Below are 131,618 nucleotides of genomic sequence, written 5' to 3' on the forward strand. Positions count from 1 at the left end.
CATGACCTGAGCCCAGGTCGGACGCTCAACCGACTGAGCCACCCAGGCGCCCCTATAGACCTTAGTTTTTAGAATAGTTTTAAGTTCACAGCAAAACTGAGGGGAAAGTACAGAGACTTCCCATATATCTTCTGCCCCCCACACAGGTACAGCCTTCCCACTTGCGTATGCCCACCGGAGTGGCCCATTTGTCACAATGGGTCATCCAGGGTCCACGTTTTTTTTACACTGGCGTCCGCTCTTGGGTCCAGACGAACGCATAGTGAATGTAACCACCGTTATAGTTTCGCACAGAGTAGTTTCACTGCCCTAAAAATCCTCTGTGCTTGGCCTCCTCGTGCCCCCCTCCCCACTAACTCCCGGCAAACCCCTCCATTTACTGCCTTCATAGTTTTGCCTTTTCCTCATCTCCCCATTTTAAAGATGACAGAACCAAAGCAGCAGTGGTGGGATTTGCCCTCTTGCTCATCCTGCGTCCCTGCCCTGGCTCCGAGGCAGTAGCCCCCATCCCTGCCCCGGTGGGTGGAAACAGAAGGGCAGTGCTTACCACTCGCTTACTGCTCTGGACCACATCCCATCGCTGGTGAGATGCAGAACATTCTTCTCCTTGATCCCTCCAGCCTCCCTGGGCCTCCACTGTCCTCCCCAACCCCCAGCTCTTGGCTTTTGGCAGGAGGAACTTCGTGAAGAGAAGTGTCTGAGACAGGTCCCAAGCTTCTCGTCATCACCACAGCGCTGGGGGAAGGGGCCCCAACTGCAGAGAAGCTTTCCAGATGCTGATCTTGGCAGGCACTGGGGCTGCAGCCGCCTGGTCTCGCCCATAGGCTCGGGGCCCACTCTCAGCTTCGGGGATGGGGTGGGAAGGTTCCCTTTGGAAGCCAACCCCTGATGCATCTGCGGCAGATACAGTCTTGGCCCTTCCAGCCTAGGAAGGGGGGCCCTCTCTTCTGGAAGAGGGAAGCAGGCGGTTAGGGGAGAGGGGAGCGTCAGAAGTCTGTTCCTCAGCAGGCCCACCCCCAGCATAGTAATAAGAGCCGACTTATATATAATGCGCCCGTTATTGTCCTGAGTGCATTGCGAGTATCAACTCATCCAAAGCTCACGGCAGCTCCTTCAACCAGAGAATGGACAGACATAGTATAGCACTTACACGGGAGACCACTCAAGGATATAATCTTTGCAACCGCTGGCTTCCAAAGTGAGGAACTAGGATATTAACAACACGGATGAATCTCCAGTGCGTTATCAGGAGGGAAAGTAGCCAAACCCCACATACTGTATGATTCCATTTCTATGACATTCTAGAAAAGGCCAAACTGTAGGCGTGGTGAACAGACTCTTGGCCGGCAGGAGCTGGGGACGGCCTGAAAGGGCACAGTGGAGGGGTCCCTGGGGTGGCTCAGTCAGTTCTTTTGTTTGTTTTTGTTTAATTTAATTTAATTTTTTAAAATCTTTATTTATTTCTGAGAGAGAGAGAGACAGAGCATGAGCATGAGCAGGGAAGGGGCGGAGACAGACGGAGACACAGAACCCGAAACAGGCTCCAGGCTCTGAGCTGTCAGCACAAAGCCTGATGCGGGGCTTGGACTCACGAGCCATGAGATCATGACCTGAGCTGAAGTCAGAGGCTTAACCGACTGAGCCACCCAAGTGGCTCAAGCGTCCAACTCTTGATTTCAGCTCTGGTCATGATCTCACGGTTTGTGAGATCAAGCCAGCCCCTCGTTGGGCTCTGCACTAAGTGTGGAGCAAGCCTGGGATGCTCTCTCTCCCTCTCTCTTTCTGCCCCTGCCCTTCTCTGTCTCTTGAAATAAATTAACATTTAAAAAAGGTTGGGGGGGGGCACCTGGGTGGCTTAATTGGTTAGTCGGACCTGGGCCCGACTCTTGGTTTTGGCTCAGGTCACTATCTCGTGATTGGTGAGTTCAAGCCCCACATCGGGCTCTGCGCTGACAGTAGGGAGCCTGTTTGGGATTCTCTCTCTTCCTCTCTCTCTCTGCCCCTCCCCCACTCCTCTTTCCGTCTCTCAAAATAAATAAATAAACTTCAAAAAAGGGGGGGGGCACAGTGGAAACAGTTCTGTATGTGGATTATGGTAGTGGTTGTGTGACTATATATGTTTGTGGGAGCTTGAAGAACTGTACACATAAATTGTACCTTAAAACAAAACACGAATGCCTCACGGCTGCCTTACATCAGTCAGGGTCTACACAGGAAACTAGAAATATCTCAGACAGAGGGGATTTAGCACAGGGCTTGGTTACATAGATGAGATACCGAAGTTGGGGAAAGGGTTAGACTATTTAGAAATTAGCAGGTAGGGAGGCCATGTCCAGTGGGAGAAGCCACCAGAGCAGATGGGGAGAATTACCCTGTCCCCCTGCCCCCGTCCTCCCGCCCTCCGATCTCCCCTCAGTGCCTGCCGTTGGCTAAATCTGAGCAGAAGCCACTGGGCTAGGAGATGGCGTATGCGAGGGGCAGCCCTGAGCCATGGGGCCCAGCAGAGCAGGGAACGGATGATCTGAGGGCACACAGGCCTACGGCTCACACAAATCATGTGAGGAAGAGTAATTATAGTCCCATTTTACAGAGGAGGAAACTGAGGCCTGGAGAGTGCAGGTGCCCTGCCCAGGGGTTCAAGCCCCTTTTTTTCTGCTCTACTTCCCATCTGGATCCAACTGAAGGGAACCGAAGGCAATGGAAATGTCTATGCAAATCAGGCCCATCCCCAGGGGCTGGTGGGGCGTGCTGCGAGGGGAGACTCCCTCTGCTCCTCGTGGTGCTTGGCGATTACCCACAAACTGAGCTGCAAACGAACACACAGCAGATGTTCTGGCAGTGATGAGGGAGCAGCTCTCCCCAGGAGGTCAGGCCCCGTCATCAAGCCTGCACCCATGCCCTGCACCTCCTATCTGACAGCTGCCCCCAATATTCCATCCTCGACCTCCGGCCGTTGTGAAAAGTCCTGCACAGTCCTGGGGGACTAGGAACGGCCAGATGTTTGGGGGAGGGGGGTCCTCCAGCTTCCGGTGTAGGCTCCCTAAATTGCTATCATGCCCACGGCCAGCAGAGATCCTCTCTGGGCTGCAAGGCTGACATCTGCCACACGCCACTGGGGACAGAGGTCACCTGCAATTGAGCCTTTGATCCACAGGAGTGGGCTAGAAACATCAACCTTTGACCTCCACCCAGGTTTGGGCCAAAATGGTCAAACTTTGAGCCTTGCAGTATGCAGGTCTCAAGGTCATTACCTCTCTTTCATTAAGGCTCACAATCAATAGGCTGGTGGGGGATTCCTGTGCAAACTTCTTTCTCTACACCACGTTGGTTCCATCCGTTACTATGTACTGAGAATATACCGGGTGCTTGGCACCCTTCTTGGCAATGAGGCCCAGCAGTGAAAGAAATAAAGACCTGGTCCTCCAGGAGCTGACGTTCTAGTGTTGGGGCGGAGTGGGGGAGAGGCAAAAATCAAGACAAAGAAGAACATGATATGATCTGTTAGAATGTGGAAGATATTCTGTGTCTCCTTCTCTCTCTGCCCCTCCCCCGTTCATGCTCTGTCTCTCTCTGTCCCAAAAATAAATAAAAAAACGTTGAAAAAAAAAATTAAAAAAAAAAAAAAAAGAATGTGGAAGATATACAAGAAACAATAATTTTGGGAAGGCATATGAGGAATGTGGGGTAGGAAGGGAACAGTGACTTTAGACCCAATGTCACCTGAGAAGGTGGTATTTGAGTCAAGATGTGAAGGAGGTGAGGGAGATCATGTAGATATTTAAGGAAGAGAGGTCCAAGGAGAGGGAAGCAGCAGTGCAAGGGCCCTGAGGCTGGCATCAGGTTGACAGGTTCTGGTGAGAAGATCATTGCGGCCTAAACCACAGAGTAATAAAGGGTGAAGGTAGAAGGAAGGGAGGACAGGACCTGTAAGGCCTTGTGGGCTGCAGCGAGGAGTTTGGCTTTTGCTCAAAGTGAAATGAGAGGCCTGGAGAGAGGGTTCTGAGCAGAGGAGGGACGTTTGATGCAGGAGTTTCCAGCCTCCTTCTGTGGTGGGAAAAAGACTGTGGGGAGTAGGGAGGGAAGGAAAGAGAACTCTGATCCTTCGCACAGCTCTGTAGAGAAGGGTTTGTGTATACCCCACGTATAAGAATGAGGAGACCAAACTCTGAAAGAGCTAACCAGTTGCCCAGGGACACCCAGCCAACGAGCGACACCCCCTAAATTTGAACCTGTGTCTATGTGACTACAGTGTCATTGGGTAAATGATCTTTTTTTTTTTTTTTCTTGTACCTTATGTGCCTGTGGCATTGGGGGAATGGAGATCTTGAGACCCAGGAGACAAAGGGAGGGCTTTCTCTGTTTCTGGTAAGACCCCTGCAGCAGGATGATTAGGAAAGGAATCCACTCAAGAAACACGTCCTGAACCCCTACTGTGTTACAGAGCAAAATTTCTGTCCTGGGGGTTTATATTCTAATGGAGGACACAGAGAAAAAGCATGAAAACCCAGGAAATTACAGAGGATGTTAGAAGATAAATACCGGTGGGGAAAAAATAAGACAGGATAAGGGCCAGGAGTGGGGGTTACAGTTTTGAATAGGGTGTTCAGGACAGGCTTCTTGGAGGAGGTGACGTGTGAGCAAAGAATTGAAGGAGGTGAGAGATAGAGCCATGTGGAGCCCTGGGAAAAGTATGTTCCAGGATGAAGGAACAGTGTGAAGGCCCCGCAGTGGGTTCAACTTGAAGGAGTTGCCATCAGGAAGGTCCAGCCGGCCGCCTCTGAGCCCTGCCACTCTCTCCCCACTCCTGGCCTTTGGAATCCTGTTTTTTTCAGTCTGGAACACCTTTTCTCCTCTGGATGAACTCCTGATGGACCCTCAAACCTTAGCTCTCAGGTTACAGCTTTAGGGAATTCACCTCTGAGATCCCTGCCCCCAGGGGTGAGGAGTTCTTCCTCTGGGCTTCCACAGACCCTGTAGATTTTCCTTCCCCTGTTTCGATTCTTCAGCCTTCTGCACTGCATTGTATCTTAATGTCTGCTGGATTTACCTACACAGTACACAGTAGGTGCCTAATAAATCATTAAGCAACTAAGTACTGTTCCATCGTTTGCTACGTGAAACCCAAACTTCCTGGCAGAGGAGAGACTTGTAAATCTGCCTTTGAAATCATAAACTGGTTCTGGGAGGAGACACATAGCTGTAGTAGCGGCTTTTGGGAGAGAACAGGGAGGGGCAGAGGTCAGAGATTGGAGGAGACATTTCATTCTAGTTATACTCTTGTAATTGTTCACATTTTCTTTACCCGGTGTGTGAGTCACCTACACAAACATAAAATGAATGAATAAAATTCTACAACATGAAGGATTTAAAGACCTTTTTCAATTACAAGGTGGGTGGAGCTTTAAATTCACATCCACAATTATTCTAGCAGGGATAAAGTACACAATGAAATACATTGTAAATTTTTGTTGCTATTACACAAAAATATCTATGATACATATCAGATGCAAAAAAAAAAAAAAGCGCCCACATCTTTAGCACAGCATTCAAGTCTTCCGGGGTCCCCCTCATCCCTGCCTTGGCTCTTGCCTTGTTTTGATGACAAAACCTACCTTCAATAACAATAATAATACCCCTTTAGGTGTTCACTTTGTGCAAGGCATGGAGGGCTTGGCCTTCAACATTTCATTGAAGTCTCACGACCTCTCCATTTTCCAGATGACGAAACTGAGGTTGGCTCCCAGACCACGTTCTAGGCCACTGAGCTCCCCTCCTGGTCCAGGGCACCCTGGCAGCCGGGTGTTCAGACTTGGCGAGGCAGCGAAGCGAGGGGTTCGTGACGCCCTCTGGAGGTCGCGCGGGGAAAGTGGCCAAGAACCTAAAAATGAACATTTGCGTTTCGGTTGTAAGGATGCTCAACGAGGGAGGGAATCCAGGATCTGCGGACTCCCCAGTTCGCTCTGTTTTCGGAGAGCGGTCTGACAGTGGACCGCACCCTGGCCTAGGAGGCGGAGAAGACAGACCTAATCTTTGGTTTGAGAGGGAACATACCCCTGCTCTGGGGGATCTGAGAGGAGAGGCACGGTCCCACAGGCTCAGTCCTAACAGCTTTCTGTGGGAGATAAGGCCCTGCACTTAAACACACAAAAAAGCACGTTATCGGAAACCCCAAAACCACCTCAGAAATTCTAGGAAGATACATGGGACGCGGAGGGGCATGGAGGGCGTGACCGACACCAAAAGGGTACCGGTTATTGGTCATGTTCTCTTAAAGCCTGCCCCAGAACCGCCCAGCCATAGGCGGGGCCACTTTGCCAGGCTTAACGTTCATTGGCTGAACGAGGAGGGAGCCTTTCGGCGCGGAGGTCTCATTGGCTGGATTCCTGCTCTTAGGGGGCGGGACGCCAAAGAGCTGGGCGTGTGCAGGGGGCGCGGCTATTTGCTGCAAGTCGCGTTTCAAGGGGTCGCAGAGGGTTCTTTAGGCCAGGCGTGAAAGTTGGGGCTTGGGGATTAGTCTTGGGGCGGAGATGGAGATACTCCGGGCCAGGCCCCGCCGTCTTCGCTCTTGCACACTCAGCTTTCCAGCGCCCAGCCGAGCGAGGTGGGCGGTGTCGCGGGCGTGATGTCATCGCCAGGCGTCGCGCACACCCAGAAGGAGCCGTGACCTCTCCGCGTGGGGAGCTGCGGGACAATGCTGCAGCTAGTGCGGGCCGGGGCGCGGGCCTGGCTTCGGCCCACCGGCTGCCGGGTGAGGCCCGAGACTGGGGACGGGATGGGAGGACAAAGGTTGGAGGTTCCGGGCGTCGTCGTTCACTTTCGTGCACGGTTTACAGGGCCTGAACGCGCTGGCGGAAGAGGCAGTGCACCCGGTGGCGAAGCCAGAGGCAGTAGTTAGCGCGGGTGAGGTTGTCAGGGTCGCCCTAGGAGGGGCGGCGACCGGGAGCCCTGACGCTCGGTCCTGACCCTTGACCTCCCAATCGCTTCAGGTCCCCAGACGCCTGTGCTGCGCAGGTGCGAGCTCCCGGTCCCCGCGACCCGGCGTCCGGTGCAGGCCTGGGTGGAGTCCCTGCGGGGCTACCAGCAGGAGCGTGTGGGTCTGGCCGAACTGCACCCCGACGTTTTCTCCACGGCGCCCAGGTGAGTGAGCGAAATGGTGAACTGAGTGCCAGAGGGATGAGACGCGGGGCTTTAGGAATCAGGATGATCTGGGCTCGAGCCTCGGTTTTTCCACCTGCCAAAGGGGGATATGATGATTTTCCCAGCTACAGAGTTGTGTGAGGTTGAGATCTAAGAGGTAACATCCCCGAGGAGTTAAGTGACTGAGTTCAAATCCTGCCTTCCCCTTTTATGCTTCAGTGTCCCCATTTTGTGAAACCTCAAGAGTTTACTGTGATGATGAAGCGAGTTAATTCTGGCACAGCAGAAGTTCTATAGATACATTGATTATCGTTGCTGTTAATTGAGTTTTGTAAAAACGAGCATGACGATGGTTAAGCCCTTTCTATGTGCCTGGAATAGCCTATTTGCAGTTTGGTTAAGCAGACCATCATAGCAACCCTAGGTTCAGTTATTCCTGCTTTGTAGATAAGAAAACTGAGAACACAGACAGGTTAAGAAATTTGCTTGGCGTCACACAGCTTGTAACATTTAGAGCCAGGATCTCAACCGTGTGTGGACCGACTCCTTGGGCTGGGTTACGGCTTGCCAAAGCATAGGATACCTCTGAAGTGCATCATATCTGCCACATAATAAGTGCTGTTTATTTATTACTATTACTGGTATTGGTATGGTTTGCCCCCTACTTTTCCAGAGTCTCAAAGTCTCCATCTAGTAGAGGGTGACAAAATTAAATTTAAAACAACATGGGGCACTTGGGTGGCTCAGTTGGTGAAGCACCCAACTCTTGATCTCCGCTCAGGTCATGATCCTGTGGTTCGTGAGTATGAGCCCTGAGTTGGGCTCTGCGCTGAGAGGGCAGAGCCTGCTTGGGATACTCACTCACTCTCTCCCTCTCCCTCTCCACCCCCCCCCCCCCCCCCCCCGTGCGCTCTCTCAAAATAAATAAATTTAAAGAAATTAAAAACAACATATTTTGCTTATTCTATAAATACTTAGGAAGGATCTGCTATGTGCCAGATTCCATTCTAGGTGTTGGGAATACAGCAGTGAATGAGCGCCAAGGTTGCCAATGTTGTTTACAGTCTAGAGCAGGGGTCAGCAAACTTCTCCCGTGAAGGGCCAGATAGGAAAATATTTTAGGCTTTGTAGGCTATAACGTCCCCATGGCAACCACTCATCTCTGCGGTGGAGCGCAAGAGCAGCCACAGACAGTTTGTAAGCAAAAGCGGAGTTGTGTTCCAGTAAAACATATTGACAGGAACAGGCAGCAGGCCAGATTTGGCCTACTAGCCATAGTTTGCCAACCCCTGGCAGACTACGCTGGCAGTCGTGTCCGATGTAGCCACGTAACGTCAATCACACGTATAACTTAAATTTTGCTAGTAGCCACGTTTAAAAAAAAAAAAAAAAAGGAAGAAACAAGGATTTATTTTCTTTAGCCTGCTGCGTCTACAATATTGTCATTTCAACACGTGGCACTGGCCACACTTCAGGGGTGTGATGACCACGCCTGTGACCAGTGTCTACTGAATGGGGTCACAGGGCTAGAGAGGCAAAGCAGCCCATAAAGAGGGTGGCAATGAGTAAGTTGGAAGCCTAGGAAGAGAGTAAGGTACTGGGAGAGGCAGGAAGAGATGGCCCTCTTTCTAGCAAGGAGGCTCCTCTCAGAGATGTTGTTTGGGGCCGAGAAGGGACCAGCCAGGGGAAGAGCGTTTCAGGCAGAGGGAACAGTGAGCGCAAAGGCATGGAGGCTGGACCCCATCTCACAGAATGGAGACGGAGCGGGCCTGGAGGTGGTGCGAGATGGGGCAGAGGGGGCGGGGGGCGGATCACACAGGGCCCTGGCACTGGAAGGGAGGAGCCCCTGTTTGCATCTCGTGAGGTGGCGAGGACATCAGTTGGAGGGGGGCCTTTCACATCCTGTTCGTTCTCCACAGGATGGATATCTTGCACCAGGTTGCCATCTGGCAGAAGAACTTCAAGAGAATTGTGAGTCCCCGGGTGGGGTGAGGCTGGGGGAGGGAGGCCGAGGGAAGCTCCTGGACTGCTAGGCTCAGGCCTTCTCTTCTCTCCTGAACCATTCACCGATGGGTTACTTGCCAGGTGTTTTCTGAACACCCATTGTGCATTAGATGAGACACTGTGCTGGTGGACAAGACAGGCACGATCTCTATCGCGAAACTCGTAGTCTGGTCGGAGAGGTGAACTTGAGTCGAGTAGTCATGCCTGTAAATACATGATTAGGGAAGACGTCCCAGAGGAAGAGACATTTAACCTCGGGTGCGTAGTAGGTGTTAAGTAGGTAAAGGGGGGCAGTGGCGCTAACGGGAGCGGCACATGCAAAAGTCCTGCGGCAGGGACAGAAGGCAGCCTCGTGTGGTCACAGAGGTCAGCAGGAGCAATGGTGAATAATTTGGAGTTTTTGCCAAGTGCATTGAAGAAGCCTTATCAATGAGGATCTCTTTGTTTCCCTTCTGCTTATCTCAGAAATCTAGTGAGTCCTTCTCCCTGGTCCACCCTGGTCCTAGAAATGAGGTCTTCAGCCTGGCATTGGAAATCCCTCACCCCATACCTCTCCCTGATTTTCTCGAGCCTGTGCACACACCTTTCCCTATGCCACACCTTCCTTTCAGTTGCCACCACATTGAAATCATTCAAAAACTACTGAGCGCCTGCTGTGTGCCAGGCAGCAGAGAGGCTGCTGACATTCTGGAGTGGATGAGGGAACTCTTGATTTCTTTATCCTTCACTCCCTCCCGAAGTGCTGTGTGCTTGTCCCGGCCCCCTAATCTCTGTGCCTCCTGCCGGGCTCCCCAGCGGCAGCCCCAGTCTGCCCGGCTCGCTGCTGTATTCCCAGGCCTGGTGCCTTTAAGCCGCGCCAGTGTCTGCCTCGGGAACCTGACCCTCTCCTCCCTTTGTGCCCACAGAGCTACGCCAAGACCAAGACTAGGGCCGAGGTGAAGGGTGGGGGCCGGAAGCCCTGGCCACAGAAGGGCAGTGGGCGTTCTAGGCATGGCAGCATCCGCTCCCCGATCTGGCGAGGAGGTGAGCGGGGCAGGGAGGGGAGGGGCCCTGGGTGATTCTGCGCACACATCTGGGGTGATATCTCATCAGTCCCATTCCTTCTACCTGGGCAGGGGCAGCAGGACTCAGGCCCACGGACTTCACTGCCCATGTGCGGATCAGAGACCTGAGAGTCCACCTTCCCAGCCCTCCCCAGCTCTGGCCTTAGCGTCTCTCATCAGACTATGGCCACAGCCCCTTTTGGCCCTAACTCCCGTCTCACTTCTCGTGGCCCACACAGCACCCAGGGTGCTCTTCCCAAACCTCCCAGTCCCTGTAGCCTTTGTGGGAAGTCTGAGCTCCCTACCTTGGCATTCCAGGCACGGGTGCCTGCAGACCCCCCCTTGTCCCTCCACATCCTCTCTGACCAGACACAGCTGATTCCGTGTCCTCTCTCACCTCCCGTGGCCAATGCCTCTCATCCTTATGATGTGTTTGGGCTGTGCCTCCCCCAGGAAGCCCTCCCTGACCTCCTTTGGGCCCCCGACCCCCAGCAACTCCTCATGCTGCTCCGAAAAGAGAGCCCCGATTCCCTCTGCCGTTGAGCCTGTGTCTGAATATGAATGACACGAGGGCAGGGCTCCTGTCCATCTTGTTCCCTGCCGCACTCCCAGGGCCCGGAAGAGGATCCTCACTCAGGGTTTGACAGCTGAGGAAATCGAGGCCCAGTGAGGCACAGTCACCTGTCCCAGGTGATCCTCAATCCAACATCCCCTCCCCATCTCTACCCGAGGCCCTGTCCTCTTTGCCGGTTCCGTTTGCCTGCGGGCAGCCTCCCTACACCAGCCACCGTGACCGATTTCTGCCCCCAAGCCCAGTGGGGGTCCTCACCTGTTCGCACACCTCTGTCTCTGCAGGAGGCATTGCCCACGGCCCCCGGGGCCCCACGAGCTACTACTACATGCTGCCCATGAAAGTGCGGGTGCAGGGCCTCAAGGTGGCTCTGACTGTCAAGCTGGCCCAGGTACAGGCCCGATCCCGCCAGGGGCCGCGGGGATCCTAGGGTGTGGGCTGTGGGGGCTGAGGCGTGGGGGGCTCAGACTGTCCTTTCTCCCTAACAGGATTACCTGCACATCGTGGACTCCTTGGAGCTGCCCACCTCAGACCCCCAGTACCTGACAGAGCTGGCCCGCTACCGCCACTGGGGGGACTCCGTGCTCCTGGTGGACGTGTGAGGGTGCGGGGAGAGCGGGGGTGGGGGTGCTGGGTGCTGTCCTCTGCCGCGCTCACCTTCTGGCCTCCGTTTCAGAGCACACGAGGACATGCCTCAGAACGCCGTGGCCGCCACCTCCGGGCTCAAGACCTTCAACCTGATCCCGGCCGTCGGTGAGCAGAGGGCCCTGGTTCTCCCCCCTAGGCCCCCAAGAGTCCACGGGCCAGTTCAAGTTCTATACCTGCCACTCACTCAGCAGCTGAGTGGCCTTGGGCAGTGGCCACCCTCCCCCAGCCAGCCCTCAGCTTGCCCAAACGGAGCATCGGGAAAATGGCATCCTTAAGGAAAGGCTCTGAGGTTGCGTCTGTCCCGGCTCGGGCCTCAGTGCTCGGCACAGAGTAAGCGTGAGGGCTGCCGGCTCTGCTCATCTGGCTCCTTAGTCAGAGAGGCTGAGAGGTGGGATCCATCCCACCCGTCACTACCTTGACTCGGCCCCGAGAGCTCTCTCTTGGTGTCCTGATTGAGGTCTGGCTGCCTCCCCTACAGCTGCTTCCGGGGTCGGGGGTGGGGGTCTCATAGGCACCTTGGCACGAGAACTCCTTCCTTCCTGTGGCTCAGGCCACAGAGCATGCCGTCACCCTCTGCTCCCGTCCCTGCTACCTCCCCCTGTCAGCTCTGAGTTTAAACATATCCAGAATTCGACCACTTCTTTCCACCCAGCACCCCCATCTCCCTCCTGGACCGGCGGGGTCACCTCTGCCCTGGTCCCGGGTTCCTGCTCCGTTCCGCACTCTGTTCTCCCCTGCGGCCACCAGAGGGCGCCCGTGCGACCTGAGTCCAGCTCCTCCCGCCTCTGCCCCCAGCCCTCTCCCGGTCCCACCTCCCTCTGGGTCAAAGCTTAAGTTCTTCCCGAGGCCCACAGGATCCTGCACGACTTGCCCCATCCTCTCCCTGCCCTGGCCATCCCCCCCCCACCCCCTCCACCTCCCGACTAACCGCGGGCGCACAGGCCTCCCGCAGTACATTGTTTACACATCTGCTGTGGTTATGGTCAGTGCCTCCCAGCACGAGGTGGGAATCACAGCCCGAGCGCAGGGCAGGGCCAGGCACGCGGGAGGCTCTCGATGACAAGTTGGGCTGAGGACAGTCCCTTGCCCGGGGTCTAGCCATCAGTGAGCAGCTAGACTGCAAGATTCGTGACCCCACGCCAGACCATGGTGCCTCTGTAGTAGGGGAATACGGGAGGGAAAGGGGCCCCAGTGCGGTAGGGCAGCCCAGCCTCGACTGCACCTCTCCCCCTGCCGCCCAGGCCTGAACGTGCACAGCATGCTCAAACACCAGACGGTGGTCCTGACCCTGCAGACGGTCGCCTTCCTGGAGGAGAAGCTGCTCTGGCATGACTCCCGCTACACGCCCCTCTACCCCTTCCGCCTGCCCTACCGGGACTTCCCCTGAGCCGTGACCCCGTGCACCTCAGGGCCCATCGGCCGCCCTCTCCCTGGACCGCTCCACGCGGGCGCCTGCTCTGAGCCGGGCCGAGCCGCCGGCGGGCCTGGGAGCCTTGTGCCCACCTCGTGAGGGCAGAGCCGCACCGCCCCAACCCCCCCATCCCAGTAGGAAGCTGAAGGCCACACAGAGTGGCTGAGCGGTGTCACTACCAGGAAGAGGCGACTCGGCAGAGAGCCTGACTGAACTTTGGCCCCCATTTTCTCTTTCATTTTTAAGGACAATTTTATTTTTTAATCAAAGGAGAGAAACAGAACAGCGCATTGTCATTTTGTAAATAACTCCACATGGCAAGTCAAGCTCTTTCCGGAGTGCTAGGCGCTGCTGGGTACCTCTCCCGGGGACAACCTCAGGGCTGTCGATAGTAACACAGTCAACTTTCCCAGGGCGACTCAGACTCGAGGAACCAGGGGCACTGCTGTCATTAGGAGCCTGCTCCTGGTGCGTCCCCATTCCCAAGCACTGGCACCAAGAATTCGCGTCCCTGATGGGGTTTGTGGTGCCATTGGTCATGGTCCTTCATGCCAAGCAGTGGGTTTGAGTCTAAAAACTGGATCTAAAAATGGGAAGTGCAGACCTGAGCTGTCGTCATAATGATTTCCCCTAAGCAGAGTCTGAATCCATGTGGTCTATAAATGAGTGAATAAACACGTTTTTTTAAAAACACCAAACCAGTATCCTAATGCTTTTTTCTCTTCTATTTAAAAAAAAATTTTTTTTTAAGTTTTATTTCCTTATTTTGAGAGAGAAACCACGAGCAGGGAAGGGGCAGAGAGAGAGAATCTGAAGCAGGCTCCACACTCCGCGTACAGCCCAGTGCGGGACTCGAACCCACAAACCACGAGATCGTGACCTGAGCAGTAACCAGGAGTCAAACACTTAACCAACTGAGCCATCCAGGCACCCACCCCCCCCTTTTTTTTAATGTTTACTTATTGTCATGAGAGAGTGCGCAAGCAGGTAAGGGGCAGAGAAAGAGAGACACAGAATCCGAAGCAGCCTCCGGGCTCCAAGCTGTCAGCACAGAGCCCAACGCGGGGCTCGAGCCCACGAACGGTAAGATCATGACCTGAGTTGGACAGTTAACAGACTGAGCCACCCAGGCGCCCCGCCCCCCAAACCAGTATCCTAACTCTTGAGTCTGCTGTTTGCTCCCCTAGTTAATCTTTAAAAACCATCCTAACACAGACTGCGATGTGGTCAATCTCTTTAAAGTTCTCCAGAACTGCCACCTGTGGATGTAGGCCCGGCCAGGCCAGGTGGCCGCAGTGACCGCCCACGGGCTGGGCTGCCCCTGGCCAAAAACATCTCTGGAATGCCTCTCTAGGGAGTGCCTTCAGAGCTCATAACACATTCTTTGAAAATCCTCTGCGGATACAAACTTTGATCCCTTAAAGCACCAGATTTGACTAAGTAAAAAAGCCACTTGGAGCCAGTAGTAAGAAGGGGTGCAGAGGGCGGGTGGGAAAACATGGCTTGGGCCAAAGCCAAACTGTTAACCTACCTCTCCCTGCGCGTCTGGCCGGCCACGCGGGGACACGAGGCTTCGAGTAAGACCCAGCTGTTCTGACGGTGCTCAGACTACTCTCGATCTTTCTAGCTACAAGTAAGGCTGTGGAGTTATCTACCTTACAGCGGTCAGGCAACAGCAAGGCCAACCTCTGCCCACATAGACTGTGAAAAGAAGGGTCAGAACCTGTCCCGCCATACCGGAGACCCCAGCCAGACCAAGGATGGAAAAAGGCATTAGGAAAACGACCTGATTGGGGCGCCTGGGCTCTGTGCTGACAGCTCAGAGCCTGGAGCCTGGAGCCTGTTTCGGATTCTGTGTCTCCCTCTCGCTCTCTCTGCCCCTTCCCTGCTCGTGCTCTGTCTCTCTCGCGAAACTAAACATTAAAAAAAGGAAAAAAAAAAAAAAAAAACACAGAAAATCCGATAACTAAAATGCACTTTCCAATAATCAGGAGGCAGTATGAATACGTACACATTAGTTTTCCAGCGCTGTCTTAACCAAGTACCACAGCCTGGGGGAGGTGAAACAACAGAAATGTACTGTCTCGTGGTTCTAGAAGCTAGGAATCTAAGATCAAGGTGTCAGCAGGGTTGATTCCTTCTGAGGCTGTGAGGGAGAGTCTGTCCCAACCTCTTCCTTCCCCTGGCTTCTGGGCATCTGCTGGCAAACCTCGACGTTACATGGCTGGTAGTCATTCCAAGGTCTGCCCTCATCTTCGAATGGCAATGTCTCTGTGTATGTGTCCAGGTTTCTCCCTTTTAGTTTATTTATTTTGTTTATGTATTTATATGGGGGGGGGGGGGACAGAGAGAGAGGGAGAGAGAATCCCAAGCAGGCTTTGCACTGTCAGTGTGGACCCCGACGTGGGGCTCGAATTCATGAACCGTGAGATCACGACTTGAGCCAAAGCCAAGAGTCAGACACTTAACTGAGACACTCAGGTGCCCCTGGGCACCATCCCCCCTCCCCCGTTTTTTTAATGTTTACTTAATGTGCACGAGCAGGGGAGGGTGGATCCAAAGCTCAGTGCTGACATCAGAGAGCCCAGTGTGGGGCTCGAACCCTTGAACTGTGAATTCACGACCTGAGCTGAAGTCGGATGCTCAACCGACTGAGCCACCCAGGCGCCTTAGATTCCCCCCTTTTATAAGGACGCCAGTCATGTTGAGTCCGTTCCGCCACCCCCCACCCCAACCTCATCTTAATCATTCCCAGATACTGAGGATTAGTGCTTTTTTTTTTTCTTCTTCCTTGCAGGAAGGAGAGACAGTTGGACCCATGATTGCCTGTGTTTGAAATTCTCTATAATAAGCCTTTCTGAAAAGAGAGAGACGGGGGCGCCTGGGTGACTCAGTCATTTGAACCTCCAACTCTTGATTTTGGCTCAGGTCACGATCCCAGCGTTGTGGGATCGAGCCCTACATGGGGCTCTGTACTGACAGCACAGAACCTGCTTAGGATTCTTTCTCTCCCTTTCTCTCTCTGCCCCTCCCCTGCTCTCTCTCTCTCAAAAATAAATAAAACTAATAAACATTAAAAGAGAGAGAGAGATGGGGGCGCCTGGGGGGCTCACTTGGTTAAGCGTCCCAACTTCAGCTCAGGTCATGAGCTACACGTTCATGAGTTCAAGCCCTGTGTCGGGCTCTTGCTGTCAGCGTGAAGTCCCACTTTAGATCCTCTGTCTTCCTCCCTCTGCCCCTCCCCAGCTCACACACACATGCATGCTCTCTCTCAAAAATAAACATAAGAGGAAGAAAGAAAGAAAAGAAAAGAAAAGAAAAGAAAAGAAAGGAAGGAAGGAAGGAAGGAAGGAAGGAAGGAAGAAGGAAGGAAGGAAGGAAAGAAAGAAAGAAAGAAAGAAAGAAAGAAAGAAAGAAAGAAAGAAAGAAACTGAAAGCAAAATCGAGCCACTGGGGCTGGGATCAGACTCCTCGGAAACACAGGGGCGAAAGGCAGGCAGCTTTGATGGTGGATTTAGGGTGTCTACTTATTGGGGGTCGGCACGGAGGCCCACTGGGTGGGGATGAGGGAAGGGCCACAACCAGACCAAAGATGTCCCCACTCCAGTGAAAGGGTGTCTAGGAAAGAAAGCCTCAGAGCACCTCCTCCCAAACACATACCCACCAATCCACCAGGAGTGGATTAAAGTTAACGCACTGCTGGGTCATCCAAAGAGGGCGAAGCCTCCAGCTGCCATGTCCCCACCCGAGCAGGAGGGATCCAAAGGCTAGTGAGAAGGGGAGAGGCAGACAGAAGAGTCGACGGCAGAGAGACCAGACCCTTTCCCCCCCCCCACCGAGGCCTCCAGCCTGGAGAGGGCTCCCATCCAACGTTGAGCCAAGTTCAGAGATGTGACTATGCCACCGACCTGAGCCTGAGTCCCGGGCAGAATTCTCAGCCAGGGGGTGGGGCAAGGTTCCACCACAGAATAAAGGGGCGAAAGAGGAAGCGAAGTTGTGTTTTGATTGAGATGTCAACAACATGAATTTCTGCCTTACCAGCTAGGGCTGCGAGGACGAAATGTGATGTATCGACCAGATCGGTGGCAACACAGAGGAAATGTGTATTTCTGCCTGGGAAGTTGGAGGCGAGATTCTCAGAGCTGAGTCCTAATGAAACAGACACAGCGACTGCTACTACCCGTTCTGGCTCTGTGCTCGTCAGGTGCTGCATCCACACTGTGTTAGCGGAACCCCATGGCCGCCCTTTGAGGTTCGGGTTACCATCCCATTCTACAGCTGAGGCCATCAAGGCGCAACCAGGGGAAGGGGCTTGCTCAAGGTCACAGCTTATGACAGGGGCTGTCAGCATCCTGACCACAACCCTTGACACCTGCTGTCCCACGCACTCCCCCCAACCGTCAGTGCCGCAGGACCATGGTGGGCTTGTCTGCTGGGCAGGTCAGAAGGACTGGGGACCCACAATGATATATCACTTCCCCCTACCCCTGTTTTATGTAATCATAAAACAGAAAATAGGGGCAAAATACAGGAATCCCTAAAATGCCAGTTTACTGGATGCCAGTGGAGCTTTAAAAAGCCTTCTGTGCCTGGGTGGCTCAGTCAGTTGAGCGTCCCACTTTGGCTCAGGTCACGATCTCGTGGTTTGTGGGTTCAGGCCCCCCGTCGGACTCTGTGCTGCCAGCTCAGAGCCTGGAGCCTGCTTCAGATTCTGTGTCTCCTTCTCTCTCTGCCTCTCCCCCACTTGTGCTCTCTCTCTCTCTCAAAAATAAATAAAATGTAAAAAAAAAAAAAATTAAAAACAGACAATAGTATCGATGAGGATGTGCAGAAAATAGAATTCTAAAAAAATTTTTTTAACGTTTATTTATTTTTGAGAGACAGAGACAGAGAGACAGAGCATGAGCAGGGATGGGGCAGAGAGAGAGGGAGACACAGAATCCGAAGCAGGCTCCGGGCTGTCAGTACAGAGCCCGAAGCAGGGCTCGAACTCACAAACCGCGAGATCATGACCTGAGCCAAAGTCAGACCCTCAACCGTCCGAGCCACCCAGGCGCTCCCCCCCAGCAATTGCACATCTAAGTATATTCCCGAAAGGACTGAAAAAATTTTCATACCAACACTTGCACATGAACGTGCATTGCAGCATGATTCAGGGTAGCCAAAAGGGAGAAACAACCCAAATGTCCATCAGCTGGTGAATGAATAAAGCAAAGGTCCTATCTCCATTCAATGCAATATTATCCAGCCCTAAAAAGAAATTCAGTATAGGGGCGCCTGGGGGGCTCAGTTGGTTGAGTCCGACTCTTAAGTGGGCGTGGAGTCCACTTAATAAAAAAATTTAAATTTAAATTTAAAAAAAGGAAAACGTATTAATACATGCTACAACATGGACGAAACGTTATGCTAAACATCACGAACATTATGCTAAGGGAAAGAGTCCAAACACAAAAGGCCACATAGTGTGTGATTCCACTTATAGGAAATGTCCAGAATGTGCAAGCCCATAGAGACAGCAGATTAGTGGTTGCCAGGGGCTGAGAGGAGAGATGATTGGGAGGTACCAGGTTTTTTGGGATGGTGATGGAAATATTCCAGAATCATATACTGGTTGTACAAGATTGTGAATACACAGGAAAATTTTTAAAGGGCAAAAAGTAAGTTTTGTATTGTGAATTTGTCTCAAATATATATATATATATATATATATATATATATATATATATATATGTATACACACACACACACAGCATATAAATATAAACTGGTATAGCCACTTTGAAAACTAGTATTGTGGGTTTCCCCCAAAATTAAAAATAGTACTACCGGGGTGTCTGGGTGGCTCAGTTGTTCTCGCGTCCGACTTCGGCTCAGGTCATGATCTCATGGTTTGTGGGTGCGAGCCCCGTGTCGGGCTCTGTGCTGACAGCTCAGAGCCTGGAGTCTGCTTCGGATTCTGTGTCTCCCTCTCTCTGCCAGCTCACACTCGCTTTCTCTCTCTCTCTCTCTCTCGAAAATAAATAAATATTAAATTAAAAAAAAATAGTACAACCGTATGATCCACCCATTTTACTTCTGGATATTTATCTGAAGGAAACAAAATCAGTATCTTGAAAAGATATCTACACCCCCATGTTACTGCAGCATTATTTACCATACCCAAGACATGGAAACAACCTAAATGTCCATCAATGTATGAACGGATAAATATAGATAGATATAGGTATATAGATATAGATATATACTATATACATACGCACACACACATAAATACATATACACATATATAATTGACACGTAGTATGCGTGTATATGCGTATACATATAAGTGTAAACACACACATATACACAACGAATACTATTCGTCCATAAAAAGAAGGAAATCTTGCCATTTGCTACGTCACAGATGGACCTTGAGGTCATTACGCTAAGTGAGATAGGTTAGAGAATGACAAATACTGCATGACCTCACTTATATGTGGAATCTTAAAAACAACAACAAAAACAAACCACTTGAGGAGTACCTGTGTGGCTCAGCTGGTTAAGCGTCCCATTTCAGCTCTGGCCAGGATCTCGTGCTTTGTGTGATCCTGCATCGGGCTCTGTTCTCAGTGTGGAGCCTGCCTGGAATTCTTTCTCTACGCCCCGCCCTCTCTCTCAAAATAAATAACTCAACTTTAAAGCAAAACAAAAGAAACACCTGAATTTACATACAGAACAGATTGGTGGTTGCCAGAGGCAGGGGGTGGGGGAAATGGGTGAAGCGGGTCAAAGGGTACAAACTTCCGGTTACAAGGTAAATAGGTCCTGGGATGCGATGGACAGCACGGTGACCAAAAACTGTTTAAATAAGTGAATAGAAATGTACATATGGAGTAATGAAGTATTAGGGAGCTGACATTCCTGGAGGAGCTTAGACCCAGCGAGGCACAGGATTGGCGTAAAAAGTCCGCCCATCTCCAAGGGGTCCCTCAGTGAGACTGAACCACAGTGGCCCCCAAAGGAGGTCTCCATACTAACCCACAGCTTTCCTGGTTGCCTTCCCCGACTCCCCCCAAACCCCCATCCCAGGTATAAACTGCCAGAACACCAAGTTTGGTTCCAGGGGCTGCTTTTGGGGAGAACGTCCACTAAAACAGCCGCTAAGTTGTCAGAGCCTGGATCCAAACCCCAATCTGCTCCTCCTTCTGTCACAACCTTGTGGATGAAATGCTCTGAGAACCTCCAGTAAAAGCGGTGGGAAGGAAATTCTGGGCTAGAGGAACAAAATGTTCAGAATGCTCGGGGACAAAAGAAATTCACTGAAGCAGCCAGGAAGGGCGGGGTGGCCACGCCACAGCTCAGAGTGAAGGGAGAGCAGGGGCCAGGCCACAAAGCGGGACATGAGCCCGCGGCCTCTAGTCTGTAGTGGGTCCACTCACTGGACTGCCCAAGACTGCCTGGCACCCGGGAGGAAGCCTTGCCCTTCCTGGAAACTTCAGCAAAGGGCTGGGGAGCCTCTACTTTTCTTTTCCTAGAGGAAACACAAAGGAAATGTGAGACCAGGAGGTGGACGCTCCTCTCGCTAACCTGGCCCCCATTACCACCCCATCTTCATCTCAGGAAATGGCTCTCCGTCTTCCCAGGGGACCAGGCCAGAACCAAGAAGTCATTCTTAACTCCGCTCTGTCCTCATGTCCCAGCAAGCGCAGTTGACCTTGTCACCAAAAGGGATGTCAGATCACTTCTCTGAAGGCACTGCCCAGAGCAAGGGCCCATCATTACCCACTTCGACTAAAGTAGTCACCTCCTCTCTGGCCTCCTGTCCTCCCTGGCCCTGGGACATAGCTCCTGCTGTCTCAGGAGGGTGCCTGCAAACACTGGAGCTGGGGCTGTCCCTCCTCCATGGCTCCCACCTCACTGGGAAGAAAAGCCAAAGTCCTCTGCAGACTGACAAGCATGCCGGGCACCATCTCCTCCCTGCCCTCATTTCCTCCTCCCTTCCTTACTGCACTCCAGTCATATGGGCCTCCAGGCTGTCCCTACCTCAGGGCCTTTGCACATTCAGCACTCTCTGTCTGGTACCTTCCCTCTCTGATATTGTCACAGGAGCCTCCTCACTTCCCCGTGTCTTTGCTCAAATGTCCCCTTCTCAGTCTTTCCCAGAGTACTCTACTTAAAAGTTCATTAACCCTCACATTCCCTATCCCTCCTATTCTATTTCCTCTCAGCACTAATCACCAACACTCACCCCATATATTTTATTTTTGTTTCTTATCGCTCCCCCGCCGTTGAAACCATCTCTGCACAATGACGAAATGTTTGTCTTTCCTCATCACTGCCCTGTCGCCAGCTCTTGGAAGGATTCCTATCACAGCAGGCACCCACTGAACACCGCAGGGCCTGTCGGGAGAGATCCGAAAGAACCGCGCTTTTATGGCTGCAAGGAAGACTTGGGCCGCGCGGGGGAGCTCGCCGCCCGCGCACTGTGGACCAAAGTCCATACACCCATTGCGGAAAGCCCGAGAAAAATCCGCCGGAAAATAACCCCCCCCCCTCCCTCCCGCACAGGATTTTCCCAGTCCCTTCGAGGCTTGGGGCGTCCCTGGTCCTACCCTGCACCTTTGCCCAGGCAGTTCGGGGAGGGATTTCAGCACCCACCACACCCCGCGTAGGAAGATCCCCGTGGAAATCCCTTAGGAATCATCGGGGCAGGAGAAGGGATGCTTTTCTAGCTGAAAAGTGACTCGAAGCCCTATCCTCCGAAGGAAGGGCTCGAACGTCCCCTGGGCTCCCTCCCTTCCCCTTCTGCTGCGCGACCTCCCTGGCCCCTCAGAGGTCTCCATGGCGACGCGGCGCGCATCCCACAACAGGAAGTCTTAGGCGGCGTGGCTAAGCGCTGGGAGACCCCAGGGCCCCCAGCCTCGACGTGGTAGATGACAAGCCCTGGGGTCACACGCTTAGGCCGTGGCCTTGGGGTGGGGGGCGCGGCGGCGGTCTATAGCCACAATCCCTCCCCCTACGCCCCTTCCTAATGGAACTAGCCCCAGCAAATATCCGCACAATTTACCTCTGGCGCCCAGAGTTCAAGTTTCAAGAGCCAGGTGCAGCGCTTGGAGTTTGACCGCCTCCTCTCCTCGCCCCACTTCGGGGCGTAGGAGTTGTTTCCCTGTGGAAAGGAAGGGTCCGAGCGCCCCCTCTCCATTCAAGGTGTGCTACCTCAGTTTCCCCGAGGGGCCTGGGGACGGCAGCGGGGACCTCGGCGCGTCAGGACCACGCGGCTTCCTTCCTTTTTCTGGAGGCTGTAAAGACGCCCCCGCGGCGGAGGCAGAAAGGAGAAGCGCGGCCGCGGGGGCGGCAGCGGCCGCGGGCGGGGGGGGGGGGGGGGGGCGATGCAGGGCCCCGGACATGATGACGCCTCGAGTCCCACCCCATGGTTTCGCGGACCCTTGCATGTGCCCAGGCTTGCTCCTGCCGCTTCTTGGGAAATCTGTCAGCTGAGCAAGGGCTTGCCCCTTGGGGGAGGGGCACCCTTGATAGAGAGTGCCCCGAAGACATTCCTGGGTCCCCACCCTAAAGAGGGATCGTCCACTCGGTTAAGGAGGCCTGCGTGCGCTGGAGAGTCAGACGAGTTCGAACCTCCTCGCCGCTCGGAGGCTCGGTTTACCCCTCTGTGGAATGGGCACAATAACAGTCCCTACCGTCCAGGGTAGCTGGCGGTATTCCGTAGAGCGCTTAGAGCAGCGGAACCGCAGCACCGCGGTGAGCCCGGCCCCGGGACCGAACCTGTCGCACCGGGAGCAGCCCCCCCTGAGCTCGCCCGGCCGCCGCGCCCCTCGTTGCCTCAGTTTGGAAATTCCAGCGCTCCAGCGGCCAACGAGGGGGGACAACACGACTTAGGCTCGGCACCCTTTCAATCCGGAAATGCCGGAGCCCTCGTTCCGGAGGGGAAGGCGCGAGGTTTCCGGGAAAGTAGCACCGCCCCTCTGCCCCCCGTGCCCGGCCACAATAAAAGGCCCACGCGCTGCGGCCATGAGCCCAGTCGGCGCCGCACGTCTCTGCGCTGCCGGAGGTCGGTGCCCTGCTCTCCCAGCTTCGGCCCGCTATGGCTCTCGGCACCGCCCGTCCCGCGCTGCCAGCGCTCCTGGCCCTGATCGGAGCTCTGCTCCCAGGTGAGTCGGGGTGGGGCTGCCGTCGAGCCGACTCCCCGGATCCCCGCTGCGCCCCGGACGCACCGGGAGGACCCGCTCCCGGCCGACAGGGGATAAGCCCCTGTCGTACTTAGGTAGCTGTTTATGGGAAGTTGGGGCTAGAGCCGCCGGCTGAAAGTTGACAGCAGTGGGTTCGAATCCAGACCCTGGATCACTTCCACGGGAGGCCTCAAGTTAGAGGTTGACATTCCCGGAGCCTCAGTTTCTCAGCTGTAAGATGGAGAACGTAAGGGCGGCCACTCGAAATGGTTGTGTCCTGGCCGAGTGCCACGCCTGGCTCCAAGACTCGGTCTGATTGTGTGCGGACGTGTCCGGCACCAAGCTGAGTAGGCTGGGGACCCCCCCCTCCCAACACACACACATGTACATTCTGTTCCTCGTCCCCCTGCCCCTGGGGAAGTCCAGGACTGCCTCTGCTCAGGGGAATTCCAGGGCTGACTTGCCCAAAGGCCAGAGGCTGAGAGTGGCATGCCCCAGCACCCCTCGACCAACCCCAGTCTGGGGGTTGTCAAAGCGAGACAGGGGGAGCGCCAAATGGTGGTCTGTGTTGGGAAGCGGGAGAGTGGGAAAGGGACACCTGTGGTTACCGGCCCAACAAAGGGTTCTAGTCCAGATGCCAATGTGGTTTCTACTGCTTTTCAGCTGAGTAACCGCACTTCTCCCAGCCTCACCATTTCACTCTGTGAAATGGGAACTATCCCAGAATCACTCTCGGAGAATTCACGGAGCTGCTGTTTTCCCACACCTCCATCCAGATAGAGGAACCCAAAGCTGAGGACAGCAATCTTTGCAAGAGGCAGATAGATAGGCCCTTTGGAAGGGCCCAGATAGGTATTTTTTTCAGCTTTGGAGGCACCAGGGAGTCCGAGGGAGCTAATCACCACAAGCCCCCTTCTTCCCTGCAGCCAGGCACTGTCTGCCCTGTGCTAGGAGTCTCTTGCATTAAGCGGGGGCTGGGATGACTGTATGTACCCACCTTACAGAAGGGGAAATTGAGGTCTTGAGAGCGGAGACCACTTGGCAGAGGGAGGAGACAACTCAGTTGGAACTTTTCCATTCCTGGAGGGCTAGCCTCCTCCACCTCACGTCCTGGGAGAGAGAAGCACACTGACTTCATGTCCCTCCTCTGCTCAAGTCCTCCGTGGCTCCCCACTGCCCTCCGAATGAAGAACAAGTCCTTGGCATGGCCTGCCCTGCCCACATGATCCATCTTCCTGACCTTTCTCCCAGCTCTTCCTCCTCACTAACTCTCTCCAGCCACCCTGCCTCAGGACCTTTGCACTTGTGCCTGTTGCCTAGAATTAATTTCTCTCTTCTCTGAATGGCCAGCCCCTTCTCATCATTCGGATCTCTGCTCACACATTACCCTGTCACCAAGTCACTGTCTGTTCTCTCACCCTGTTTTGTTTTTGCCAAAGCTCTTATTAACATCAGTTATTAATTATCTTGTTTGCCTATGAATTTTTCTGTCTCCCACACTGAAGGCAACGTTTTGCCTCGTTCAGGGCTCTGTGCCCAGCACTCAACCCAGGCTGGGTACATGGTAATTGCTGATGAACCCAATTTGTCCTGACTTCCATCTTTTGTTCTAGGACTTGGAGGGGCCCAAACATCAGTGCACCCCCTAGAAGCCATCATACCCCGAGGCGGCTCTGTACAGGTGAACTGTAGTACTTCTTGTGACCATCGCGCCTTCTTGGGCCTGGAGACTCAGCTGACTAAGAAGGAGGTCGCTCAGGGGGACAACTGGAAGATCTTTGAACTGAGTGGTGTGCAGGAAGATAGCACTCCAATATGCTTCTCATACTGCCAAGCACAGACGATGGTTTCGATGTCTCTCACCGTATACTGTGAGTGGCTGGGCCCAGGGGCTGGACAAGGCAGGCTGGGTGGGGGAGGTGGACGCGTGCGAGTCCCCTCAGGCTGGGACAGCCTTTGTTGCTTGGTGGTGGGGACAGAGCTGGCTCGCCAGAGCACTGGTGGGCACATCTTCGGAGAGCCTCATTGTCGTTTGAAACCCCATCTTGAATTTTCTTGGGTGCATTTAGCGTATTAAAGAGATTCAGTACATTTGAGTACTATAGGCCTCTGGAAACATGTGACAGATCCTAGATATGACTCTTTATTTTATTTTTTTATTATTAAAAAAATTGTTTTAAATCTTAATTTTTGACAGAGAGACAGAGACAGAGACAGAGTACAAGAGCAGGGGAGGAACAGAGAGAGAGGGAGACATAGAATCCAAAGCAGGCTCCAGGCTCTGAGCTGTCAGTACAGAGCCCAGCATGGGGCTCGAACTCCCCAACCGCGAGCTCATGACCTGAGCCAAAGTTGGACACTTAACCGACCGAGCCACCCAGGCGCCCCTAGATATGACTTTTTATTTTTTTTAAATTTTTTTTTTTTCAACGTTTTTTATTTATTTTTGGGACAGAGAGAGACAGAGCATGAACGGGGGAGGGGCAGAGAGAGAGGGAGACACAGAATTGGAAACAGGCTCCAGGCTCTGAGCCATCAGCCCAGAGCCCGACGCGGGGCTCGAACTCACGGACCGCGAGATCGTGACCTGGCTGAAGTCGGACGCTTAACCAACTGCGCCACCCAGGCGCCCCTAGATATGACTTTTTAAAAGATGTAGTTTAGGGGGCGCCTGGGTGGCTCGGTCGGTTGAACATCTGATTCCTGATTTTGGCTCAGGTCAGGATCTCACTGTTCGTGGGTTCAAGCCCTACTTTGGGCTCTGCACCGACAGTGTGGAGTCTGCTTGGGACTGTCTCTCTCCCTCTCTCTCTGCCTCTCCTCTGCTTATACATGCTCTCTCTCTCTGTCTCTCTCTCAAAATAAATAAACATTAACAAAAAAGGAGATGCGGTTTAGGGGCACCTGGGTGACTCAGCGGGTTAAACGCGTCTGACTTTGGCTCAGGTCATGATCTCACAGTCCGTGAGTTCGAGCCCTGTGTCGGACTCTGCTGACAGCTCAGAGCCTGGAAGCTGCTTCCGATTCTGTGTCTTCCTCTCTCTCTGCCCCTCCCCCGCTTGTGCTCGGTCTCTCTCTCTCTCTCTCTCTTTCTCTCTCTCAAAAATAAATAAACATTTAAAACAAAATGTTAAAGAAGATGCAATTTAAAAGTAGCCCGGACATGGCAATTTTCACATATTGGCAGCAATCAAAAGGGTTGATAACAGCCATGCTGGCAAGACGGCGGGGAAGCGGGCAGTCCTGGGACATCGCTGACAACGTGGGAACAGAGAAGCACAGCCCCGAGTGGGGAAGTGGTGTCAGTTCTCTAAGTGGCCCACGCATGTGTGCTTTGACACAGAAATCCCATTCCTCGGGATTGGGCTTATGTGTGTCCCCAGCCCCGCGGGAGCGGCGCGGGCTGCGGGATGGGGTTATTTTACTGTGGCTTTATTTGCATGGGCAAAAGTTTGCAAGCCACTCGGGCACAGGGCACGGGGGAGATACGCTGTAGTTTGATCACTTGAAGGCGCAGTATGCAACTGCCCAAAGAGAAGGAGGAAGCTCCCGTGTCCTGAAAGAGAAATGACCTCCAAGGTGTCCCGTCACGTTCAAGAGAAGAGAGGCGTGCCCAGAACGAGTGGCATGCCCTCCTTGGTGTTGAGGAGCAGCAGGGTGGGGTGAGGGCCGCCCGTGTTGACACAGAAAGGAGCCAGGAGAGGAAATCCAAGAAATGAGAGAGAGAGGCTGGGGGAGGGGCGCTCCGGGAGAGGGCATGGGGCCAGTGTTTTCTATGTGCCTTCTTCTCTGGGCACTTTCAACTGTGAGAACTACTATTACCATAGGCAATGAATAAATAAAATTCAGATGAAAACAAGATGGAACAAACAAACAAGGAAGAAAGGACAGAAAGAGAGTTAGCCAACTGGTCTCGGGGTTAGACAGCTTTGGGTTCCAGTCCCAGCATGGCCTTTATGGACTGGGTGGCCACGGGGGATATGGCTTGTTGACTGACTTTGCCGTGAGACCTCCTCGCGTGGGTGTAATGATGCATTGAGGCGTGAAGGACACTCCACCATCATGGTGTCTGGGCAAAGCCTTTGGGGAAAACAGCGGCTTTGCTTCTGATTTGGAGCATGTTTGGGCAGATTCTGGCCAGCTGAGGAGAGTCCCCAAACGTTCCCAGTGGCCTGTAAAACCCCAGGCAAACCTCCTCGAGGGACTTCTGCATCTTGGCATGATAGTTGAAAACCCAGTGCTCCAACTTTGGGGCCTGGGTCTGCCACGTCTCTCCCTCTGACTTTGGGTACCAGGCTTTGCCTTAATTTCCAGCTCTGTGAAATGGAGCCGATGTCCTGCACACAGGCAGGGGGTCACCTAGGAGAGGCCCTGTCTAGCTTGGTCCTGCCCCACCCCTGGTGTAAAGATCCCTGGGTGGCTGAACTTTCTCTAGAAAGGATAAGCGTGTTACCTCCTGTAGGAGATGACCCCTAACTGGGCCTTGAAGGGTGAGTAGAAGTTGGTATAGACAGGCATTCAGGGCAGAGGAAACAGCCTAGGTTTGAGTGGGAAAACATGCTGAACGGAGGGGGTCGGTGTTAGGAAGGACTGAATACCAGCAGATCGGTGGGGACTTCCTCAGGGTGTTAGGAAGCCATGGAGGATGTGAGAGCAGGCCAGGGATCTAGATAGCAGAAGGCCGGGCTGCCTGGGTGGCTCAGTTGGTTAAGTATCCAACTCTTGGTTTTGGCTCAGGTCACGATCTCATGGTTCATGGGTTCGAGCCCCGAATTGGCTCTGCACTGACGGTTCTGAGCCTGCTTGGGATTTTCTCTCTCTCTGCCCCTCCCACGTCTCTCTCTTTTGCTCTCTCTCTCTCAAAATAAATAAGCAAATAAACTTAAAAAAAAAAAAAAACAATCATTAGCAGAAGGCTGGCCTTTTGGGAAGCCAGCGAGCAGTTGGCCGTGGACCTCGTCCAGGCCACATGTGTGGGCAGTGGCTGGGTACAGGAAGGGAGGGCAGACAAATACTTGGAAGAGGGAACTAACCAGGACTGAAGGTTGGGGTTCAAGGAGAGGCAGGGGCAAGACAGACCTCCTCCCCCAGTCTGGCCTTCAGGGCAAGGAGCTGTGCTCAGAGATAGGAACTCCTTTTGGGGGCTGAGGTTTGAGGTTTGCACCCAGCTCTGCAAATTCGTGTTTGCAGCAGGTGCAGGTGGGTAAGCACTGGACGTCTAAAGGTTTTCTTGCCCCCCCCCTTTTGTTTTTAAAGCTATACTGAGATATCATTTACAGAATACATACATAAGTCACCCCTTTCAAGTGTACAATTCAACAAATTTGCATGTATTTATAGAGTAGCACAGCCCTCACCACCATCTAATTTTAGAACATTTCCATCACCCTAAAAGGAAACCTCATGTCCATTTACAGTCATTCTATTTCTTAAATGCATTAATGAAAGCCCTACCTCCAATAACCCATTTTACCGCTCAGGAAACTGAGATTCGATTTCTCCAACTGCTAGGGCTGGAGCGATTTCCAGGGCAAAGTCGCTCGCCTACAGCTCATAGCACAGAAGCCCCAAAGCTAGGAATCAAACCCAGGGCCCTCAGTGCTAAGTCGCAGCTCGCTGGGACTCTGCTTTTAATTTTCACTTTCAGTCCTGGCCTGAAATTCTGTTACTTTATGTGTAACAGGGACCCTGGCCTGCAAAACCCAAGCCCACGTGTTGTGTTTTCAGGGGATACTCAGAGTTCCGTTTTGAGTGTCTGTTGGTTATTCTTGCATTTTTAACATTTCAGGGGACCACACAGCACATTTGGGAACTTCTTTCCCTTAAAAGGGGGCTCCTGAAAGGCCTTAAGTCAGTGCGGGTGGCTCAAACTTATTTTTTCTATAAATACAGAGAGCCTACTGTGTGCCACCAACAGATCAGGGAACAAAGTTGACAAAGACCTCCCCCCCACTGCCTCTCCTGGGCTGAAGTTACCTGGCAGGATGGGGAAATAGAGAAACGAGTTAACTGAGAAGATGTGTGTCACCCTTGGGTGTCGGACAGTGAGGGGTGCTGTGGGGGGAAATAAGGCCAAGAAGAAGAGAAGGGGGAGCATAGGGTCTCTTAAAAACAATCTCTACTCAATCTCTACTGGACTGGGCAGTTTAAATTTACTGTATGTATTTGACGGGACTCCCAGTGATAGATTTTGAGGTTTTTGGTTGTTTGTTTGTTTGTTTGTTTTTCTTCCACTCTTCACTCTTAGACGCTACAGTGGATAAATTGTTTTTGCCCCCTTCTCAGCCACCTGGGGACTTCCCACCGGTTTATCCTGAAGCTCTTAACATTCCTGTCTGGCTTAGGTGGTTTGGGGTGTGTCGCGTGAAGAGCGGGAAGTGGGGAGGCCCCTGGACGGGCGCAGCCCGCACCCCAGCGCCCCCTGCGGGCGGGCAGCCTCTCTGGCTCACACAACCCCCCCCCCCCCCCCCCCCCCCGCCCCCAGGGTTCCCGGAGCGCGTGGAGTTGGCCCCCCTGCCCCGCTGGCAGCCCGTGGGCGAAAACCTCACCCTGCGCTGCCAGGTGGCCGGCGGGGCGCCCCGGACCAACCTCACGGTGGTGCTGCTCCGCGGGGAGGAGGAGCTGAGCCGGCAGCCGGCCGTCGGGGAGCCCGCCGAGGCCACGGTCACGGTGCTGGCGGGCAGAGACGACCACCTCGCCAATTTCTCGTGCCGCACGGAACTGGACTTGCGGTCCCGAGGGCTGGGTCTGTTCCAGAACAGCTCGGCCCCCAGGCAGCTCCGAACTTTCGGTGAGGCGCTGGGGAGCTGCCAGAGAGGATAGGCTGGGTGGGGGTGGGGGTGGGGGAAGAGAGGGGCCTTTGGTCATGGGGGTGCTAAGGTGGTGACCTACCTAGATTACAAGGGCTCCTGGGAAAGAGCATGTTCTTGGCCATTGGGATGGGGTGCACTGGGATGGGGCGCCCCAGCTGCAGGATCTTCTGAGGAGGCGGTAACCCCATATGTAACCCCATATGTGTGCCGGGGCAGGGGTGACCCCGGGCCACAGAGGCTCTTGGGAGGAGGATGCCCCAGATGAGGGAATGAAGATGCCCCCAGAAAAGGGCTTTAGGTTGCCTGTCCCCTCTGTGTTCACACCCACCCTCTCTCACCAGTCCTGCCAGAGACGCACCCAAACCTTGCTATCCCCAGCATTGTGGAAGCGGGCACAGAGTGGCCCGTGGACTGCACCATGGACGGGCTGTTCCCAGCTTCGGAGGCCCAAGTCCGCCTGGAGCTGTCTGGCCGGAATCTGCACCCCACAGTCACGCACAAAAACGACTCCCTCTTGGCCACGGCCCATGATAAGGCCAACATGGAAGAGGAGGGCACCCACCAGCTGTCGTGCGTGGTGACCCTGGGACACCAGAGCCGGTCGTGGCGGGAGAATGTGACCATCTACAGTAAGTAGAGACGGGGCGGGGCTTCCAAGGGGTGGGACCGGTGCTGGGAGGCGGTGCTCACCGTGTGCCCCGCCCCCAGGCTTCCCGGCTCCCAACCTGACCCTGAGTGAGCCAGAGGTCTCAGAACAGACTGTGGTGACCGTGGAGTGTGAAGCCCAGGCCGGGGCCCTGGTGATGCTGAGCGGGGGGGTCCCGGCAAGGCTTCCAGGACCCAGGGCCCAGCTCCAACTAAATGCCAGCGCCGAGGACAATGGGCGCATCTTCTTCTGCTCTGCTCTCCTGGAGGTGGCCGGGCAGGTGCTACACAAGAACCAGACCCGGGAGCTCCGTGTCCTGTGTGAGTGGAGCTGCTGGACAATGACTCCTAATCCTCAAGACCCAACCCCTAAGGCCCCTGGAGCTCCTGCCCTCTGGGGGTCCCCTCCAGCCCTCTCCCCAGATTCCAGGGTCCTCCTGTCCCGGGTGGTGAGGGGTGTCCTGGTCCCTGACCTCATCCCTCATCTTGCTGTGTTTCTCCAGATGGTCCCCGACTAGACAAGAGGGATTGTCTGGGAAACTGGACGTGGCAGGAAGGCTCCCAGCAGACCCTGACATGCCAAGCTTGGGGAAATCCAGTTCCTGAGCTGAAGTGTCACCGGAAGGGGGATAATGCTCTGCTGCCCATCGGGGACCTGAGACCTGTCACGCGGGAGGTTGCAGGCACTTACCTGTGTCAGGCCAGGAGCCCCCGTGGTGAAGTCACCCGTGAAGTGGTCGTGAACGTGATCTGTGAGTGTGCCGGCGTTTAGGGCTGGGCAGGGCAGAGGCAGTGAGCCTGGCTCGATCTTCATCACCCACTGTGTCCTCCCCCACAGACCACCGGAATTACATCCTCACCACCATTCTGGTGACAGTTGCTTTCACCATAGGAGCTGCGGGCCTAGCTGCTTACTTCTATAACCGCCAGCGGAAGATCCAGAAATACAAGTTACAGAAGGCCCAGGAGGCGGCTGCCATGAAGCTGAACACACCAGCCACGCCACCCTGAACCTGTCCCAGGACAGGGCCTCCTCCTCAGCCCCCCACACAGTGGCAACGGTGCCACATTGAACAATGGTCCATTCAGCTCCACCCACCTTCCCAGGACGCCCGAGGACAGGACAGAGGCCTCAGGATACAGACAGCATTGGGGATCAAGGCACATGCACACTTAGGATCCCCAAGCCTCACACCTGACCTGTTGTCACAGGACTGAGCCATGAGGAGGGGGCGGGACTTGGGTCATGACTATGAGGGGTGCCAAAGCCTGACCAGACCAGAGGGGGTGTGGTGGGACACTTGACCTGGGACACCCAACTGCGAAACAGTGAAACTCACCCCTGCTGCGTGTGCTGAGGCCCCGCAGTCCTAGGGAGAAGTGGCCTGCACAAACACATACAGCATGGAAACATATCCCCATCCTTCCTCTGACATGCCAGCTCCAGTGCGGCTGTCCATTGACTGTCCCCGACTTTTGATGGATGTATTTATTAATTTGTTCTCTTATGAGCTATTTATTGAGTGCCTTTTATGTGGGTTAGAATAGTAAAGAAGAGGAACGTAGGTTCCTGTTCTCAGGGAGCTCTCAGTCTAGCCTCATTCAGGGCCGCCGGGTACAGTTGTACTGGCTGTGCACTGCAAAGGAGTGCCTGGCAAAAAGATCAAGTGGGCTGGAATTTCCTACTCCGGCTGGCTAAGCTGCTTTCCCCCAGAAGGGGACTGGCAATGGTGATATGGTTTAGTTGGTAACCTGCCCAGGGGCAACCACTGAGCCCTTACTCCTCCCCCCATCTCTGACACTGACCTCTGTTAACCACCTCTCTGCCCATAAGCATCTGCTAGTGCTTACAGTGACACTGTGGCGTGCCTAAACATGAATGCCCATTCACTGGCAGCTGAACCATATAGTCCCATGAAACTATGCCCAACCGCTGTGTGTCCCTGCCTTGTCCTACCTGGTTCCATCTTGGGACCATGCAAGAACAGAGCACTCTGGCAGCTCCAAATTCCAGCGGAGACAAGGGCCCTGCAGGCAGTGTGGAGGAGAGGCCTGGGAGGATCTCCTCCCAGTTCCAGAAGCCTCTTTCTTGTGCTAATAAAGCTTGCTAATAAAGCTTCCTCTCAGTGCGCCTGCCTTGTGTGAGTTGAGGGAAGATGTCACGTCCAATTGGAGCCCTTTCTAGTCCCATCCTCCCACTTCCTCCTCATCCTCCCATTTCCTCCCCTAAGAAAAGGCTGCCGGTTCAAGGCCCACCCCTGAGGCTCTGGTCCAAATCTGGAGCTCTTTAGAACCTCTTAAGATTCTAGCGAAAATTAAAGATTCCTCTCCAGAAAACTCTCTGACCCTTGGTTTCTGGTGGTTTGGAATCCCGTTCTTGAGCCGAGGGAGGGGCTGAGGGTCTTTACGCAGGCTCCAGGGCCCTCTAGGGGCCTCTGTCTCTCCGGGTGGGGCTGAGGAGGCGGGGCTGCGGGCCTCTTTATCTCCACAGCCAGCTTTGGCTCCCTGGCGCGGGGCCCCTCAGTCTGGGCCCTTTCCCATGGGGTCTCTGCTCCCCCTCTCGCTGCTGGTTTTGCTGGCGGCTGCCTACCGGGGAGGCGGGAGCGCGCGTTGGCGCCGGGCTGCGCGGGCTCAAGGCCCCGGAGGCAACTCTCCGGAGCCCTCGGAGACCTCGGCGTCCTTCTGGGTGCGCGTGAGCCCGGCGTTCAAGGCCGTGCCGCCGGGGGGTTCAGTGTGGCTTAACTGCAGCAGCAGCTGCCCCCTGCCGGAGAATTCCAGCCTCAGCACTCGGCTGCGGCGGGGCCGAACGCTTAGTGGGCCCGGCTGGGTATCCTACGAGCTGTTGGATGTGAGGGCCTGGAGCTCCGAGGTGCGCTGCTTCGTCACCTGCGCAGGAGAAACGCGGGGGGCCACGGCCAAGATCACCGCCTACAGTGAGGGACTGGGGCTCAGGTTCTTCTGGGGTGAGGGGAGGGGGACGGTGGGGGGGGGGTATTTGACAGTCGCGTTAGGGGGCGCACGCGCACCTTGCTCAGCGGTCCCCTCTTGCTTTAGAACAGCCGCACAGCGTGATCCTGGATCCCCCAGTCTTAGTGGGCAGTGAGTACACGCTGCGCTGCCACGTGACACACGTATTCCCCGTGGGCTTCCTGGTGGTGACTCTGAGGCGCGGCGGCCGGGTCATCTACTCTGAGAACCTGGAGCGCTTCACTGGCCTGGACCTGGCCAATGTGACGCTGACGTACACGTTACCAGCTAGGCCCCGCGACTTCTTGCAGCCCGTGACCTGCCACGCACGCCTCAATCTTGATGGCTTGGTGGTCCGCAGCAGCTCGGCACCCATGACGCTCACAGTCCTCGGTGAGGCACCTTTGGAATCCTGGAGACTTGAGGAGGGGTGGGGAAGGGTTATGACCCCAGCAGGGTGAGAGAGCCAAGCGGCAGCTCCATGCGGGGCGTCACATCAACATGTGTTCCCTTCCTAATTCTCACCTCCTGTCCCCAGCTTGGAGCCCCGCGCCCAAGGTCTTGGCCTCCACCTCCATCGCGGCCTTTGTGGGGATCCTTCTCGTCGTGGGGGCCACCTACCTGCGAAAATGGCTACTGATGCAGTCCCGGGGCGCAGAGGGGGTGGTCCATGACCGCTGAGCCAGAGGAAAAAGGAATCAGAAGCAATTTGGGGAACCCTGACTGGTTCAATAAAGCCTTCCTCAGTCAGCCTCCGTCCCGTGGCCTAAACGTCCCCCATTAGGGTTCCTTTTTGGCCCTGCCTCAATCACGTTCTCCAAGTTCCTGGTCTCTCTGAGGGCACCTGAGGTTTCCTCATTCTCAACCACCTGGGGACCTGGGCGTCCCAGTCCCTCCGCATTTCCACCCAAGTGTGGCAAAGTACTTCTCCTGCAGGCATTATCAGAGGGGTGCAGATAGGCATGGTTTGAGTACTGGAGGGCTTTGGGCTGTGGTGGTGGTAGGGGGTGGCTCACAGTATGGTTTTTCCCGATTGGCTCTGCTGCTGCCACGCTGCAGCTCTGATTGGATGTTAAGTTTCCTTTCCTATCCCCCACCCCCCTTAAAACCTAGCACTTTCCTGGAGGACAGGGGTGGGGCGAGAACTGGCCCCCACAGTTCACTGTTAGTGCTGGGGGGAGAGCACAAATGGGAGGGGGCCCATGACACTGAGGAACAGAGATATGAAGAAAAGGTACCCATGTGGTGACTGCAGGGAAGGAGCAATCAGATGGCCCACGTGGGGTGCCACAGACTCACGTCCTGGCAACGTCTTGATAGTCACCGGGCACATGCGGGGGTGTCAAAGCTTGGGGCCCGGATGAAGGGTCGAAGTGTTATAGTTGGTCTCTTGGTCTCGCGTGGACAGAATCCGAGCCCGCACTGGGTATCTGGCAGGGCCCGGGCTGTCCAGGGCCCCGCCTACCGCGCGGAAAGCGGATTCTGGGGTGCTCTTCCGAGGCTTGAGCTCATACACGCCGCGTAGACACGTGCCCGCTGCACGCTGGGTAAATACAGACCCAGAGCGGAGCCGACCCTAATTTAGACGCCCGCGAACGCTGCGCGCATGCACACGTGTTCCCGACTCGCTGGCACTTTCGTCCCCACCCCCTCTGTCGCGTGCGGGGGCGGAGCCGGAGGGGGACTAGGGGCGTGGCTGTAATCCTCAGCTCTCCAGGTCAAAAGGAGAAGGATCCGTGAGGGAGGCCTCCCCATACCCTTCCCTAGAACTGTGCCTTCCCCCATCCTGCTCTTTCCAGATCTCTCCTAGCCCTCAAACCCTCAACCCCCTGCTCAAGGGGCGCGGGGCGGAGGTGGAGGGGGGCGCGGGGGGGGGGGGGGACGGATAACTATGGGGGCGGAGCTCTGAGTCCAGCGCATTATCACGGCATCCAAGCTAGGGGTAGCGTGGGGGTTTGAGAAGGGCAACCCAGCATCCCCGGACCTCCGCTTCGCCGCGGAGGATGACGCGGGAGCGCGCGGCCGCCCCCAGAAGGCCCCGGGCGATGGGGCGGGCTTCCACGTAGACCCCGGGGGTCGCTTGCTCCTGCCAGCACGCCTTCGCCAAGGCCGGGAGCCTGGAGCACGCTCGCCCTCCCGCCCCCCCAGCCGCCTCTGCCGCCGCCCCCTCCTTGGAAACCAAGTTACCAACGTTAAACCAATCCCCGAACGCAACTCTGCCTCCTCCACAACCCACCCGCCGCGCCGTCCTCTAGCCCAGCTCCGCGCTCGCGCTCTCCTCGCCTCCTGCGCTTCCCCCGCGGCGGCGATGCCAGGGCCCTCGCCAGGGCTGTGCCGGGCGTTGCTCGGCCTCTGGGCTGCCCTGGGCCTGGGGTTCCTCGGCCTCTCAGGTAAGAGCCGGGTCCTGGCTCAGGGTGGACAGGGTGGGGGCGGAGTTCCCGGACCAGATAAGCGGCCACAAGCCCCTCCCGGCTCCGCCCTCCTCTCGCTCCACTCCCACGCTTCTGCCCCACCTTGAGCCCTGGCCTTTCCCCTCTATCCCTCTTCCCACCAACATACACTGGAGACCCAGCTTCCAGACTCCTCGTTCGCCCAGATCTCTACCCTACTGTCTTCTTCGAGATCCTGGATGCTCTTCCGAATCCAGCCTCCTGCTCTGGATACCCCGTGTCTCCCTTGTCCCCTTCCGGGGTACCTCCCCACGCTCTGTTATGCACCCTGGTCCACGGACTGACATCTTCCTCACTCGTGGTCCGGAAAGACCCGATTTCCCAGAGGAGCTATTCCCGCTCCATCCGGAGCCCTGGCAACCGAGTCCCTCAGCTGTTACCGCGATTCCTTCCAAGAGCCCAGCCTTCTGTGTTCTCCCGGGTTTGGGGGGTCCTCACTTATGCTTGACTCAGTTTCACCTCCCCTTTGCCCTCGCCTCAACCTGTCTCCCCCCTCTCCGGCAAGAATCCTGAGAACCAGTTCGTTTTCCTTCCTCCACACGAGGTCCCCTCCTCCCATCCTTGCGGTGTGCGTCAAAGACCCCATCTCTCATCCCCTCCCCCCTCCCCCCATGCTTTCCCATCGCCCCATGGGCATCTTGGAGACGGGGGTGTCTCCGCTGCCCCGTCCCAGAGACGCCCTCGAGGTTTGAACCCTGGGAGCGCGCCTGCAAACCTGAGGCCGGGACAGGATGCAGGGCTCCTGAGTTCTTTCTTGCCCCCTGCTAATTCCCTAAGAATCCCTGATTCGAATGGGGGCACTAAGATCCCAGGAAAGTGGCTCCCCAGGCTGAGCCCACGTTTCCCTGGGCAGCGGTCGCGCAGGAGCCCTTTTGGGCGGATCTGCAGCCCCGCGTGGCGCTCGTGGAGCGCGGGGGATCTTTGTGGCTGAATTGCAGCACTAACTGCCCACGACCTGAGCGCGGTGGCCTGGAGACCTCGCTGCGCCGGAATGGGACCCAGAGGGGCTTGCGCTGGCTGGCTCGGCAGCTGGTGGACATCCGTGAGCCGGAGACCCAGCCTGTCTGCTTCTTCCGCTGCGCGCGGCGCACACTGCAGGCGCGTGGGCTCATTCGTACTTTCCGTGAGTTCTCAGCGGCCACGCTTACTCTACTACTTTCCCTCCCTTCCAAGCCCCGCCCCCTGGGTCACAGAGTCCTCCCCTTCGGGCTCCACCCTCTGGATCCCCACGCGCTCCCTCTCTGGGCCCCTGGTTCCACGCCACGTCCCTCTAAACCCCCGCGTTTCCAAAAAGCTGTGGTTACCCTTTCCAGAGCGGCCGGATCGTGTAGAGCTGGTGCCGCTGCCTGCCTGGCAGCCTGTGGGCGAGAACTTTACCCTGAGCTGTAGGGTCCCGGGCGCTGGGCCTCGTGGGAGCCTCACATTGACCCTGTTGCGGGGAGCCCAGGAGCTCATCCGTCGCAGCTTCGCGGGGGAGCCACCCCGAGCGCGGGGCGCTGTTCTTACAGCTACAGTACTGGCGCGAAGGGAGGACCATGGGGCCAATTTCTCTTGCCGCGCGGAGCTGGACCTGAGGCCGCACGGCCTGGGGCTCTTTGAAAACAGCTCCGCCCCCAGACAGCTCCGAACCTTCGGTGAGTGAGTGTCGGGAGAAGGGGACCAAAAGGGGTCGGGCAAGTGTTAAGAAATTTGGAGGCAGGGAAATCTGAATTCTAATCCTAATTCCAACATGCCCCAGCTGCACGTTGTTTTCCCCTACGTGCCTTGAGGATAATACGATAAGATGGTGCATGGAACGTGCTTAGCACATACTGAGCGTTTGATACATAAATTCAAGCTGTTCTGTGACTCCCAGCCCTGTCTCCGGACCGCCCGCGCCTCGCTGCCCCCCGACTCTTGGAAGTGGGCTCAGAAAGACCCGTGAGCTGCGCCTTGGACGAGCTATTTCCAGCCTCGGAGGCTTGGGTCTACCTGGCGCTAGGGGATCAGAGGCTGAGTCCCGAAATCACCTTCGAGGGGGACGCGCTTATGGCCACTGCCACAGCCACAGCTAGTGCAGAACAGGAGGGCGCCAGCCAGCTGGTCTGCAACGTGACCCTGGGGGGCGAGAGCCGCGAGACCCGGGAGAACGTGACTATTTACAGTAAGAGGGAGTGACGCGGACCCTGCGCGGCTCTGGGGTGGAGCCAGAGGAACGGGAAGGCGGGGCAAACAGTGGGCGGGGCCTTAGTATAGGAATAGGCGTGGTCCGAAAGTCCATAAGGGGTGACAGAGACTGAATAGCAGGCGGAATATGAGACGCCGGAAAGGGAAGGCCGCAAACCCAGCGAGGATCTCCGAAAGATTTGGCGGAGACAACCTCAAGGGGGCGGGGCGAGATGGGCGGAGCCTGCGCATCCCGAGGGGCGGAGCGCGGTACCCTTAGTTTGGCCGCAGAGCCCAGGGGGTTCGGGTAGATAAGGATCAGCCTCGACCCGCAGGAGGGGCGTGGTCAAGGGATTCACCGCCAATGCCCTGTCCCCAGGCTTCCCGGCGCCGGTCCTGACCCTGAGCGAGCCCACCATCCCCGAAGGGAAGGTGGTGACAGTAAGTTGCTCATCTGGGGCCAGAGTCCTGGTCACACTGGACGGAATTCCAGCCGTGGTCCCAGGGCAGCCCACCCAGCTTCAGCTAAATGCCACCGAGGACGACGACAGGCGCAGCTTCTTCTGTGATGCCACTCTCGAGGTGGACGGGGAGACCCTAAGCAAGAACAAGAGCGCCGAACTCCGCGTCCTATGTGAGTTGGCCTGTAACCTCTCCTCCCCGTGATTTCCAAGGACCTGTCCAGTCCCTGGCCCTGCTGTGGAAGTGGGGCTTTTCCTCAAGGTCCATGTCCGGCTTCTCTGTATCCCACGCCCCTGCCTGCAGACGCCCCTCGGCTGGACGATTCGGACTGTCCCAGGAGCTGGACGTGGCCTGAGGGCCCAGAACAGACGCTGCGCTGTGAAGCCCGAGGAAACCCCACTCCCTCCGTGCACTGCGCACGGCCTGACAGCGGGGCAGTGCTGGCGCTGGGCCTGCTGGGTCCGGTCACTCGTGCTCTCGCCGGCACTTACCGCTGCACTGCGGCCAATGTCCAGGGCCAGGCAGTCAAGGACGTGACGCTGACGGTGGAGTGTGAGTGGGGGTGCACAGGGCGCATCTCTAACAGGGTCTAGGGGCAACTAAGCCTACAAGGAAGAGTGGGAACAGGATCTGAAGTGTGCCTTTGGGCAGGATTTTGGAAGAGGGAAGAGGCTGGCGAGTGGGATTAGGGGAAGATCTTGGGGAAAGAGGGAGAGGAAGAAGTAGACGTGTCCATAAGGGTCTGGGGTGAGACATCTGGACGGAATCTTGGAAAGGGGGACTTTCCAAGCCCTCTAACAATTTTAGGTCAAAGACTCGGGGACGGTCCTGTGGGCGCTTTGTAGAAAAGGGCCCTTTGCAGAAAAAGGGCTCCAAACAGCTCACAGCTCAACCAGCGTGAAACCTCTTTGGTTCAGTGTCTTTGTGCCTGCCCAACACTTTGTGGCCGCCCTTGGACAGAAAAGGGGTCTAGGGACATTAGGCCAGTCCCTAAACCCCAAACCGAACAACATATCTTCCTCCAGACGCCCCAGCGCTGGACAGCGTGGGCTGCCCAGAACACATTACATGGCTGGAAGGAACAGAAGTCTCACTGAGCTGTGTGGCGCATGGAGTCCCGCCGCCGACCGTGAGCTGTGTGCGCTCTGGGGAGGCCAGGGTCCTGGAGGGCCTGCTGCATGTGGTCCGGGAGCACGCAGGAACCTACCGCTGCGAAGCCACCAATGCTCGAGGTTCTGCAGCCAAAACTGTGGCTGTCACGGTGGAATGTGAGTGGGGACAACACGGGGCAGGATGGTATGTGAGGATAACCCTGGCCTGACTTCCAGTCTCTGTGTGACCTTCTGCTCCCCAGATGGCCCCAGTTTTGAGGAGCCCAGCTGCCCCAGCAATTGGACATGGGTGGAAGGATCTGGGCAGCTGTTTTCTTGTGAGGTGGATGGAAAGCCAGAGCCAAGCGTGGAGTGCATCGGCTCAGAGGGCACCAGTGAAGGGATGCTGCTCCCACTGGCACCCCCAGACCCTGGTCCCAGAGTCCCCCGCATCTCTAGTGAACTGGTACCTGGTATCTACGTCTGCAACGCTACCAACAGGCACGGCTCCGTGGTCAAGACAGTCGCCGTGAGCACGGAGTGTGAGCGGGGCCCAGGCTGGTGGGAAGTAGGGGTGCCCCAGGGTCTGCGCCCCCCCTAACGTCCCCCATGGCTGCTTTGCAGCGCCGCCGCAAATGGATGAGTCCACCTGCCCGAGTCACCAGACGTGGCTGGAAGGGACTGAGGCTGCCGCGCTGGCCTGCGCCGCCCGGGGTCGCCCCTCCCCACAAGTGCGCTGCTCCCGGGAGGGCGTGCCCAGGCCTCAGCGGCTGCGCGTGTCCAGAGAAGATGCGGGTACCTACCGCTGCTTGGCCACCAACACGCATGGCACGGACGCACGGACTGTCACCGTGGGCGTGGAATGTGAGTGGGAGCAGCACCAGGTGGAGGGCACCCGGTCCCCAAAACAGTGACTTGCAGCAGTAGGATTGCCCAAGACAGTTCAAGGGCACCTCCCCAGACCCCTTCCTGGGGATAAGAATTCCTCATCTAAACCTGAGGAGAATGAAAACTCTAGGGAACAGGAGCCCGGGCCCCCTCAAGTTCTAGGTCAAAAGGGCACTGGTGCAGGGCCCCACTTCTCATTCCTTGAGGCAGGGCACAGGATTTTAGTGCTGATGACAGCCCGATTATGGGGAGAGGTGGCTCTGGTGGGAGGCAGGGTCCTCGCCTGCCCATCTGAAGAAGGGTGCTCTCAGATTGTGGTTGGGTGGAAGGTCAGTAGGTCAGTGGCTGGACCGGCTCTGAGCGGTCCCTCCAACCTCCTGTCCCCTGCAGACCGCCCGGTGGTGGCCGAGTTGGCAGCCTCGCCTCCCGGAGGCGTGCGGCCAGGTGGGAACTTCACGTTGACCTGCCGTGCGGAGGCCTGGCCCCCAGCCCAGATCAGCTGGCGCGCGCCCCCGGGGGCGCCCAACATCGGCCTCTCGAGTAACAACAGCACGCTGAGCGTGGCGGGCGCCATGGGCAGCCACGGCGGCGAGTACGAGTGCGCAGCCACCAACGCGCATGGGCGCCACGCGCGGCGCATCACAGTGCGCGTGGCTGGTGAGTGGCGGCTGGAGGGGCGGGGCGGGGGATCTTCAGGGGGCGTGGCCTGCGGCTTGGGGCCCCTGAACCCGGTCCTTGTTTCCGCTCCCATTCCGCCGCCGCACCCGAGACTGAAGTGTGCCAGGGCTGAAGTCAGGGGCGCCCTGGCAAGTGGGGTTGCGATGGCGGGTTGGGGGCGGAAGGTGCAGGGAGGACTGGAGCTCACGGGGAGGGACCCTCCAGGGCTGTGATGGCTGTCGGAAGGAGCTTATTAACTTGGGGGTCGGTTATGTGTGATAAGAGACTTGATCTAATAATTCGCCCTTCACTGCGTCGCTGTGGAGAAGGGGGGTTGGAGAGGGACCTAGAGCAGAGGAGGCGGGTGAGGGGGGCCCCCCGCCAAGATCCCTTCCCCCCACTTTGCGTATCTCTGTGGTTTTTCCGGGTGAAGGAATGACCCGGTCTCCCCCACCTTCATCCTTTTGGGGGTGAGTTGGTTGACTTGTGGGTATCTCTGGGGCTAGGGGCTTCTATCCAATGTCGAGATGACACTCCTCGGGGTCGGGGCGCTCGGGGTAGCCTTCCGGGCTTTCTCCTATCCCCCACGCCGCGCTGTGAGTTCCCTGGGGTTCTCTGCCAGGCCCGGGAGGTCTGACCTTGTGCCTGCGGGGAGGGAAAAGAGGAGGCCGGGCTTGGGGGCCTTGAGCCGGTCCACCCTCTTTGAGGATCTCCATCCCGCAGGTCCGTGGCTGTGGGTCGCCGTGGGCGGCGCGGCGGGGGGCGCAGCGCTGCTGGCCGCGGGGGCCGGCCTGGCCTTCTACGTGCAGTCCACCGCTTGCAAGAAGGGCGAGTATAACGTGCAGGAGGCCGAAAGCTCTGGTGAGGCCGTGTGTCTCAACGGCGCGGGCGGCGGCGCTGGAGGGAGCACGGCCGCAGCCGAAGGTGGAACCGAGGCTGCGGGCACCGCGGAGGCGCAGGCCGGGGGCGAGGTCTTTGCCATCCAGCTGACGTCAGCGTGAGCCCGCTCCCCTCTCCCCGCGGGCCGGGGGACGCCCCCCCCAGAGGCACAGGGGGGCTTACTTATTGTTCTATTTATTTATGTATTTATTTATTTATTCACTTATTTATTCAATTCCAGGGGCGTCATCCCCTTTTTCTACCCCGCCCCCCAATAAAGTTTTTATAAAGGACTCTGGGTCCGTCTGCTTCAGTCTGCGATGTGGAAGCAGCCCAAGGTTCCAATGCCAACCCCGCGGGATATTCCTAAATAAACTATTTTTGCTTGTTTGTTTTTGAGGGCCTACTATGTGTCAGGCGCAGTGCAAGCCGCCTTCATGCGGTGTGACCCGGGGCTTGCTCTCTCGGTGTCCAGTTTCCTGCTCTCAGCTGACCCTTGGGCCGGGGTGGGGACCGCACTCCTTCCTCCAGCTCCCTACCCTTTATCTCTTCCGCCCAGAGCGCTGCCCTCTAACCCGGCTAACACTTGGGGGTGGGAGCTAGGTGATTCCCCCAGGCCTGGTTCCGGGAAGAGCTAAAGCTGCCTCCCCCAGGATGGGTGGAGGCCCCTCCCAGGGGTCTGGACACGGGGCTCCCGTCCTGAGGCCTCGCCAGGATGAGTAAATGCAAACAGGGACTGCAGTTATGAGCGTCAGCCCCCAAAATGTCCCTCCCGTTAAAGGGTGCATCCCTGCCCCCACCCTCAATGCCTTCTCCATCCTGTGTCCATCCACGGTGTCTCAGTTTACCCCTAACCTGCCTTTTGACTGCCCATCACGACTCACAAGAGACACGCGGTATCAGCTGCAACCGCACTCCCCTCCTCCCCCCCTCCCCGCACAGCACCACCTCCCTCACCGCCCAGCAGCATAAGGAGAGAACAGCTGGACCTCCCCCCACCCTTGCAGTCTCTGCCTCTCTCCAAAGCAGGAACAGAGCCAGAGAGAAGGAAACAGTCCTGGACAGCTCCCACTGCATCAGCTGCCCCAGGCAAACATTTCCCCAGCAAAGGTAAGAGCAGGAAACGGGGGTTGGGCTGGGGGGCTGCCTAGAGGCCTAGTCAGGGTACAGAAGGAGAAAAGGCACAAGCATGGTGCAGCCCCTACTGTCACGCACACCCTTAACCACCTCTCTCCACTCCCACCAGCCTCTTCTCGATTCCTCGGAGTCTCACAAGGTCCCACCCGCCACAGGGCCTTTGCTTTTGCCATTCACTCTGCCTGGACTGTCTTCATCTTCCAGTCCCACAGCTAGTTCCTTACTCCCAGGTCTCTACACAGATGTCAGAGAGGCCTTGGCTGTCCCCCCTCAGAGAGGACCGACACTAAGGTAGTCCCCCGAACTCCTATCTCCTTACATACTTTATTTTCTCTAAATAAAGCACCAGCCACTACTTGCCATCTACTAGATATTTAATTGAGTATTTGTTTACTGTCACGTTAGAATTTTGGCTTCACTAGAGCGGGGACCTTTGTTCTATTTACCATATAGTGTCCCCACTGGCCTGGCACACAGGAGTTGCTCCATAAATGCTGAATAAATGGGTAAAAACAGCCGTGAGTTCACACACAGTCTGAGACCTCTGTGTGTTCAATGTGTATTCCCAAGGAACTTCATGCTGGGCACTGGGGTGGCCTATCATGGTCAGGGACACAGATGTGGCTTTGCACCTCTGAAATCACGGTCCAGGTGGGGAGATGAATGTGAATGAAATAACCTCAGAGTAGTAGAGACTTGAAAATTCTGGTATGTTCTTTTTTTTTTTTTTTTTTTAATTCTGGTAGGTTCTAAGAGGGAGACCAGTGAGGAGCTGAACTAGAGCCTGACTTGCATGGGATTGGGGTGTCTATTTTAGACTGGGTGGTCAAGGAAGACTTCTCTGAATATGTGGTGCGGGGCTGAGCCCTGCCTCCCAGTCATGAGAAGGCAGCGCCTATGGGGAGACAGGGTGGGGGGGTGTTCTGAGCTGAGGAATAGTGAGACCGAATGAGTCAGGGATCTGAGGGCTGAGGAATCCCGGGCCCAGGCCTTCCCCGTGGGCTCACCCGGGAGAGACAAAGGGGGTTTCACCTTCCTGGAGTACGTGGCCAGGCAGGTCTCGCTCACTGTCACGGGGGTGACATCCCCACCCTGGCTGCAGCCCACCCATCCTCCCAGTGAGCACGGGTGTCCTGTGTGTCCAGGGCCCTCCTCTCCCATGTGGCTTTTGGCTTCAGGCTAGGGACACACTTTGATGGGGTGAAAGAGACCTTGAAAGAGGAGCAGCGGGGCACAGAAGGGACTGTATGCATAGAGACATGGGAAGGTGACATTCTGCAGGCAGGGGGAGAGCTGACAGATAGAGGGCCCAGGGTGTGGATATCACCGTGTGCCAATGTGTGTCATCTAGGTGTATTTCCTGTGTGTTGTCACGTGTGTGTGTCAGCAGGTGTATCAGTGCATGTTTCTGGCTAGCGTGTGGTCTGTCTCATGTGAGTGTCAGCACGTGTGAGCTTGTCCATGTGTCTTGTGTGTGTGTGAAGGCATGTGTCAGCCCCACTCATGTATTTGTCTTGCCTTTTTGTTTTTAATGTTTATTTTTGAGAGAGAAAGAGAGAGAGTGAGCAGGGGGAGGGGCAGAGAGAGAGAGAGGGAGACAGAGAATCCGAAGCAGGTTTCTATGGCGCTGAAGCCGGATGTGGGGGCTCAAACCCACAAACCGTGAGAGCGTGACCTGAACTGAGCCGAAGTCAGACGCTCAACCGACTGAGCCGCCCAAGGCGGTGCCCCTGTCTCTCTCTCTTTTTAAGATCTTATTTTTGTAAGTAATCTCTACCCCCAATGTGGGGCTTGAACCCACAACCCCGAGGTCAAGAGTCGCCCACTCCATGGGCTGAGCCAGCCAGGCGCCCCATGTGTGTGTCTGTCTACTGTTGTCTGTCTCTGCGTGTGGTGGCTGTCGCCCTGTATGGGGAGTTGCGGTGAAGGTGACTAATTCCCTGTGGGGCGGCTGGTGCCCGTATAGACGACTCTGTGTGTGTCCCTCAGAATCCGAATGAGAAAACACCTGCCCCCACGTGCCTGCGTGCGTGAGACGCGATCCCCGAGTCACGGTGCTTTTCTCAGAGTAGTTTTGTTCTTTATTGTTACTGCTGTCAACAATATGAGGGTCACTGCTGAGGACATTTTCTGAGGAGAGGCTCAGCCAAGCCGGATTGGACCAGGGGCCAAGATGGGGCACAGTGGCCCCCTGAGACAGGGGCTCTGGAGCCGGAGGCCTGGGTCTTCCACCTGGGATCCCTGAAGGGGAGGGGGCAGAGAGAGGAGGAAGGCTGGACCCCCAAAGACTCCAGCTGTTTCCCCACTCCTCCCAGGAGGGCTCCTGCCCATCTCCTCCCTGGAGAAACTGAGTCCGGATGGGCTCAGCTAGGTGAGGAAGGGCTTACCCTTCCTGAGCCGGGCCTTGGTGGGGGCCCAGGGACACCCCACATCTGCCACATAACTTCTTGGGCTGGACGCTCTTCCTGGGCACCAGCCAGCAGCTGGAGCAGCGGGTGCCATATTTTTTGTACCTGGGGTGGGGGGTACAAGAAACCAACATCAGGAAGCAGCAGGGGCCCAGAAACTGCCTCACGGGAACCACTTTCCCCGAGGGTGTTTCCCTTCCCGGCACCCCACACTGGCTAAGCATCCAAACTCCTCCTCCGTTCTGAGGACCTGATACCACACGCATTGCAGAGAGGGGTCCCGTCTTCAGCATCTCTCCAGAGTGGGGTCCTCTGGGTCCTACAGGAAGCACAGCACCGGGGCCCTGAAGGGGCAGAGGTCAGGGTAAGGGGCAGAGGCCAAGAGCCTGGGCTCAGGAGGCCCGTACAGGTGGGGCATGTTGTTGGAGTCTCGACGAGGGCCCCAGCCGGCTCCGGGCCAGCCCTGGGTATTACCAGATCTAAGGCAGAGGGAAAGCCAGGAAGGGAGACAGATGGCAAAGCTAAACAGAGGAGGAAACCGGGGGTGGGGGTGACTCAGCTCGAGTGGAGGGAGGTGCACCATGACTCCTTCTGGATGGGTCTAAATGGGGAAGCAGGACGGGAAGAAAGACAGAGACGATGGGAAATTGCCTCCCCCCCACAAATATTTATAGCTGTCAAGTCTCCGGGACTCACCCAGGGCCTCGCCGCCTCCCGAGTTGGCCTCAGGGCCCCCCGCAGGGCCTGTGGAGGGACCCTGGGAGCGGCTAGTGCAGGTCAGGCTGGAGAATAGACAGGAGTTAGCACTGGGGGATCTGTATCTCGTCCAGGGCAGCGCCCCTCGATGATGAAGATGATTCACTGTCCGGGTATCAGGCATCCCCCAAGGAGGCTTCAGATGTCTGAAAGGCCTGACCTTGCCCCTCGTTAGCAATAATAATGGTGATTATCATATGAAGAGGTAGGAAGCCTGGGGCCAGCCTGCCAGTTTGAGATCCTATTTCTCCCAAGTCCCCACCTCGTGACTCTGGACAAGTGATCTCACCCTCTGCACCTCAGTTTCCAGATCTGTAAAATGGGATTCACGAGGCTTCAATGAGCCCATGCACATCAAGTGCTGCCTGTTACCTCTTATTGTTGTTCCTGGCAAATGGCAGTCATTAACATTATTGAAAAAAATAACAGCGGCGGCGGCCCTCAGGATGGTCGGGCCCATCTCATAAAGTCAGTGACCGATGCTCACCGACTTCGGCTCGGGTCACAGTCTCACGGTTCACGAGTTCGTGCCCCATGCTGGGCTCTGTGCTGATGGCTCAGAGCCTGAAGCCTGCTTTGGATTCCGTGTCTCCCTCTCCCTCTCTGCCCCTTCCCCGCTTTTGTGCTCTCTCTCAAAAATGAATACATTGAAGAAAAAAAAAAAAAAAAAAAGAACCTGCGCTCAGACCAGAACGTTGCTGGACCAGAGCAGCAGGGCTGGGACCGGCACCAGCCCGAGGTGTCGCTCAGAGATGGGCCCTTTGTAACTGTAAGGCTGGCGTGGGCGTCCATGAGCAGATGCCTGGAGGTCCCTGCCCCCACCATTATCACTCTAACTTGCAAAAAGGGCGCCCTCCTCTGGGCCAGCCCCTACCTGTAGCTGGCTAGGATCTGTAGGCTGGAATCCGGCTTTATTTGAAACTTCAGGGTCACCCCCTCAAACCGGGGATCCACTCTCTCAGCGCCCCGGTGGGGCTTTGACTGCTTCCGGGGCCTCCTCTGGGGTAGGGCTGAGGGGGCTGGGGGAGCCTCCGGGGGCCTCGAGCTGCAGCATTGCTGGCTGATTGGGGTCAGCATGTTCTCGGCATCCTTTGCCAGAGGCAAAGGTCCCAGAGACTCCAAGGCCTTCAGCTCCCGGCAGGCCCCCAGGGTTTGGGTGTCCTGGGCAGGGCGCTGGACCAGCCCCTCTGCTGTTTCTTGGAGAAAACGCAGGGCAGTGACGGAGTCCTGGCGTGCGGGCCAGAAGGACCTGGGGACAAGGGACAGTGTGGGCAGCACCTGTGCAGTCTTCAGAGACATGGGCTAAGGGGATTGCGTGGCCTCTGACCCCCATATGACCCCAACTCTCCCTGGGGACCAGAATTTCTTCTTTTTTAAGCACCAGTAACTAACACCGTGACCCCTGGATAACCCCAGGAACCAGCGGTCCTGACCCTTTGACCACTGGGCCAGGTTTGGGGAAGGGGCCGCTCCTTCACGCACCTGCCATTGGGTCTGGGGCATCCTGGGGTCCTTGGTGCCTGCTGAAGAGGGGGCGCCCGGGACGCCTTAGGGTCCAGACACGGCGGCGCCAGCAGCTCCTGGAGCTTGGAGAAGTCTGGGACAGGCCGGGCCTCCATCGCGCCCCCGCCCAGCGCCACCTCCCCCGCCCCGATCGCGCCCGGCCCCGCCCACCCCGGGCCCACTCGATGAGCCCCACCTGAGGGGAGCAGGACGCGCCTGGTGGGGGCGCTTCTGCAGAGGGTGCAATGAGCCCCACCTGGGCGGGGCCGGCGGGGTCGGGCGCCTCTAGCAGGCGATGCTCGGCACCGGCTCCCAGCGCCGCGGGCCAGCCTCGGTGCCACTCTGGCCACCCGGCTCAGGTGGACTTCGCACCCCGCCGGGCCGGCCCGGACCCCTCCGAATCCCTCCGCGGCGGTGGGGGCGGGGCCTTGCCACGCCGATCCACGTGTGCTCAGGCCCCGGTGCCCTCTCCTCCCGGGAGGTTCCAGGTCTCCGCCTCGGTGGTCCCCCACCCCCGCGGCCCCATCGCTGCTACGAGAGGGCAGAGTTGGGGGTCCAGGTAAAGAAGATGCAGCCCTAGACCCCAGGCCTGCCCGCCCCCGAGGACACTCAAGATGCTGGAGGTCTGTGAGACAGTTTTATTGTCATTCCAGTCAGATTCCACCCCATCCACACACTGATTCTCCCGAGTTTGGGGGAGGCTCCCGGGCAGGGGCTGATGCCCCTCCCACCCCCCACCCAGAGCCTGGACATGGGATCTGAAGCAGGGGCTTTGGGCTTCTGGCTGCTCCCAACATCTCTCTCGGGCCTGTCCACGCTCTGGGCTGGGCGGGCGGCTTGGCTACTCTTCCAGTCCTGGCCCCGAGGGCCACGACGGCTGCCCGCGTCAGTGGGGCTTGGGGACGTGGCCGTCCACGTAGAAGTTCCTGGTGATCTTCGGCAGGGTGAATTCGGCCCCTTCCAGCTCGGGAGTCAGCACGATCTGGCAGCCCAGCCGGGAGTTCTCCTGAAGAAGGGGGGCCATGTCCAGCATGTCGTCCTCCCTGGAGCAAGGAGAACAGCCGTCAGCGGCGGGCACGGTGTCTGGCTGGCGGGGGCCCCAAAGGGCGGGCAGGAGCAGGCTGCCCAAATCCAGGGGGGGATGGTCAGGGGGCAGCGCCGCCGCCAGCGGCCGCGAGGGGGCGAGAAGCTGGGGCTGCCTTCCACCGCCGCCCGGGTGGGCGTCTGGGCAGCAGGGGCGCGGACTCGGCGGCCGGGCCCTGCCGCGCAGGCCCGGGAGGGGCCGCCTGCTCACCGCTCATCAGGAGGAGGCAGGAGGTCCAGGTGGTCCTCGCTCACGTACACATGGCAGGTGGAGCACGCCAGGGAAGCTTCACAGGCCCCTGGGGGCAACAAGTGGGGGCGAGCCGGTGAGGGACAGGGTCAGGCAGGTGCCCATCGGTCGAAGGCATGAGGGAGGAGAGGCTGTTTGTTTCACCAGACGCCCCTCCTCTCTCCGTCCTCTGCACACGCACCGTGTGGCCCCCCCACCCTGTCATTCGCTCAGCTAGCCGTTCCCGAACTGTGGATGGGCCTGCAAAGGGACGTCCAGGGTGTCCTGTCCCCCAAGGACTCCCCAGTGGCCTACGTGCCTGGCACCATGAAGGAACATGGACTTGACTTCAGTGTAGCTGAGAGGTGAAAACTCAGGCAGGGTCCCCATAGCCTGTAAACCCTGGCTGGGACCCTCTCGCCGCAGCAGGCAAGGGTGTTCCCATCTCTCCTTTGCTCCTAAAGATGGGACCAGCTCACTCCACACCTAGTGTGGCAGGAGAAGAGATCAGAATATCAGGGTTGCAAGACGCAGAAACTGGGGTTTCCTGCTTTTCCCTGGACACATTCCCAACTTTTGGATTGATCACTGAGAACTGTGCTTCAGGATAATGTCCTTCCTGGCCTAAAACCTTCCAAAGGGTTTTCTTTCTTTCTTTTGTTTTCTGTTTTTAAGTTTACTTTGAGTGGGGCGTCTGGGTGGTTCAGTCAGTTAAGCATCCAGCTTCAGCTCAAGCCATGATCTCCCGGTTCATGAGTTTGAGGCCTGCGTCGGGCTCTATGCTGACAGCTCGGAGCTTGGAGCGTGCTTCGGATTCTGTGTTTCCCTCTCTCTCTGCCCTTCCCCTGCTCACGCTGTTTCTCTCTCTCTCTCTCTCTCTCTCTCTCTCTCTCTCTCTCTCTCTCTCTGAAATAAATAAACGTTAAAGTTTATTTTGAGAGAGAGAGAATACCAAGCAGGCCCCGCACTGTCAGCACGGAGCCCGATTTGGGGCTTGAACCCCCCAAACGTGAGACCACGACCTGAACCGAAACCAAGAGTCAGACGCTTAACTGACTGAGCCACCCAGGCACCCCTCCAAAGGGTTTTCATAGCCAGAATAAAACCAGTCCTTAAGATCCTCCCGATCTCTCCCTCATTCCACATCAGCCACACCGGCCCCTCTGCTCAGCTCCAACATGCCAACCTCGTCCCCCACCACGGGACCTCTGCACTTGCTGTACCCTTGCCCTGAAATGCTCTTCTCTCTACTTTTTCCATGGTTAGATCCTTCTTGGCTTCAGGGACTCAACTCCACTGTCTTCCAGTTCCCCCACCTCCGATTTCTTATCCTTCCCCCTGGCCTTGATGACTCTAATTTCTGCACGGCATTTACCACAGTCTAAAGTTACCGCCTTAATCTCTGGGTTTACCCATGCTCCGTCAACCTGGCCTCCTCTCTGTGTACTTGGCACTGAGGCTGGCATGCTGTGGATGCTCAAGAGACATGTGTTCTATGTGAACGGGACAGAATTCTGTCTCTTCCAGACGTGTTGGATGATGACGATGAAGCTGCAAGGCAGCCTCCTGACCCGGAAGAAGCTCCTTGGGGGACCTGGTGGCTTAGCTCACCCTCCCCATCTCCTAGGGAGAAAATGTCCGGGCCTTGAAGCTCTAGGTAGTCCCCAGGGATCTCTTCCTCAGCCCTGTTTCCCACCTCATTAGCATCCTCACCCCATGAGAGAGAGATTATCTAACGTAACAGTCCCAACTAGTCACTGGGCACTAACCACAGGCCAGGGATTAAGCACTACTTACGAGATCTGTGTAATTCTCCATAGCAACCCATAGTAACTAAATTACCCCATATTATAGAGAAGGAAGCAGAGGTCCAGAGATGTTAAGGACCCTGGCTCAGGGTCATACAGCTGGTAACAGGCGAAATTTGACCGTAGGCCACTTGCCTCGAAAACTCATGTTCCAATCTCTGTCCTGGTCTCCTGGTGACTGGATCCCAGAACAGAACTTGAAGTAGGCCTGCCATGCCCAGCCCCCCCCAATATCTCCGCCCCCTGTAATGATTCAATACTTTAGGCTCTGTATTATATTCACCCAACCAGTAACCCTGTATATTTTTGTTTCAGACCGCCCTCTCCAGCTGCTCATGATATAATTACATGTCTACTCGTGAGAACATTGTCCCTGTTAGGTTGAAACTGGTGTGAAACAGGGGCCTCATCTGTTTTGTACACTGTTGCCTGGCACACAGTAGGTATTCAATATGCACAGAAGAGCAGCACAGATTAGCAGCTAAAATAAACTGACTTTGCATCTAGTTTTGCCACTTACTTGACCTTGGACTGTGTCAACTTAACCTGGGGCTCAGTTTTTTCACCTAAAAAATGAGATAATCCCCCCTATTATGTAGCGTTGTTACAAAGATTTTATCAAGTCAATAGCTATTTAACACGCTTAAGGTAATGTCTGCTATTATTATCTTTCATTCAACAGACACTGATTTAATACTTGTTGCATCTAAATACCGTGACGGGCCACCGATAAGTGGCAAAGAGGGTTTCTGGTCTCATTCTGAGGACAGACGACAAAATGGAAGGAAAGCAATGAGAAGCGCTACGGAGGCAATAAAGCACACTGAGAACCTAGTGTGACTGGGGATGGGGACGTTAACTGGGATGAAGGGATGAGATTGTCAGAAAGGTGACATTTACATTGAGACCTGAAGGATGAGATGGAGAGCCAGAAGATCTGGTGGGAAAGTACTTCAGATGTCTGGAGCAGCAAGTGCAAAAGCCCCGAGGCAGGAACGAACTTGGTTTTTTGTTTGAGGAACAGCAAGAAAGCCAGTGTGTCTAGACTAGAGAGGAGGAGGAGGAAGAGAATACAAGCTCCTGGAGGGCAGTGGTGTAAATAACCTCTAACAAATGCTCAGCAAATAACTGCTGAGTGAGTGAAGAGGTTTAGAGCTGGGCAGAGACATTGGTGAGGAATCTGGATTTTAACCATGTTTGATGGGAAGCCACAGGAGGGTTAAGTAATGGAGAACCCTATCTGATTTGCGGGTCTTTTTAAACAATGAATAAGGCCCTCCCCAATTCCCTGTGCGGGGCTCCCACCTTCCAGGTCCACTCCATGGCGCTGGGCCAAGTGGAGAACATTGTCCCCCACTCTGCCGCTCACCGGAATCCGTTGGCCTGACCGGTCTACGAACACCACGTTCACCCTGGGGACAGATGGAGGTGCAGATGCCAAACTTGATGATGGACGCGGTGGCCAGGTGGAACCTACGGTTGGGGCGGGGCTTGACGGTCAGGGGAATAGGACGACGTAGAAGGGGACAGAGATGAGGCTGCAGGGCAAGGTGGGGACCGGAGGAACCTCGTGGGATAAAGAATGGGGGCCTTGTCCCCCTACACTCACACGTCCCCGGGCCGCTCGGGGCCGCCAGCTTCCTCCTCCCCCGCCGGGTGCGAGCCTGAAAAACACGGTTTGGTGAGCGGCCCCGCGGCGCCTTGCGGGGGTCCGACGGATGAACGCTAGCCCCCGAGGCGCCCCAGGTACCTGTCGCTCGGAATCCTCTGGCTGTCGCTGGCGCCGCCGCCTCCCCAGACCCCCAACTGCCTCCGGGCCGGCTCCACCAGGCTCCCCTGGCCGCCCGCAGCAGCTGCCCAGCACTCACGCCTCCCCGAGCCACGGAGGCGGCCATGACAGACATCACGTGACCCGGGACTGGGCATGCCCAGTGGCAGCCGCGCGACCAAAGCGCCCGTAATTGCCCGAATATAAGCCCTGTCGTTTGCGTGGGGCTCGTGAGAGGAAGGGCTTCAGGAAGGAACTGCCAAGGTAGGAGGGCGCCAGGCTAGCTCACCCACACAAAAGTCCTGCGGGGCCATCCCTGACCTCCCACCCAGGCCCACTGTTTGTCCCAAGAACCAGCCAGCTCTTTCTTTAAAACCATTTACTTACAAACTTTAATTCAGCAAAGGAAAGTCTGTGAGAGAGGACTGGGGAGACGACACCCCCCTGGAGTGGATGTGGACCCCCCCAAGAGTCCGGGGAGAGAAGCTGGTGGCCCAGCCGGCCAGGGGGAGGGGCCCAGGCTCTCCTCAGGCCCAAAGGTCCTGCTGCTGGTCAAGGGCAGAGCTTATCCGCCTGAAGTTGCTGGACTCCCACTGGGCCCACAGGAGGCTGGGAGGCCAGCTCCAGGTGATCTAGCCTGGGGATGGAGAGGTGGAGCTCATCTTCAACATGGGGGTGGGGTGGGGAGGGGTGGGGGGAGACAGCAGAGGCTCAGTGAGATGCACAATACCCCACTCCCACAGACTGACAGCAGGACTGGTTTGAGCTGGCAGAGAAAACCCGTCTCTGCACCTAGGCCTGGGCAGGAGGGATGATGAGTTGGTTTGCCAAAACCAAGGCTTTGGCCTTTTACTGTCCCCAGAGTGGGGACTCTGGGTAGAGGGGCCCAATCCCCAGGCCAGAGCCATTTGGTCCTGAGTCAAGCTTCCGGAGCTCGGCATCTAAGAGGCTCTGACCACAGGGCCTGGGACCCGGCTTTAAGGCATCAGAAGGTGAGGGAACTGTGGCAGGAGGCTGGGGACCCCGAGCTGGAATACAGGCCAGAGTGGGCGGGCAGGGGTAGGGCACATCCATGCCTGCAGCAGACAGGACAGGAAAAGGGCTGAGCCATTTCAAACCGAAAGTGTGGAATGAAGGCCCAGACAGGCTGGACCTTGAAGGAATCAGAGCTGGGGGTCGTCCTGGATTGTTTAAAAAATAATACAAATTAGAAAAGGAAACAAAAGTCAATCGTCAAAGTTAAAAAAGGGGGACAGTCTCTGATCCTCACGGGAGGCCAGGGGAACCTCCAAGGCACTCGAAAGGCCAAGATACAGGAGTGACGAGGCAGGAGAGGACTCCCAGAGAGACAGACACAGGCGGATACAGGGGAGGGGAGAGAGAGCTGGCCAGGGCCCCTCTCTCTTAAGGCTGTAGAGTTTCCGTGCCGGGAGCTGGCCCCCAGACTCCCCCACACTCCTTGGGTTCCGGCTGGTTGGTCAACAAAGTCTTTCAGAGATTTTTCTATTACTGAAAGGGGGAGAGGGAAACACAAACAGAACACCAGAAAACCCAAAAGCAATTCGGTGCAGGCCCTTGAGCATCTCTGGCGCCGGCCCCTTAGAAAATCCTCTTGCGTTTCAGGTAGGAGTCTGCGTAGTGGCCGCCGAGGCCCTGGGAGTGCTGGCCGACGTAGCTGCCTTCTGGACTGGGCTCGGGCGAGGGCAGCAGGTGGGCAAAGCTGCGTTTCTGGCCACCCAGCGGAGTCTAGAGACAGAGGGGAGGGGGTGGCACGTCAGGGGCCATCTGGGGGCCACCGCTCCCCAGCCCCGCGTGCTCCCGTTGCCCCTCCCCAGCTCCATACCTTCAACAGGTGGCTGTGGCCGTTGGGCCCAGGGCCGAGGCCCAGGAGCCCTTCTCCAGAGCCCAGTGGAGAGGAGCCGACCGCCTGGGAGACATGGGAGAGAGATGGAGTGGGAGAGGAAGCAGCCCCCAGGGCGAAGGCAAGGGGTTTCGGGCTCAAATCCTGCCTCTGCCACTCATTAGCTAGGAGACGGGGGGGAAGATTACTTCTCTCTGAGCCGGTTTCTTCATCTGTCAACCGGGGCTAACATCACCCACACCGTGGGCTACCGGAGAGGGAGTAAAAGGAGGCCAGGAAGGCTGGGCAATACCAGGTGTGAAACACACAGGTGTGGGGAGCACAGCCTGTTTCAGGCCGGCCCTGAGCAAAGCTGACCCCTGCTCTGTCACCACCCCAGGCTTGGCCCAGGCACCAAGGGTCACAGGGCCTCCCGCATCCTGCCTGTCCCTGGGGACCTGTCCTCAGCTGGGGAGGCTCCTCACCTTGTTAAGGTGGCTCTGCTTGAGGCCAGCCTGCAGGCCACTGGTGAAGTAGGAAGTGGGCGAGCCCGAATAGAAGTGGGAGAGGGGCCCCCCGCCGCCCCCGCCGCTCCGTTCACCAAAACCACTGGGTGGGGGTGACATCTGCAGAGAGGGGGCCGGGCTGAGTGAGACAGATTATTGAAGAATCCAACCCCTTTTGCAGACCCTCCCAAATGACACTGGGCTTTGTCCCGTGACTAGCTTTGGCCAACAGGAGGGTAGCATGACTGTAAAGGCAAAGGGGCCTGCCTCTGGGAACCTCCCTTCCTCTTGGGAACCCCGGGACCACCACCACACACAGGACAGCATCACAGGGTGGCCTGCTGGAGGATGGACTCCACATGCAGCAGATAAATCGCTGCAGCTGAGGCCTCTGCTGCAAGGTATGTGGCTAAAACCACTGCAGACTGCTGAGCCCCAGCTGTGCTGTCATGTGACTGTCACGTCATGTGACTGGAGAGACCCCCCCCCCCCCCCCCACACACACACCAGGAAGAATGGTGAGAAAAAATGTTTGGTGTTCTAAGCCACAAAGTGGTGGGGCCGCTTGTTAGGCAGCACAGGCTAACTGATACACCCAGGAGGGGAGATGGACAGGGCAGCTCTTACTTTGTGTCGGCTGGGTCCGTGGGGCCCTAGAGCTGGCTCCCGTGGGTGGGAGAAGAGCCGCCGAGGTCCCACGTCCTGAATGAAAGTGGGAGAAGCACGCTGGGTTGGAGTCTGCACCAACCTCACCCCTGGCTGAATCCCACAGCACAGCTGTTACTGGGGAAGTGCCCCCGCCAAGAGGGGGCACACTCTACTGTGTGGGGGCAACTTCCCACTGCAGGTGGGGCAGCTGCAGTGAGACAGAAAGTGTGCCCCATTGCCAGGAGTGGTGACACCCTGGCCCCAGAGATGGCTGCTGGGAAGGCATGTGGCTCCCATGGACCTAGGTGTTCGGAGTTCTTCAAGGCCGGCGAGGGATCCGGGTTGTGTGAACTCTTCTACATGTCAGCAGTGATGTTTATTTCAGCTGTTAAATTTTTTAAAACCCAACATGGACCAAACGTAACGTAACACAGGGGTTACACAGGTGGCCAGGCTGCAACGTCTGAGCTAGAGGAGGTTGGAATCATAGAAGGAGCAGCTCTCCAGTGACAGAGACAGGAATCAAGGACGGGAGAGCAGGACAGAGACCGACAAGACACTGATCCTGGTCTCCAAGGGGAAGCGCAGCCTAAAGTCTCCGGGGAGAAAAAGATAGACGGGAACCAGGTCTGATGGGCAGAGACAAACAGACAGGAGACTCAGGGCAGGGACAGTGTCTGGCACATTCTTCTCTGTCTCCCTTGTGCTTGCCAGGCAGTCAGTATTAGCGAAATACTCGTTTGGAGAATGACTTGCTATCTAGGGGACAAGGGGCCACGGCAGCGGCCCTTGGGAGGGTGGACCACATGGGAGCTGGGTACTCACCGAGGGGTAGTCGAAACCATAGCTGTCGGGCAGCCCTGGTTCAGGGGGCAGGCGGGAGCTGGCGAGAGGGCTGAGCAGGCGGGACTTGAGCTGGAAGGCTTTGCTGCTGCCACCACCTCCGCCACCGCCTCCGGGGGCTGGGGGGTGAGGCAGGTGGCCCTCAGCTGGGCGGCGGCTTCTCCCTGTGCCTCCCCAGCCCCGAGCCTCCTTACCCGCCAGGTTGCTGGCTGGGAGTAGGCTGTGTAGGTTCAGGTAGGGATTCAGGGGGATCCGGAAGTCCTTTGGGGGTTCCCCCAGCAGCGAGACCTGTAGCAGGAGGGCTGGGTTCGTGAGGGCCCCTGGCAGGCGGCACCTTGCGGGGGGGTTGGGGGGGGTGGGGAGGCTGGAATGGTACTGGATGTGGGGAGGAGCCTTACCCCAGGGGGCGGTGGCAGAGGCCCACTGTCTTTCTGGAGGCTTCTAAGGCCAGTGCCTCGGAGGCCCACCGGGGCAGGGGGTGGAGTGAGCTGGGCTGCTGGGGGACCCAGGCCTATGGCTTCCCGGTCACCCCCAGAGGGGCCAAGCAGTGGCGGCAGCAGAGGTGGTGGCTTCCCTCGCCGGGGTGGCAGCTCCGGGGGCAGAGCCCCCCCTACAGAGAGAAGGAGGTGTTGGTGTCCAACCACACTAGACCTGTCTTCCCGGGGCCCTGAGCTTGGACAAGGATCAGCAGGTACGTGCTGGGCAATGAACAGACCCCTCTGAGTACATCAACTCCCAGGATGCTCACGGCCACCCTGGGAGGTGGGGGCCCAATGGACGGATGGGACTATTGAGACCCAGAGACAGTAGGTCATTTTCCCAGGCCCAGCGAGGACAGGGGCCTCAGGAAGAGAAAGTGGGAAGGGGCCCAGAAAGATGAGGAGAGGCGGGGGTCTGTGTTACCTGCAGACAGCTCCCCGAGGAGGGGGTTGGCCGGCTGGGCCCCAGGCTGAAGGGTGCCCAGGGGAGAGTCTCCCAGGATCCCAGGCTTCTGGAGACAGAGCACAATCAGCTGGAGATGGGCCAGGGTGGCCCGGGCAGCAGACAGGTGGCACCCAGGGTCTCAACAGTCACAACACCCAGAGTGCAGGCCACGGCCGGTCACGGGCAGACGCGCACAGCGTCCCCCAGTGTCTGCGACATCTCAGCCATCACCCATCCAGCTGTCCCATGGGGACGGAGGGCCTCCTGTCTGCCAGGGCCCATCTGAGACCCCGGGGAGCCCCAGGGGGCGTGCACCATATGCTCAGCGCGTCAGGGCCTGTCCCCCGACACAGGACAGTCCTTCCTAGGCACACTGCCCACACCCAGCCCCCCTGATTATTACGGAAGCACAGTGTCCAACACAGTGTGTGTACCAGCCACGCAAGGGTGAGCCCCTAATTCCCTAATCCCGTCAGTTACTGTCAGACACACCCGTGTCACTGACGTGGCCCTGACACACAGGTCAGCGGCACGTGTGTCCGTGTGCGGCGGGTCTGTTTGCAGGCGTGTGCGCATGCCTCCCGCGTACGGGTCTCTGCGTACGTGCACCGAGAGTGGTGACGTGGCGTATGTATTTCTATGCGCGGTATACCTATCTGTGTGTGCCTTGGTCTGTACGGGTCCCCCTGTATGCACGCTGAGGAGGTGGGAGCGAGAGACCGCACTCCTCCCCCGCGAGGCCTGGACTTTCCTCCCTAGACTGAGTCCCTTCCTGAGTCCCGAGCCCCTGCGACAGACCGGGCCACGTACTGAGCCCCACAGACACGACCAGATGTCCCATCACCCCAGCGACGGCAAGCCCCCCGGCAGATGCGAGAAGGGCGTGAGGTGGAGAAACGAAGGGCTGGGGAGTCCGTGCGGACGAGGAGGTCCCGGGGGCCCCGGGCCGGGCACGCACTTACCTTCTGACCCTGGGTCTTCAGGGCGAGCTGCAGCAGTGCCGTGGACAGGGCCGGCCCGCTGAGGAGCGGCACGGCTGGAGGTGCGCCCAACAGGCCTGGGGGAGACCGGGAAGTGAAGAGCGGACCACGGATGGAAGCCTTTGTCCCGGTTAGGCGCAACCCCGGGCCCGAAGCTCCCAGAAAGCAACTGACGTGCCCAAAAAAGGGGCCCAGGAGAGGGAGTCTGCTGTGGGGCGGGCCGGCCCCTTCCCACCACCCTGCCTCACTCGCCCCGGTGAGGGGCTCAGGGCACCAGCTCACCCTGGTGACTTCCACTCACCCCAGCCCCTGCTCGTGGGTTCAAGTCCCTGATAGCTCAGATGGGAAAACGGTCTGGGGGGGCTGGGGTTCTGAGCGCGATGGGGACCGCGGCCGCCACTCTGCCTGGCCCCACCTTACCCTGCTTGCCCCCCGCATTGCCATGGAGCAGGGGGTTCAGCAGCAGCTGGAGGGAGGCGGAGGGCCCCAGGTTGTTGAGCAGCTGCAGGATGTTGGGCTCGGGCAGGAGCCCTTTGCCCCGGTTGAGGGCCTGCAGAGAGAAACAGAAGAGCGGCTCAGGGCGCCACCCGGCCACGGGGAGGCCGGCTCGCCCCTCCCTCTCACCCCCAGAGCCCAGCTGGCACCCTGACTTTCCCAGAGAGGAGGGCTCGCCCCCCGGTTCCCCCCCCCCCCCCCCAGGGGCACCCGTCCCCAGGCACACACTCACCGTGGCCTGGGCGGCGATAAGCGCAGCCAGCATGCTGCGGCCAGGGGGCCCCGGGGCACAGAAGGAGACTCGCAGGTGGCTGCCCCCCAGTGCCAGGCCGTCCGCCCGCTGCTGCGCCTCTTCAGCCATCTCTGCCGTCTCGTACTCCAGCACAGCGAAGCCCTTCAGCTGCCCATCCTGCCCATATGCCAGCTGGCGGGGGCGTGGGGCAGGGGGAGGCAGACGTGAGCACCCGAGTGACAGTGGCCACCCTCACACGGAGTGACCACAGCGACCAGACCCGGATCATGACAGCAAACTCACCAGAGTGGGTGGGTTCTTGGTCCTACCCTCTTCCGAACCCTGCTCCTGCACTGGCTCATGGAATCTTCTCAATGGCCCTAGGAGGCCGCACCCTACCCACTTTTCAGAGGAGACAACTGAGGTTCAAATAGGTCGACGTGCCCAAGGTCACACAGCTGGTGGGAGGGCAAAGCTGGGACCTGGCCTCGCATGGGTCAAGCCCCCTGGGGCTCTCGTCAGCGCCACTTGGGGGCCCTGATGGGGGCTGCCAAGCACAGGCAGCCTCAGGGAGGCAGGATGGCACGCTCGGGTTATAGAGCTGGGAAGAGGATGCGCTGGCAGGAGACGAGGTGGGTGGCTGCGAAGCGCTGCTCAACCACGAGCCTCAGGCTGAAGACACGGCAGCCGGGACCGGGAAGGACACACAGCCTGGGGGTGAGGCAGGTGGCTCCAAGCTCGGGTTCCAGGCTGGCAGGGCCGGGAGGGAGGGAGGCCCCTCCACCTCCCTTGACGGAGGCCCTTTGGTACTTCAGGCCCACCACCCCCGATCCAGACCCTGGGGCCAGACGTGTTCCAGGATCAACGCTGTTTGGGAGAAAGGAGGATGCGGCCCACGCTGTGTATCACGTGTCCGCTCCCCCAGTGGGGTCGAGGCTCCCATGAATCAGACACAGATAACTCTGCAGCAAGGCACAAAGATAAAGGCCACAGATGGCCCCTTGTCAGGTCAGGTCAGAGTCTGTCACCAACTCAGGGAGCAAACCTCTGGGTTTTCAGGGCATTGTGGGTGCCGGAATCGTGGGCTGGTGGTGTCCCAGAGCAAGCAGATACTGGAAGGACACCCAGTGGGACCTTGCACGCCCATGGGCTGGGTGCTGCAGGAGCTGTTTCACCACATCGCAGAGGCAGGCACCGTCAGCATGCCCACTTAGCAGGTGAGGAAACTGAGGCTCAGAGAAGGGCAGTCCTTTTGCTCAGGCCACAGAGCTGGAGCCGGCATCAGATGAGGCCAGGCTGATGGCCTTAAGGAGACTACCTGCCTCACTGTGGCTATGGCGGTCTCAAGAACCAATGATGCTCGGGGTGCCTGGGGGGCTCAGTCAGTTAAGCGTCCTACTCTTGGTTTCAGCTTAGGTCATGATCTCACGGTTCATGAGTTTGAGCCCCACGTCGGGCTCTGTGCTGACAGCTCGGAGCCTGGAGCTTGCTTCAGATTCTGTGTCTCCCTCTCTCTCTCAACCCCTCTCCCGCTCATGCTCTGTCTCTCTCTCTCTCAAAAATGAATAAACATAAAAAAAATAATTAAAAAAAAAAGACATTTAAGAACCAATGGTGCTGGGGTCCCTGGATGGCTCAGTCGGTTAAGTGTCCGATTTCGGCTCAGGTCATGATCTCCCGGTTTGTGGGTTCGAGCCCCGCGTCGGGCTGTGTGCTGACAGCTCAGAGCCTGGGGCCTGCTCTGGATTCTGTGTCTCCCTCTCTCTCTGCTCCTCTGCTGCTCATGCTCTCTCTCTCAAAAATAAATAAACATTAAAAAAAAGAGCCAACAATGCTCCTCCTGGTCCCCAGTGATGCACAGTGTGGTTTGGAACCAAGACAACGTCCATCCACAGAGGACGGCAGAACCCACGAAATGGAAAATATCGCAGCCTCAACAGGAATGAGAAAGCTCTCATGCCTAAACACGAAAATGTGTCCAAGAAAGCGTGTAAGAACCAAACCAAAGCAGCCATGGCAGTATCTGGGTCAGGGAAAGGGGAACGCAAGGGCATATGAACATCTGCTTGAAATGCGTGATAAAATCACCCTGGAAGGAGACACAACAAACTGGTTTGAGCAGGGGCTGCAGGCAAAGGCGCTGTGGGGCCGGAGGGAGACTTTGCCAGTGACCTTTCTGGACGTGCTGAGTTTCAAAACAAGACTGGACTGCCCATTCACAAAAAAAAATAAAACGGGAAAGGCTTCTTACAACACCCAAGGTCTTACGATACGTGCTCTATTCATGTTTATGGCATCAGCATATCAGATGTGATGTAAATTGGCCTGTGAGCTACGGATTTCCTTTCAACATCTCGGTTATGTTGAAAGTGACGCTCCCCAGCAAGACAGCAAACTCCCAGCTCAGCATCCAGCCTTCCTGGGGGGTGAGGGTGACCACCTTAAGAATGTGGGCTCCCCGCCCCCCCCAGGGTCAGCCCACCTTACTGGCAGGCCTATCACTGCACATGCCCATCCCTGGGCCTTGTTTTCTTCATCTGCAAGGTGGGGCCAGCAAACAAACCCACCTCAAAGGGTGGTTGTGGGGATTCAAGAAGCTGCTCCACAGTGACAGAGAAAGGTCGTGCCCTAGGTGTGCACCTGCTCAGTGCCCGCACAGGGTGGCTCCAGCCATCAGCCCACCTCGACTGAGCACTCCACCTTCACCTCTGACCAAGGCCCAGATGCACACCTTCTCACGACATGCCCTGTCTCACAGATGAATAGAGAGAGGGGTCAGAGGGCAACCAAGGCTTCGTGGCTCCCGCCTAGGGAGATTAAGGCTCCAGCTGCAATGTGCCTGACACCTGGGCCTGTCCTCCATTCAACCAGGACACCTACTGTAAGTGGAAGAAGGAACAAGCAGCCAGTCACAACAACCCAATCACCAAACACTGTCAGCCCCATTTCCGGATGGGGAACCTGAGGCTCAGAGTGAGAACTTGGTGGTGGTCGTGGCCCTGCTGTCCTACCTCCAAGAGAGGATGTCGCTGTCAAGCTAAGTCATCTGTCCAGAGAGCCTAGCACACGGCAGGAGGCCTACCCAGGGACAAGCACACAGTAGATCCCCAACGGAAAGCAGCAGCATGACCGAATGCAAAGGGAGCAAGGAGAGGGGTTCCTAAGATGTCGAAGTCCCCAGGCCCAACACTCCCTTTACACAAGGGAAACAGGCCCCACCCGTGGCCACAGAACCGGGGTCAGAGCCATATACCAGCCTCCACCACGCCGGCCTGGGGCTCTGGAGCCAGGCCACGGCACTCCGATCCCGGCCCTGCCATGCCCTGGCTGTCCAGCTCTCGGCAGGGCGCTTGAATTCTTTGCGCCCCCTGAAAATGGGGATATCACCTGCTTCTCTGGGGTGTATTAGGATGAGGGGACTCCAAGGAATGTGCTCGGTGGGTGCTGAAGGAATGTCCCTGCTGGGGGTCTGCGGGCGAGACTATCTGCCGGCTGAGAACCGGGCCTGGCCCGTTCTCCCCACACTGTGCCCGTCCCGGGGCTCGTGCCGCACACACAGAAGCGCATGACAAATGTGACTCGAATGAACCAGAGACCATTTGGCCAACATGATGTGTGAGTATCGACTCCTTTCTTACGGAGGAGGGAAACCAAGACTCAGAGTGAGTGAGTGACTGCCCAGAGCCACAGAGCACGGCTGGAATCCAACCAAACCCAACTTCCTGACCTCAAGGCTTACACGGACCGTGGGCTTCTCTTGAGCCGCCTCCTTCGTGCCAGGCCTGGGAGCCAGCAGGCACTCGACAAACCTGATCAACACGAGAGCGAGAGGCGAGCGAGCCTCGCGCTGAGCTTTCACCAAGGTGGTCTCACCTGCGTGTTATAGGGGTACCGAGGCCACGAGATTAAGCAAGTCGCTAAAGGGTTCGCAGGGATTTGAACCCCAGCCATCTGGCTCCTAGCTGGGCTGTCATCCCCTATACCACGTGGCTTTTCAAACAAGAACCCCATTCAAAGTGGCACTGCCGCTGTCTTACTAAAAGGGACCCGGGAGATTAGGAAAGGCAGGTGACTTCAAAGGGCCCCTCTGAGGTGCGCTGGCCCCTGCACTGGGCGCAGGGCTCACCTGGCAGAAGGTGGGCGTGTGGACCGCCGACAGCGCCCGACGCAGGGCGTCCACGTCGCTGAAGCCAGGGGGCAGGCGGTCAACACAGAGGCAGCGGGAGTGGAGCAGGACGGGCGTCAGCTGCCCCGCGTCTGTCCAGTGCACGTAGAGGGTGCGCGGGCCCAGCGGCTTGCCCAGCAGGTCCGACTTGGCACGGGCGGCCGAGTCCTTCTTCATGTACTCGGCGAAGCCGTAGCCCTTGGAGTGGCCGGTGCGCTCGCTGTAGACCAGAAAGCAGCGCTCCAGGCTGCCGAAGGGCCGCACCAGCTCCTCGAACTGCTGCTGGGTGAAGCTGGGGGGCAGGTTGGCCACGCACAGCAGGGCGTCCGTGGGCTGCAGCTGCACCGACAGCTCCCGCTCCCGCAGGCGGCTCTGGTGGAAGGCGCTGATGGCAGCCTCGGCCTGCTCCCCGTTCAGCAGGGTCACGAAGGCTGCAGCGGGAGGGGGAGGAGGGCGGGGGTCAGCGGAGGCCGACCCTTCACCCCGGGGCCGCCCGCCACCTCCCTTTAAGCCTCCTCGTGTGACTTTGGGGTATCCAACAACCGGGACATTTCAGGCACCAGCCGGATGGGACGGTTGCCAGCCTTAACGACTGCTACAGGCGTCTCCTGCCTCCGTGAGGCCTGCTTCCTGCCCCTCGTCCGCGCTCCCAACCCACAGCAGTGCTCGCCTACTGCGGGCCTGGCTGGGTCCTAAAAACTTGCTAACTCAGGTGACACACGGGAGTGCTAAAGCATGTGGTCACTGGGGCCGGGGTTTCCGCTCCAGCCCCTGAATGGCTCTGGGGTCTCCGTGTCTTCACGTGAAATAAGAATAACGTACTCCTGCCCGCCACCGTCTCGCCAGCAAGAAAAGAGGCCCAGAGCAGCGCCTCCTGCCCGAGTGAAGGAGTCCGGACTTGAACCCAGGCAGGCAGACCCCAGAACCCTGCTCTGCACCCCTCCCTCACCACCTTTCCAGGCCACCAACACCTCTCAAATCCAGGCCCCTGTCACCCGCCACAGCCTCAGCCCCCACTGCCACTCCTGGTTTGCTCTCTCCACCCAGCAGCCACAGGGAACTTTTCAAAAGGATAATCAGATAATGCCACGCCGGTGCCCAGGGGTACCTCACTGCAGGGGCCAGTGGCTCCTGCGTGGCCTGGCCCACTGGCCTTGCTGGCCCTCTCCCACCTCTTGCTGCTACTTCCTGGCCTGTGCCACGCACACTCTGCCTCGGGCCTTTGCACCGGCTTTTCCCTGAGCGTGGAACACTGACCTCCAGGATTCTTCACCTGGTTAACTCCAACCCACCCTACAGTCGGCCTGCAAACATCACTTCCCCCACAAAGCCTACCCTGACCGTTCCTGTTTCAGATCCCAGCTCTGTGCTCTCACAGGGCTCTGCAGTTTCTGGTCCAATGGTCATTTCACCTCCACGTTTGCAGCGGTTTGAATAACAGCCTTTTTCACAGACTAGACTGTCTCCGTTTGGTTAACAGCTATGTACCCAGTGCCCAGCACAGGACATTCAACACTCATTGTTGGAAGACTTTATGAATGAAAGTGTCATTTAACTTCTGGATCCTCAATGCCTCGCACATCCTCATATTAGATGCCCAGTAAATACTTCTGACTCATTGCCCCTGTCAATATTTTACTAAGCACCTACTAGGTGTCAGGCTTTTTAGGTATTCTAGTGTGTTTGGCCTCATGAATAACTCAAGCAGGTCATGCCCAATCTGCTGGTGAGAAAACTGCGGCTCAGGAGGGTACATCACTGGCCTGTGGCCACAGAGTGAGGATAGACCGGAACTTGAACCCAGGTCCATTAGTCTCCAGGGCCCAAGATCTTAACTACTCTAGGCTGCAAGGTGAGTCTCGAGGGGTTACTTGTCCTCAGCTACTTCTCACCCATCTTAATAGATTGCAAGAAAAGACCCTGGAAGGTTTAAGGCAGAGACATCCACAGAGAGCTTCCCATGCAAGGGGTGGGGGTGGGGGTGGGGGGGTGCCAAGGCTGACAAGACCCATCTTTGTTCTCAGGGAACCAACCACTCGGTGTGGGAGGCAGGTGAGTGAGAAAGTGACAATGGTCCAGGGTGACAGTGCCATGACGGGTGTGGTGTTCAGGGCACTGTGAAGATGGCAGAAGGGACAGCTAAGAACACTGGGAGAGGGTGGGGAACCTGGGTGGCTCAGGTCAGTTGGGCATCTGACGTTGGCTCAGGTCATGATCTCACGACTCGTGGGTTCAAGCCCCTCGTCAGGCTCTGTGTTGACAGCTCAGAGCCTGGAGCCTGCTTCAGATTCTGTCTCCCTCTCTCTCTGTCCCTCCCCCACTCACACTGTCTCTCTCTCTCTCTCAAAAATAAATAAACATTAAAAAAAAAAAAAAAAAAAAAAGAACACTGGGAGAGGGAAAAGCCTGGAACCTTATGGGTGCCTGAGGTGCTGGTGAGGCTGGGGCACATCCCTGCAAGGCAGAGTCAGGAGAAGGCTCTCGGAGAGTTTTGGAGAGAGAAGAATAATCAAGGTTAGGACCAGATTGGATCAGATTTGCAACTAGATCAGAGCTGGCTACTGGGGGAGGACAAGCAGGGGCTTGAAGTCAAGGAGGCAGAGAGGCCAGCAGGAAGCTGCCAGTTTGGAAGAGATGGAGAAGGTACGGATCAGAAGGAAGCTGAGGGATGGAAGGGCACCGACTGTTCTGGAGGGCTTGAAGGAGAAGGCCAGACAGGCCTGGGTGACTGGCTGGCTGGAGGGATGGGCACGGGGAGTGGGGAGCCCAATGTCCAGGTCGGGCAGCCCAGGGGAGGAACACCAAAGCTGCCCCACAGTGGGTACCCAGGATGAAAGACAGACTGGGACAACAGTCTGTCCTGCCCTGACCTAGGGGACAAGGTTGGGCCTGAAGTTCAAGAGAGGAAGCACTGGGCCTGGACCCTCCCAGCTTTAGGGGCTGTCACCTCCTGCCACTAGCCCAACCCACACGCCCCACAAACCTGTCCCTTTGTATTTGTCCACAAAACAGTACTTGAGCTCATAGTCGCTGAGCAGGTCGTGCACTTCCTGCGGAGAAAGAAGCCAAAGGATACGGAGTCACCAGGGGCTGAAGGGAGCCACCCAGTGCCACCTCCACATGGACCAGCTAAGAAGGCAGATCAATTACCAGACCCGTTTTACAAAGGAGGAAACAGGCTCAAATCAGTTACTTGTCCAAGGACGCTGAGGCCACTCTTGGCAGAGTTGGGATGCAGAGCCTAGCTGCAGACTCCAAGCTTTGAACTAACACAACACACCGAAGAGTAAGCTGGGTCTGAGTTCAAGTCCCAGCTCTGCGGTATGCCCCTTAGGGAAATAATTTCAACCCATCTGAACTTCAGTTTGCAAGTCTGACTCTTTCCGACAACTGGACAAATTACGCATTAGCCCATTTTGTAGATGAAAAAAAAAGCTGAGGCTCAGAGAGGCGAAGGAACATGTCCAAAGTCATGCAGTTGGTCAGGGCAGCAGAGGGAATGCCACCCAGGGGTACCTGACTGGGGACCCTGTGTGCTTAATAAGCCCACACTGCATGCCTTCACCTGCCTCCCAATTCCCTCGGGCTGACAGGGCTGGCCTTCTTGCACACCAACATTGAGGGCAAGCTCTGAGCCAGCTAATACCAGACACACTGTGCACCCCGCAGGAGATAAAGTGTTCTCACCGGAGAGACGGTAAGCACTAGGAGGACCAGCTCTAGAAAAAAACTAGACCATGCTTAGTGGCACCTGACCTAGGTCTGTCGCCAAGTCACACCCCTTCCCTTCTGGGACTCCACCAGCCATGTGCCTACCTACGGGCACGGGCACGGAGAGTCAGTGGCAGATGTGCGGGTGGGTCAGAGAGCAGAGATTTTTCAGCAGCAGGGAGAAGGAACCCATCCCACTGCGGTGCAGCAGGGCAGGGCCGACTAGATGCAATCTCCTTGGGTCCAAAGAGCACTGGGAAGCCCTGCCCCATGTAGGCCCCAAAAGAAGGGCACCTCGGGCCAGATTAGTGTGAGGTGGGGGGCAAAGAACAGTGGCCCCCCCCTTTCCTGCAGGTCTTTGAGCTGGGGACAGGAGTCTCTATTTTTCCAAATTAATCCAGGGGCTTTGGGGAAGAAAAGACCCCAGAAACGACTACAACTTCCGGATCTCTCAGAGGAGTCGATAAACGCGTGCTACGGAAAGGCTTACTCTAGCCAACCCTGAAACTTCTGGATACGAGGTCCCGCCACCCCAAGGTAGAGGGGGTGGGGAAAAACACAATCAGAGGAAGGACCAACTGCCATCCCTACTTCCACGGCCCCACTATAGCAGCCCATTCACAATTCCCAACAAGGCCAAAGTTGCCCGCCCCCTTCCATTCCCTGTCCTCTGAGATAACTTGGTTTCGTCCAAGCCCGTGGTCGCCCCTAGCAACGTCCTCCCTCACTCCAAAGTTGGTTTCTCCTTCCATCACCGCCCCCCCCATCCTGCTCTTGGTTTCTCCCGAACCCGCACAGATCCCGCGCTTGGACTCTCCCGCCGACACCCCTCAACGGAGCCCAGTGTTGGTGTCGCCCGGTTACCCCCGCGCACGCGCACGGTGGTATTTCCCGCCACGCTCTCCCCCCCCCCCCCCCATACCTGGTTGGTCACGTCCCCCGGGAGGCCCCGGATCAGTATCTTGCGGCGGTTACGGAACTGGCGCTCGGTATGTTCTAGGCGTTTCCGGATCTCCTCTGGATCTAGCGGCGGCAGTTCTTCTTCGGGTGCCCGGCGCTCCGCGACATCGTCAGCTTCAACCTCGGCCCCTGTCTCCGGGCTCAGCGGGGGCCGGTGAGTAACGGACACGTCGGCCGCCATCTTGGGAAACCCGGCGCCTTCTGGGACCAGCGAGCCTGGGCGGAGCGGCATAGAGCGGCAACGAGGGCGCGCCCGCCGATTGGCCAGGAGAAGCCCCACCTCCTTTTCCACCCCCTCGGCCCATTGGCTAAGGCCCAGCCCGCCTCTCAAGAGTTCAAGCCGCTTCTGGGCGCCACAGGCCCCACCCCTTTCTGCCAATAAGTTGTCACTCAAAGAGGGGCGTCTGGGTGGCTTAGTCGGTTAGGCATCCGACTTCCGCTCAGGCCATGATCTCACAGTCCGTGAGTTCGAGCCCCGCGTTGGGCTCTGTGCTGACAGCACAGAGCCTGGAGCCTGCTTCGGATTCTGTGTCTCCTTCTCTCTCTGCCCCTCCCCTGTTCATGCTCTGTCTCTCTCTGTCTCAAAAATAAATGTAAAAAATTAAAAGAAATTTGGGGTGCCTGCATGGCTTAGTCGGTTGAGCATCCGACTTCGGCCTAGGTCATGATCTTGCAATTTGCAGTTTGTGAGTTCGAGCCCCATGTCAGGCTCTGTGCTGACAGCTCGGAGCCTGGAGCCTGCTTCCGATTCTGTGTCTCCCTCTCTGCTCCTCCCCTATTCACGCTCTGTCTCTCTCTGTCTCTCAAAAATATATAAATGTTAAAAAAAAAAAAAAGATTAAAAAAAAAGTCACTCAAAGGACGCAAAGCACAGTGGGTGAGCTCCTTAGCGCAAGTGGAATCAAGCAACAGACTCCGGATTTTCAGGGCTTTATTGGTGTGGAACCCGGGATACAGCCAAACCCCTATCGTCGTTGGTCCAGCATCCCCCAGGTTCGAAGCTCAGGACGGCCCCTCCCCCACAGCCTCCTCGGGCTTCCTAGACGTCAGGGGCAACCAAGTGCTCCCCTGGTTCACTTGGTAAATGTCACTCCTCTTCTGCAACCCGAAGACGTACACTAAGGCCGCAGTGGTAGTCACCAACCCCAGGGTCACTAACACCACCATGACGATGGTGACAGCATGGGCATTCCGACCTATGCAGAGAAGCAAGGAGTATAAACACACGCACTCTCCCCGCGTGGGTTGCCCATCTGGATCCGAAACCCCGTTTTGGCTCACCCTGAACGTTCATCACCACGGTCACAGTGTATGTGCCTCGAGAGCTGACCGCCCGGCAGGAGTAGGTACCACTATAGTTTAACATGACGGTAAATGGAATCCCGACGGGCACCTCATTCCAGGAGCCTTCCTGAAAACAGTGCAACTCGGGGTCCGGATTGCCCTGGGCCTGGCACCGCAGGACATTGGTGGTTCTGTCTTTCCACGTCAAGCGCTGGGGACATTTGGCTTGGTCAATCTTGGGACCGTCTATGAAACGGTCAAATGATTAGACATACTGGAGTCACAGCGTGGCAAGGAAGAGTAATGTCTTCCCACCAAACAAGGGGAGCAAGGGTTTAAAGGTCAGAGTGACCTACTCACACAGAACACGCAACTGGACGCTCCTGTTCCTGTGTAAGATCTCCCTGTCCACCTCGAGCGTGGCATTGCAGGAGAAGTTGCGCCTGTCATCCCTCTCGGTGGTGATTAGCTGAAGCTGGGCAGGCTGGCCAGGGGCCGCAGCCGGAACTCCCTCCAACGTAACCTGGACTCGGGCTCCGGCCGCGCAAGTCACAGTCACTTCGGTCCCCTCGGAGGCGCTGGACTCACTCAGGTTTAGGATGGGCCCCCAGAAGCCTAAAAGCGGGGCCTTGCCCTGGAGTTTACTGACCACCCACCTCACATCGGATCCCCGCCCTCCATAACACCTGTTTCGTCTCGAGGTATCAGGCCATGCCTTTCTGCCACTCTGCGGGTCCCCAGCGCCTACCCCCCCCCCCCCCCCCGCCCCCATCCAACTTGGGACACTTGGGCTATACCCTTAGTTACTTAGACCCCGCCCACACTACAACCCCTCCCACTCTGGAGACTCAGGCCCCACCTCTCCAGTCTAGTCTTCGTCATCTGTGCGGCGCCACTCGGCTACCGAGGCCGCGCCCCTTGTCCCGCCTGTCGAGCCGTCTTGGCTCCGCCCCCTCTTACTGTAGATGGTCAAGTTCTCCCGGGCCTCCCGGCTGTCGCTCCCCAATGTCAGGTTGCAGACAATCTCCCGAGCGCCCTCCTGCTCCGCGCTCGCTGTGACTGTAGCTGTGGCCGTGATCGTATCCCCATGGCTCTCGACAGCAGGATTCAGCATCTGGTTCCCCAGCGCCAGTTGGACTTGGGCCTCGGAGGCCGGGAACAGCCGGTCCAAGGTGCAGTTCACGGACCACGTCGTTCCCACCTCCAAGAGCCGGGGGACAACGAGGTGTGGGGGGGTCACGGGCAGGGCTGCGGAGAAGGGCAGGCGTGAGCAGGAGGAGGTCTCCCAGAACCGTGAAAGGGTCTCCCCTTACCCCATGACTCGTTCAGTGCCCCCAACCACGGTCCTTTCCCAGAATACCTTGCGGCCTGGCTCACCCCCTACCCAGAATACACCCACAGAGCCTTCTCGTAGGCTACCGCGGCCGCGAGTCTCCCAACGGAAGCTGTGCACGGTCCAGTAGCCAAGGGCATGCCTTCCCAGAACCCGTTGAGGTCCAGTCCACTCCGTTTTCCAAACCCTCCCGGCCAGGGCGCTTCTACTCTGGCTTAGCTCATAACCCACCGTCCGCAGTCCCTTCCCTCACCGAAAGTTCGGAGCTGCCTGGGGGCCGAGCTGTTCTGGAACAGACCCAGCCCTCGGGACCGCAAGTCCAGTTCCGTGCGGCACGAGAAATTGGCGAGGTGGTCGTCTCTGCCCGCCAGCACCGTGACCGTGGCCTCGGCGGGCTCCCCGACGGCCGGCTGCCGGCTCAGCTCCTCCTCCCCGCGGAGCAGCACCACCGTGAGGTTGGTCCGGGGCGCCCCGCCGGCCACCTGGCAGCGCAGGGTGAGGTTTTCGCCCACGGGCTGCCAGCGGGGCAGGGGGGCCAACTCCACGCGCTCCGGGAACCCTGGGGTAGGGTTGGGGGTGGGGGAGAATTGCACTTAGCAGCCAGCCCTGCAACTCCCACCCCAGAGAGCAGAGAGGGGGCTGAGGGTGCCCCAGTGCAGAATTGAAATTTTGAATAAACCTGGAGAGCTTACTTAGTATGTGCCTGCAGAAGTGTTTGCTATTGTCATTTAGCATCATGATTATTATTTCCTGTTTCGTGGGACACCTTGCCAGGCACTGAAATAAAGTCAGATTTTCTGTTGCGGAGAAATTCACAGTTAAGGGAAGGGAAAAAAAAAAGAAGGAAGGAAGGGGACCAACTTATGACCACATACAACATTATTAGTACTCATAAAAGTTCCTGTTTATTTAGAGTTTTCCTTAGACTTTCCAATTTAAAAAAAATTTAAGTTTATTTATTTTGACAGAGAACAGAGCACATGAGCGGGGGAGGGGCAGAGAGAGAGAGGGAGAGAGAGAGAGAACCCTCAAGCAGGCTTTGCGTGCAGTCAGCACAGAGCGTGCTGTGGGGCTTGAACTCCCAGACTGTGAGATCATGACCTGAGCCCAAGTCAAGAGCCAACACTTAACTGACTGAGCCACCCAGCCGCCCCTCCTATTCCAAATGCCATCCACCTTCATTCACAGGCAACCAAGTGAAATCTTCTCTATTATTCTTCTCCTTTACAGATGGAGAAACTGAGGCCCAGAGAGGCGAAGGTGAGATGGCCTATCCAAGGACACATAGCCAGAAAGGGGCCCGGCTGGGTTTAGAAGGTGAGACTCCCAACTCCAGACCCGTGTATTCACCTGCCTCCTTTTTTTTTTTTATAATGTTTATTGATTTTTGAAGTGGGGGGCAGATGGAGAGTCCAAAGCTGACAGCAGACAGCCCAGTGCAGGGTTCGACTCATGAACTGAACCATGAGATCATGACCTGAGCTGAAGTCCAGACGCTTAACCGACTGAGCCAGGTGCCCAGTCACCTGCCTCCTTGATGTCACATCTAGGGACTCCCATGGCTACTCCCAGCTTCTGGCCTGGATTCTGGCCTTGGCCTCTCCCAGAGCCTGGCCCAGCCGCCCCCCCCCCCGCCCCCCAATCCATCTGAGGCTCTCCAGGCTCTTACCAGGGCAGCCTCTCAGGATGCTCTGACACAGTCACGAGGGACTCAACACTCCCAGGCTGGGTCCTCTCCCCGCCGCAACCGCAGTGTCCCTCTGAGGCACAAGTACCGAACCCTGGGCCTCCTTCGGGAAACATCTCATACCCTCAACGATTTGAGCCCGGATCTCAGCTATCACAGAGGCCCGTGCACTGGCTGCCATGAAAAATATTTCACATCTTACTACAGGGAAGTATAGCTTTTCAAAAGTTCCATGACACCATTTCACTTTTATGAAAGACGTGCGTTAGTACGAACGGAAAGAAATCTGGAGTATTTCCGCTTTTAAGAAAAATGGCTGGGAATGCAAGCTGGTGCAGCCACTCTGGAAAACAGTCTGGAGGCTCCTCAAAAAACTAAAAATAGAACTATCCTATGACCCAGCAATTGCACTACTAGGCATTTTTCCACCGGATACAGGTGTGCTGTTTTGAAGGGGCACATGCACCCCCATGTTTATAGCAGCACTATCAACAATAGCCAACGTATGGAAAGAGCCCGAATGGCCATCGATGGATGAATGGATAAAGATGTGAGACACACACACGCGCACACACACACACACACACACACACACACACAATGGAGTATTACTTGGCAATCAAAAAGAATAAAATCTTGCCATTTGCAACTACGTGGATGGAACTGGAGGGTATTATGCTAAGTGAAATTAGTCAGTCAGGGAAAGACAAATATCATATGACTTCACTCCTATGAGGACTTTAAGAGACAAGACAAAACAGATGAACATAAGGGAAAGGAAACAAAAATAATATAAAAACCGGGAGGGGGACAAAACAGAAGAGACTCATAAATATGGAGAACAAACTGAGGGTGACTGGAGGGGTTGTGGGAGGGTGGGTGGGCTAAATGGGTAAGGGGCACTGAGGAATCTACTCCTGAAGTCATTGTTGCACTCTATGCTAACTAACTTGGATGTAAATTTTAAAAAATAAAAAATAAAATTTAAAAAAATGGCAAAAAACGAAAATAGCATGCAGCTATACAGAGAGCAGTTATACAGAGAGCAGGCACCCTGCACGGGGAGGGTGGTGCCACCAGGCTCCCTTCCCGGGATTACACTCAGCATCTCAGCCGCAAGTCCCCAGGGCTCTGATCTGTGTCTATGAGCATCAGTGCTTTATCACCATTTATTTTGTGCATCTGTTAGCAGGATGTGTCCTAAGGTCTCAGGAAAGACTAGGAGGGGCGCCTGGGTGGCTCAGTCAGTTAAGCGTCGGAGTCTTGATTTTGGCTCAGGTCATGATCTCATGGTTTGTTGAGTTCAAGCCCCGCACTTACAGCATGGAGCCTGCTTGAGATCCTCTCTCTCCCTCTCTGTCTCTCTCTGCCCCTCCTCTGGGAGCATGCGCTCTCTCTCAAAATAAAGTAATAAGCTAAAAAAAAAAAAAAGCCTAGGAGAGGTTATTTTTGGGGTCTGGGAATGCTCAACATTCTTTCAATATAAATTAATTGGTTTTTCACTTTCTATCATTTTGACTTATAAAAAGTTTCATAGGAATGCTTTACTTTTGGACAGTAGGAGAAACCTTTATTTACGATTTTAGAATATTTAACAAAGAGGCCCCCACTGGGGCACCACTGGTCAGAGATGATGACAGGCCAGCAAATGCCAGGAATGCTCGGGAACTCGGGGTTGGGGTGCGGTGGGCTAGCCGCAGCATGGAGCATACGCCAATTTCTACAGTGTAAACACTGCCTCGATGGCCGCTTTTAAGCTACCCAATGCGACACAGGGCTGGGAAAAGGTGAGTACAGTCGGCTCCGGTGAGCCAGGGCCTACAGGCTCCCGCAGAGCCCTGGACAGAGGCATCTGAAACACACACAAATGTACGCCCTCTACAGAAATGCGGACACAAAGATATGAATGCGCCGACATGTACTGACACAGACATCCACGGCCACTCACACACGGACACACACTTTGACATAGAAAACACGCTTACACAGATATACACACAGGTGTGGATACTGACGTACACAGACCTGTACATTCACATTCACACTCAGAGACACACACACAGACACGCGTGTGCACTCACACAGACACACAGAGATGATGACACACATACATACGCTCACAGACACGCACGCAGGTACACAAAACGGATACTGGCCCACAGCAGGAGCCTACACATGGTCACACGCACACACTACGCGTATCTAGGAAAGCTTCACAAAACGGTAGGTTCCATGAGTGTCCGTACTCTATTTTCTCGTCTACTGTATTCTTTTAAGTGCAGAGGGATTCTGGCAGGAACCATAAGAAACAGGGGACTCCCGGGTGGCCCAGTCGATTAAGCATCCGACTTCAGCTCAGGTCACGATCTCACGCGATTCATGAGTTTGAGCCCCGTATTGGGCTCTGTGCTGACAGCTCAGAGCCTGGAGCCTGCTTCATGTGTCCTCCCTCTCTCTGCCCCCTCCCCACTGGTTCTCGCTCTCTCTCAAAATAAATAAATAAACATTAAAAAAAAGAGAGAGAAAGAAACTGGTAACAGTGGGGTCTGGGAAGGAAGACTCATCTGTTAGGAACAAGGGCTCGAGGGCCAGACTACCCACTTCTCCAGGCTATGAACCCTGACAAGCAACTTTACCCCGTTGAGGCTTAAATTCCTCATCTGTGAAATGGGGCTCCTAAGTGTACCTCCCCCACCTGGGAGACTTCTTAAAGACTGAATGAACCCCTAGTGTCCACACTTAAAACAGTGACCACTCGCAGCCAGCACAAGGCAATGGAGGTTTAACACACACCTTTTTATACTTTTGGATTTTGGAACCACATGCATGAATGATTAACTGCCGTGAAAATAAAAGTAATACATAAAAGACATGAGGTATCATTTAAGAATCCCTGTTGGGACGCAAGTTGATTTCACAGCTGCTGCCCTGGCATATGGTTGAGATGTAACTCTCTGTCTCTGTCTGTCTGTCTGTCTGTCTCTCTCTCTCACACACACACACACACACACATTCAGGTCCAAGTTCTGGGTCAGAGCCCTCGTTCCTTTCTGGAGACTCAGGGTTCCCTGCTCCCCCGCACCACTGGCCATGTACCCCCACTACTGCCCAAGGCCAGTGCCACCTCCAAGGCACAATCACTCACGGTATACTGTGATGTCAGAGGAGGCCGTCATCTGGAAGCCATCGCAGAAGCCGGAGCAGAGGACCTGGCTGTCACTGGTCACACTGCTGAGCTGGAAGGCTGCCCAGCCCAGGCCATTGCCCACTGGCTTCTTGGGTAGGGATGTCTCCAGGGTGATGAGTTTGGGATTGGGGCAATCCGTGCTGCAGTTTACCAAGAAGGACCCTCCTGCAGGCAGCACGGGGTTCTGGGGCTCCACCCTCAGTGGGAACTTCTGCCCCTGGGCACCTGTGGGAACAGAGGGACACTGCTGTTTGTTCCAGTGCCTCAATCTACCCTTCTGCAGGCCCCACCTTTTCACATTCACCATCATGAAGTACCTTCATGGTACTTCAGTCCGGTGGGGAAGACGGATGATTGATCAGGAACTGGGGAAGCCTCCGAGGCAGGCTAGGGGAGCCCCTGATCCAGACTGTAGGAGGAAGCATGTCAGGGAAAGCTTCCTGGAGGAGGGGACAAATCAGAAGGGAAAGTAAGAACTGGTTATCTGAGTGAAAGGGAAGTGATCCTGGCAGAGGGAAAAGGAGAGACAGAGGTCCAGGGAGGGACTGTGTGTGTGTGTGTGTGTGTGTGTGTGTGTGTGTGTGTGTCTGTCTGTCTGTGTGTGTGTGTGTTGGGTCAGGAGACAAGTCACAGGCAGGAGAGCCCTGAAGCCTGAGTTAAGGAAACCATAACTTTCTATTGAGGCCAGTGATGAGCCCCCTGTCAGGTGGGAGTTTAAGGAAGTGTTGCGGCAGCCAGGGCAACAGGATGTGGAAAGCTTTGCTCTCTCCATTCCCCCACCCTCCCCTGATCCCCCAACTCCAGCCCTCCCCAGGCTGACTTGCCTCACCTGGGGGCAGCAGACAGCAGACCAGGAGCAGGGAGATAAGTGTGGTCCTGCAGGCCCCCCGCAGCAGCCCCGAAGGTGACATCGTGGCCAGCCTGCAGGAGGAAGTTGCCTTAATGAGGTGCAAGGCAGTGGGGAGCAGGCGGGGCACCCCGGGGGACGGAAGCACAGCCACAGTGGTTACAATTACAGAAGTCCAGGGGCTGCTCTTTGCCCCGACCTGGGGAAGGGCAGAGGGGATGTTCTGTGGCCCAGAGGGTCCAGAGTGGGGGACCTAGCGACGACGTGGAGGGTGCTGCTGGGTCGTGGAAGGGGCAGACCTGACTTCACATCGCTGGCCTCTAAATGCACTGACAGGAAATGCTAACGCAGTCGGCTTCCTTTGTTCTCAGCACAAGGAAGACACCTCCTTCCTGATGAACTTGGGTGAAGGGGGGTGTCCTGTTCCCAGAGAGGAAGTTAACACGGGATCTCCTGACAGACATTGTCCTTGAGGTGATAAGGTGGGATTTCAAGCTGACAGCGGGGGGGGGGACTTCTAGGCAGGGTCTAAAAGCGCAGTGGGAGATGTCAACATTCCTTGTGGGGGCGAATAAGAGATTTGGGGGTGACAGTTGAGGGACCCCTGAGATGAGGGAAGATGTGAAAATGAACAGAGCCTACATGTATTGGGCCCTTGTGACTGGCTGTGTGTTGGCTGAGTGGCTACTGGGGGGGCCCTTTACCTCTGAAGATCTTCGAGGACCCCCCCCTTCCCCGTGGGTCATGCTGAGGCCGGGTGTTTGGGGTACAGCCGAGTCTGGAGCCTCCATCTGTTGAGGATGCTACCTGTAACTGGTCCTCACCCCTGTCCTCCGCCCCCCCGCCCACCCCTCCGGGCAGCCGGTTTCTCCACCCAAGAGAAGGGACTGGGGGTCAGGTGGACCCTAAGACTTCCATCTACTCCGTCTCCCCAGCTTCTGACCTTCCTCTCGCGCCTCCGAAGCTCCAGAGAGGGACCTGGCTGGGGTCCTTGATGGCACCCAGCTCCCATGCCCTCTCCCCGTCCTGAGGCCACGCCCCCTCCTCTCTCAGCCGAAGCACCTTCCCCCTCCAGTCGGGTCTCCCCCCAGTCCGTTTCCCACAAAGTCCCGCGAGATCCCCTAAAACCAAAATCAAAAGTATTTGTAAATAATACTGGTATCGCCCACTTTTCTGAAGTTCCGTTACGCCACTTCACGTTTACGAAAGACCTGCGTTAGTACCTGTTTTTGTGGAACCGAAAGAAATCTGAAAACGATTTGCCCTTTTATGAGAAAAGATGAAAAGCGAAAATAGTACTCGGCATTGGTTTTGCAGTGGACGTCGCAGAGGCAGGGAGAGGGACACCGCCAAGCCCCGTCCCGGGGATTACGCGCAGCATCTCAGCCCCCAGCCCCCGGGGCTCTGACCTGTGTCTCTGAGCATCCGTACTTTATCTTGATTTACTTTGTGCATCCGTTAGTAGGATGTGCCCTAAGGTCTCAGAAAAAACGAAGAGAGGTTATTCTTCGGGTCTGGGAACGCTAACAATTTTTTTCCTGTATAAATTAATGAGAAGTATTTCCTCTCTTTAAGCCATTTTGGCTCACAAAAGGTTTCATGGGAACGCTTTACTTTTGTATGGCGTGAGAAACCTGTGTATCCGAAAAGGGATGATACCCAGATTACAGAAATTCCTGGAAGTTATAGAGGAAATTAACAGGGGATCTCCAGACACTCTCCTTGAGGTGACAAGGTGGGATTTCAATGCAACATTTAAAGAGGACAATGCAGACACTACTAGGCAGGGTCTAAAGACCTTCACCTGAGAGGTCAGTATTCTTGGGGGGGGGGGGAATAAAAGAGAATAACTCAACAACAACAAAAAAGCAATTAAAAATGGGCAGAGCACTTGAATAGACATTTATTTTATTTTATTTTTATTTTTTATTTATTTATTTTTTTTTTTTTAATTTTAGAGATACGGTGCTTGGATGGCTTGGTTGAGCATCTGACTCTTGGTTTCGGCTCAGGTCATGATCTCACAGTTCATGGGTTCGAGCCCCATATCAGGCTCCACTCTGACGGTGCCCCTGAGCCTGCTTGAGATTCTCTCTCTCTCTCTCTCTCTCTCTCAAAATAAATAAATAAACCTTAAAAAAACAAATTGGAGAGAGAGAGAGCGAGCACAAGTGGGGGAGAGAGGCAGAGGGAGAGAGAGGACCTTAAGTAGGCTGCAAGCCCAGCATGGAGCCTGGTGCAGGGCTGGATCCCATGACCCTGGGATCATGACCTGAGTCAGAATCAAGAGTCTGGCTCAACTGCCTGAGCCGCCCAGGCGCCCCTAGGCATTTCTTCAAAGAGGCGATATAAATGGTCCCTAAACATATAAAAAGATGCCCAAGCTCCCTAGCCATTAGGGAAATGCAAATCAAAACCAGAATGAAAGTGAGGCGCCAGGGTGTCTCGGTTGGTCGGTTGGTCGGTTAAGTGTCTGATTTCGGCTCAGGTCATGATCTCACTATTCATGAGTTCGAGCCCCGCATCGGGCTCTGTGCTAACAGCTCAGAGCCTGGAGCCTGCTTCGGATTCTGTGTCTCCCTCTCTCTCTCTGCCCCTCCCCCACTTGTACTCTGTCTCTGTCTCTCTCAAAAATAAACAAACATTAAAAAAAAAAAAACCAGAATGAGAAAGCACTTCACACCTATTAGGATGGCTACTGTAGGAAAAAAAAATAACCCATAGAAAGTAGTAAGTGTTAACAAGGATGTGAAGGAGCTAGAATCCTCATACATGGCTGGTGGGAATGTAAAATGGGGCAGCCACTGTGGAAAGCAGGCCGCTCCTCAAAAAGTTAAATGTAGCATTATAAGCGGTGCCTGGGTGGCTCAGTGGGTTAAGCGTCTGACTTTGGCTCAGGTCACGATCTCGCGGTCCGTGAGTTCGAGCCCCGTGTCAGGCTCTGGGCTGATGGCTCAGAGCCTGGAGCCTGCTTTGGATTCTGTGTCTCCCTCTCTCTCTGCCCTCCCCTGCTCATGCTCTCTCTCTCTCTCTCTCTGTGTCTCTGTTTCTCTGTCTCTGTTTCTCCCTCTCTCTCAACTAAATAAACATGTGGAAAAAAACGTAGCATTATAAAACAAACAAACAGAATTATACAATGCCGCAATTCCACTCCTAGGTATGTATCCAAAAGGGACTCAAACAGATATGTGGACACCAAGGTTCACAGCAGCATCATTCACAAAAGACAGAAACCACCTAAGTGTCCACGAGCAGACGAAGGGGTGAACGAAACATGATGTATAAATACGGTGAAATATTATTCAGCCCTAAAAGGAAAAGAAGAACCCATCAGACACGTTACAACATGGATGAGCCTTGAAAACATTAGGCCAAGTGAACCAAGCCGGGACCAAAAGGACACATAGTGCACTTAGATATGAGGTCCCTAGAATAGGCAACTAGTGGAGAAAGTAGAGTGTGGTGGCCGCCAGGGGCCGAGGGGGAGCGGGATGTGGCATCAGTGTTTAATGGGGACAGTTTGGGAAGATGAAAAAGTGCTGTACATTGTGCTGGTGATGACACATCTACTTATTTTGATTTGTATCTAAAACATGAGATGGGTTGATGGATGGCAGGAATGGATAGATAGATACAGGGTGGCCAAGTAATATCTAGCAATCTAGGTAATTGTGGATCCTAGGGGTAATCACTGTGTTATTCTTCTGACTTCTAGGTGTGTGCGATTTTTCAGAAAAAAAAGTTGGAAAATAAAGACTGGATCCTTGATGGATCTGAGTGGCTGCTTAAGTCACAAAAGGAGGGACAAGCTGGTTTTGAGTTCCTCCTGTCGAGAGGGCACAATGCCCCCTGTGGAAGTCTTGCCAGGAAATGGAAATTGAGAGGCGCCTGGATGGCCAAAGCATCCGACTTTGGCTCAGGGTATGATCTCACGGTTTGTGAGTTCAAGCCCCACATGGGGCTCTGTGCTGGCAGCTTGGAGCCTGGAGCCTGGTTCAGATTCTGCGTCTCCCTCTCTCTCTGCCCCTCCCTGGCTCGTGCTCTGTCTCTGTCTCTCTCTCTCTCAAAAATAAATACTAAACATAACTTTTTTTGAAAAATAAAAAAAAAAAAAGAAAGAAATGGAAATTGAGCCTGGGCATTGGTTGGTCAAAGGGAGAACAGAGGAACATATTAAACTACACCACAAGGGTGACATCAGACTTCTATTAAGCCTACAGGACGAACAATCCAGTTTTTTTAAGTTTTTAATGTTTTTTTAAATTATTTATTTTTGAGAGAGAGAGAGAGAGAGAGAGAGAGAGCAAGAGTGGGGAGGGGGGTGGAGAGAGATACACACAGAATCTGAAGCAGGTTCCAGGCCCTGAGCTGTCAGCACAGCGCCCAAAGCAGAGCTCGAATCCACAAACCCTGAGATCATGACCTAAGCCGAAGTCAGACATTTAACCAACTGAGCCACACAGGCGCCCCTCAAATATGTTGCAAGGGGCAAAAAAAGGAACCCAGAACTTAAAGGAAGCTGCCCTCAATCCAGTGCGGTATGTGGGCCTTGTTTGCACTTTTATTTGAGCCAGTAAATATTTAAGAAACAATTAGGGGGGCACCTGGGTGGCTCAGTCGGTTGTGTCCAACTTCGGCTCGGGTCATGATCTCACAGTTCATGAGTTCAAGCCCCACGGCGGGCTCTGTGCTGACAGTTCAGAGCCTGGAGCCTGCTTCAGATTCTGTGTCTCCCTCTCTCTCTGCCCCTTCTTGGCTTGCACTCTGTCTCTCTCTCTCTCTCAAAAATGAATACACGTTAAAAAAAATTGTAATCTAAATACTCACAGGCTACACAATGATATTGAAGAATTATCGTTAAAGTTTTTAGGTGTGATAATGATTGCAGTTATTGTTTGTGGTTCGATCTTTTCAAGATACGTATGGAAGTTTTTACAGGGAAAATGATGTCTGGGATTTGCTGCAAAATTCTCCAGTGGCAGGGAAACGGATGGGGGTAGAGCTCAAACATGTTCGGCAGTGGATACTGGAAACTGCTCATGTTGGCGCTTAAGTTCAGGTTTGTTTGTTACCTTATTCTTCCCTATTTTGCATGTGCTTTAAACTGTCCATAATACAACTTAAAAAAAATTTTTTTAAATATTTTTATTTGAGACAGAGAGAGACAGAACATGAGTGGGGGGTGGGGGCAGAGAGAGAGGGAGACACAGAATCCGAAGCAGGTTCCAGGCTCCGAGCCGTCAGCACAGAGCCCGACGCGGGGCTCGAACCCACAAACCGTGCGATCGTGACTTGAGTCGAAGTCGGACACTTAACTGACCGAGCCGCCCAGGCACCCAACTTTTTTTTTTTTTTTTTAAATAAGTAGCCACACAAGAATAAGCAAGATAATTTTGGAAAGCGACTGCCCTATCAAATATCAAAATATATTCTAGTGGCAACGTCTTTTACCAGGTGGCCCACTACCAGGCTCGGTCCTGCAAGCAGCTATTCCCATTGAGAATTTTGCTACAGATACCCTTGAACCTGGGTAAGGCGATGGAGCAGGTGGCTACTACTACTGCAAGGATCAGAAGTGACCAATGACCCCCAGAAGGGAACAAATGCTAACATTTCAATGATGAGCCACAACACAGCCATAAACTAGAACAAGGAAATCCTGTAGGCCTGGGTATGTGGAACCTTCCCGAAGACCTCTAGCAGGTAGGGGAAAAAAAAGAGTTCTGCATAGTAGTAGCATTTTTTTTGGAGGGGTTGCCTGGGTGACTCAGTTGGTAAAGCATCCAACTTTGGCTCAGGTCATGATCTCGCGGTTCGTGGGTTCGAGCCCCGCGTCGGGCTCTGTGCTGACGGCTCAGAGCCTGGAGCCTGCTTCGGATTCTGGGTCTCCCTCTCTCTCTGCCCCTCCCCCACTCATGCGCGCGCTCTCTCTTTCAAAAATAAATAAACATTTAAAAAAAAAAGAAGAACAAGAAGAAGTGAATCGATAGGGGCACCTGGGTGGCTCAGTCAGTTAAGCATCTGATTTCAGCCCAGGTCATGATCTCACGGTTCGTGAGTTTGAGTCTGCATTGGGTTCTGTGCTGACAGCTCAGAGCCTGGAGCCTGCTTTGGATTCTGTGTCTCCCTCTCTCTCAAAAATAAACAAACATAAAAAAAAAATTTTTTTAAAAAGAAAGAAACATTAAAAAAAAATGTTTTTTAAGTAGGCTCCACACCTATCGTGGGGCTTGAACTCACAACCCTGAGATTGAGAGTCACATATTCTATCTATCGAGCCAGCCAGGCACTCGACGTTACGATTTTTCCAAAAGATGCCAAAGCATAGTATGTGTACAGATTTCCTTGTATCTGGACGAAGGGTCTCCGGAACCAGAAAGAGGAAACCAGATGACATTAGTTGCCTTCAGAGAGACGACAGCAGTGGCTAACAGAGACATTTCACTGCTGATTTCAATATTACCTGCTCCCCCCCCCCCCCCGCCAGCCTTACAACTATAATGCAAATTTAGTATGCAAGCTGTTATCAAAAGCAGATCTCAACACACGAGTATGGAGTATGGAATTATCTGGAAAAGGGGAGATGCCACGCACAAGTCTTGAGAAATCAAATGAGAAAGAAAAATATTACACAACCTTTCACAATGTGGTTACACATCTCCCGTCTCAAGGACGTGTTGAGTAGAAACGCTTTGGCCAACACCAGATTAACAACAATATCAAATGTTTATTAAGTACTTGTTTGCAGGTATCTTTGCTAAGAGTCTGACATGAAGGACCTCATTAGCTATTTACATTAGTCCCCTGCAGTGGTGAGCATGACCACCCCCAGGTCATAGTTGAGGAATAAGGCCCAGAGAGGGAAAGCCATTCACCTGAAGTCACACAGGGGAGGAAAGGGTAGGTCTGGCACTCATCTACGTGGCATGTCCTCCCTGTCCCCCGCCCCCCCCCCCCCCTGCAATTCACCTATTTAGCAAGTAGTTATTGAGGGCCCTCTGTGTTCCAGGTACTGGCCTGCTGCTTGCTGGTGATTCCGAGGTGAACAAAGCTTAAAGAGTTCAGCCAGGTTTTTTTCTGCAGAAACTTTGCTCCGGCTGCAATCCCCAGGGGTGCAAACACCTGCTGCCCAAGGTGTTTGCAGAAGGGCCCAAGGACCACAGCCTCCAGCAGAGAAAATAGGAGTTTATTACCAGCTAGCGGAAATGGTGGGTCCTAAGGGTAGGAGCTGGAGGGGGAGGCAGGGAGGTAAAAAAATCGGATTCGAAGGCCTGAGTAGGTCCTTGCTGGTCCTGGGTCCCTCAGGGGTCTGCCCCAGGCTCATAACCACGGAAAGTGCTATAGTCTGAAGGTGTGCATCCCCTCAAAAAAATTTTTTTTAAAGTAGGCTTCACGCCTGGTGCAGAGCCCAACGCAGGGCTTGAATTCACAACCCCGAGATCAAGACCTGAGCTGAGATCAAGAGTCGGATGCTTAAGCAGCTGAGCCGCCCAAGCGCCCATCAGAATCCTTACGTTGAAATCCTAATGCTCAGTGTGATGGTATTAGGAGGTGGGCCTTTGGCAGCTGCTAGATCATGAGGGTGGAACCTTCAGAAGCGTCTTTGCAAAAGAGACTCCAGAGAGCTCCCTAGCCCTCTCTCACCCTGTGAGGACACAGCCAGCAGGTGTGGGCTACGAACCAAGAGGGCCTTCACCAGAATGTGACCATGCTGGTGTCTTGATCTTGGATGTCTCAGCCTCCAGAGCTGTCAGAAATACATTTGCTGGTGAGCGCCCCCACCAGAGGTGTTGGTAAAGCAACCCGAGTGGACTAAGACATAAGGAAAGTCCGTTCACAGAGGTGGGGTCTCCAGACAGAATAAGGCACAGGGAATGGTGAGGCCGACCTCTCCCCCTTGGGATCCTCTCGGGGCGGGGAGCCCCTCTCCTGGGTGTCTGCTCCAATGCCCTGAGAGCTGGTGGTAGAGGCTTCAGCACACATTGAACACTGAGGCGGCCTGGCCTTGGTATTTCTCCTGGACCGTCTTGAGAATGGGGATGAGGTTCTGGAAAGTGGGGCGGAATGAGGCCTCTGCCTCCCAGCAGTTCTTCATGAGGAGGTAGATCTGGGGAGGAAAGTACTGGAAATGTGGCGGCTGCTCTTTCTGCAGCCGGCTGACGGGGAGGTGAATGGGGGGAGAGAGGGCTCACCTCGCAAGGGCATTTCTCTGGCCGCGGCAGCCTCTCCCCTCGTTCCAGCAGCTCAGTGAGCCTCAGCACCGTCATCTGCCCTTGGGTGAGGCCTATGAGCTCGATGAATTTCTACCCCCAAACAAGACAAGGTCTATTCAGGAGGTGTGTCTGCCTAGACAGAGGCTTCTAGCCCCACCTCTGCTGCTTCTTGGGGCAGAACTTTACACTTATGACTTCATCTCCCTGGGCCTTGGTTTACCCACCTGTAAAAGGGGGCAGTAACATCTACCGCTGGGGTTACTGTAGAAGTTAGGTAACTAACATTCGTAGAGGAAGTCTGAAACAGGTGTTTGCTATTAAGTCTCTCTACAAACTGTTTTTATCTATCCAGAATCTTTTTTTTTTTTTTAAAGACTTTTAAGTAATCTCTAAATCCAACGTGTGGCTTGAACCCCATGGGATTAGGGATTAAACCCTTGCTAAAGTGGAGGGGCTGGGAATCCAATGCATGTCTTTCTAACTCCTCTGGAATGGGGTGGGGCTGAGGGCCTGTCTCTCACCGAAGGGGGGCTCTGGCTGGAGTCACAGTAGGTCAGCAGCTCATACATGGTGACCCCGAAGGACCAGACGTCAGATGCATAGTAGAACTTACACTCCTTCAGGCACTCTGGAGCATACCTGGGGGGATGGGGCACTCAGGCCTTGGGCCAAACCAGGTTAGAGTCTTACCTGGGGCTTGGGAGCTCTCTGGTCCCAGTTAGGGCCCCACCGGGGTGGGGGGGCAATTTCACTGGGATCAGACCCTGTCATCTGAGACCCCAGCATCTATCTCCTTCCCCCTGTCGGCCCCAGGTGACCCTGACACCCCACTTCATCTGGTCCTGTCTGGTCACCAGAATACGGGGCTGTCCCCATCTTCGCGCACGCGGTAGTACTCATGGCCTTCAGGCACAGCCTTGGCTAGGCCAAAGTCCCCGATTTTGACCAGCCTGTCGTTGTCCAGCAGCACGTTGCGGGCAGCCAGGTCTCGGTGGACGTAGTGCTGTGCATGAAGGTAGGCCATGCCCTGGGGGGAGGGGGAGCCGGGATCAGTGGGGCGGGGTAGAGCCTGAGGAGTCTTGACCAGGATCAGGAGGGGAGGGGGCGATCAGGTCAGGATGGCGGGGAGCAGGCGCAGGAGCAGGCAGGATGGCAAGCGGAGCCCAGCAAAAGGGAGGAGAGGTGATGGCAGGGGTGGGACAATCGGGAGGGACTGGGCTGCCGGGTGTGCCCAAGTGGGCACAGAGATTCCAGGCGAATGGAAACTGGGGACGTGGGGAGCCGGCCCAGGCCTGGGGACTGGTGAGCCGACTGTATGGGACCCTCAGGCCAGGCCAAAGAGGAGGGGCCACTGGCCCACCTCACAGATCTGCTGGGCGAAGAGTAGCAGTTGGGCCAGTCCGACGTTGTGCCGGGGAAGGTAGTCCCGGAGGCTGCCCAGAGGCACGTACTCCATAACCAGCTGCACCGACTTCTCTCCTGATGCAGAAGGCGGGGCGGTGCGGGGATGGAGCCCGGGGCCGGGGGCCGCCCATCCCGAGCCCGCAGCGCCCCCGCCCCACCCCAGGCGAGGCCCTGACTCGGCCACTCCAGGCCCGGTCCTTAGGTGGGACAACTCAGCCTAAACCTCATCCCCACGTCCCCAGGGGGCCGGAAGCGAAGGTCCCTCCCAGCCGTCCTGGCCGCAGCTGCGGGCCAAGGTGGGAAGCAGGCAGCCCCGGCGCAACCACCCCACCCGAGGGCGTCCTCCAGTCAGAAGCTGTAATTGGCCAGGCCCTGCTGGCCCCGCCCACCGAGCCCCGCCCACCTTGGTCCTCACAGCATCCCTTGTATTTGACGATGTGCTTGTGGTAGAGCGTGCGCAGGATGTCGATCTCCCGCCGCCAGCCAGTGCGGAGCTGGGGGCCCCCGCCCGCCTTGAGGGCCTTCACAGCCACCATCTCGCCGGTGCCGTCGTTAGTCGGGTCGTAGCAATACAGACTGACCTTGCCGAAATGACCCTGGCCCCAGAGCACGCAGGAGGGTCGGCCCCACCCCGGCTTCCCAGGACCCACTCCAATCGGGTCTGTTTGGAAAATCCTGGGCCCCACCTACTCCGTGTTAGGGGGTCTCCTTGGGGCCTAGGCCTCCTTTTCAAATCCTCAGGGCCTCCTTTGAGGCTGCGGGTCTCATAGGCCAGGCCCTACCCATATTAACTTCTGACCCAAACCCTTTTTACTCCACCAGGAGGGCTTTTGACAGTCCGGGCCCTGCCCCAGCCCCCTCACCTCGCCCAGATCCCGGATCTTTTTCAAATAGCGCTTGTGGAAAACGGTGGGGTCTGACGCAGGCGAGTCGGGGTTCACAGCCAAGATGTCAGCAAGATCTGGAAGAGTCACAGTGGGTGTCACTGGACCCCTAACTCTTCCAACTACTTGGAGGCACAGAAAGCAGGTGTCTGCTCCCCCAGCATCTGATCTCAAATATAAGGAAACTTTTTTGCAACAGCTGCAAAATTCCACTTCTTGTCCAAAATACAGAACTGACTGCATCAAAACTGACGCCTGGAAGTTCTTAGATTGGGTAAAGGGTATTACATCAAGAGAGAAAGCAAAAGCAAGAGAGTTGCTGCAAGGGCCTAATTTGTCCAAAGAGGTTGTGGCTCTCCCTACATAAGACTTTAAGGGGAGCACAGGCATCCGTACAGCCTTAAGTGCATTCGAAACGGGCACGCATGCTGAGTCCCTGTGCAGAAACCTCAGGTGCACCATGCAGGCATAAGCAGGGGTCCCAGCAAGGGGGTGGGGCTCACTCTGGGGCTGCAGCTGAGTGAGGTCACGCAGGATGGTGCGGAAGGAGGGCCGCTGAGCTGGTTCATAGGTCAGGCACTGGCTGGTGAGTGTGGCCAGCTCCGGGCATGAGGGCTGAGGAAGCTGGTGCTGCTTCTGGTAGAAGCACTCTTTCTGCCAGGAAGGGGACCCACAGGAGTCAGTGCCCACCCCTCACCCCCACTCCTGGTCCCCTTCTCCAAAAGAACAGTCAAGCTCTCAGAGCAAGCTAGGTCCTTGTTCTTGTCACTCCCATTTTACAGATGCGGCAGCTGAGGCTTGGCAAATGGAAGCAGACTTGATCACCACTGCAGGGCCAGGACTTGATCCCGAGTCCAGCTGAGCGTGCTGTGCTCGAACACCTCACACTTGGCCCTTCCTGCCCTGGCTTCCACCCACCTCTGCGCCTAGCCCCTCCTCCGTCTGCCTCCAGGAAGCTCCTGCAGCAATCTGAACGCACCAGACCCTCGGGGCCTTCGTACATGCTGGGACCTCGGCCTAGGCTGTGCTTCCGAGCCTGGTCACTGCAGTATTTCTGCACTTAGATTAAACCTCCTCCGGGAAGCCTTGCCTGACCCCCCAACTGGTTCCGGGGAGTCCGCTGGTACTCCCTCACCCCCACAGCCTGTGCTGCTCTCATCACGGCCCCGGGTGCTCTGCTTAAAACCGAAACACGTCACTTATTTGCTGTACGTCACGACTTTATGACGTAGGGACTGGTTAACCCCAAGTGACGGATAACCTGATGGAGCCCCAGAGATACGAGGCCACACAGCCAGAGGGGAGGCAGCTCTGGACCCCGAACATGCCCTCTGGACATCTTGGAAGTGCCAATCCCCTTTATAGGACGGACCCAGACAAGCCCTGGACATACCTCGGAAGGGCCGCGGCCCTGCAGAGGGGCCTCCCCGTCGAAGCAGATCTCCAGGAGGGTGACACCAAAGCCCCATTTGTCAGCTGCAGTGGTTAGGGTGCTGGCCCCACCTGACAGGCACTCGGGGGCTGTCCAGGGGATCCTCTCTACCCGCTCTGGAGCCAGGGTCAGAAGTCACCAAGGGTGAAAAGAGCGGGGGGAAGCCTGTCCCCGAACCCAGCCCTGCCCGGGTCCTCACCCTCCCTGGAAAGGGCACCCAGGCCCACACCGGGATCGCTCAGCTTGATAAAGGGGCTGGTGCCCTCCGCCAGTCCCAGCCGTGCCAGCAGGATGTTCCGGCCACACACATTACCATGAACCAGGCTCTTGTCTTCCTGTGGTAGGGTGGAAAGGGGGCATGGCCAAGGGGGGGGCGCTGTAGATGCTGCCCCCAGTCCCATCCATGTGGTCTCCACAGGGACGGCCCACGTGAAAGAAATAACCGAGGTCAAATACACCACAAAACCCATAAAACGATCATGGTCATCGTGGGGATCCAAATACGTGGTCATTGGGACCAGGTTGCACTAGGCACCTAGTAGGTCCTTCCAGTTTTCCCAGAGCTGGGGCCAAACTTCCGGTCAGGTCCAACTGCTCTCCTCTAACCAAGCCCGGGGAGCTCTTTCCCCAGGGCCTCTAGGCTGGCTATTCCTTCTTCCCAGAATGCACTTACCCAGATACCCTCGGGACTCCCTTCCTCACCGCCAGGTCACCTTAGTGAGGCCTTCCCCCACCCATCTATTTAAACCTTTGCTTCTTCCTCAGACCCTGCTTTCCCCCCCGTAGTTCTTACGACTTCCTAAAACACTATGCAATGTAGTTAATTATTATTTGTTTGTTCCTCCCAACTAAGTGCCCAGCTCCCTAACGACAGAGACTTTTGTTTTGCTCTCCATTGTGTCCTCAGGGACGAGGACAGAGCCTGGCACACAGAGGTGCTCTGGAAACTGGGGTGACTAGGCCAGGAGGAGCTGGGATGAATGGCAAGAGTGACAGAGGCCACTGAGGCCAAGCCCCACGGGATCTCAGACACTATAGAGAGGTGAGGTGTTCTCTTGGGGGAGATGGGAGCCACAGGGGTGTGTGAGCAGGACACGTTCATGGAAAGATCCCCCAGGGCCAGTGTGTGGATTAAATAACGTGTTGAGGCCTCCACACCCAATGCTGAGGCCACCCTGGCGCTCCCATCGACCCAGGCCCCACCCACGAGCACGCACCAGGTAGCTGAGAGCGCTGGCCAGCTGCTGGGCCACTGCCACCTTCCAGGCCACAGGCACGTGGCCCCTCTCCCGCCGCAGCCACACATCCAGGGGTCCGTGCTCCACGTACTCTGTCACCATGATGTCTGCAAAGGCCCAGCAGGGGCTGCCCACCTGCCTCCACCCTCCAGGGCACAGGTGGTAGGACACGGGGGCTGGGACTGTGGGTGGGGAAGGTGTCGGGACAGAGGCCCGGAGGGCAACTTGGGAGTGACGCTGGGGTGAGGGGAAATGCGGGATGGAGGGTAGGCAATGTGGGTGCAGGGTGAGGCAGAGGTGAACGCTGGCATCTGAGTCCAGGGTGGGGCCGGGGAAAGCTGACACGTAAAGTGACAACGTGAGGATGTCACTGGGGAACTGGGGGTGGGTACAGGCGAGTGGGGTGTGGAGGTTAAGACAGGGGCATCATAAGGGCTGACAGGATCCCACCAGATTGGGGCACTCACGGGGTGCAGACCCGCGTTGGAGGGAAAGCCAGAGAAATGGACAGGTGGGGGTGAGAATGTGGGGGCTACTGGCTGGGGTCACCCTGGACGTGGAGTTTTGAGGTACACACAGGGTAGGGGTAGAGGTAGGGGCGGAGGCAAGAGATCTGGGAGGACTGGGGAGCCCAACGGTGCCGGTGTCTGCGTGGGGTCACAGTGCCAGTGGGGTCAGAGAGTCGAGAGATGCCGGGGACTAGGGGTGTCAGGTGGTGGGTGGGCTAGGGATCCAGCCAGGAGTCAGGGTGTAGGTCAAGGGTTAGGGTACAGCCAGGTACTGGAGTAGAGGGAAAAGTCAAGGTATAGTCAGGGATGAGGATGCAAAGTGAGTGTTGGGATACAGTCAGGGGGTGGGGTACAGGTTGAAGGTCGAGTAGCCACAGTTTGAGGTGTGTAGTTGGAGATCATGGTATAAGTCAAGGTGGAGCGTGGAGTCAGGGGTGAAGACACAGGTCAAGGGTCAGGGTACAACCCAGGGAGTGGGTATAAGTGGGGACCGCAAAGCGGGGGGCGGTGGGGGACCCACTCACTCTCAGAGCCGTGCACGCAGACGCCGTGCACAAAGGCCAGGTGCACGTGGGAGACCTGACTCATGAGGCTGGCTGTCTCGTAGAAGGCCTATGGACGTGGGGCAGGTCAGGTGGCCACAGACCCTGACCGTCCCCCCCATCCTGCCACCTGGCCCCTGGCGGTGCTCACTCACCAGGGCGATGTCGTGGTGACTGGGATCCAGCACCTTGAGTACCACTCGTAGCTCCTGGCCACGGTCCCCACTGGGCGTGGGGGGGTCCCCACCATCTGCCGTGCCCTCCTTGGGGCCTCTTTCCCCCACCCGTAAGATGCCCTCATACACATTGGTCCTCGTGCCTTGGCCCAAGTGAGACAGCTGGAGGGACAAAGCACAGAACGTCTCCATGACAACAGCTCGAGGCCGCCCTCCCCAGTGCCCCGGAGCCCCGACTGCACGGACCTGAGTAATGTCATCCTGGCAGACGCGGTGGAAGCTGAGCTGGCTGAGGTTGAGTGGCCCAGGGCTGGCCCGAGACCCACGCATGATGATGAGGTTGGAGAGCTCTGGGGGTTGAAGTGACATCACCGTGGGCTGGCACGGGGGGAGACGCCCCCCCCCACGGCTCCCCGTACCATACCTCCGGGCCGTGGCAGGCAGCAGCGGCGCAGGGAGAAACAGTCGTCCCCGACCCGCAGCGAGCAGCCCTGCAGGGCGGTGCGCAGCTCCCGCACGCTCGGGAAGGAGCGGTCCCAGCCCTCCAGCTCGAAGCTCCCGGCCCGCAGCTCAATGGGGAATTTACGGAGGTGCAGCTGCTGCCCGCCAGGTGCCTGGGGTGGGTGGCAGGGGTGGGGGCGGTGAGCAGGGGTCCAGGCAGGGAGCGCGCCCAGCCCCGGCCTGGGACCCCCGCCCCAGGCCCACCTGGTCACGCTGGGCCACCGTGAGGATGAGACGGTTGAGGTGGCTGGTGCTCCAGTGGATGAGGTAGAGGCCATCTTCGGGCCGCAGCTTGGCCAGCACGAATGGCTCCCTGTAGAAGACAAGGGGGCGTGTCGGGGAACCCCGGGGTACGGCTGGACCCGCGCCTGGCCACAAGGACACACGAAACCTCCCTGGCAAACGAGCCTGACAAATGTCAGACTCGGGCACTTACGTGCAGACGCTGAGTCTGAACACAGACGCGTACCAATTAAACACGGTCTTGCACACGAACACTCCCGGGGCGACAGAGGTACCACAAGAGGCATATGCTCGTGTGTGACAACGGCTGGACAGTGTCACCAACATGGTAACACACACACAGACAGTCAACTGCATTCAGACACTGGATGGGCACACACCCTGCCAGCCACCTTGACACGCAGCACATAGTCTGTCGCACGTTCATAGGACAACAGTCACAGACGCAGCCGCTTACCCGTTATGACGTGGTGGCACGGGGCATCGATATCCCAGACCCAGAGGTGACAACGTCGTGAGCACAGATAGGCAGTACGTGGGCTGCAGCCACAGAGGCCCAGACACCTATGCGTGCGGGGGCTCACGTGCTACTACAGACTGAATGTCCGTGTGTCCCTGGAATTCCTGTGCTGAAACCTAACCCCCAAGGTGACGCTGTGAGGAAGTGGGGCCTCTGGGAGGTGATCAGGTCACGAGGGTGGCAAGCCCACGAATAAGATCAGTGCCCTTATAGAAGGACCTCAGAGAGCTCGCCTGCCCCTTCCACGTGAGGACCCAGCCAGAGGGCTGTCTATGACCCAGGAGGCGGGGCTCTCAACTGAACACCGGACCTGCCTGCACCTTGAACTTGGACTTCCGGCTTCCGGAACTATGAGAACCAAACATCCGTTGCCTCTACGTCACTCAGCCAATGCTACTGTCCTAGCCGCCCAAACAGACCAGGACACACGCCGATGCGGCCCCCGGACCCCAGGACGGGTGGCCGTGCACATCGGCTGGGACATGGCACAGCCACGGCCCTCAGGAGGTGGGATGGCCGCTTCACCCTCCTCTGGGGTAGAGACCAGGCTCCGAGCCGTCGGACCTCTTAGACACCTCGATGGCCCGTCCCGGGGCCGCAGATGGCGCAGGACCGCCCAGGCACAGGTATGAGGCACAGACGAACCGCGAGTCACAAACCCTGACCCAGGAGCATGCAGGATGGCCACACGCGTGTCTGAGGACCACTTAAGTACTGACACTTGACGTCCTTGGCCCCGTATGTCCGAACAGAATTGCACAGACAGTGACCTACAATTACCAGGACACACACACACACCTGTGGGGATGTAAACACGCATGTATGTGAAGGGCCACTAGCGTTTGTCCAACCTACAGCTCCACAAAGATCACCCGTCCCGTCACGTAAAAACAGGCAATGACGATTTTATATGCAATCATAAAACACAGCAGCACACCCAAAGAGCCGTTAAACGTGTGGTGACAGTCCCAGACCCAGGTACTGTCATGACACGTGCCCACGCCGTGGCAGGCACCCTCTCTCCCCCTGTAACCCGAGGCGTGCACACGTGCATCCACTCCCACACATGCACCCACACAGGCGAACACGTGTGCACCCACGGGCACGCACACACGTGTACACACATGGACGCCATAGGCACAGATGCGTGTGCACGTGTGTGCTTACACACGGCCACACTCACAGCTGCGCTCACACGCGTAGGTATGTACTAAGACAGGAAGGCTTGCTCGCACGTGTATACTCTCACACGGAGGTGAGCGCACACACACACACTAATGTGAACGCACGCGAAGACCTCGATACAAACACCTCGTTCAAGCCTCACCGTCCCTGGAGCTTGCGGCCCGGCTGGCAGCCCCACGTCGCCCCATGTCACCCAGCCGCCCTCCCAGCACTCACAGCAAGGGCCCGTGGATGCCATCCCGGATGCTCATCACCAGCCGCGGAGGGGCCACCTCCCGGCACAGGTAGTGGCTCGAGTCGGCCGTCAGGCGGAAATAGCCGTCCACCAGCGACACCAAGGACAGGGCCACAGCCCGGGAAGGCAGGGTGAGCTCCTGCTGGCCGGGGTGGGGGTGGGGGAGACGTCAGGCAGCCATCGCAGACCAGACGCGCCCCCCGCGCCCCGCTTCAGGCCCGCAGCCCCAGGGCCCCACCAGGCACTTGTCCTGACAGTGGATGCTGACGTGGCGCTCTTTCAGCACCACGTGGGTGATGTCCTGGAAGTCACAGAAGTAGGCCCACGGCGCTTCCTGAGGCCTGTCCACTGGCTGGTTGCCCACCTCCTGGGCCTTGCTTTTCTTCCCTGATGGGCCAGCACGGGGGTTCCTGCTGCAACCATCGCCACTGGGACCCTGGAAACCCAGCAGGGCCGTGCCAGCTTAGTCCCCCGCACAGTTTTCCCGGGGACAGGCTCCTCAGGCATCCCCCTAAGTCCCCGTGTCACAGATGGGACGGAGACCTTCCCCCAAGAGACACACACGCCAGAAGACAGAACCTCAGGGAGGAAGAGAGGGGAGCCGAGCCCTCTCGCCCCCAGGTACCAGACGAGGGTCCCTCAGAGATGCAGACCTCAGAAAGTAGGTCCCTAGGGGGGAGACAGAGGCTGCTCCCCAAAAATCCACCCCAGGGGACACACACCCCAGCGCCATGTGGGGAAAGGGCTCACGGCAGCCACCCTTGGAGGCCAAGGCTGAGCAGGAAGCCCAGCCCCAGCCACCTGGGCCCCCGGATGGAAGAGGCACTCTGCTCACCTCTGCCTGGACTGGCCGCCACCGGATGCCACCCGTGCCTGTCACCAGCACCTCATGAGTAGGGGGTCCGGGGGCCAATTCAGGCCCAGGCTCCGGGGGGGACTGGCCCCCGTCCTGGACGTAGCAGGGGTCCCCCACGGCCCGGGCCTGCTCCTCCAGCCGGCACACGAGCACGCGCTCCGTGCCGAAGCGGGGTGCCAGCTGCTCCAGCGTGGCCAGGTACTTGACCATGATGACCGGCTGGGAGACGTGGCCCGGCTGGAAGGCCCGCACAAACCTGCGGAAGAGTCTCCGTAGGCGCAGCCGTGTTAACGCGTTGTGCCGCCGGAGCTGCAGCCGGAAGGAGCGCGGGATGCAGTCCTTGAAGCTGGGGGGGCAACCAGGAAGGGCCGGTCAGGAGCCCGCTTGCAGGCCGAGCCGCGTCACGCTGGGTGAGCGGCCTAACCTCTCCGAACCTCAGCTGCCTCGTCTAGAAAACAGGCCGGCCGTCGTGCAGGGGGAAAGAGAGCAACGCGATACAGGGCCAGCACAGGGAGGCCAGCCGGTGTCAGAATTCTGGAGCAGACGATGGGGCTAAAATCCCAGCTCTTGGACAACCTCCTAAAGCGCTCGGTCTTCTCATATATAGGGTGGGATCACACAGGGCCCACTTCCAGGCCTGAGGCCTGAGGGCTGCTGACTGGCACATGGTAAGACCTATGTGAACGTCAGGTGTTACTACTGGAGAAGTCACGATTAGTTTTTATCACCGATATGATGATTATCGACAAAAGGCACAGCTCTGGGAGGCCCCTCTGCTCCTCACAAACCCTTATCCTCTCCCCTCTTCTCCCACCGCCTGTCCGGCATCTGACCTCCAGTACAGCTCACTTAGCTAACAGATTTCTGAGCCTCAGTCTCCATGTCCCAAGCCCTCTCTCCCACCCCTAGATCAGAGCGATCCAAAAGCTTGAGGTTTTAGCTGCCTCTCGCCCCCACTTCCAAGCTTCCCAGGGCTCCTTGGAGCCCTTGGGAGAAAGGTCCCCTGACTACAGCCTGGTGGACTCAGGCCCCCATATTCCAAGTTCAGATCTCCAAGAAGAAGGCTGCTGCCGCCTACTGCCTCTGGGCCTTGGCGTACGCTTTTCCCTCTGCTTAGAATGCTTGGCCAACACAGTCCACATCTGGACAAAGCTGACTCAAACTTCAGGTCTTAGCAGAAATGTCACTTCTCCCAGGGAGCATTCTCTGATGTCGAGGCTAGAGGGGGTACTCCCTCCGGGCTCCCAAGCACCTTGGACTTTGTTGTCCCAGCCTGGGTCTTCCAGAGTGATAACATGACAGAAATGGAAAGACATGTGCTTTAAGAACTGTTGGTCTTGTGGGATCCATTTCGCTCGCTGCCCCCTCCAGGCAGTGTACCCGGATTACCCAGGCCCTCACAACAATGGAGGTGCGGACAGCTCACTCCCAGCTCCCCATGCTCCTCTGTCCTTCCTCCCCTTGAACTCTAAGGAACTCTCCGAGTTTACTCTGCTCCACCTACACATCCTCCAACATATCTGCCAGGCCTCGGGGTCTCCCCACTGGCTGTTCTCTCTGTTCAGGACGCCCTCCTCCCGGATACGCACCACGCTCCCTCCTTCACTTCCTTCAAACCTTGGAATCTGAATGCTACCTTCTCCTTCTTCCTCCCTTCCTGCTTAATTTTTTCCCCTCTGCGTGTAGCATCACCTGAAACCCTGGACCTTTCGCTTTTGCCGTTCTGTGTGCTGCCTGGCTTCTTGACCAGACGTGAGCTCCGAGAGGACAGTGATGTTTGTCTGACTCGTTCACTGTTGTGGCCTCGGCACTCGGCACCCGGCACCAGCATACGGCAGGCACTGAACAAGCGTTTGCCGAATGAAGACGTTGCAGGATGCAAGGTCTACCGTGACTCCCAGATACCTGTCCCCGCCCCATTCCCGGACACCTGATCTTCTTGGCCACCTTCTCCAGGGGGATACCATGGCAAAGGGCGAGGTGGCAGAGGTGCAGAAAGGCCATGCCCAGGCTCTCGTTCTTAAAATGGTGGATCTCCTCCTCGCTCGACAGCTCCCACAGTGGTGCCACATCATTCACAAACTCGTGCTTGCCCTGGGTGGGTGGGGGGAGCGGGCAGAAAGGGAGGCATGAAAACCTGTTCCCTCTCTGGCTTCTGTCCACTTTCGGGATGGGAGGGAACCCCCATTTTCTGGAAAGGCCAAATACGCAGCAGACATGCCTCCTCTGCCCCACCCTCGGCCTGTGGCAGACATCACTAATTGATCACAGCACTCTCTCCCACGCAATCCTGTCTCAGAACCCTTTGGTTCAGACAGCCAAAGGATCCCAGACGGCAAGGGCTGAAACCTATTCGCTTTAGTGAACTGGGGAGGGAAGTGGGGCTCCTCAGCTACCCCTGAGTCCCTCACAAACAGCCCCACGTCCCCAGCAGCCCTGCACACACCTGCTCAAAGAGGTACTCAAAGGAGGCTGGGTCCAGGAGTTGCACGCCCTGCTCTGCCTGTTCCGAGGAAGACTTGGCCCTGGTGGGCCCACAGCGGTACACGGCCGGCTCCTGAGGATTCATGCTGTGCCAGTTCCGGAAATAAAACCTGCAAGAGGGGAGGGAGGGGGAACAGCTGGGGCCTTAGCGTGGACTCAGATCAGCTCCAGGAAGGTGGGGAGCGGGGGAACGAGGGGGGGCAGAACAAAAGGGGGCGAGACTTCTGAGGGGCCTTCACCCACCTCATGCGGAAGTACAATGTCAGGTTCATGTCTCTGGAGACCTCCAAGATGTGGTTTGGGGGCAGCCACACCTGGGCCTGGGCATCAAAGAGGGCGAAGAGATTGAGGCAGGATGGAGTGATGCCTGGAACAGGGAAGAAACAAGATGAGGAGTCCGCAGCTGCTGCCATCTGCCTTGTGGACCCCCTCATAGGCCCGGCCCTCCCCTCCCCTCCCTCCCCTCCCTCCCCTCTGCTCCTCCTGCACATCGAGCGCAATGCAACATGTTGACCATGCTGCGGCTTCACAGACAAGATTTCCTATCCTGGTTTCTGGACAACGGGATGTTGGCGGAAGGGAGACGCAGATTCCCAGGCCAGGAAATAAACTGTCTCGCATCTTCCCTGTCACAGGGGTGGTGGAGACCCCTTGTGCCGAAGCTACAAGATAGAAGTGAATCATTCAACCTGCATTAGATTTTAGGTAAACCTTTGCTGCCCTTGACCCAGGAAAATTTGGGAGGCTGCCATTCCTAGAGCGAGAACCTATCCTAGACTGACCCACCCAACTCTACAAACTGCTGGCACTCTGCCTGGTCTCGCTCTGAACTCCAGCCCCGGGGGAAGAGCCACCTGCCTCCTGGCTGTCTCCCCCTGGATGCCAGAGCCCTCTTAGATGTGCCTTGTTTCGAAGAGATCTTGTCTCAGGTCCCCAGACCCGCCTCTTGTCTGCCCAGTTCTTTAAACTAGGACTTGGTCCTTGTCCTCAACTCCCCCCCAGCACCCCAAATCAGACGGGTCACAAGGCCTGTTCTGTCCGCATCCTCCAATCTCCCCGGGTTCCTTCCGATCCAAAGCCCAGCCCTAGTCCAGCCTCCAGACTTGCTGTTGTTTCCCACACCGGCCACCCAAGGCATCCTTTTACACACGTCACTTAATATTTTCATCTAAGATAGTCCATCCGGAATCATTTATGATCACCAGAGTACAGAGACAAGATAAAGACCTAAAACTTGACTGCTACAATGGAAGCCTCTGCCTACATTCTCTTCCTTTCTCCTCCTGTAAAGAGGTACCCATACTCCTGAAACAGAGTTTATCATTTCCATATCCTCTATGACCTAGTCTCAAGTGTTATAAGCTCTAAATCTAATATTACACTATAGGTGTCCTTCTAGAATTTGTTTTTTTTTCAATTTTTAATGTTTATTTATTTTTTGAGAGAGAGCGAGCGAGCGAGTGAGCAGCCAGGGAAGGGCTGAGAGAGGGAGAGAGAATCCTAAGAAGGCTCCGCGCTGTCAGTGCAGGGCTTGAACCCACAAACTGTGAGATCCTGACCTGAGACGAAACCAAGAGTTGGAGGCTTAACCATCTAAACCAACCAGGCGCCCCTACAATTTTCTTTTCCTTTTTAAAATTTTTATTTATTTAAAAAATTGTTTTAGGGGCGCCTGGGTGGCTCAGTCGGTTAAGCGGCCGACTTCGGCTCAGGTCATGATCTCGCGGTCCGTGAGTTCGAGCCCCGCGTCGGGCTCTGGGCTGATGGCTCAGAGCCTGGAGCCTGTTTCAGATTCTGTGTCTCCCTCTCTCTCTGACCCTCCCCCGTTCACGCTCTGTCTCTCTCTGTCTCAAAAATAAATAAACGTTAAAAAAAGTTTAAAAAAAATTGTTTTAACCTTTATCCATTTTTTGAGAGAGAGAGAGAGAGAGAGAGAGAGACAGAGAGAGAGACAGAGCACGAGCAGAGGATGGGTAGAGAGAGACAGAGACACAGAATCAGGGACACAGAATTCGAAGCAGGCTCTAGGCTCTGAGCTGACAGCTTACGTGGGGGTTAAACCCACAAACCGTGAGATCATGACCTGAGCCAAAGTCGGACGCTTAGCCAACTGAGCTACCCAGGCATCCTGCCCTTTTAACGTTTATTTATTTTTGAAGGAGGGAGAGACAGAGCATGAGCGGGGAGGGGCAGAGAGAGAGGGAGACACAGAATCCGAAGCAGGCTCCAGGCTCTGAGCTGTCAGCCCAGAGCTCGACACGGGGCTCCAACTCACGAACCACGAGATCATGACCTGAGCCAAATTTGGACACGTAACCAACTGAGCCACCCAGGCTCCCCTCTTATTTTTTTGTTTAATGTTTATTTATTTCTGAGAGAGAGGGGAGAGAGAGGATCCAAAGTGGGATCTGCGCTGACAGCCGCAAACCCAATGCGGGGCTTGAACTCGGAAGGGCGAGATCACGACCTGAGCCAAAGTCAGATGCTTAATCGACTAAACCCCCAGGTGCCCCTGCTTTTTCAAGTTACAATAGGTTTTAAAACCTCACACATGAAGGGTGCCTGGCTGGCTCAGTTGGTAGAGCGTGTGACTCTTGATCTCGGGGTCATGAGTTTGTAGCCCGGTGTTAGGTGTAGAGATTAAAAAATAAATAAAAATTAAAATAAAAAATGGGGCATCTGGGTGGCTCAGTCGGTTGAGCATCTGACTTCAGCTCAGGTCATGATCTCGCAGTCCATGAGTTCGAGCCCCGCATCGGGCTCTGGGCCGACCGCTCAGAGCCTAGAGCCTGCTTCAGATTCTGTGTCTCCTTCTCTTTCTGTCCCTCCCCCATTCACATTTTTTCTCCCTCTCCCTCTCTCTCAAACATAAATAAACATCAAAAATCTCTTAAATAAATTAAAAAAAAAAACTTCCCACATGACATGTGTAACTTTGGTGAAATTCCTTTTTCCTGACTATAGAACATTTCAGCATTCAACCTGACTGCAATTTATGCATTCTCCCACAGAGGGACTCTGAGACAGCCTCCCATCCTTCACTAAAATAAATGAAGCAGCTCCAAACATTCTGGAACGCGTCTCCTAAAACATATGAGCGGAGCGACCGTAAAGTACCCATCTAGGAGTGGAACTGTGTGGGATGATGCAAATCGCTCTTCAAGGTCGCTGTGTCCAAGTGTACTGCCTCCCGCAGAAGGAGAATGCCTCCCCGAGAGACAGCTTCCTAAAGAACCAATCTGTTTTGCTCTCTGGCTTGAACTTTCCACGGCTCCCCATTGCCCCATGAGAAAGCCCAACCCCCTCAGCACAGAATAACCATGACCTGGATCCTGACAAATAAGGTTCCGCTTTCAATTCCTACTTCCCTTACCAAATTCTTAGAACTCACAATGTAGTCCCTCTTAAGGTCTTTTGCTTCCTCCAAAGATCAGGCTGTCTGGGCCCTTTACAAATCCTGTTCCTTCTGCCAGGTATGCGTCACATCACCCGGCACTCCTGTCTGAGCTCTTGAAGAATCGGCCACCAATGGGAAAGTGCAACGTGTGATAGATATCCACCATTAGGCCCCCATCAGACTGTGGGTAAGGAGGTTTGAGAGAATTTCCTGGAAGACGGGGCCAATAAGCAAAGTCCCACTGGACAGACCTTCTCCTTCTCTGGAAGAAGAAATTACACTTTTGGGGGCACCTGGGTGACTCAGTTGGTTAAGCGTCTCTCTCTTTTTTTAATTTTTTTAAAAAATGTTTTTATTTTATTTTTGAGGGAGAGACAGAGCGCGAGTGGGGGAGGCGCAGAGAGAGAGAGGGAGACACAGAATCCAAAGCAGGCTCCAGGCTCCAAGCTGTCGGCACAGAGCCTGATGCGGGGCTCGAACCCACGGACTGTGAGATCATGGCCTGAGCTGAAGTGGAACGCTTAACCGACGGAGCCACCCAGGCGCCCTCAAGCGACTGACTCTTGACTAGGTTCGGGTCATGTTCCCGGGGTTGTGGGATCAAGCCCCACATTGGGCTCCATGCTGAGCATGGAGCCTGCTTGGGATTCTCTCTCTTTCTCTCTCTCCCCCTCTGCCCCTCTTCACTGCTCATGCACGTTCTCTCTCTCTCTCTCTCTCAAAATAAATAAATAAATCAAACTTTCCCAAAAAATTACATTTGGTACTTCTACTGTAGGCTCTCAGCCATTCCATAGTTCCTTACGGCTCTCGGGAGAAAAGCGTAAACTATGAACTCCTCCCTCTGGCATTTAAGGCACCGTAAGATCTAGCCCTGGCTGACCTCTCCCCCATATCCCCCAGCTGGAGGTCACCGCCACCCTGGTCTCCCCGCACCCACCCTCCTCCACCAGTCTATTCCCCACAGAGCAGCCAGAGAGCACCTAGGATACCTGAGTCCAGTCACGTCCCTCCTTTGTTCACGGTCCTCCATAGCAACCACCTCACTTGGGGTAAAGTCCCAAGTCCTCCCTGAGGCCCACCAAGCCCTGCCTGACCTGCCCCCATCACCTCCCTGCCCTCGCTTAGTCCTGCCTCCCCTCCACTCACTCTGCTACAGGCATGTCGGCCTCCTTGCTGTCTCTGGCAAATTCCCACCTCAGGGCTTTTGCACATGCGGTTCCCTCTGTCGTGTACCATCTCCCCCTAGACATCCCTGTGGCTCCCTCCCTCTCTAATTTTTTTTTAAATTTTTTTTAAACGTTTTATTTATTTTTGAGACAGGGAGAGACAGGGCATGAACAGGGGAGGGTCAGAGAGAGGGAGACACAGAATCCGAAACAGGCTCCAGGCTCTGAGCTGTCAGCACAGAGCCCGACGCGGGGCTCGAACTCACGGACCGCAAGATCATGACCTGAGCCGAAGTTGGCCGCTTAACCGACTGAGCCACCCAGGCGCCCCTGATTTTTTTTCTTAAGTAATCTCTACACCCAACCTGGGGCTTGAACTCACAACCCTGAGGTCAAGAGTCACATGCTCTACCAACTGAGCCAGCCAAGTGGCCTTTCCTGAATTTTTAATTTTTCTCCATCAGCCATCTCTGCTGTTTCCTATTCATTGTGTTCCTTGCTGGTTTTCCTATTGGAATATCAGCTCTCCAAAGGCGGTGATTTGGGGCTGGCACACTACAGTTCCTCACTCGATGTCTGCTGAATATTCGAATGGGCAGAAGGATGGATGGATGGATGGGCCCAGCTGCTGCTCTCAGCACCCTCACCCCCCACCCCCACCACATGGCCGATGCCCCAGACTCACCGACTTTGTGTGCGATGTGGATGCAGACCTCCTCTGCGGTCAGTGTGGCCTCGCTGAAGGTGACCCAGGGGTCCCCGCCATCAGGGCCAGCCCAGTGCAGAAGGACCTTTAGGCCTCCCCTGGAGACCATGGGCTGAGCCTCATCCCCATCAGGCCTGCTGTCCCTGGTGGTGGCACCCCAACGGCACAGAGGCATGCTCTTGACAGCTGGCTTGGCTGGGAAGAGACAGGCCATCAGCCCCCAGACCTTGACCTGACGTCCCCTCAACCTTCCACTCATCCAGGCTGAGGCCTGAGGGGAAGATTCTGGAACCCCCTCTCTGTATGACCTCAGACACCCAATTCCCCTCCCTGAGCCTGTTTCTACATCTGTTTGATGGAGTTAGAGAACATGCCCGCACCCATTAGATCTGTCATGAACAATAATGAACCCCTTTATTGGACAGGTTTGCACCAATATAAAAACCTGTTTCGAACCCACCTTCCCAAAATCAACAGGCAGGCAGGTGTGGTGAAACAGACCAGGGGGGCAAATCTTGGATCTCTCCGTGTCAAATCAGACAAGGCACTTAGCCACACTGGGCCTCAGTTTCCCCATTGGAAAATGGAGATGTTGGGAGGATTGCCATGAAAAGATGGTTGTAACATCACAGCTCAGCCTTTAACGCAGGCATGAAAAAATAACAAATATGACAAAAACAAGAATAAAACCATTATTATTGCTTCCATCGTCCTTCTCTTACAGGCCAAGATTCCTGCCTCCCACATCTACCCCGGTGAGTAACCCCAGGTACTGCCGACTCCCCTGAGCCTAGGACAGGTTGTGTTTCATTTTCTCCCTTCAGTCCAGCTGTGGGGTTTTTTCTGGAGCCAGGCCCGGGCCTCAGGCCTCCGAGTCCTCCAGTTTTAAGATAAACAGTGATCCGGAGAAGAGAATGTCGTCATAGCACAATGTCAGATTCCTCAGCAATCAGCCCCTCTCTGAGCCTGTTTCCTCATCTGGAAAATGGGCATATAACAGCCTCTCCTCCCTCAAAGCGTTGTTGGGAGGATTCAATGAGATGAGGCAGGGAGGGCGCTCAGCACAGGGCCTGGCAGGCTGTAAGTACTTAATAAATATTCGCTATTATTATGTGTTAACATTTGAGAAAATATGGTGGGGACGTCCATTTCCTCCTTCCTCATTCCCACCGGGTCCAGAGCCAGCTTTGCAAATGGGGTTGGAGGTCTCCACCCAGGAAGTCCGCACCGCCCCCCCCACCCCCACCCAAACAAACACCCAAACCTCGAAACTTCGCTGGCAGGGGTAGGAACCACGAGGTGCACCCACCATTGACCAGTCACAAGGCAGCGGGTGTTGCTATCCTCACCGTCCCCCGCCCCGCCCGCCCACCGGCCAAGCGCAGCCACTCCCCCCTCCCCTCCCCGCAACCCCCTCTCCCCCTCCGCCCGCTCCCCGCCTCCAGCCGCGCCTCCCGCCGGCCGCTTCCCTCTAGAAGACCTCCCGGCGGCACCTGGCTCACCCTTTCCCGGACTCTGGCTAGGACCCGGGACCCCGCCCCACAGCCAAGGGCAGCCGCCGCCAAATTGCCCCCGAGACACCGCCTCCTATTGGCCACCTGAAATGGGCATAGTCATTGGCCGCCGCTGTGACCCGTCGCAGGTAACCATTGGTCCTCTCGTTGCAATGGCGGAGTTCCTATTGGTCCTCAGCTTCACTTTCCCCCACCCCCAACCGCGATTGGCTGGGGCGGCTCCTGGATGCGCTTCAGCGTCAGCGACTGGCTGTTGGGGAAAGTGGGCGGAGATGCGGAAGGGGTGGCTCGCTGGGGTGGCTGCAGAGTGTGGCAGGCCAGTGACGCCTAAGCAATTGCCCACGCGGACGGTGGGCCAAAGTTAGGCTTTGGGACTTGGTGTAAACCCCATGTCCTTATCTTGGCGATCAAGGCTGCAGCCCAGCCAACCGCCATTCAGTCTTTCTTCGTCCTGTTATGTGACTCCATTCCATTCTGCCTGTCTTCCCTTGTCCCTGCCTGGCCAGCTCCACCTAGCTGGATGAAGACCTCCTCCACCCCACCCCACCCCACCCTCACCCCCACCCCCACCCCCACCCCCACCCCACCCCCACCGCAAGGAGGCATTTTTGACCTACCTGCTCAAATCCTTTTCCTGATCACCTACACCTCTGAATCTGTCAAAGTAGCGGCTTGGATGTCCCACCAAGTTTTTTGGTTTTTGTTTTTTTGAGTGAGAGAGAGAGGGAGCACGTGCGCGAGAGGGGGAGGGAAAGAGAGAGAGAGAGAATCTTTTTTTTTTTTTTTTTTTTTTTTTTGAGAGAGAGAGAGCCGGGGCGGGGCAGAAGTGGAGGTCGGGAGACAATCCCAAGCAGGCTCTTAACTGCCCGCGTGCGGAGCTGGACTGGGGCTAGAACCTATGATCTGTGAGATCATGACCTGAGCCAAAGTCAAGAGTCCTACGCTTAACCTACTGAGACCCCTGGCACACCAAGGGAGAGAGAGAGACTCTTAAGCAGGCTCCACACTCAGCGCGGGGCTCCATCCCACGACCCTGGGATTATGACCTGAGCCAAAAGCAAGAGACAGTGGCTCAACCTACTGAGCCACCCAGGTGCCCCCCCACCTTATCTGAGTTCTAATGGACACACAGCAAGTCGCTGTCCTTTACTCAAAAGGCTGTGCACCGAGTGTTTTCATGCATTATCTCATTTGGTCCTGGCAGCAGTCCACTGGGGCTCATCCCCATTTCTCAGAGCAAGAAACTGAGGCACAGACAGGTGACAAAGACCCTCTCCTTGACCAAACTAATCAGAGCACTCTTTTTGACTAGTCCTTGACCTTGGCCTGAGCCTATCTTCAGCCTGTTCCGTCCAGTCTGAGCAAAGAATCCTTTAAGTCATCAGCCACTTTTGATATCTGATCAAGTTCCTCCCAGTTGGTGTCCACAGAAAACTGGAGAATTATTTGGTGTGGAAAACCCACATATTGGGTATCAGAAGTATTGTAAGTAGAGAAAGCTTTCCTTTAGCATGCATTAAAGAAAACTTTCATGGGCTTCGCCTGTGGGTCCAGTTTTAAAGAACAACAGTAATAAGTCAACTACCCAGCCCAAGAAATAAACACTCACTCCTCCCCAGAAGCTCCTTGTTCTAAATCAGCAAACCCATCTTTCTGTCCCTTTGTCTGCTGTACTTTTCTTTGCAGTCTTTTTTTCCCCCAAGTTTTTATTTATTTTTGAGAGAGAGAGAGAGAGAGAGAGAGAGAGAGAGTGCATGCACGCGCATGTGGAAGCAGGGAGGAGCAGAGAGAGAGGAAGAGAGAAAATCCCAAGCTGGCTCCACACTGTCTGCCCAGAGCCCTACTTGGGGCTTGAACCCATGATCCTTCAGATCCTGGCTTGAGCTGAGATCAAGAGTCTGATTCTTAACCGACTGAGCTACCCGGGCGCCCCTTTTTCCAGTCTTTTTTTTTTTTTTTTTTAATGGGGCACTAATTTATTTTTAAATGTTTATTTATTTATTTTGAGAGAGAGTGTGTGAGAGCTGGGAAGGGACAGAGAGAGAGAGAGAGAGAAAGAAGATCCCAAGCAGGCTCCACACTGTCAGTGTTCGAAGCCTGATGTGGAGCTTGAACCCACAAACTGCGAGATCATGACCTGCGCTGGTGATTTGGACGCTTAACTGACTGACTCACCCAGGCGCCCCTCTTTGCAATCTTTATGACAATCTGACATTTCACTGGAAGTTTCTTTGAGCACTGATCTTCACGCCTGTCTTCCACTCTAGAAGGTCAGCTCCACAGGGGAGGGGTCCGTGTGGTTCTCCACTGCACCCACAGCACCTGGAATTATGCCTGACACCCGGTAGGTGCCTAAGAAACTGGTGGGGTGAATGGCCTAGGGAGCCATTGGGCCTGACCTGCTGTCCTGCTTGCTGTGGAAGGGCCAACCGTGGCCTTCTGGCCTCAGCTTCCTCTCTGCCACGGGGAGTGCAGCGACAGGAAGCCAAAGGTGCCAAATGCTTTAACAGCCAGCTGAGTGAGGGGGGGGACAGCCTCTACTGGGCCCAGAGCTGGCCCACAGAGCACAGAGTGAGCCCGGGACTGGGTGTCCAGCATCCCCGGAGGGATGGGAAATGGCAAGTGACTATTATGACTAATGATCATAATGATGGTAATAACTCCGGTAATAAGAATAAATCATAATAATAGCTCACATTGGCCCAGACTGGATGCCAGGCCCAGGGCTGAGTGCTTAGAGTTTAGGGAGCCCTCTCAGTTTCTTTTATTTATATTTATTTATTTATTTATTTCTAATGTTTTTAATGTTTATTTATTTTTGAGAGAGAGTGCAAGTGGGGGAGGGACAGAGAGAGAGAGAGAGAGACACACAATCCGAAGCAGGCTCCAGGCTCTGAGCTGTCAGCCCAGGGCCCGACGTGGGGCTCGAACCCAGGAACCACGAGATCACGACCTGAGCCAAAGTCGGACGCCCAACCCACTGAACCACCCAGGTGCCCCTGTATTTATTTATTTATTTTTAAGATTTTATTTTTAGGGGCGCCTGGGTGGCTCGGTGGGTTCAGTGTCAGACCATTGACTTTGGCTCAGGTCATGATCTCAGGGTTCTTGGGATCAAGCCCCGCATTGGGCTCTGCACTGAGAGCGTGGAGCCTGCTGGAGATTCTCTCTCCCCCACTCTCCCGCAAAATAAACAAGTAAACATTAAAAAAAAAAAAAAGAGGCCACGGAAGCGGCAGGGAAGGCTCAGATACCGCTCCCAGGGCCCAAGGCCTCCTTCTCAAACTCCTCCCTCACAGCATACACCAACCACCGGGGTTTACCCAGGACCAAGGGAGATTCCCAGGCTGGGGACTTCCGCGGTGAAAACTGCGACAGTCCTGAACGACCTGAGACAATTGGTCACCGGTGTCCAGCGGATTTTCAGGAGGAAGTTAGCCCTGGGGGGATTCCCCTGAGTCTGCAGGGAGGGGCCTCCCGGAGCTCCCAGCAGACCAGGGAAGAGCCAAGAATTGATGAACTAAATTAGAAACTTTGTGTTCTTTTCAATTGGAGGATCTGTGGACCCGTCAGCCCCTTCCCCCAAACAGCCATTAGGTTGGTCAGTTTTCTGGGAACGCTTCCAAGGAATTGTCACACCCTGTCAGCCACACATGTGAATACAGGAGTCTAGTCAAGTCCCACCAGCGGCCTGAAACTAGACATTCTCTGCTTGTCTTGGGAGGAGACGGAGGAGTTAACGCACAGGAAGGCCGGAAGCAGAAGGTCTGGGTTCAAATCCCAGCTCGGTCACTGTGTGATCCCGGGCAGACACTTAACGTCTCCATGCCTCAGTTTCCTCCTCTGCCAAACGGGGCTAACTGGAGTCTCAAACTCAGAGAGAGGTCAGGAATGCCAGATGAGTTACTACACGTAAGAGCTTAGAACCAGGTGTGGAGTGAATGCTATTATCTTTTTCATTTAGCGAATGGTATTACTTGGTGATCTTTCCTTTCTACGGCATATAGATCCGTTTTGCAGAAAATTTTTAAAATGTTTACTTATTTTTGAGAGAGAGACACAGAGACAGCGCAAGCAGGGTAGGGGCAGAGAGAGAGAGAGAGAGAGAAAATCCCGAGCATGTTCCGTGCTGTCAGCACGGAGCCCAACTCGGGGCGTGGACTGAAAAGCCCGTGAGACCATGTGACCTGAGCCGCTTAACCGACTGAGCCAACCAGGTGCCCCCCAGAACTGTTTATTAGGAAATATTTCAGGCACTCGAAAGGGGGTAGAAATTAAAAACATCAGCTAGGCAAAAGATGAAAACAACCCAGGTGTCCATCAACAGATGAAGGGATACGCAAAACGTAACGTAACCGTACGATGGAATATTATTGTCATAACAAGGAATGAAGCTTTGACACGTGCTTCGTCCTACAACGTCAACGAGTCTTGAAAACATTATGTGGAGTGCAGGAAGCCAGACGCAAAAGACAAATGATCCCAATTTATACCAGATCCCTAGAGGAGTCAGAGTCATAGAGAAAGAAAGAAGATGGTAGGAGCCAAGGGCAGGTGGAGGGGGAAGGGGAACACGTGTTTGATGGGGACAGCGTTTCAGTTTGGGAAGAAAAAGGAATTCTGGACACGGGCGGTGGTGATGGTTGCACCGCAGCGTGAATGTACTTAATGCCCCTGAACCATGAGCTTAAAAGTGGTTAAAATGGGAAATTTTACATATGTTTATTTTATCATAATTAATAAAGAAACAAAACGCCCACTCCGGAAAAAAGAAACAGCATAAATATAGTGGAGAATCTCGGCTTTTCACTTGGTGGGTAGGCAGGTAAGGGGCATGGGGGCTGGAGTAACTTGTTCTAGGCTCTGTCCCCAGGCCCCAGGATGTTTGTTGCCTTAGAGCAGCTTTTCTAGAGGGCTTCCTTCTGTGGCCACAAGAGAACAAAGTGCTTCATCCAGCTTCCATGTCCCTGGCTTCTGGTGGGTTCTACCAATGGGGGAGCCTGGCCGGAGACCATAAGTAGGAGTCCAAGGAGGGATATCTGTTCCCTTGCTCCCTCCCTGCCTGGTCACAGTTTGGGCAGTGGCTGTGCTGTGTCTCTGTGACCACATATTCTGCAAAGAGCACTTTCTTCATGGCTCCAGATCTCGGTGAGTTCTGCTAATTCTGTTTCCTGCACATACCCTTGAGCCTAGGATGTGGTGCCTCCCTGTGGTGGGCAGAATAAAAGACTTCCAAAGGTGTCCGTGTAGCATATGAACTAATCCTTGGAATCTGTGAACATGTCAGGCTTCGTTAGGGAGAAGCATAACAAGGAGCGTTACTAGTCTGCAGGCGGAAATTGAAGATGCTAATCAGTTGACCTTAAGGTAAGGAGATTATCCTGTTGGGTTCAAGGTCATCACAAGGATCCTTAAAAGTGGAAGGGGGAGGCAGAAAAAGAAATCAGAGGGGCGCCTGGGTGGCTCAACCAGTTAAGCGGCTGACTCTTGGTTTTGGCTCAGGTCATGATCTCACAGTGCATGAGTTCAAGCCCCGCATTGGGCTCCACGCTGACAGTGTGGAGCCTGCTTGGGATTCTCTCTCTGTCTCTCTCTCTCTCTCTGCCCCCGCCCCCCACTTTCAAAATAAATAAGTTTAAAAAAAGAAAAAGAAGTCGGAGTGATGTGATGTGAGAGTCTGACTTATTTTCACCATCTTTGAAGATGGCGTCAGGCCCCAAGCCAAGGACTGTGGGCAGCCTCTAGAAACTGGACAGGGCAAGGAAATGGATCCTACCCCGAGTTTTCAGAAGGATCGTAGCTTTGCCAATGTCTTAGTTTTAACCCGGTGACACTCGTGTCACACTTCTGGGCTGCCGAACTCTAAGATAATAAATTTGTGTTGAAGGCGCTAAGGTTGTGGTTGTTACAGCAGCTGTAGAAAATACATTTGAGGAATGCCTGTGTGGCTCAGTTGGTTGAGCATCTGACTTCAGCTCAGGTCGTGCTCTCACAGTTTGTGAGTTCAAGTCTCATGTTGGGCTCTGTGCTGACAGCTCAGAGCCTGGAACCTGCTTCAGATTCCGTGCCTCCCTCTCGCTGTCTGCCCCTGTCCCGCTGGCACTCTGTCTCTCCTAAGTAAACGTTTTTTTTTTTAATTAGAAAAAAAAGAAAAAAAAAACATTGGATATAATTTGTTGCTTCTCCAATCCCCCTGCCCCGCTCACATCCCTGACATCAACCCCTTGATTGCAGTTGTTGTTAAACCCTTTTGAGTTGAATTCTGTACCCCCCCCCCCCCCCCCCAGCTAAGACCCAGCGATCCTGCTTCCAGGAATTTTTCCTACAGGTAGGATGCCCATACTCATGGGAAGTGGTGCACAAGGGTATTTCTTGCTTGCAAAAATAGAGACTGGGAAAACCCCAGATGTTAATCAAAATGGGTCAGTGAAACCAACGCTGAGATAGGAGTATACTGGAGCTTTCTACACAGGATAGAAGGAATGAGGAAGTGTTGACGATAAAGGGAGGTCGGTCTGCAGGTCTGTTGTTCAGTGAAAAAAAAAAAAGATGCATTTCGGACTATAGGATATGCTATGTTTTGGGTAAAAGAGAGGAGAGGGGGTAAGAAGTTTCTGAAAAGAAACTCTGGAAGTAGTCACAAGAAACCATGGACAGTGGGTTCCTGTGATTGGGGGAAGGGAACCGCCTGGGTAGGTAATGAGCAGATATGGAGCTGTCTCCCTATTTCTTAGTATTGCTTGATGCGTTTTAAATCCCGTGTCCTACGAGAGCCAACACTAGGGTGAGGCAGGTGAGGCTTGAAAGCAAAAGAGGGCACCAAAAAGCTCAGTAACCAAGATAAATACTTTAATGCAATATTTTTAAAAAGCACAATGAATGTGAAAAAAAAAAAAAAAAAACACCCACGCACAAAATATTGAAATCTTAAGCAAAGAATCAGTAACAGTGCTGAGTTGTATTGGAGCCTGAGGCAGAAGGAAAAGCCAGTAATATGGATTCTACCTTGGAAAGTTTTCACAGTAAACAATGAACTTGCCAATCCTGGATGAATCCTGGACAGGCGAGATTTACCAAGGACTCTAGGATGCCGTCCTCCTGCCCAAGCCCTCTGGATCCCTGGCTGCCGTTCCCGCCGTATGAAAAGCTTTAGGTGAGGCCACTGGGGTTTGCAGCTCACTATTGCCCCCCGGTGGCAACCAACGTGCACCAACACCACCTAAAGGCTCTTTGCTTTGGTAGAGGTTTACTGACCCCCCCACTGCGCGCCAGGACCCCTCCAGGGCACTGTGAGCACCTGAGGACCACGTGACACTGTTTGTGCCCTGGTGGTGCTCACAGCGCAAGGGAGAGGACGACGTGAGGTTGACAAAGCTTGGCACATGGCAGGTGAGGCGAGCCGCCTGGCTGGAAGTGAGGGGCAACTCGGGTGGGTCAGGGAGGGCTCCTGGGAAAAAGTGGCACTGAGCTCTGGTCTGAATGACAAGCAGCTGCCGGGAGTGGGGTCTCCTGGAAAGGGGCAGGCAGAGGGATTCACTGGTTGGTTTCATCTTAAACTGATGTCTTTGTTCATCATAGTATACTATTCTTGAGGCCCTTTTCTGTGGCCCAAACGTTCTGTTACTTTATAAAGGAGCCCTGTGAGGGCTGCAGGGAAGGGTGTTTGGGTAAAGGGACAGGCACACACCAAGGCCCGCATTTTGAGCATCTAAGTGCCAGGCACCATGCTTGCCCTGTGGTATGATGTCATTTTAGTACTGCCCCAGGAGAAAGGCACTAACATTACTCATTGTGCACAGGAGGGGTACACTGAGGCTAAGGAAGTTGCCAAGGTCACACTGATAGAGAAATTTAAAGTGCTCAAGAACCTGCAAGGAGAGAGGGAGAACAGAGGGGAGGACACGAGACCAGGGCAGAGAGAGGACCGGGCAGAAGGTGCACGCCTGTCTGCTGCAGAGAGGGCTTTTGGCTTCTGCTGGGAGGGAAGGATGTACCTTGTTCACGGCCACCCTCCGGCCATGGCCTGTTGGCGTCTGGTGTGGAAAGGGGAGATGGGGAGGAGGCTGGGGCAGGCTGCAGGCCAGAGGTGGCGGGGATCCGGACCAGGGAAGAGGTCACGGAGACCAAGGGCAGTGGTCAGAGATTGAGGATGATGTTCCTGAATGGGTGGCAGCAGGGGGCCTGGAGGACAAGCCACAAAGAGTGGGGGGTGTAGCTGAGAACTCTAACGTAAAGGCATCCTGGGGAAGAATGTTCTAGGCAGTGGAATAGCTTGTGTAAGAAGAGCCTGGAACCAGAATAGAGAGAACCAGAATAGAGATAGCTGGAGAATAAGGCCTGGGGCGACACAGGCCAGGCCTCTGACACTCACTGGGTTCCCCTCCCACCCCAAGAGAAGAGCTGTGTCAACAGCCCTCAAGACGCCCCCCTGAGCATCTGAAATCCTTTATTGGTAGATCATTGCTGTTTACCATATAGAAGACTCGAGAGCAGATGAACAGTGAAAACAGAGCCCATAGTGACTGGAGCAGGCCTCTGGGCTGGGGACCCTCCCCACACCCCACGGACCAGCCTAGCGACCTCCACCCCTCCCTGGATCCTCAGGCCTTTGGCATAATGCTGATGGGTGGGGGGTGGGGGGGTGGCCTGCAGGCAGTGAAGCCCCTTGACTCAAAGCAGAGACTTGGATGAGCACTGAGGTGGGGGCAGTGGGATGGGGGCAGCTCTCTCCCTGACCCGGGCCGGGCCGGAGCAGCGAAAGTGGAGGAAGCCAGGAGCTGGGGAGAGGCATCTATTTTTGTTTTCTGAAAAGGGGCACACGGGGGCCTGCGGGCAGGCAGGCGGCAGCCGGGGCGAGTCACGCGCTGACATCCTTCTTGTCGCCTGGCTTGGGGCCGGCTTCCAGCAAGGGGTCCCCAGGGCCTGCCTCCTCCCCCTCCTTGGCCTCGCTGGACTTGGAGTTGGGGACCCAGAGGCCAGAGTCGATGCAGCGCTGCATGTGGTACTTCGCATCCTGTGGGGAGAGAGGTGGTGAGTGAGGCCGGGCTGCGGCCTCCTAGCGGCCCTGCCCGTGCCCTGCATATCCCTGGACGTTCTTACTGCTTGTTCTAGCCCAGAGCTGGCCCAAGGGACTCTGCAACGATGGAAGTGGCCTGTAATCGGCATCATCCAACACGGCAGCCACCAGCCCCATGTGGCTGCCAAAACTTCAGTGGCCGGTGCGGGGGAGGAACAGAACTTTACATTTTACTTAACTTTAATTCAAATTAAACAACGTACATCCAGAATAAAAGCTACGTTCCGGTAAAACGCGTTTACTTATAAAGACAGGCACTGAGCCTGTGAACCAGTTTGCAGACCCCAGGTCTAGAGAGCCATTCTCGTGGAAGCTTCTAGTAATCCTGGGCCAGGTCCTGCGACTAGACCCGTTTCACAGAGGAGGAACTAGTGTGGCCAACGAGCGAGCCAAGTGGCAGGAATGGGATCAAACCAAGGTCTAGGAAGACACAAAGTCCTGCTTACCAGCACTATTACTGTTCCTAGTAACAACACCAGCCAGGGGCGCCTGACTGTCTCAGTCAGTACTAGGGCATGCGACTCGTGATCTCTGGGTCGCGAGTTCAAGCCCACACTGGGCGTAGACCTTACTTAATAGAACAGTTGACGTTTACCAAGTGTTCAACCATTTTCCGTACTAGCATAGAAACCGTGGTTTGATGGGGTAACCAAGGCTGGGGAGCAGAGCCCCTTTCTTGGGCAAAGGTGGAGTCAGCCTGGTGTGCCCACTATGCTCATAAACGGCCCATGGTGACAGTGACACTCAATGGCAGGGGATATGCTGAAAGTTCCGTGTTCGCTGCTGGAGTCACACCGGAGGTGCTCCGCGTACGTAAACGAGCGCGTGGCACGAAAGCCTGGCTGCCTCCCGTGCCGGCCACGAGGGGACGCGACCTCCCTTGTTCCTCTGGGAAGCCCAGAGGGGACACTGCTACCGGCAACGTGGGGAGGCAGGGCTGGGGAGGGACGGGCGGGGGACACCTCGCTCTCCCTGGATGCTCAGCTTGGCTGGCGGGCGGGCCTGGGGCGCGGTTACTCACGGTGGGGTCCATCTTGCTGATGGCGTCTTGAAGCATCTGCACATCTTTCACGTCGAAGCATTTCTGCAGTTCCTGCGGGTGCAGATGGGCCGGGGTCAGGAGCCGGGTCCCCGGGGAGTCCCGCCTGCTGCCCACCCGGGGCAGGGGAGCCGGAGCCGCACCTCAGGGAGAGACTCGTAGACCTCCACGGGGTCCAAGCCGCCGGGGCCGAGCCGCTTCCGGCGCTCCTCCTCCTCGTATTCCTTCATGGCCTTCTCGATGCGCAGCTTGGCGCGGCCCCGCACGCGCTCCTTGAAGGCCTCCAGTTCGTCGTTGAAGCCCTCCATGTACTGGCGGTCGGCTGTCTGCAGGGTCGGGGCCGGGAGGCACTCACTGGGCCGGACCCAGGACCCCCCCGCCCCCCGCAGCAGGCCCTCAGACCCTCGGTCAGTCTCCTCCACGGGACAACCTCCAAGCCAGTCCCACCGTCCACATGCTAACGGCCACCGGCCTGCACGCCTCCTGAGCTACAGACCTGTGATGTGACGCTCACCTCCTGCACGTGCCCGAGGGGCTCTGCGGGCACCTCAAGGTCGGCACAGCCAACCCGATCTCTGCATCACCACCACCGGCTGCCCGGGTAGCTCTGTTCCTCCAGGCGCTTGGGTGAGAGACCCCAGGTGCCCTTGGCTCTGTCCCTCCCCCCCGTAGGGGCTTCCGGCACGTCCTGTCAGCTCCCCTTTTAGATTCCGTCTGGGGGCCAACCAGTCTGTGGCCCCTGCACGTCTCTGCCCTCTCCGATATCGCGGGTTCTGATCCCACGGGCCTGAGTCGGAGGTGGACACGTGGACTGTGGACTGTGGCCCGCGCCCCGAGGAGGCCCGCGCCCCACCCGACCCGGCTCCTGGGCCACGACCTTGATCTTGGTGAAGAACTGCCGGAAGCAGGCGCGGGGATCCACCTTCAGGCTCTTAGCCAGCTCCAGGATGAACTGCATGACGATGGTCTGGTGGGCCACCTGCTCCATGAGTGCACATTTCTGCCGAGGGAGAGCAGCGTGTCACCAAGAGGTGGCCTCAGGGCAGGGCTTTTCCCAGTCGCAGGGCAGGCTCCACTCACCTCCTCCACCTCTAGGTCGATGCACCAGATGACCAGGTAGTTGGCGGTCTCCTCGCACACCAGATGGACGTTGTCCGACAGGTACTTCTGGCTGTCGTCCCAGCGACGGAGCATGCCTACGAGACACCGTCGGTGAGGCGCTGAAGGGCCCAGGAGGCGGGGGGCCAGCCCCGGTCGTCCGCACCCCCCACCAGGGGGCCCCCGCCACCCCGCGCCCAACTCACCAAAGTGCTTGATCTGTTTCTCGTACTTCTCCACGAACGTTTTGTGTTTCTGCTCCCTCACTTCCTCCGACTCCTCCTCCGCCTGCTCCGGCTTGGTGTTGACCATGCTCTGTGATGGGGCGAGAGGGGGAGTGGGCTGGGGCGAGGCCGCACGGCGCCTCCAGCTCGGCCGGCTGGGCCGAGGCCGCAGCGCCCATCCCATCCACGGCGGAGGTGGCGACGGCGCCATGAGCATCGAGGCGGCGGGAGCGTGGGTGTGGCAGGTGTGGCCTCGCACTAGGGCCTTCGGGCAGATCAGAGGGGGGTACCAGTGGGGTGCTCCGTCCGCCCAGCCCCACGCCTTTCCCTCCCCGCCCGGGGCCCACCAGTCCATCCCTCCCTCCACCTGCACGATCCTTGCCCCCCACCTGCCCGCCCGCCACCCAGTGCACCCTGCCCGGCCCCGCCCCCGCACCTTGCTGAAGCCGTCCTTGCTGAGCGTGTCCACGTTCCAGGGCATGCTCTTCTCCTTCTTGCGCATCTCCTCCAGCTTCTGCTCCCAGCTCCGCTCCTCCTTGCGCAGCTGCTGAGCCTCAGCCTGCAGCCGCTCTAGCTCCGCCTTGCTGCCCTCGCCCTCCGCCGCCTCCAGCTCCTTCAGCCTCCGCTGGCACTCGGCCACCTTGCGCCTGCACTCGCGGCAGCCCCTCTCCAGCTCCTCCTTCTCCTTCTGGAACTGCTCCATGCGCTCCACCCGGGCCTGCGGGCAGAGGCAGCCCTTCACTCTGGGGAAGGGCCTGTCCCCTGACCCCAGCCCCGCCCCGGCCCAGCAGCATCGGGGATGGCCCCAGGGCGGTGTCCGCACTACCCTCTGCACCACAGACACGGGCGGGCGGCGGCTTCCCTTCCGCCCCACCTGCACACACCTGTGCGAGTCCACCCACCGCTGAGAACCCTCCCTCCTCGGCATCCGCGTCACTCAGAGCAAAAGCCCCAGTCCTATCCCTGACCCTGACCCACAAGGCCGTGCACCGTCTGCCCTGCCCCCTTCCTCCAGTCACAACGGCTGCCTCCCCTTTCCTTGAGCCCACTTCAAACCTCAGGGCATTTATACCGGCTGCTGGCTCTCTCTCCAGATTTCCCTCCCACCACCGCTTACTCCCTCCCATGCTTACCAGTCTTTTTTTTTTTTTTTTTTTAATGTTTATTTATTTTTGAAAGAGCGAGCAGGGGAGGGGCAGAGAGAGAGGGAGACACAGAATCCGAAACAGGCTCCAGGCTCTGAGCTGTCAGCCCAGAGCCCGACGTGGGGCTTGAGCCCATGAACCGTGAGATCATGACTGGAGTTGAAGTCGGACGCTTAACTGACTGAGCCACCCAGGCGCCCCCTTATCGTGTTTTGGACACCGTACCCCTCTAAGGGTAATAGCTCCGTGGAGGTGGGGCTCTGCTCACTCTCGTGTCTGCACACACAAGTGCACAGTAAAGGCTCAGGAAACACTCGTTGGGTGAATAAAGTAATGAAATACTGAATGGGGGTCTCAGGCCCCCCCTCTTCCTTGGAGCCGCCCTCAGTGACACTCGGGTGCCCTCCCCTGCTCAGCAACCTCCTCCAGCCATCTCTGCCCGTGGCTGAGGCCTGCTCACTGGCCCTGTCTTTCTCTCCTTCTATGCTACCCAGTCCTGATGGCTCTCACTTCCAGACGTCCCTCCAATTTGCTTCACCCCAAGTACGGCTCCTGGACCGCTGCCCAAACCCCTTCAGCTGTCTCCGGGCCAGTACCCCACCCTGAGCGTTAGCTCGGTACCCCCCAGTCTCCCATCCCCCCCACCGCAGCTATTGCTCCCCAGACCTTCTCTTCTGCTGCACCCCAAGCTCAGATAGCACCCCTCCTCATTCCTGCTCTCGCTCAGTTCCCCGCTGGACCCCCTGTAGCATCGCATGGCCCTGTCTGCTCTCCATCCCTGCTCAGCTCCATCATCTCAATGCCTGCTCAATCCAGAGCCACTGACGGGGCCCTGAGAAGTGCCAGTGCCTTCCATCGCTGGTCCCCCAATCTAGACTCAGAGGCTGCCAGAGGAGTCTTTGAAATACGCACATCTGTCTTCAGTCCTCCCGGATACCCCAACCTGAACTGTCTGGGTTCAGATGGGAACCTTGACCCTTGCCCCAAGCTGCCCAGATGGCACCAAGGCCCCACAGGGGCCTGGGTCCCACTCTCCTCTCCCAACTCTGGGTCCCAGGCAGATGCTGGCCCTTAAGGTTCCCCAAACGCAACAGCCCTCTTTTGACTCTTAGCCTCTGCACATGCTGTTCCTTCCATCTGGAACTCTTTTCCCCTCACTCCACCTACACAGAGCCTTCCGCAAGTGCCCCCACTCTGCATCAGTGAGCCCCAAAGGCCCCTTCGCGATCATCAGAACATAGGATAAGATGCTGGAGGACAGCCGCAGGACCCCAAATGTGGGGTCATACCCCATGGCCACCAAGTAAAGGCTGGATGTCCTTGGGTCAATCCCCTAACTTCTAGGGACCTCAGTTTCCTCATCTGTCAAATGCAGACAACAGCACCCTCACGGGGTTGCACCGGGAGAAGCCAAGATTACAAGTTAGGACAGATGGTCCAGAGCCATGCTGGACACTCAGCCATGGTGGCTACAGTCCTTACTATCCGAGGGGACACTCCCTCTCTCTGCCTTTCTCTTTGGGGACTGTTCTGGGGCTCAAACAAGAAAAAATGCACTTCAAGCATTTAGACGGATTTGCCAGAGCAAATGCCCGATAACTGGGAGTGGTTGTTGCCACAGTCACATCACCCAGCTCCACCACTTACGGGCAACATGACCTTGGCTGAGTCACTTCCAGTCTCACAGCCTTCGTACTCCTCGTTGCGAAGTGGGCCCTCAAGAGCTATTCCAAGGAAACAGCTTGCATACTGTTCATACTCAGTAATGAACACACCCCACGGTATCACCACTGTCACGGCCGCCGCCACCAGAAAGGTCTGCTAAGTCACTTCTGTGCCTTATTCGAGGCTGTATCTCCAGGTTCTAGCACAGTGCCAGGCACCTGGTGGGTGAGGGTCAGGAAACGGGGCCCTCCTCTCATGCCCCACAGGACCCATACGATCAATCCCAAGCCTCACTTTCCCCCCATGTGGTCAAAGGTTGAGGAGGCCCTTGCTTCGTGGAGGGGAAAGAGAAAGAAGCCGTGGGCTCTATCACTTCCCCCACCTCCATGATGGGCTCTGCGGGGCCCTGGAGGCTTCCTGCTGCCTTGAGAGCAGCTCTCTGGAGTTGGCATTACAGCTGGCCTCAGGTGGTGGCGGGAAACTATCACCCTGCTGGCTTATGCTGGGCGGCCACCAAGCTCTTCTCGGTGTCCTCTGAGTGGCCGCCAGGGAGGCTGAAGCTAAATAAAGCCATCCCGGAGCTGGCAGGGGCAGGGGCAGCGGGCTGGGCAGGGCAGAAGCCACCGCAGAGAGAAGGGGCCGGCAGGGCTCACCACCCTCCTGCCGTACGGACAGAAAGACGGAGGCTCACAGAATCTCAGTGCCATACAGTTCAATGGAAGGAGCCACGAGGAACCAGTAACAGTAATTTGGACAAGGAAGCCAGGGAACTGGGGCTGGGAGACTCCCTTGTCCCCTTCTGGAACCTCTGGAATTTTTCTTTACCACGAACGCGAATTACCTAAATAACAATGATGACAGAGAGCGGTTCAAGTTTACAGACAGCTCATCACATGTCAGATGTTGTCTCAAGGACATTACACACATTAAGTAAGGAAGGGAACCCCAGGGACGACTGGGTGGCACAGTTAGGCGTCCGACTCCTGATTTCAGCTCAGGTTGTCATCTCGTGGTGCATGGGATGGAGCCCCGTGTCAGCCTGCCTGGGATTCTCTGTCCCTTTCTCTCTGCTCCTCCCCCTACCCCTGTGCGTGCTTGCTCGCTCTTTCTCTAAAAAAAAAAAAAAAAAAAAAAAAAAAAAAAAAAAAAAAAAAAAAAAAAATTAAAAAATACAAACATTAAAAAAATAAGGTAACTCCTCATAATGACCCTATTGGGTGGACACGCTTAGTATTCCCAGCCGGGGAAATTTAGGCACAAAGAGAGAAGACGACTCACTAGAGGTCGTACAATAAGTCAGGGATTGAGAAGCGAGGATTGGAACTTAGGTGTGCCGGCCCACGCTCGGAAGCACACCAGGCTACCTTTACACTAATCCCCCCTCCCCCTCCCATGTGGGGACTCTCTCTCCCAGCCCAGAGCCAAGTACCAGCTGGGCCTAATCTCGTTTCAGTCTTAGGATGGTCTCTAGGGGCAGGGAAAGTAAAGGAGTAAGTGGGAGGGCTGGGATTAGAACCCAAGCTTGCCTGCCACTGAATGGGGCGCTAAAGGTGGTTACCTCCCCTCCCCCGCCCCAACACTCTCCGCTATAGCTACAGGGCCCTCAGCAGGACGGGGGGGGGGGGGGGGGGAAGGTCCTGTGCCCAGAGGGAGGAAGGCATGGCGGGCAGGATTCTGCAGGAGAGGGGGCACCAGGTGGGAGCCTTCCCACCCGGCAGGACCAAACTGTTCTTCACACACAGCTGTATAGATTAACCTCTTTATGTGACAGAAATAGGTGTTCCCAAGAATAGTCTTTAGAGCTCTGCGGAGGTCTTAAGCATTTCATAATAAAATGTTACACACGGCAAGTAAAGGAAAGTGCTAGAACTTTCTTCTTACACCCAGTGGCTTGCCTGGCAGGTTAAGGCCCAAGAGATTGCTGCTTTAAGGTAAGGGCTGGACATGGGCTTGGGGACCAGATGTAGGGACTAAAGACACTGCAGGATGGGGAAGGGCCCTTCTAGGAGGTTCTGGATAAAAGACTGGGAGTTGCTATATGCGAGGGTGGGGTGGGGAATTCCCAAGTGGAAGGTTCTGAGGAATATACGCCCTCAGTGTGAGTGTAACAGGCACAAGTATGTGGGTGTAGGAGCCCCGATTTGGGGGAGCAAGAGGTTAGAATATTAGGTCTTATGAGACCTGTTCTGTTGGTCTGTGAGCACTGCTGGGCAGGGAGAGGCGGGAGGACACCCAGGTAGGACTCCAGGATCTGGACTGGGGGGCAAATAGATAAAAGAAAGGGCAGTAAATTTGGAATCAGATTGGGAGGGTCCCTCATGAGAGCAGGGGCAACTGGGGTGCCTAACAGCAGCAGACCAAGCTGGGGACAGGAGGGAGGCCAGGTGGGTTTGGATGTTGGACTTGAGTTGGTATAAGGCATTCCTAGGCTACCTACAGGAAGCCGTTGGGGGTGGCTGGTGCCTGGGCTTGCAAAAGCAAGGAGGGGCAGGGGCTCTGGCTGTGCCGGAAGCCCTGCGGGGTAGGGCTTCCCGGACTAGTGGGAAATGGGGTCCACAGTAGGTGAGGCTAGAGTGGCTAGAATTGGAGGCTCCATCAGAGTGGAGCTGGTGGTTCAGTCCGGAGGGAAAACGGGTTCCAAAACTCCAGCCTGGATGGGACCGAAGGCCCTGGTGGAGCACCAGTCTACATTCTAGGGAAGGGGTCCTGGGTTGGAATCTCAAGCCAGGAACAGGAATCTCAGGGGAGGACAGAGAGCCTTGTTCTGTTTGGAGAAGGAGCGGGATCTCTGGACCTGAATGGGAATCTCTGCCAAGAACTAGGGAGGAAGATCGCAGAATAAATTCAAACTATTGAGGACTCTAGTGATTGGAGAGGGACCGATGGTCTATCCAAGATCAGAAGTGCGTCCCCAAATATTACCAGGGTCCGGACTCTGAGGCAGAGGTTTGCGAGTCAGTGGGAGGTCCCAGACGGGATTGGGGGACACCCCCAAAGCTTGTCTTATCAGTTTGTACTCGGAGGAAGGTGCCCTAGGGGTCAACAGGGAGTTCCATACAGAAATCGGAGGGGAGGCCTGGGATCTCAGGTAGGGACTCAGCGCCCTGCAGTTCTGGGGTCTAGAGTTGAATCGAGGAACCCCTAAGCGATATTAAAAGTCCAGACTGTGCGTTGGGAACCCCAGGTGGCAATGGCGGGGTCCCTGGCAGTACTAGGGGTCAGAACTCTGGAGCGGAGACCCGGGCCGGGGGAGGGGGGAGGGGGAAAGGAAGGGGATGGGCGCGCGCGCCTTACCTGGTGCCGCCAGCGGAAGAGACTGGCCGTGTCGATGTTGGGGTGCGTCTCGTCCTCATCGTCAGACACCTCGATGTGGTCCCACACGCTATAGTCCACCATCTTGCCTCAGCGGCTCAGCCCGCACGGGCTCCGGCTGACTCTGGCGGCGGCAGCGCTGGGGACTCGGCCTGCGGAGCCCCGCCCCTTCCGCTTCCGCCCGGGCGCGCACGTCCCCGCCCGCGCATGACGTTATATCCCTAGTAACCGCGGTGGCGGCACTGGCGACCCGGCTTACCTTAAAGGGTCCTGCGCACGTGTTCCGGCCCCCGGGAGTCCCCGCAAAGACCCCGCCTCACTGGGCGCGGGCCTCCACTGGGCACCTCCTGGGGGCATACGGACTGGCGTTCCGACCCCGATCCCCCCCTTCCGCTCTCCTGCTGCCCCCCGCTGGGCGTTTGCTGCGGCCGCGAGGGGCGGGGCAGAGAGCGAGTCCCCTTAGCCACGCCGCAGTGACGTCAGCCCGAGCCCTCTGCAGGGGCGGGCTTCGGCGGGAAGACCTCTCCCCCTGCCCCTTGAGACGAGGACCACACACAAGGCCGGGGAGAGGTGTCTTGATCAGAGCACTTTCCCGGACCGAGGGGTACAGGGCCCTGCCCTGGAAAGGTCTAAGCGGAGGAGGAATACGGTCCTGCCTTTGGGGATGTGGGGGCGACGTGGCCCTGCCTTAGGGGTCTGAGTTTCCCTGACTCGGACCACAGCCTCCCGCTGGCGTCCCAGCCCTCTGCCATTCCTGAGCTGGGATTCGCACACACACGCCCCCTCTAAAAATCACCCGGATCACCCTAACAGTCTCCGGAGCCTTGTCTGCGGCGTCTCCCCGTGCGACCGCTGGGTGTCGCTAATGTCAAGCCAACGATCTGTGTGCTCCAGGCCCCGCGCAGACTGGGGACGGGAAGGGGATCGTGGAGGTGCGGAAGGAGGCTTTCCTTGTGGTGGTACTCTAGAATCGTTCGTAGCCCCTCCCCTTTGGTCTGGGGCCCCCTTCCTCGGCCGGCGCTCTAAAGACTCCATTACTGTGAGCTTGGGCGACCCCAGCTGCACCCTAGCGTACATCCCAACCCTCGTTTTGATACCGGGATAAAAGGCCGTGTTGCAGCCTAAAGCCAAGATTATCTCAGATTAAAGGGCGTTCCGTGGGGGCGGGTGAGATGGGAGGAGCTCCAGCCCCTCGGGTAAGGGGCGCTTTTTCCCAGACTACCCCAAGGGTGTTTGGAGGGAAGGGACTAGAGGAAATGGATTGAAGGTCTCCCGAGGGGGGGAATTCCCCTACCCAGGGAAGGGGAGGGGCCATCCAGACAAAAGCGCCCGCCCGCTGCCAACCCCTCCCCCTCGAGCGTCTTTCAAACCCGCGAGTGGGCGGGCGGGGGCGGGGGAGTCCCCCTCTCCTTCCCCTCCCCTCTACCCCCCCCCCCCCCCCCCCCCCCCCCCCGCCAGCCCGGGCAGTCAAGGCCCGGGCACGCGCGCGCACGGACCTACACCCCAGTGGGTCTCACAGTCGCGCACACACATACACACACAACAGCAAACAAAGGGTCTGGACACCCCTGTCCCCTCCCGGCCCTCAGGCCGGAGAGGGCCGGGCATCCCCTCCCCAGCCCCACTGCAAGGTAAGCTTCGGGCTGCGAGCTGCGGTGGGGAAGGGGACCCGGCACCCCGGAGGGAGGGGACCAGGACGCTGTGGGCTTTCCCCGCTCCCCAAGTAAGCCGGGGCCCACCCGTGCGCCCTTTGAGGGCTTCAGGCTGGCCTCCGGGCTGTGGGTGTGTGGGGAGGACCCCAGATGCCAGCGATTCCCGGGTAGCCGTGGAGGTCTCTCCCTGGCTCTGGAGACTGGAGCCGACCGGCCCCAGTGAAACGGGGTCCTGGGAGCCCCAGCTCCCAGAATTGGGGACAGGGCGCCGGAAGCTTCCCCATCAGCGCCAAGACTTTCCTAATCTGCCAGCAAAGCATCTCCAGCTGGGCACCGACACGGAGCCCTCCGAGTTGATGTGCACCGTCCCTGGGTTTCCCACACCACCCCCCCCCCATCAGCGCATCCTCTGCTGTGTCTCTCGTACCTGTGAGGTGGGGGTGGGCGGCTGGTGGTCCTCTGAGCTACCTAGGCTTTCTCTGCTGCATCCCACAGCCCCACACCACTTAGCATCGGCTCTGCCTCCCTGAGCCTCGCTTTCCTCATCTGCAAAGTGGGTAACGACACCAAAGATTTCATGAGGTCATGCATGGGAGCCTGCCTTTGCTCCGTCATTGATTTCTTAGCTCATTTCACAGAATATTTCCCAAGTGCCCACTATGCTCCACAGCACTGTAGCCAGGTGGTGGGGCTACAGCAACCAACAAGAACAGCCTGATGCTTGCCGTGCCCATACTTGAGCCTGGGGAGGGAGCAAGGTCAGTGTGTGAAGAGAGGAATACCCACTGGCGAATCCAGACCCATAAAATCTTATAGGGCAGAGAGAATGACCGGGGTAAGGGTGCTTGGGATTAAATGACACATCTGGTTGGGGGGGGGGGGGAATGAGATTTCTGGTGGGTATCTGCCTCCCTTATTCCCTGGAGCTCCATGAGGGCAGGGCCGGGTCCAGAACAGTGCCTGGCACACAATAGGTGCTCAGTAAGTGTTGACTGAATTAAAGAGGGTATTAGATGAAGACTATTTTCATAGTACTTTAGATCAGGAAGGAGGCTTATCATGAACCGATCCATCCTTCTGTTTTACAGAGGAGGGGAGTGAGTCCCTAAGACCCAGAAAAGGGGGAAGATGTTGTCAAAGGCAATACAGGGAATTGAGGCATTAGCATCATTTTCATAAAGTGAGCATGGCTGAGGGAATAGGAAAGGAAGAAAACAGACACCAGCTTTGAGCACAGGACCCTCCAGGAACCCACGATACCCAGCCAGCTCCCACCTCTCTCTCTATACCAACACAGACACAGCCCTACTGTGATGCATATCTGTTCAACAAGTATTTATTCAGCCCCTACTATATGCCAGGTGCTGGGGTGAACAGAATGCAACTCCCTGCCCCCACAGAGGTGACATTTAATGGAGAAGACAGAAAAATAAACAACACAAATCTATAAAAAACCAGTGATGATTAGGAGACTGGCAAGAGAGAAAAATAGAAGGGTCCAATTCAGGTTGGGTATCCAGAAAAACCTCCTGGAGGAGTTGAATTACTCTTCGAACACACGCACACTTAAATCCAGACACATAATCTTACTAACAAACACCATATACAGGCCAGAGCCCACATAGCCAGAGAATGTGCCCGAGGCCACATAGCCAGGGAGTGACTGAGCAAAAATTTGAACCCAGACCTGCATTTCTAACTGCTGTGAAATGCTGCTTCCCACTGCATCGACAGGCACGTACTGTCCCCTCTCCCCACATACACACTCATACCATAATCACACAGAGGTACATCCAGTCTCACGCCTACACAGGCTGGTATGGCTCCAGCCTGTCAGGTACATACACTCCAGCAGGCATGGTCTGCTTTCAGCTGTGCAACGTCACAGACTCACCGAAAGTTCCATTTGCTCAGTTGCACATCGACAGTCGTGTATGGTCTCATGCACACACATGCATGCGCACACACACACACACACACACACATATGCCTGGGGTCCCTGAAAGTCCTTCCCAGCCCTGCTTTAGCCCCAGGCATAGAGCTAGTTAGTAACTGTTACTTCTCAGGCCTGAATGCTGAGGGCCGAGGTGTGGATAAGGGCATTTATCCTCACTTCCTTCCCTCTTGTCAGCCATCCCTCCTTCTGAGGGCGGTGGGCTTGGCTGAAGCCAGCGCTTTATTGTCAGGCTGGGCCAAGGGCCCCCCGGACTGGGCCACTGGCTGATCACGCTGACAAGCTGGGTGAGGGAAGCAGCCTCACTCAGCCCGAGCCTGGTGCCAGCTGCCCAGAGCAGTCTGCTCTGCCATCTGGACCCCCCTCCCAGCCGCCTGCTGCCCAGGGGAGGGAAAGCAGGCTTAGAGGCACCCCTCTACCGCGGGCACTCAGGCCAGTTCGTGAGGCCCTGCCTTCCATGCCTGGGTTTCTGCCAAGGCCGGTTTCCGCAGATGTACAGAGGGGTCTGGACAGCGGCGCTGTGTGCCTCTGTCCCTCTCCCCTGGACTGCAGGGCTTTTGCTGGCCATCCGCTTCTCCATTCCTTCCTTTATTCTGCAAACCCATGGGCTGTTTCAGTCATTGGGGATCTGGCCACAGAATTTGAAGAGCCCAGGGCAAGAGGAAAAGGCAGGGGTCCTGGGCAAAGGAATGAAGCATTTCAAGACAAGGGCAGTGCATTAAACCTTCTAAGCGTGGGACTGCGAGCGATGGCACAGGTCACATGTCTGTGAAGTTGGGTCTCGATATAGCTAAAACAGGACTGAAAAATCCCCTGCCCTCATGGAACTCAGGCTGCTGAAAGCAGAAATGTAAATATATGATATGTCAGGGGTGAGGAGAACTGAGAAGAAAAGTAAAGCCGAGTGAGGGCAATGGAATGGAAGGAGACATCTGTGTCAGGGAAACCCTCTGGAATGAGGTGCTTTTGAGCAGAGGCCTGAGGAGGTAAGGGAGACAAGTGGATTTATTAATTCATTCAGCAGATATTTGTTGAGCACCTACTGTGTGCCAGCATGGTCCTAGGACTGGAGATCCAGCTGGAGACAAAATAGACCAAGGTCTCCACCTCATGTCCTAATCAAAGGACAGGCAATAACTGATAAAAATAATAGAGTCTGTATCTTGTTAGCATGTTATAAGTCTAAAAGAGACAAGAGGAAAGCGGTCAAGGAGATCGGGTGGTGGGAGGAACACAGGATATCTGAGTCTGGTTTTCTGGGTCAGGAGGACTACAAGTACAAAGGCCCTGAGGTCTGAATATGTGTGAAGGGTTTGAGGAACAGTGAGTCAGCCAGTGGGTCTAGGGGGAGGATGGGAGGTTTCTGTGAATGTGTTGCTGTCTTCCGTGTCTGTCTATAGCTTTATGCAGTCAACCACCATGATGCTAATTGCTATTATTACTAGGATAATGGCTAATTTTGTGAGCACCGACTATGCAGCACAGGTAGGGTTCTGAGTGACTTGGCCAAGGGTACACAGTTAAGAAGGGGCAGAGCAAGGATCTGAATGCAGGTCTGTGAGTGTAATTTCGGAGCCTGAACCTGGCCCTTGCTACATGGCCCTTTCTCTTTCTACGTATCTGGCTGCATTCACAGAGAGGGAGTTGTTCTTTCTCCCTGTGTCCGTCGTGTTCATTCCGCATTCATTGAGACTACGTGTGGGGGGCCGTGTTGAATGGGCACCATTCGTACAGATAATGACAACTCAGAATGATGAATGCTTTCTCGGGGGCAGGATAAGCAGCGGTAGGGCCTCAGAACACCGACTGGCTCGGTTTGGCTGAGAAGTGGAGGTGACCTTCAAGCTATCTTTACACATTCATCCATTTGTTCAACGACTGTCTGTCACAGGCTCGCCTAGGTTGAGGAGATAATATGTACGTTCATTGCTACTGGTTGACACTGAACTGAGGTGCTGCTTAGTGCAATAAGGCAAGAAAAAGAGATAACAGCCAAAGTAGGGGGCAGAGTAGCGAGTCCATAGTGGGCCCAGCTAGGAACTTTATAATTCTGCTGTTATGCCCTCAAAATAATAACCGGACATTGAACAAATAGTTATAAGGACTTACTATGTTCCAGATTCGGTTCTAGGCACTGGCGATATGGTAATGAATAAAACATAAAATATTCTTGCCCTCCTGCAGCTGATATTCTAGTGTGGGAAGAGACCATGAGTGTAATAGATAAATTACATGGTGTGTTATGAGGTGATAAGTCCCGGGGAAAAATAGAGCAGGATAAGGGAGATTAGGAGTCCTGAGGAGCTAGCAACTTTAAACGTGGTGGGATGGAGAGAAACTCCGGGAGAAACACCTGAAAAGGTGAGATATGAACAAAGACTTGAAGAATGTGAGGGTCCAGTGGATATTTAAGGGAAGAGAGGAAGCAGAAGGAGCAGCAGGTGCAAAGGCCCTGAGACTGGAGCGTGCCTGGTGGGTCCAGAAACAGCCAAGAAACCAGCGTGGCTAGAGCAGGAGCTGAGAGGGAATGGTAAGAGGCGAGGACAGGGAGGTGCTTGGGCACATCCTGCAGAACTGTGTGGGCTTCCTCTTGAGGACTTTTCCTCTGAGTGAGGTGAAAGCCACGGAGGGCTCCGACCAGAGGAGGGACATGATCTGACATGGGTTCTAACAGGCTCTCGCAGGCTCAGATGTTGGCAGTACTAAGCACTTACTGAGCGCCAGACACTGTCCTGTGGGAATTCAACACGGTCTGATTTCATTTCATTCTCACACGGACCTTGTAGGGCTTATCATTCCATTTCACAGAGGAGAAACTGAGGCTCAGGGAGTTGAAGTCATTGACCCATGGCCACAGAGCAGGAATTCACGGCACCTGGGTGCGAAGGTGGAGTGAACCAGCCTCCCCCTCCATCCAGGCTTTTAGACCAGGATCGCCGGCAGGAGAGCGCATTCATCATCGGGAGCGGCGTCTGTGTCCCTGTCTGTCTGTTTCTATTTCCACGCGTCCCTGTCTGTCTCTGCGCGCCTCTGCTTGCGCGTCCCCCATCTGTGCCCAAGCCGCCGTCTCGCTGTGCCCGGCCCCCGCACATCGGAGCTATTTCGGGTTTAGGCATAAAATCCCAACAGCTCGGAGGAGACGCTTCCTCCGGCCCCCGGCTCGGACCACGCGCCACACGCGGCCGCCTCTGGGAGCTCCCGGTCTTCTCTGCGGGATCCCCAGGCCGGGGAAAGCCCCCGAGGGAGGACGGGTGGGGGCTGGGGCGACCCGGTCTCGAGGCTCCCGGCCCCCCAGTGGCCAACCCGGGCATTGACGCCGTCCACACCCCAGCCGTGCGTCAGCTGTCGCTCTGGCAACGGGCGAGCGACGTCACCGACGGCCAGTGCGTCAGCTACCCGATGACGTCACGCCTCGGGAGAGAAAACTAGCAAGGGGGGTAGGATTCAGGCTCGGTCGGCAGGGGGAGCCCCAGGGCACTAATGGCGGATGTCTTCGGCTTGGTCCTTCAGGAGGTGCTGGCCCGCCCCAACATGACCCCCGCAGCCCCAACGGCGCGCTAGGTTGGCGGGATGAAGAGGAGTCGCAGTGTCCTGTCCGTGGCTGGGACCCGGGACGAGGTGCGAGGGGCGGGGCCCGGGCTGAGGGGCGGGACTTGGGCCGCGGCGGGGGACGGGCGCCCTCTTGTGACCAATGGGTTGTTCACTAAGTGTTTTTCCATACCCTCAAGTCTGAGGAGTGTCATCGCCTTGTGCCTCAGTTTACACCCTCGATCCCGTTATTTTCCTGCTGCCTGGATCAAGAGGCTCTCAGCCCAGGGACAGAAAGCAGGAGCTTCCAAGGGGCTTCTCAAGTGGGGAGAGGGCTGTACGGTGGAGGAGGGGTGCTGGGGGTAAGGTCTTAAATGTCTGTGATGCGAAGGGAGGAGGGGCCACAGATTGTGAGGCCAGGAGGGGCTTTCGTAGACGTGGAGGGTGGGAATGTGCTAGAGAGTTTTCGCAGTGAAGCACAGCGTGTACAGGCATAAGGACCCAGAGCCCCAGGACCGGAACATCGAAAGGGAGCTCTACAAGAATTATGGCTGAGAAGGGGCACCCCTTAGATATAAGGGAGGGATCAGCGAGTGGCTAAGCCGTGAGGGGGACACGAGGAGCCTATATCCCCATCAGCCACTCTCTCAGGTGTCTAGAGAAGGGTGTTACTGGAGGGAGGGGCTCAGAGCAGCCTGGCTGCGCCCTTATTCTGCCCTTGTCCTTCCCCAGAGGCTGTGGGAGACTCCCGAGCCCACCTGTGCCAACATGCTGGGGGCCGACCTTCGACGCCCTCGCCGTCGCCTTTCCACAGGTCCTGGCCTGGGCTGGGCTGAGACTGAGCCCTTGGATGTTGGGATCCCTCTGCCACCAAGGCCCACGACGCTGCCATTGCTGGTCCCTCCAAGGATTTCCATCACCAAAGCCGACAGGTAGGCAGGAGGGGACCAGGCTGGGAGGAGGGGTGGAGATTTAGGGCAAGCTGGGCTAGGTCCAGGCGCCAGCCCTTTCCATGCTTCAGGCCCCTGGCTTTTCACAAAACCAGCTGGATCTTCTCCTGGATCCCAGTACATCAGGCTGTGACATCCCTTCCCCAAAGGCTCCCCTTGCGGCCTCTAGGAATCCCTTCTATTTTGCAGCTGGCTGAGTCAGCATAGAGGCAGGACTGTGGAAAGGGTTTCAGCCCTCGAGTCCCCAAAGATGCCCCCGCAATGAGAGAGCTGGGAGAGGCTAGGGGGTGGGTCTCCCACCAGTCAGCTGTGCACCCCTATTTCCTATCCTGGGAGGATGCACTTTCTTCCAGGTCTTAAAGTGGCTGGTGAGACCCTGGAGGAGGGCTGGACTGGCATTTTTCTTTCTCTTGGGTAGATGTGAGAGGTGTATGTGAGCCCCAGCTTCACATAGTTTCTTGCTCTTTTTCATCTGGGGTCCTCCGAGGGCACTGTAGCCCACATCTTGGCTGAGGATGAGTTTGAAAGTAGCCAGGCCCCTGCCCCTACTGCCCTCCTCGGGCCACCACTCTCTCCAGCCTCTTCCTGTCCCCTTATCTACTCAATTGGAGGTCTACTCTGGTTGGGTCATGGTAAAAATGCTTCATTTCCAGTTGGGGGAGGGAAATGACTGTCATTCCCCCCTCCTTCCCCTCCCCCCAAATAAACCTTCTACTCTCTACCAGGTTCAGGTCCAATCTGATCCATCCCAGACTCAGACCAGAGCTCCAAACACCAGCCTTGGCCCACTGCCTCGTGCTCCTTTTCTGCAAACCGCCCTCCCAACCCCGGACTGGGGCCCAAGCCCTCCCCCAACCCCCATCCCTGATACCCACCCAGAGCCCGGGCCAACGCTACAGTCTCCACTCCCCTGCTCAAAGCATCTGGCCCAGCCCAGGACCCTTAAATGATCTGGGGAGGACTGACAGCCCTTGCCAATCACCTAGAAGCCATTCTGAGTGTATACTGCGGGGGAGGGTCCCTGAGAGAAGTGGGAGACACAGTTCTAGCTTCTGGGATACCCCGCGGCTGCTAATGCGGGGCGGGTTCTTGTTCTGCGTTCGCCCACGCCTGGAGCCCCCTCGGGAGGGGAGAAAAGCGGCTGTGGGGGTTGGAGACGGGCTCTTTTTTTTTTTCCTTTAAGAACAGTGCGGGGGGGGGGGGCGGGGGGAGGAGGGCGGTGGCAGACGGCACGGCCTGCCCGGGGGAGTCCACGAGGGGGGGATCGCGGGGGTGGGGGACCTGGTTCCGGGGACGCGCACCAGAACCGTTTAGCATCCGAGAGAGTGTCGGCCACAGGAGGTGGGGGCACGCGGGCGAATGCGCTCCCAAAGCCCGGCCACCACCAGGGCTCCGTCGCGGCCAGGGCGGCAGAGATGGGGGGAGGGTGGCGCTCAGATCCCGCTCGCTCTCTGCTTGCTCGCTCGGCGCGGCGCTGGGGGAGGCGGGAGCGTGAGTCACGGCGACTCCCGATTTAGGTGCCGGAAGGGGGGCTCTGCCGGCGGGGGCCGCGGAGAGGAGGCGCGGCTGTTTACTCGCCTGAAAAGGGCATGGGGATGCATCCCGCGGCTGCCGGAGACCTGCCTCAGTTTACCTCCTGCAGAAGCGCTTTACAAGAGGCGGCGATACACAGAGCGGTGGGCGGGCAGCTGCGGTGTCCTCCTGGAGCCACACGGGAACCAAAGGGACACACCCCAGAAACACCCCAAAGCTGCCCTCAGGCCGACCACACACACACACACACACACACACACACACCAACACGTATAGACTACCTCATACCACAGTCAAACCACGGAGGCTGAATTGCCTGCACAACTCCGCAAGCACAGACCAACAATACACACCCAAACGCGTGGGTACACATGCACAGCCCCAGGCCACCAGAACAGACCCCATAGAGGCGCACACCCGCCAAACAAGCGGCACACGTGCGCACACCTCCTGCACCCACAGACACACAGATACACACACAGCGAAATCCAGAGAAACAGGCAGACCGCAGCAGCCAACCACGTGCGCGCACACACTTCCAGCCGACACCGAAAACACAGACAACCCTCGGAAGGGGCCACGTGCACGCACATCCCGCACCGGGCACACACCATTACCATCTTCCGACCCACCGACAGGAGAATCCCGGAACATCGCCGTTGCCAGCCGCAGGGACCGCGTCGGTGGCACCGGGACCACTCCCCACACGCTCCCCCCGGACCAGGGGTAGCGGCGAGGACACGCCAGCATAGGGCTCCGCCCCCGCCATGATGGACGGACTGACTGACACACCGGCAACCAGTCGGGTGTCTCCTTCCTGATCGGATTAACCGTTTAACTCCTTCTTTCCCGTGCACGCCGCGGCTAGGCCGGGCGTTTAGGAGAGAGCCGAGTTCCGGCGCCCCCTCCCCTCCGGGAGCG

General features: G+C 56.2%; 10 protein-coding genes and 2 long non-coding RNA genes across 22 annotated transcripts; 4 read left to right on the plus strand and 8 right to left on the minus strand.

The window, feature by feature from the left end:
- Positions 1–5,359: 5,359 nt before the first annotated feature.
- On the minus strand, positions 5,360–6,154 carry LOC122213948. Its single transcript, XR_006199709.1, has 2 exons — positions 6,052–6,154; positions 5,360–5,878 (listed from the first exon to the last, which is right to left on the minus strand). It is a non-coding gene; the product is annotated as an uncharacterized LOC122213948 (long non-coding RNA).
- Positions 6,155–6,428: 274 nt separating this feature from the next.
- Positions 6,429–13,507, plus strand: MRPL4 (mitochondrial ribosomal protein L4). The gene is made up of 9 exons (XM_042928383.1): positions 6,429–6,748; positions 6,834–6,900; positions 6,987–7,137; positions 9,057–9,108; positions 10,047–10,164; positions 11,040–11,146; positions 11,244–11,353; positions 11,432–11,508; positions 12,645–13,507. The coding sequence occupies exons 1-9, from the start codon at positions 6,692–6,694 to the stop codon at positions 12,788–12,790; spliced, it is 885 nt and encodes a 294-aa protein (XP_042784317.1). The 5' UTR covers positions 6,429–6,691; the 3' UTR covers positions 12,791–13,507.
- Positions 13,508–21,071: 7,564 nt separating this feature from the next.
- LOC122213947 lies at positions 21,072–21,603 on the minus strand. The gene is made up of 2 exons (XR_006199708.1): positions 21,409–21,603; positions 21,072–21,196 (listed from the first exon to the last, which is right to left on the minus strand). It is a non-coding gene; the product is annotated as an uncharacterized LOC122213947 (long non-coding RNA).
- A 1,197-nt stretch (positions 21,604–22,800) lies between these two features.
- On the plus strand, positions 22,801–31,955 carry ICAM1 (intercellular adhesion molecule 1). 2 transcript variants are annotated; one of them, XM_042928382.1, is made up of 7 exons: positions 22,801–22,965; positions 24,597–24,854; positions 29,468–29,773; positions 30,137–30,424; positions 30,504–30,761; positions 30,944–31,192; positions 31,333–31,414. In XM_042928382.1, coding segments are annotated over exons 1-7 (1,428 nt in total). In that variant the 5' UTR covers positions 22,801–22,898; the 3' UTR covers positions 31,335–31,414. The 2 variants fall into 2 exon arrangements, with proteins under 2 accessions (XP_042784316.1, XP_042784315.1); XM_042928381.1 differs by having other exon boundaries at positions 22,806–22,965; positions 31,279–31,955.
- A 701-nt stretch (positions 31,956–32,656) lies between these two features.
- ICAM4 (intercellular adhesion molecule 4 (Landsteiner-Wiener blood group)) lies at positions 32,657–34,146 on the plus strand. The gene is made up of 3 exons (XM_042928384.1): positions 32,657–33,373; positions 33,495–33,800; positions 33,946–34,146. Exons 1-3 carry the CDS (start codon positions 32,980–32,982, stop codon positions 34,086–34,088), a joined length of 843 nt encoding a protein of 280 aa, XP_042784318.1. The 5' UTR covers positions 32,657–32,979; the 3' UTR covers positions 34,089–34,146.
- Positions 34,147–35,715: 1,569 nt separating this feature from the next.
- On the plus strand, positions 35,716–42,242 carry ICAM5 (intercellular adhesion molecule 5). Its single transcript, XM_042927428.1, has 11 exons — positions 35,716–35,797; positions 36,711–36,980; positions 37,171–37,491; positions 37,713–38,000; positions 38,382–38,636; positions 38,768–39,016; positions 39,490–39,732; positions 39,819–40,097; positions 40,180–40,419; positions 40,834–41,100; positions 41,824–42,242. The coding sequence occupies exons 1-11, from the start codon at positions 35,716–35,718 to the stop codon at positions 42,099–42,101; spliced, it is 2,772 nt and encodes a 923-aa protein (XP_042783362.1). The 3' UTR covers positions 42,102–42,242.
- Positions 42,243–45,217: 2,975 nt separating this feature from the next.
- On the minus strand, positions 45,218–47,899 carry ZGLP1 (zinc finger GATA like protein 1). Its single transcript, XM_042925035.1, has 6 exons — positions 47,763–47,899; positions 47,155–47,529; positions 46,221–46,306; positions 45,775–45,868; positions 45,504–45,629; positions 45,218–45,357 (listed from the first exon to the last, which is right to left on the minus strand). The coding sequence occupies exons 1-6, from the start codon at positions 47,897–47,899 to the stop codon at positions 45,228–45,230; spliced, it is 948 nt and encodes a 315-aa protein (XP_042780969.1). The 3' UTR covers positions 45,218–45,227.
- A 507-nt stretch (positions 47,900–48,406) lies between these two features.
- Positions 48,407–52,982, minus strand: FDX2 (ferredoxin 2). Of its 3 annotated transcripts, none has more exons than XM_042928393.1 (5): positions 52,654–52,982; positions 52,513–52,567; positions 52,273–52,315; positions 49,078–49,165; positions 48,407–48,826 (listed from the first exon to the last, which is right to left on the minus strand). In XM_042928393.1, exons 1-5 carry the CDS (start codon positions 52,827–52,829, stop codon positions 48,670–48,672), a joined length of 519 nt encoding a protein of 172 aa, XP_042784327.1. In that variant the 5' UTR covers positions 52,830–52,982; the 3' UTR covers positions 48,407–48,669. The 3 variants fall into 3 exon arrangements, with proteins under 3 accessions (XP_042784327.1, XP_042784325.1, XP_042784326.1); XM_042928391.1 differs by having other exon boundaries at positions 52,209–52,315; XM_042928392.1 differs by having other exon boundaries at positions 52,273–52,376.
- A 53-nt stretch (positions 52,983–53,035) lies between these two features.
- Positions 53,036–68,274, minus strand: RAVER1 (ribonucleoprotein, PTB binding 1). Of its 2 annotated transcripts, XM_042928387.1 has the most exons (14): positions 67,938–68,274; positions 66,288–66,354; positions 63,266–63,735; positions 59,140–59,331; positions 58,833–58,962; positions 58,395–58,489; positions 57,412–57,499; positions 56,907–57,118; positions 56,703–56,796; positions 56,491–56,627; positions 55,645–55,719; positions 54,997–55,137; positions 54,515–54,598; positions 53,036–54,417 (listed from the first exon to the last, which is right to left on the minus strand). In XM_042928387.1, the coding sequence occupies exons 1-14, from the start codon at positions 68,205–68,207 to the stop codon at positions 54,271–54,273; spliced, it is 2,202 nt and encodes a 733-aa protein (XP_042784321.1). In that variant the 5' UTR covers positions 68,208–68,274; the 3' UTR covers positions 53,036–54,270. The 2 variants fall into 2 exon arrangements, with proteins under 2 accessions (XP_042784321.1, XP_042784319.1); XM_042928385.1 differs by having other exon boundaries at positions 56,491–56,796.
- Positions 68,275–68,889: 615 nt separating this feature from the next.
- ICAM3 (intercellular adhesion molecule 3) lies at positions 68,890–77,352 on the minus strand. 3 transcript variants are annotated; one of them, XM_042928390.1, is made up of 8 exons: positions 77,257–77,352; positions 76,296–76,387; positions 75,425–75,691; positions 70,846–71,151; positions 70,220–70,507; positions 69,620–69,874; positions 69,257–69,505; positions 68,890–69,171 (listed from the first exon to the last, which is right to left on the minus strand). In XM_042928390.1, exons 2-8 carry the CDS (start codon positions 76,375–76,377, stop codon positions 68,978–68,980), a joined length of 1,641 nt encoding a protein of 546 aa, XP_042784324.1. In that variant the 5' UTR covers positions 76,378–76,387; positions 77,257–77,352; the 3' UTR covers positions 68,890–68,977. The 3 variants fall into 3 exon arrangements, with proteins under 3 accessions (XP_042784324.1, XP_042784322.1, XP_042784323.1); XM_042928388.1 differs by lacking the exon at positions 77,257–77,352 and adding an exon at positions 77,018–77,088; XM_042928389.1 differs by lacking the exon at positions 77,257–77,352 and adding an exon at positions 76,513–76,600.
- Positions 77,353–83,896: 6,544 nt separating this feature from the next.
- On the minus strand, positions 83,897–103,596 carry TYK2 (tyrosine kinase 2). 5 transcript variants are annotated; one of them, XM_042928395.1, is made up of 25 exons: positions 103,510–103,596; positions 102,468–102,645; positions 101,987–102,202; positions 96,979–97,102; positions 96,698–96,845; positions 96,182–96,345; positions 94,231–94,597; positions 93,634–93,831; positions 93,377–93,537; positions 91,417–91,525; positions 91,136–91,325; positions 90,958–91,061; positions 90,691–90,873; positions 90,518–90,605; positions 89,464–89,591; positions 88,446–88,581; positions 88,208–88,362; positions 87,318–87,468; positions 86,794–86,891; positions 86,334–86,526; positions 85,887–86,005; positions 85,381–85,553; positions 85,048–85,165; positions 84,506–84,616; positions 83,897–84,420 (listed from the first exon to the last, which is right to left on the minus strand). In XM_042928395.1, the coding sequence occupies exons 3-25, from the start codon at positions 102,180–102,182 to the stop codon at positions 84,286–84,288; spliced, it is 3,549 nt and encodes a 1,182-aa protein (XP_042784329.1). In that variant the 5' UTR covers positions 102,183–102,202; positions 102,468–102,645; positions 103,510–103,596; the 3' UTR covers positions 83,897–84,285. The 5 variants fall into 5 exon arrangements, with proteins under 5 accessions (XP_042784329.1, XP_042784331.1, XP_042784332.1 ...); XM_042928397.1 differs by having other exon boundaries at positions 103,501–103,568; XM_042928398.1 differs by lacking the exon at positions 102,468–102,645 and having other exon boundaries at positions 103,510–103,542.
- Positions 103,597–110,349: 6,753 nt separating this feature from the next.
- Positions 110,350–121,458, minus strand: CDC37 (cell division cycle 37, HSP90 cochaperone). The gene is made up of 8 exons (XM_042928401.1): positions 121,063–121,458; positions 115,395–115,676; positions 114,941–115,049; positions 114,717–114,832; positions 114,514–114,636; positions 113,780–113,962; positions 113,619–113,690; positions 110,350–112,534 (listed from the first exon to the last, which is right to left on the minus strand). The coding sequence occupies exons 1-8, from the start codon at positions 121,162–121,164 to the stop codon at positions 112,379–112,381; spliced, it is 1,143 nt and encodes a 380-aa protein (XP_042784335.1). The 5' UTR covers positions 121,165–121,458; the 3' UTR covers positions 110,350–112,378.
- Positions 121,459–131,618: the final 10,160 nt, after the last annotated feature.

The sequence above is a fragment of the Panthera leo genome, chromosome A2 (assembly GCF_018350215.1).
Source record: "Panthera leo isolate Ple1 chromosome A2, P.leo_Ple1_pat1.1, whole genome shotgun sequence".
NCBI lineage: Eukaryota > Metazoa > Chordata > Mammalia > Carnivora > Felidae > Panthera > Panthera leo.

What these genes read in the sequence shown, in the direction of transcription:
- MRPL4 (XM_042928383.1), top strand. Translation starts at nt 6,692, where the DNA reads ATGCTGCAGCTAGTGCGGGCCGGGGCGCGGGCCTGGCTTCGGCCCACC. An exon ending in AGAGGCAGTAGTTAGCGCGG is followed by an intron (nt 6,901 to 6,986) that starts GTGAGGTTGTCA and finishes CAATCGCTTCAG; the next exon opens with GTCCCCAGACGCCTGTGCTG. An exon ending in CAACCTGATCCCGGCCGTCG is followed by an intron (nt 11,509 to 12,644) that starts GTGAGCAGAGGG and finishes CCTGCCGCCCAG; the next exon opens with GCCTGAACGTGCACAGCATG.
- RAVER1 (XM_042928385.1), bottom strand. Translation starts at nt 68,207, where the DNA reads ATGCCGCTCCGCCCAGGCTCGCTGGTCCCAGAAGGCGCCGGGTTTCCC. An exon ending in CCTCGGGGAGCTGTCTGCAG is followed by an intron (nt 57,119 to 57,411) that starts GTAACACAGACC and finishes TTCTCTCTGTAG; the next exon opens with GGGGGGCTCTGCCCCCGGAG. An exon ending in ACGGACCCAGCCGACACAAA is followed by an intron (nt 55,138 to 55,644) that starts GTAAGAGCTGCC and finishes CCCTCTCTGCAG; the next exon opens with ATGTCACCCCCACCCAGTGG.
- ICAM1 (XM_042928381.1), top strand. Translation starts at nt 22,899, where the DNA reads ATGGCTCTCGGCACCGCCCGTCCCGCGCTGCCAGCGCTCCTGGCCCTG. An exon ending in GATCGGAGCTCTGCTCCCAG is followed by an intron (nt 22,966 to 24,596) that starts GTGAGTCGGGGT and finishes CTTTTGTTCTAG; the next exon opens with GACTTGGAGGGGCCCAAACA. An exon ending in CCGGGAGCTCCGTGTCCTGT is followed by an intron (nt 30,762 to 30,943) that starts GTGAGTGGAGCT and finishes GTGTTTCTCCAG; the next exon opens with ATGGTCCCCGACTAGACAAG.
- ICAM4 (XM_042928384.1), top strand. Translation starts at nt 32,980, where the DNA reads ATGGGGTCTCTGCTCCCCCTCTCGCTGCTGGTTTTGCTGGCGGCTGCC. An exon ending in GGCCAAGATCACCGCCTACA is followed by an intron (nt 33,374 to 33,494) that starts GTGAGGGACTGG and finishes CTCTTGCTTTAG; the next exon opens with AACAGCCGCACAGCGTGATC. An exon ending in CATGACGCTCACAGTCCTCG is followed by an intron (nt 33,801 to 33,945) that starts GTGAGGCACCTT and finishes TCCTGTCCCCAG; the next exon opens with CTTGGAGCCCCGCGCCCAAG.
- CDC37 (XM_042928401.1), bottom strand. Translation starts at nt 121,164, where the DNA reads ATGGTGGACTATAGCGTGTGGGACCACATCGAGGTGTCTGACGATGAG. An exon ending in GCAAGGACGGCTTCAGCAAG is followed by an intron (nt 115,050 to 115,394) that starts GTGCGGGGGCGG and finishes GCCCCATCACAG; the next exon opens with AGCATGGTCAACACCAAGCC. An exon ending in GAAACAGATCAAGCACTTTG is followed by an intron (nt 114,833 to 114,940) that starts GTGAGTTGGGCG and finishes GGTGTCTCGTAG; the next exon opens with GCATGCTCCGTCGCTGGGAC.
- TYK2 (XM_042928394.1), bottom strand. Translation starts at nt 102,266, where the DNA reads ATGAGTGGAAGGTTGAGGGGACGTCAGGTCAAGGTCTGGGGGCTGATG. An exon ending in ACTGTCAGGACAAGTGCCTG is followed by an intron (nt 93,535 to 93,633) that starts GTGGGGCCCTGG and finishes CCCGGCCAGCAG; the next exon opens with GAGCTCACCCTGCCTTCCCG. An exon ending in GCCAGGATGACATTACTCAG is followed by an intron (nt 90,874 to 90,957) that starts GTCCGTGCAGTC and finishes TTGTCCCTCCAG; the next exon opens with CTGTCTCACTTGGGCCAAGG.
- FDX2 (XM_042928391.1), bottom strand. Translation starts at nt 52,807, where the DNA reads ATGTCTGTCATGGCCGCCTCCGTGGCTCGGGGAGGCGTGAGTGCTGGG. An exon ending in CCCGAGCGGCCCGGGGACGT is followed by an intron (nt 52,316 to 52,512) that starts GTGAGTGTAGGG and finishes ATCTGTCCCCAG; the next exon opens with GGTGAACGTGGTGTTCGTAG. An exon ending in CTGCCTCCTCCTGATGAGCG is followed by an intron (nt 48,827 to 49,077) that starts GTGAGCAGGCGG and finishes TCCTTGCTCCAG; the next exon opens with GGAGGACGACATGCTGGACA.
- ICAM5 (XM_042927428.1), top strand. Translation starts at nt 35,716, where the DNA reads ATGCCAGGGCCCTCGCCAGGGCTGTGCCGGGCGTTGCTCGGCCTCTGG. An exon ending in GGGGTTCCTCGGCCTCTCAG is followed by an intron (nt 35,798 to 36,710) that starts GTAAGAGCCGGG and finishes TTCCCTGGGCAG; the next exon opens with CGGTCGCGCAGGAGCCCTTT. An exon ending in TGGGCTCATTCGTACTTTCC is followed by an intron (nt 36,981 to 37,170) that starts GTGAGTTCTCAG and finishes TACCCTTTCCAG; the next exon opens with AGCGGCCGGATCGTGTAGAG.
- ICAM3 (XM_042928390.1), bottom strand. Translation starts at nt 76,377, where the DNA reads ATGTCACCTTCGGGGCTGCTGCGGGGGGCCTGCAGGACCACACTTATC. An exon ending in CGTCCAGTTGCGTGTTCTGT is followed by an intron (nt 69,506 to 69,619) that starts GTGAGTAGGTCA and finishes ACCGTTTCATAG; the next exon opens with ACGGTCCCAAGATTGACCAA. An exon ending in CGTGGTGATGAACGTTCAGG is followed by an intron (nt 69,172 to 69,256) that starts GTGAGCCAAAAC and finishes TTCTCTGCATAG; the next exon opens with GTCGGAATGCCCATGCTGTC.
- ZGLP1 (XM_042925035.1), bottom strand. Translation starts at nt 47,899, where the DNA reads ATGGAGGCCCGGCCTGTCCCAGACTTCTCCAAGCTCCAGGAGCTGCTG. An exon ending in TGCCCCAGACCCAATGGCAG is followed by an intron (nt 47,530 to 47,762) that starts GTGCGTGAAGGA and finishes CCTTGTCCCCAG; the next exon opens with GTCCTTCTGGCCCGCACGCC. An exon ending in TGCAATGCGTGTGGTATCAG is followed by an intron (nt 45,630 to 45,774) that starts GTCCTCAGAACG and finishes CCCCCACCCCAG; the next exon opens with GTACAAAAAATATGGCACCC.